The 121297-nt window shown below is 42.0% G+C and overlaps 2 protein-coding genes across 2 annotated transcripts; one reads left to right on the top strand and one right to left on the bottom strand.

Annotated features, from left to right (window-relative positions):
• The first annotated feature begins 4588 nt into the window (after positions 1–4588).
• LMNB1 (lamin B1) lies at positions 4589–30629 on the top strand. The gene is made up of 11 exons (XM_082335993.1): positions 4589–5004; positions 15601–15757; positions 16574–16699; positions 17750–17920; positions 19254–19379; positions 21866–22086; positions 23051–23276; positions 25610–25714; positions 27461–27580; positions 28298–28411; positions 29746–30629. Exons 1-11 carry the CDS (start codon positions 4640–4642, stop codon positions 29785–29787), a joined length of 1773 nt encoding a protein of 590 aa, XP_082192119.1. The 5' UTR covers positions 4589–4639; the 3' UTR covers positions 29788–30629.
• Positions 30630–37945: 7316 nt separating this feature from the next.
• MARCHF3 (membrane associated ring-CH-type finger 3) lies at positions 37946–61696 on the bottom strand (the record flags this gene model as incomplete). Its single annotated transcript, XM_082335808.1, has 4 exons — positions 37946–38104; positions 43169–43378; positions 59178–59385; positions 61503–61696. The coding sequence occupies 4 exons, from the start codon at positions 61694–61696 to the stop codon at positions 37946–37948; spliced, it is 771 nt and encodes a 256-aa protein (XP_082191934.1).
• Between the last annotated feature and the right edge of the window lie 59601 nt (positions 61697–121297).

Below are 121297 nucleotides of genomic sequence, written 5' to 3'. Positions count from 1 at the left end.
TACCTTAAACAGTAATTTTTTAAAAATTGCAGATTTTTTTTTTTTTTCATTTCATTTGCAGGCAATTTTGATAGCTCTGTTTGAATCCTTGTGAGACACAACATAAAATTAATATTTTAAAAGTATTTTTTAGGCAAGGCTTCAAATTACGCATGAGGGGACCTATTAAGAGTAATGTAGTCATACATGAGTTATTACTACACAGAGCAGCAATTAGAAACACATGGACCACGCAGGACTTACAGTTATCTAACTGGCATCATTTTTGCGTTACTGAAGCCAGAACTCAGGGAGGAGTAGTATTATTATTATTATCCCATCTGCTCATGTGAGGAGTCTCCAGATTTCGCTGTCTTTCTAAACAGCTGCAGGCACCCCCGTGCTCCCCCCTCCTGCAACGGCAACATCTCAAGGGAAAAATAAAATAAGATTCTGTTTCCTAGCCACTGTGTCCCCAGAAGTAGTCTCTAGTCAGCACTAGATAAGCAAGGAAACTCACATTTTCGTTGACTTACCAGAATTACATACTGTAGTATTTATGATGTATATATGATAACACGGAAAAAAAAAGGGAATCTCCTGAAAGGGAAGTTTTTGCAGTGCTGGAGTGTAAACTTCACTGGGCTTTGGATCAGGCCTTGGTACGGTGTCACATGCATACAAGCTTGTTTCGTGCTCTGACATTATGAAAATCCTGACCAAAGTTTCAACTGTTTAACATTGAATATAGTGGACAGGAATAATAGCCCTGCCACATACTGCAGGACTTTTTAACTATTTTCTCTGTAACTCTTGCTGTTACAGAAAAACATTTGTATTCATTTTTTGTTGGTTTTTTTCTGTTTCTTGAAAGCACAGACTGCAGCATTTACTCTGTTTGACTCTTCTTTGGCACACATTTCCCAAGTGGAAACAAACAGTGTTTTCTAATAAATACTCAGATTAGGTAACATAGAGTTAATATATTTGTCTATTTCTTCTTTAGAAGAGTCCTATTTCAATCCCTGACGTAACCCTCAGAGTACTGACACATTTGCAGAATGTATTCACCGTGATTCTTGTCCACTTTAAAAGTAAATATGGTATAAATACAAATGATTATATATATTAAAAAATCTATTTTAACAATACCAAGTTGGAAACAGTAGAAATCGCTCATTTACTAGGAATTACTATGCTAATCTCTCAGAAACTTTTGCAGATTCTAGAAGTGTGTTTATTTAAATCAGTGTACAAAGAAAACCTTTGCTGCTAAATGGTGCATGTTTGGAAGGCTTTTCTTTAAAAATATCTCCGCGAAACACCTTCCACGTTTAGGGCAGGCGAGTCTAAATGTAGTGTAGCCTGCTGTGTCTCTAAGATGTGCACATGCCCGATATATACAATTTATGCTGACTGTAAAGGTATTAAGTTGTAGCTGCGGTGATGTTTTGAAGCTGTGTTGAAGTACTTTTACGTATTTCAGAGATCAGCTCTAAGAGCAGACCTAAGGGTATCAGAGTCATACTTAATAAGCTGAAAATGTTTTCAGTCGAGTTGTCAGCCACACGGGTAAACATCACGTTTCTTTGTTTTGGTTTGGTTTTCTGAGGTAGAGAAAACACTCCTGGTTCCCTTGGGCAGCAGCCTGGAGGCATGGGAGTGTCGGCGCTCAGTCCTTCAGGGCTGCCGTGTGCCTCTGCGCAGTGACCCCTCTGGCTGATTTAATAATGGCACTTACAGGCTTTTCTATACAAAGGAAGTATATCACAAATGCACGCTGCATCAGGCCCAAGCTGCCAAGAGCAAAGAGGAACCATGTTGATATTCAGTTTCACAAGTAAAGTGTCTGACATCAGCCGAGGCACAGTCTGAAGGCCGATTCTTTTCTTACTTTCTTTTTCAGCCTGGTAGAACAAGACAAATTCAATCACACAAGTAGCAGTGAGAAATCTCAGATATAAGCAACTGGCAGAGAAATCTGCTGGCATGATTACTGAAGATTAACCTGCTTCAATATGGAAGCTAATCGTGCCATTGAAACCACACAAAAGATTATATTTTTTAATAGTGAGATTTTAATAGATTCAACTATTTTTTTTTTAATGTATATAGGAAATTCTACATCAATATTTATTTTTTAATTAGATGGAAGCAACAACCTAAAAACAGAGATTGGTGGAAAGTAAGCATGGAATTGGCCAGATAAACATTTTGTTTTTCACTGCGTAATTATAATAAGCAAACTGATCTGGCCAGCCCCAACTACTACCATATTTTTTTCCATCTAATGTTTACAGTATTAGCCAACACAGTCTGCTAAGTAAGCCCCATCTAATTTCATCTCGTGTGGTATGCTGGAAAGCTAAAATGCAGTAGTTTCAAAACCAAAAAGTTAAAGTTTGAGGCTTCTGAGGAGAAAGGAGGGCCTCCATACAAGTAGTTTGGATTTTAAATACATCCTTTTAATTTGGGAGGTGAAATGAAACACATCCCACTCATAACTCTTTTGGCAAAAAAAAAATGCTTTGCTTCAGGCACACTAACTGCAAAACAAATACTGGGGGGCAGGGAAGGAATACTAATATATATTTTTATAATGAAATGAAAACTCAATCATTTAAAACCCAGCACTAAATTAAATCCTGGAAGTAGACAGAAACAAAGCCAGCACTAGACACCTGCAGAGGGCTCAGTTTGTACAACAATAAAATCTCCCAAACTTTGTCTCTCGTACCGCCCGTGAATACAGATCCTTTTCCTCTAGTGCCAGCTGCAGTGTAAAACTACCTTGGGCTATAATCCTACTTTGTTGACAATTTTATGTTGCAGCAGGTGCTATAGAGATTCCCCCCCCCCCCCCCCCCCCCAGCTGCTATCAGTCTTTTCAGCCAGCATTGCTGTTTTTCCAAAGGGCTGGAAAAGATCAAATTGTAATAACAGGCAGAGAAGGAAAAAGGAAGAAGGAGAAACAGATAATGGTTTGTGTCAACAAAGGCACCACGTGGGGAAAAGCAGGAGCTCCCCACTATGGCTAAATTACCTTTAGTTATATACAGCCCTGTGACTGGAATACTTTTTTTTTTCTTTGAGGGGATGTCACTTAACAGTGGAAATTTGCAAAAATTGTTTTGCTAAGCTAACTGAACTGAGAATGAATGTCCAGGAACTGAGAAGGGGCACCCAGCTCCCATAGGGGTGATCTCATGTCCGGTGGAAAACTACCGGGTTTCTGGAATCTCGTCGTGGCTCGTTCTAGAAGGAACCTTACTAAAAGACTTCGAGGAAATCTAAGTACGGGAAAATCTTAGTGTTTTCCTGCTGACAAGCCCTCTCTACAAGAATTTCTGTGAGAAGGACAGTTGCCTTTACAATCGAGACTTTGAGCTGTTCACCGTGTTCCTCTTTCCAGTTTCTACTTCCTAGCACCCAGCCGACAATGCCCGGTGGTCCTAACGTAAGCCGACCTCCGGCAGCCGCAGCCTGCTTAATCGCTGTGGAGGGGCAGTGCTGATCTAAAAAGCCGTAGTAAACCAGACCTTCAGCGGGTTCAGTCGGACGCGGGCGAACGCGGCTCCTCCACCCGCTGCACTCGCAGCGCTGAAGGGTTCGTGCTCTTCCCGAAAAATTCACGTTCGACTTGGAATTACGGACCCGACGCCGCGCTCGCCATGAGCCTTCAGGAGCCAGATTAACATCAGATAAGGAACATTCAAACGCTAGCGCTGAAACCCGGGTTGAGCCGAATCTCAACAACTGCATTTTGAACACTGAAATGAGAGGGCTCCTCTGAGGCAACTTAGAACCAGGCGCCCGGCACTGGCAGGACCGGGAGCCAAGCACCGTTTTCAATCACAGCCTGCAGCCTACAGACGAGGGAAGAGTAAATTTGGGATCGCAGATGCCCGGCGCAGCACGATCCCTTCTGCTCTCACGGGCGGCAGCCGCACTGGCGAGAGCATCGCCCCCGGGCCGAGCGGCCGCTGGCAGCCGGCGGGGAGCTCGGCCAGCCGAGGGCCGGCGGCCCTGGGGAACCCGTCTGGTACCCGAGGGGCGGCGGAGGGAGGCCCGAGGGGACAGCGCGCCCGCCGTCACTCCCCCACCCCGCGGGGACCGCCCGGGCGCGGAGCGGGGGGCCCCGGCCGCCCGCCCCGAGCCGGGGTCCGGCTCCTTTGTCCGCAGCCGGAGGCGGCAACAAAGGACGGGGCCGCGGCGCCCGGCCGCCTCAGCCGCGCGGAGGGGCGGGGCGGGGCGGGGGGCGGCCTCCCGCCCTCGCGCGCCGGCTGACAGTTGCGGGCGGCGGCGGGTTTTGAATTTAGTCTCCAGCCGGCGGCGGAGCGCGGCGCGCGTCGCGCCTCGGAGCGCGATTGGCCGGCGGGCGGTCACGTGGGCGGCGGAGGGTCGGGGGCGCGGGCCGGCGGGGCTGGGCGGGCGGCGGCCATATTGGATCGCGGCGCGGAGCCCGCCGGTGCGGCGGAGGCGGCGCGCGGTGTTGCAGGGGAGGCGGCGGCCGGCTCGCTGCCCGCCCGCCCGCCGCTCGGCCCCCGCCCCGACCGCCGGCTTCGTTCTTCTGTGACTGCCGCGGCGCATCGCGCCCGCTCTCCCGCCTTCCCACTCCGCTTCCCCCGTGGGTCGCGCTCGTCCCTCCCGCCGCTCCGCCATGGCGGCCGCCGCGCCGGTCGTCACGCCGCTGGGGCCGCGGAGCCGGGGCTCCATGGCCTCCACGCCGCTGAGCCCCACGCGCATCTCCCGGCTGCAGGAGAAGGAGGAGCTACGGCAGCTGAACGACCGCCTGGCCGTCTATATCGACAAGGTGCGGAGCCTGGAGACGGAGAACAGCGCCCTGCAGCTGCAGGTCACCGAGCGGGAGGAGGTCTGCGGCCGCGAGGTCACCGGCCTGAAGGCGATCTACGAGGCCGAGCTGGCCGACGCCCGCCAGGCGCTGGACGACACGGCGCGGGAGCGGGCCAAGCTGCAGATCGAGCTGGGCAAGACCCGCGCCGAGCACGAGCAGCTGCTGGTTAGGTGAGCGGGGACACGCGTGGCGGGGGGCGGGGGGCACGCGGGGGGGGGGCACGGGCGGGCTGGGGCTGGCGGCCGAGCTGAGCGGTGCTCGCCGCGGCGGCCCTTCCCGCCCGCCGGCGGGCGCCTCGGCTTTGAATGAATGGGCGAGAGGCAGCGTTGCCCCGCTCCGCTCCGCCCCGGCGGGAAGCGGCGGCCCGGCCCCCGCGGCGGGCCCGGCCCCGGTCCCTGGAGCGCCGCCCCGCGCCGCCGCGGCGGCCCGGCCCCCGTGGGGAAGGCGGGGGCTGGCGCCCGGCGCTCTGGGGAGCGAGCCCGGCGGCTGAAGCGGGGCTGGCGGCACCCTCGGATCTTCGCCCGGGTTCTCCCTCACGTCGCTGAGGGGCGACCCTTCACCACTGTCACCCCCCGTGCAGACAGAGGACTCTGTCCGTAAGGCTTGAGCGGTTGCAGGATGAACAATGCCGAGTGATGACAGTTTGTATAGTGGCTGTTGAGGGTCTGGGCTTTCTAAATGTCTTTTCCAAAAGATGTTAACTTCATAATACGAAAATACACGGGTAGGCAATAAGTAGGTTTTACCTAAACCAAAAAACAATTATAATTTCTGTTCATTTTGCTGGATATTCAGATGTTACAAAAGCTAGATTTGTGACCAGATAGCCTCAAGATTGCAAGCCTTATGGCTCAGTGCCAAGATCGGTGCTCTTGCAATGAACTGATTTGTGCCACTAGATTTTCCTTCTTACACATTTGACTTGATTCAGTTGTTCCTTTATTTGCTTCCTTGTTTGTGTTTACCTTAAATTTTATTTCGGTGACTACTGTAGTTTTTCATTACCAAGAGAGAATCTTCTGTTTGGGCTTTTTTCGACTGGTTAGGCCCACTTACCATTCTAACTTTAGTCTTGGGATCATGAAGTTTGTTAATGGATTGATGTTGGGGGGGGCGGGGAGAGCAGAGTTGTTAATCTTGCTCTACCATTGTATAACCTGTTAATTTTGATTTTTAGTTAAATACACTCTCAGTCCTGATTTTTCATAATGAAAAAGATATTTCATGTGTGAACCAGCATACTGCTGTTTTCATGTGTGTGCAGACAGCTCCAATATCTCTTGCGCTCTTAAGCTCTTAAGCTGTTATTTAAAAAACAAAAACAAACCATGAGCTTCTAATTAGTGAGTCTAGTTGTTCTTGTGGTTACTTCTTAGTGCCCCGTGAAGGTCTTGCATCAAAGAGATTGTTGACAGTGACAGGGAAAGCAAGGTGTAGCTGCAAATAGGCACCAAAATGACTTGACCTGAAAGTCAAACCAGGAATTTCCATCTCCTAGTGACTTTATGGAGGACAATACACTCTTCTGTCAGCTTCTCAGAAGAGCGTATGTGGAGGACTGGGCTCAAGATGCAATCTATAGTAGATTCCTTTTCTGTGGCTGTAATCGGGGCACTTAATAATGTGAACATGGGGGTTCTTCATATTCTCATTTACATTTTCCTGTGATGTACTTAGAAAAAACCTGATGATTTGGGGTGGGGACAAGGAATTGCTTTTGTGCTGCAGCTATGACCTCGTATGAAGAGTGAAGTCTTACTGCTTGATAGTCTGTCAATACCCGTCTCAAAGAGATCATCTTTGTACGCCACAGAATACAGATTATCGTTCGGGACAAGAACTCTTGAATAGTGTAGTAAAACAAACACTTAATGCTATTTAAGGCTACTAGATTCAACATAAACTTGTATGTGGCTATTTGTTGTTTGGTGGCAGACCTTACATGGCATGCGGTTTCTTAAGTCGTCTTTGAGTATTTTTAAGATGGATATCTTGGGGATATCTAAGCTTATCTGTAATTCTATTTGCAAAGTCTTAAAAAAGAGCAAACGTTTTTTTTTTACCTGATCTGGAGCACACTCCCTGATGACTTCTGTATTAAAGCTGTTAAGTCATATTAAAAGGTGACAAAACTACTCTTAAAACACTTCGCACAAGTGTGCACGGGAGTACAGGTAGCCGTAAAGATCTCAGTTTGCAAGGTGCCATGAGAATGTGTGTTCTCTTAATGGAATTTTCCTTGCCCTTTCAGAAAGCTGACATTCAGCATGGTGTATGCAATGGCTTCAGTTTAAATATGGGTAGAGTAACTGTATTAGTTCAGATCTGGCTAACAGAGCCACCTGAAAAAAACGGGGAGTTTTCTGCCATGTTTGATGCTATTGTTAGGTTCTTGCAGAGTAAGTTTTATCTTACCCTTCTTTGCAAAATACTTACCCTGGTCATCAGAGTGAGATTCATCTTATCTACCCTTGGTTGTGAAAGGTTGCTGGTGGATGCACAGCTGAGCCAATCTAGCAGTGTGCTGCTGTGAAAGCAAACAGTGCCATACATTCCCATCATCATCCTACTTATGGTTCTGACTGTTGTCTTGGTTGTTCAGCTACCTAACTTAGATCATTAAAATGGCAGAAAGGTGCTCTCTTCTGCTGATTTAGTTTTCTCTCAACAGAGAAGTACCAGGACTTGCATGTAGGAGGTGACTGAGAGCAAGGGGGAGAAGTCGGCTGAGTTGGGACCGTGTTGCTTGGTAAGCTGAAAACTGTTTGCTTGGCTTAGGTATACTGGTAGCCACATCATAAGAGTCAGATTAGTGATGGTAGGTATTTGGTTCCCTTTAGAGTCAATGGAGAGAAATGGTAGGACAAATTGCTCTCAAGATGTCCTGGGTCTGTGGAGGGAGCATAGATGATTCACTACTTAATTGAATGAAGTTGGGTAAAATGATTCATGGTCTAGCTGGCCTTCCTGTGCTATTTGAATATTTTTGCAGGTATTATTCTTGTTTCCCCAGACACACACGCAACTCTGCTTTCTCTAGTTAGTACAACATTCTTCTGAAGTGCTTTATCCATTTATTTTGTTCCAGTCATCATGTTTCAGTCCCTTGCCTAATTAGTGCATCGAACTAAAGCTTCTAATTACTTTCAAAGTGCTGTAGGACTTTTCTTATTCTTTCTTTATCAAAATTAATTTTAAGGCCCAGTTGCCTGTTTGTTGGAGTCTCTGATTTTCTGACCTCGGTCTCGCATATACGGTGTGATTTCCTGAATTTAAGCACCAGAAGCTTATTCTGTTCACATTTTTAAGCTCTCAAGAAAAGCTGCATTTGTTTCTATAGTTGATACTTCTATATATAGTGGACTTGTTGCATACTCTACTTCTAGAGTGCCTGCCAGGCAGTGGGTACTGCAGTAGCTAAATAAATATGAAGGCTTCTCTTGATATTTCAGATCTCAAAGGAAAAAAAAAGTGAGGTGAAAAAAACCAACCTCCCAATTTCTATTCTGAGGAAGGGATGGGAAAATGATATGCATGATTGTGAAAGTAAAAGGAGGCTTGTGACAGGGAGAACGGAGATAATACAAAATAAATCTCTTGTCTCAAGACTGTATTGTGGAAAAAAAAAAATCCATGTACTTTTCAGTTTAGGCGTACAGGACTCTTGGATAGCTCTTAGGAGGTGGAGAAGAGGGAGATCTTGTCTCTTACCTAATTTCTGAAATAACTGGGAGAACTTACTGATTTAACAGTATTTCCAGTTAATTTTCTCTTTCCTGATTAGGCAAGACTTTACTGTATGCTTTCCCATTGGTGACAGCTGTGGTAGAGACATCCCTCTACTTCCTTCTTTCCTTTAAATAGTATGCTCAATTGTGATTGCCATGTTTCTGCATTCAGAGGCTGTAGAAGACATGAGCAGTAGTTCAACAACCTAAGCTCATGCTGCTAATTGAAACTGGTCTTGGGAACTTCAGAATACTTGCTCTTGCTTCCATAACCACCCATTTTCTGGGTTGTGTGACTGCATGGTGAACTGAATTGAGAAACTGATCTAACTGGAAAACCAGCTGCGATCCTGTTCACCATGCTGCAGTACAGGCACTGTACTGAGAACAGCCGGGATTCACAAGAGTACAGTGTGCCTTCATCACTGTTTATAGCAGGATACCTGTGGCTGGTGGCTAGGCTACTATGGAGACAGTCCTGTCAAACAGGGGTATCAGTTTATCATCAGGTTGAAATTGATGGTGGCGAGGTGAGGAATTATGGCTTCAATGAAGATCTGCCTGTGAGTGGAGGACTAAAGGCGTTCTGGCCACATAGGCTTTAATGTTATATAGAAAAAATATCTGTGCCAATGGATTTCCAACTACTGGACTTCTTCATGAATAATGAAGGTGAAACTAGGTAGTTTCCTGCAAATAGCTAGATCCTTAGCTGAAATCTCAAAGTGTGTGATGATGCAATTAGCACCAAACTTCTGGCTGTTAATTTTAGGTAGAGTGCCCTTCCTACAACAGGGTAGTGTGGCCTTGGCTGGGACTTCAGATTACTGCAGATTTCGTGTTCCTGAGAGAAGAGCTAAATAGACAATGCAGGCAAAGTGGTGAAAGAGATGATCCTTAGGCATTTCATAATGTCATCATTAAGTGGCAGATAAAAGAGTAGAGCTCTGAATTGCTCCATCACTCCAGCATCCTACAGACTGGATTAAGTTTCTGCTTTTGAGGGGAAGTGGGTCATCCTTTCATCATTTGCAACAGCTGCAAACCAGGGAGAACTGTAGAGTCAAGATGATGGAGGAAAAATCCTGATGTGTAACCTGAGCAACTGACGTAACAACAGTTTGCATTGTGAAGTTTCACAGCTGTGTTACCTAGTAATGTTGAATGAGGGCAGTTCGGTAAGTCAGGCTTACTGTTACTGTTGTGTTACTCGGTCTGCTTAGGGCTCAAGTTTCAGGGTAGATTTCCATTGGTGAGGTGAATGTTCATTATGAGGACTTATTTAAGTGTACAGCAGGTCAAAATCCCTAGCTGGACTTGTCTGTATTCTGATCTGTCATGTGAGGTAATTGCGCTCTTTAGGAAGCATGAGCTGGTGTTAATGCTAGTTCATTTAGGAAACTCCTTGTTTACATTTGTCTTTGGCAGGCTGAGATTTCACTATGGCAGTTTTCCAATGCTGAAGTACATCTGCTCTCCTGTAAGAGGAGACAACGTGATAAAAGTAACTTGGAAGGAAATTATGTGGTGATTAGTGAAGATATTGGTAAAGGATATAACGGGCATTGACTATCATCAAGTGTTTTATAGAGTGCAAGCATTTGTAGTAAATGTAATTGTGGCAAGGAACCAGTTTTATGCATTTTTAATATCTAAGAGATTATTTCTCTGGCACTTTTGCTTTGATCTTCAGTTGGTCGTCTTTCTCATCTATATTCTGAAATGAATTTCTGTAGTGGGTTTAGGCAGTAAAATAAACATCAGTAATAGCTTGGTATCGGTTTATGGCTTGGATTACTGTGCAAACGTGCGGCACTCTGCAGCTGGTACCCTGAGCTCAAAAGAACCATGTTCTGTTAATGCAGGCAAAGTTGTAACAGCTGTTCCAGGGTTTCCCGTGGTGCATATGTGGTATGCTGCAATGAGCTAGAGGAACTGTTTTGGGAAAGCCGACCTGAAACTTTTTGAAGTGTATTTTCATTATTGTAGGTGATCTTGGGAAGTGAGGTGAAGATTGGTGGCTGGGGAACTGCTGAACTTTAATCTGAAATCTATCACTGTTCTGATGTGTACTGCAGAGTGAGCACCCAGAGGAGTAAGGAGGGGAGTGATGAACTTGTTGCACAATTTAAGCAATTGAACTGTAAGAATGTAATTTAGTTATCTGAGTGTCCTCCATGCAGCGTAGGATGTAACAATGCAAGGAATGAGTTGCTGTAGGGTTAAAGGTGGTCTCAAATATGTGGACATGTAATGATAACATGGTAATGGGCAGTGACTTGATACGTACTCACTGCACGTGTAAAGGTTCTACCTAGATTGCTGGATTCACGTGGTTGACTGAGCTCTTCAGGAAGGGTCACTGTTGAGCCAGAGTGTTGAGCTATCTCTAACCACTGAGTGGCTAGAGATATATATGTTTAGTGTTGATTTCAAACCCTCAGCAGCTGTCTCCAGTTAAATAAAATGGGTGATGTGAGACAAGTTGAGACAAGTTGAAACCAAGTTATTTATTTACAGGAAAGGCAAGCTTGTCCAATTACTCTTGTTGTCATGTTGATCAATATACAAAAACTTGAATGCTTTTAGACAGATGTTTCTTATGTTATTGTAAATAACTTCCTTGCAAAACATGGCCTTACTGCTTTGTGGGCTGTAGGGGAAAAACATGGAAAACTGACGGCTAGCTAAACAAAACATAAAGCATTAATGACTGGATTTTTTTTTATTTTCATGTTTCTCTACAACTGGAGTGGAAGACCAGCTCAATCTGCAGTACCATGTAATTTTATATGGCTGTAAATATACGCTGCATTATCATGAATTACAACACCTGTGTAGCTGTGTCATGAATTGGTGGAAAACCGATGTTTTTCAAGGAGGGTGTGGTTAATGTTGGTAGTGCTTAGCTTTGTGATCTGACTCAAAGTACTGGCAGAAACGAGTGGGTGGGTGTGGGAGGTGAGAAAAATCTCCTGTAGGGCAGTGTCATCCTGCACTTGATCAGTTTTAAAGGCACTTCAAATTACACCGGAGATGTAGCTACTGACTGAAAGGACCAGTCTTCCTGCTTACCTTGCATTAGGTGTGTGGTTTGTCTGGCTCCAGAAGGCCAGTTCAACTTATTAAATTGGTAGAAAATTATTTTGATCTTTTTCCCTGCGTGGCTTTTCTACTAACTTAGCAAGAAATTTAAGGAGATTACAGGAAATTCTAGGTTATTTCATGAACCTCACGAGGGCTGAGGGAAGACGAGTGATGGCACAAGAGCGTGGAAAGGGAGCCTGCCTCTTTCAGCAAGCTATTCAGTGACTTGGCCATTTTACTGAACTGCAAACCAAACTGGTCCAGGTAATCTCACCAAAACAGTGATTGCCCCTTGGTATCTGTATTTGAGAGCTTTGAGTTAGCTTTAAATGAGCTAGTGCAGATAACCAGACACAAGTTAACCACAGTACGTCGTAGTTGTGTCTGAGTTGATTCGCTCTGCTTTACAGGTTACCAAGTTTTGGGAATGGTGAGCAAATTAACCTTCTTAGAAATCTGTGCCTCAGCTAGACTGCATCTGCTATGAGAAATTACTTGTTTAATGGCGAGCTGGGCAGATGTACTGCAACTTTAAGGGTTATTTGTACTCCTGAGAGTGGCACTGTGGAATGCTTAGGGCTGTCCGGTTGCTTGAGTGGTTGGAGTGTATTGGGGAAAACAGACTGTGTTATTTTGTTGTGGTGTGTGCTGAGCCGTTTCTAAAGTATACGTGGCTGCAGCTCCCTTAGTGAGAGATGTGCTGGTAATGCTAGGTAGGTAGGAGTGAGACCAAGTTCTTTACACTCCGTAGTGCCTGTGTGAGTTAAATGTTGTGGGTTAAATTTATGAAGTGTAAGTTTTCCTTGAAGTACAGTGAAAATGAATGGGAACTGGCTCTTTTTTGGGCAGATCCTAGTTCTACGCTATTTTGAAAAAAAATTACAATTCCATGGATAAGAAGATCCACGCACTTTCAAGTCAAAAGAGAGAAAAACAAGCTACTTCTCTGAAGGATATGCAAGTCAGCAATTATTTCTTTGCTTTTATTTTTCTTTCATGAGCCAAACTACTTGAAGGAGTACAGTTCTGGCTAATTTCTGAACACTACAACAGGAGGGTGTTTGAGGTTTTTTTTGTTGTTTTGAGATGTAGCTTTGGCTTTCAGTGGAGGTAAAAGCTAGCTCTTGTTGAAAGGTTGAAGTTCTTCCTGGTGAAAATTACTAGGTGTAAGTGTGAAGTATATGTTGTATACATTTGATGTTTGTTTTTATAATTCACAGAGGTTTTTCTGATCTGGTTTCACTTCTTTCCCATATTCCTTTAGGGCTGGGATGACACTGCTGAGTTGCTGAGATTTTCATCTGGCTTTCAGCGTTTGAAGTGTTTAGCTCCAGTTTCTGTTTTTTCTGAGAATGTGTTTGGATGAACTGTCTCATAGTTAGACAACTCATAACACTAACAACCAATCGTGCTTAATTTTAGGTTTTTTTTTTTTCCCCTTCTGTGACTTCAGTTACATTAAATTATAGGATGGCTTCATAGCCAATCTTGTTGCAAACAAGCAAGGAAGGTACTTTGGGCTGATGTAACAGGTAATATCTAATTTAGTGGTACAGGTAGTGTATTGGGTTTTAATTGTATTGTTGTTGCTAGTCCATATTATACATCTTTTCTCTGCTGCCCCAATTGCAAGAGCTCTCTTCTCAGCTGCCGACCAGTTTGTAATTGGCAGAGGTATTTGCATTAAAAAAAATTTAAAAAAACAAAGTAACTTTAAGGGATGTGGGGAGTCTTCCTGTTTTGGAGTCCACGATAATCGGGGGTGGAGTGGGGGGTGGCACATTATGGGCCTGTGTATGTGTGACTTTCTAGTTTCAGGATCCAACTTGACAGGCTTGGTTTCAGCACACAGTCTTGTGAGAGAGCCTGTGTGAAATAGTTTCTCCATGTTTTGAATAAAGCTTTCTCCAGCAGTGGTCAAACGACAAAGGCCTGATGTGGGCCCTCATACTTCCCAACAGGTAATGGAGAGATTTTTATTACAGATGTACCATAGCAAGACAGCTTTCCTTCGCTCTTTTCCCTCCTCTGCCATACAGCCTCTTTGCATGCTGAAGTTTCTACAGGCCTGGGTGGGAGGAGAGGGACAGGACAGAGGCGTCCAGTGAATAATGCAGGGAGCTGGAAGTAGGAGCCCACATGGCCAAAGCCTAAATTCTGTGCCTTTGAATGAGCTGTGGACCCAACTGCTCTGAACTGTTGCGTGTAAGAAGTGGTATGTAAAATGCCATGGGAGGGGACTGGATAGCGTTGAGCAGCAGAAATGAAAAAAATAGTTGAGTATAGAAGAGTCGGTGTGTTTCTCAGGTTGTTGCAGTCTACCGCTTCGGTGAGCGTGGTGTTACTCAACAGGAGCAGGATTAGCTGGTGCTAAGTCTGTTATGTAAAGCCTGCCATCTTGTGGCTGTAGTGCTAAAATAGCCAGGCGTTATTTCTACAGATGTTTTTTTGCAAGCAGTTGTGCACACACATCTCTGGAGCACAACGTTGATTGCATATGCTTGCATGTAATCTTGGAAAAGCATCTTTTAAATTTGAGAGTCTCTTCTTTTAAAATTGTGTGTTGTTTTTACATTAGTCTTGTTTTGCTGAGAAGCATTGCTATTGTTTCTTCTAAGCGGAAAAAAATTATTGAAAAAGAGAATGCATTAATGCTGTAACACTTTTGAATCTTGTTCTTAAGAATCTCTATCCAATTTTCAATGTCCTCAGTTTAGTGTTGTGAATTCTGATTTTTTTTTTTTTTTCACTTCGGTGAAGAGAAATGTGAAAACTGAAGAAGGTGCTAGCTATTGTCTTATTGAGCCTGAATCTGTACATTCCTGTGAAATGTTCATAGTTTGATTGAACATCTAGAACTTCTATATGCTACTGCCCTTACTAGAGAATTGTGGGCATCTCAGAGAGAAAATGAACCAACTTCAAGGTGGAAGAACTTGTGTTACACATTTAAACACAGCTGCTTGTGCTATCTAAAGGTCAACAGTAATTTTGACTCCCGAGTATGGTTTTCCTTTCCCCTGTTTTTGATAGTAGCCCGTTGTAGCATTATTTGTGAATAATTAATTTAGGCTGAAGAGTGTGGGTTTGTGTTTGTGGCATTAATTTACTTTTTTCATTTGACTTCTTTGTTTGCATATGCTGTTTGAGGGAATAAACCCCTAGAAACTGTTTCACCACTTGTGTACACACAGAAACAAATTTGAGTGGTAATTTGAAAAGCTTTTGTGTTTACTTTCATAAAGAAAAAGACACCTGTACCTCTGTACCAATGCAGTTTCAGTGATGGCACAGACTATTGTATAGACAGGATTTGGGTATCTTTTCTCAGATCTGTGGAACTTTGCCATTATGGTTAGAAGGGTGCTGCAAAGCAGTTCGCTATGCTACAGCTTCTGCTTATGGAGGACCGGCTTATAGATAGTGAACATCAGTTCTCATAGAGAAGTTGGTCTGTTAATTGGATATGGTCTATTGGCAGCCCAGACAGTGCATCTGCACAAGTTTCTGTGTGGATAAAACGGCAATGACGATAATTTACTTGTTTCCGCCCTATGGGAAGAGCCTTCTGATGTGAGAACTTATTTCTTCCTATTAAGATTCTGGTGAAGGTAGGACACTTTTACAGTGGCTAGCTAGAGAGACAACGAGAGGTGCCTTCAATAAGCACACAGCATCTCCTTTCCGTGCATGCCTCTCAAACTTGTTTGACACTCTTGAGTTTCCCCTATATTTAGATTTCTACGCCCCAAGCAAAGCATCAAGCTATTGTTATATCAGATGAGAAAGCAGAACTAAGGAGTTTAAATTAGAGTTAACTAAGACAAGACAAAATGTCTTTCTTGGGTGTCTCTCAAGTTTAAGATTCAGATTGCACCTTGGTTTATTAGTCAGCAGTCTACTTTGGGAGCATTTCTAGACTTTTTTACCACTTCCTTTGATTTATTCCAGCTATGCAAAAAAGGAATCTGATCTTAATGGAGCCCAAGTAAAACTTAAAGAGTTTGAAGCATCCCTCAATTCTAAAGAAGCTGCACTGGCCACAGCCCTTGGTGATAAGAAAAGTCTGGAGGGAGAAATTGAGGATTTAAGAGATCAAGTTGCACAGGTAAGAAGAAGAAATATTTAACCATCAAGCTTCTGTCAGCAAATGAGGTGTTTTTATATATAATACGTCCATAGTAACAGCTGTCATTCTGGTAAAATGCAACTTCGTAGCCTGAAAATGGATGCAAACCTGTCATCAGGAAGCAGTATTGAGTAGGTGTCTGTGTCCAGTACTGTTCAGTTTATTAATAGCATGAATGGTGGAATAGAGTGCTTTTAAAATTGCAGACTTGGAAATTGCAGGGGACGGTACTTATGTTGAAGAAGGCAGGTTAAGAGTCAAAATAAACTTGTCAAATTGTAGAACTGTTTCAAGCGAGAGACTGACTTCACAAATACAGACAACGAATAACTGACAAGTAACAGTTTGTGATTCTCTCTGCCCTCTTTTTGGTTCTGCCTCTCCTCAATCTTCTGGGCATCTGATAGAACAAAGGGGGCGGGGGGGAAAGGTCTTGTGCTAGTTTTGTTAACCCTTTGAAACACATGATTTGTGATCTTAAGCAACACCACCTCAAAAGGATGATTTGAGGAGACCAGGAATTTGCCATATAGAAAAACTGAAGTTTTTTAAGGAAAATTGATAAGTAGACTTTTAATGCTAGCTACCAGTGTGAAATATCTAGAACTCACTTGTGCAAGCGATTGCAAAGGGAGGTGGGGGGAGACATTACTGGTGTAAATATTGGATTTGATTGTCAAGTTCAACCATAACATGTAGTTAGCTGTACTTCTAGGTAGCTGAGCTCATTGCGTTACATGAGTTCTGCTACATAATCATTGTTGTGTTGATTCTTCTATTTCTTTTTCTTTAAAGCTTGAAATTTCTTTAGCTGCTGCCAAGGAACAGCTTGGAAATGAAACTTTACTGAAGGTGGATCTTGAAAACCGTTGTCAGAGTCTCATTGAGGACTTGGAATTCCGTAAAAATATGTATGAGGAGGTAAATGCTTTAGTCTCAAGAATTCATATTTTTAAGGGAAGAAGACAACTGGGGGGTCATTCTAGAGTACTAAAATAATTTAGGTTGGGAGGGACCTCAGAAGTCATCTGGTCTAAACTGCCACTTAGAGCAGGGTTTACCTGTATTCTAGCTGGAAAATTTCCAACTTTTTTCTAGGAAAAATGATGTTAACTTAGAGCTTTTGTGATAAAATAGCTTCATGTATCATGTTGTTTCGTGTTAAATTCTACCTATGGTATTGCAATGTGCACATCTTTTCATAGTAATGAGAAAGTAGGTTAATAATTTCTCACATAATCCCTTCATGAGAAATAAAGTGGAGAGGGACACTCAAACAGGTGCTATGGACTTGTACTGCTTTTTAATTTCAGAACTTTCTAATAGGATGCTTTTGAATAATGGAAACAGAAGTTGATGAATATTTTCTTTTGGAGTTTTTTCTTACCACCTTCCCTTTCATTTGTACTTGAGGCTTTCCAGGAGGAACCTTAGAGCAGTAACAAATGTACCTAACCATACTGTCTTTTCTGTATGCCCATTTCCTTGCTAGTTGTATTTTCAGCTTTGTTCATGTTGTTGGAATCCTTTTTTCCAGAGACTACAGGCAAGCATACAAATAAATGGGGAAAATGCTGGTTAGTGAAAATGACTGTTTAATTTCAGTGCTTTCATTTTGTGCAAGCATAGAAGATACCTGAAGAAAGGGAGGAATGTATTTCTAAAATCTAATCGTATTGAGGTGTATTTGTTGAAAATGCAGACACTTCTCAGAAGGAAATGTGACTTTACATGCTGATGATATCCTAGCTCTTATTTCAATGACTGGCTATTGCAAAATAAGGTACTATGCAGATCAGACTAGGGAAATGACCCTGTGTTTCTACTAAAAGTTTTAATGTCAAACAGACTAATCTAATGCTGATCCACAAGGCTAGCTAAAATCTGCATCGCTATCTGCTCAGTGAATAGTCTTCTAAAACCTTTGTCTTATATCTACTGAATATTATTACGTTTTTCTGTTTTTCTTAGGAAATCAATGAAACAAGAAGGAAACATGAAACTCGCTTAATTGAGGTTGATTCTGGGCGTCAGATTGAATACGAACATAAACTGGCCCAAGCCCTTCGTGAAATAAGAGAGCAGCATGATGCACAAGTGAAGCTGTACAAAGAAGAGCTTGAACAGACTTATCATGCCAAAGTGAGAACATATTTTCATACGGTTGTCTGATGTACTTTATTTTTGTTTTCGTTAAGAGAAAGATGCCCTAATTGCTTGCATTTCAGAGGATTTTGTTATGGAGCTTGGTTTAAAATTACCATGCTTTCGAATGTGAATTTGCATTTTCAGGTCTGATTTTGGGAGCAGGTTTAATCCTCAGAAAGCACAATAATGAAAGAGAGGGAGCACTGTGTAAAGCTGAACTGCAGTGAAAGTGTGGTTAGTACTGGGATTACTATGAATTCAAGGGAAGTTCATGTGTTATTGTCTCAGCTGTAACATAGTCTTGATGATCAATAAGGTATCCCATGTTCTGTATAACAATTATTTCATAATAGGGCTTGCTGAGGAGACAGCATCCTGAGTCCTCTGACCCTGTACAAAACATGTGGAAGTTTTACCACACCCATTGCTTTCTGCTTTTCACTCTTCTGAAATCAGTTATACTTTGTAATTTCCTTCCTCTACTGTGATTCAGCATTTCTGTCAGGAGGGATCCTGATGTCTCAACTGAACCTGGTTTCTGTGGCTATACTTGTTGCAGTTAGTATTTTTAAAAACACGGTGGGATGTTACAGCAGAAAAGTTGATAGAAACTGAATTTATTTTTTTAGTCTAAAAATCCTTTCATAATTGAAGCTTTTTCGTTCCCTTTCTTCAGGTATACTGTTTCTGTATTTTTGGACTCCTTTATTTTAAAAAAGTTGTTTTAGATTCCATTTTGTCTGCAACTACAAGGTCAATAATAGTCTGGTGCTGCTCAAGTGGATGTGGTAGTGATCAGCAGGAATGATGTAGCCAGTTTAAAAAAAAAATAATTATTTGAGCTTGAAGTTGTGATAGAATGAAGCAGTAGTGACTCATGGCACAGATACTGTAACCTGAAGGCACATTACCAATTTGCTTATGTTGGCTGAAAATTGGTACATACTTGTTTTTCAAGAATTGGTAATTTCAGTTTAGCTTCTTCTATTTAAGCATACTCAAAACCAGTGCTACGGTAATGAAATATAGAGTTAAACATTGGCCAGCATGAAAACTGAATTTAGCAGTGCAGCTTCAGTAATGTCTACAAGGGAAACTTTTAAGTTTTTAATCCTAGAATAAATATTCAGAGGATTGTGATTTCAGGTAGGGCAATCCAGCAAGGTAATTAGGCCACCATATTTAACCTCTAAAGAAAGAGGTGTTTCATCGTGTTAGAGCTGCAGAGAGGAACTTTGCGGCTTAGTGTTTTTTGTGGGTTTTAGTGACTCATTTTTCTCTATTAAAAGTTACTTTGAAACTGATGTCTTAACTTGATCTACTGCAGCTTGAGCATGCTAGACTGTCTTCTGAGATGAGCAATTCTACAGCCAACTCGGTGAGAGAAGAACTGAATGAAAGTCGCATGCGAATTGATAATCTGTCTTCCCATCTTGCCAGCCTTCAGAAAGAGGTAACAAGCTGTTTGTGACTCTTCAGTCTTGCTAATTACAGTTGTTGGTTTTTATATTAAAGGGCTTTCTTTCACTTCACTTGTAAGTATGTTCAGCATCATGACTTGAATTTGTCTTCTGTTCTACTGTTGTGTACTTTTTCAAATTTCTTAATGTCTCCTTTTGACAAATTTGAATTTTTTGTGCAGTGTCCTGCTACAGAGTGAGTATTTGAAAAGTGGTACTGTTAACTGGCTTTTGCAGAAACTTTTGCGGATAGATGGGACAAGTTTAGACAAGAGCCCTGTATTAAAAGTTCTTGACATTCTAAGCAATTTAGTTCTGTTCTGTAGTAATTGGACAGCCTAGCATAGATTCCACAAAGCAACATTCAAAGCCAGAGCTGGAATATGCAATCTCTGTCTGTTTGGTGTCTCTTTTCATCCTAGATCCAGTTTGCATCTAGAACTCTTAAAAAAAAGAAAAAAAAAAAAAAAAAAAATTCTTACCAGGATTAGGATGAAATATGAGACTGAGAAAATACATGAAATAACTGTACTTGAGCACTTGTAGAGCAGGGTCTTTAGCAGAAACTAATTATACTTAGTCAGATCACAGAGCACATAGATCACACCTGAAGAAGTATGACACAACCTATGACAAGCCATATGTTCAGTACTAGCTTATTTGATGGGAGTAATGTCATGTGCACTGCAGTGGAAAATGTAGAGTGAAAATGAGACATGTTAGGAGTTGGTTCTGAAGTGGACTTTTGTAACTTACTCATCAGTTGAAAATAGAACAAAACATTTATTTTTTTGAAAAATGTAAAATATTAGTAATATTTGGCTGTGATTCTTTCTGCAATACATTTTGAATTATATTCCTCCTGTACAGTAGCCTCTTGTAGGACTTCGAAATTCTTTTTATGTCAAGTGAAGAATATAAATGCAGGGGATGTTACTTCATAATTTTCCGAATAACTTGGCAGATCCTAGTATCAGTCTTCCCAGTTTTCCTGTTATATAGGCAAGTTAGTATCTGGAAGAGATTGGGTGATGTAATGAATGTGCGTGAGGTTACACAAGAATTGGATTGAGAGTTTTGTCTGCCTAGGTCTTATTTCTGTCTTTAGATTACCATCATCTATCTTTTGGTGGTTCAGTCAACAGGTGTTTCTGAGAGTTTTTTTTCCTTCCTACTTGAGTTAGTTACCTGTGTTCTGTTGCTTACTTGGGAGTGACAGCTAGGTTCAGAGAATTTGCTTCTGAATTTGCAGAGGTGCTTGGTTGTTAACTTCAGGGATACCAAAGTCAGCTTCTGCAGTTTGACTGTAATTGTCCACCAAAAACCTGATTTTGCTGTTGTGGCGCTTTTGGGGGGCGGCTAGGGGGAGGGAGGGCGGGCAGGCTGAGAGTGCTAGTGATGTCAACCAGTAGAGTTTTGTTTTCCATTTGCTAGCACTAATTTCAGCTTTCTTCTCTTGGAAGGAGACAACCCTCTTATCACTGATGCTGGTCTGGTTTGAGTTACCAACACTGAGCTCTGTAGTAGTTTCCACTGGGATCTTCCATGTGACACTCAACTCACAGTATTAAATTCCTTATCTGACTCTTAAGATTGACAACCAGTTACACTGGTCCTCTGTGTCAGCCTTTTAGACTGCCTGTTTTCATTGTCTTGAGACTATGATGACTTCCTAAGTAGAGTGCCTACCTAGCAAACTTGGTGACTTAACCAGACAAGGTAATTGTGGGGCATTGGTTCTTGTGTCTGTCCTTTAATTAAAAACATCTCAAGAGACTTACCAAACAGAAGAAAGTATGCTCAGGGAAAGTAAACCTTAAAGCTGTCATCGTTTGGCCTTTCTTTGGTCCGTATTCCATTCTGTATGTATAATACTAAGTTCTACTGGCTTGATGTGATTTTTAAAGTATGTGACAAATTAGTTCTCTTCATGGAACAGTTACCACTGTACTTTCAGCAAACCTTGAAGGCTTTGATAACAGGCAGACAGGCTTTCACTGACAACAACCCCTGTTCCTTTAGAGGCACTTCCTCCCAGGATTCAGAATTGGCAGCAGTAAACTGAAGCAGGAAGTAGACATCTGAAAGCTAAAGAGCAATTACTTACTGCAGGATCTGAAGTACACTGAGTTGCACTTTGATTCTGTGTCCTGTCCAGCATGTCGTAAATGGTTTGACTCTTAAGTTCAACGTTTCTTGACTGAGTGTAGTAACAAGTGTAATAACATATCTTCAGATCTCAGAAAAACGGAATGGGTAGTTTTCTTCAAAGTATGTTGTAAGTTTCATTCAATCTTAAGGTGTTATATTTGTAGTAGATGAGGTCGAGAACAGAAGTTGAATATGGGCAAGTTTGAATTCAGAAAGCAGGGAGGATGCTTAACCTAATGTTTTGAATTCCATGTCACCTGAACAGCAGAGTGCGTGGAGGTTTGGGTAAGGTTTCCTTTGCACCATTGATGTTTTCAATGCTTTCTAGGCTAGAGCATGGCAAGATAGAGTGCAAGAGCTTGAGGACAGCTTGGCTAAGGAACGGGAAAACTATCGCAAAATACTGTCTGAGAAAGAGAAGGAAATGGCGGAGATAAGAAATCAGATGCAGGAGCAACTGAGTGACTATGAACAACTTCTGGATGTTAAACTGGCGCTTGATATGGAAATCAATGCATACCGGAAATTGCTGGAAGGTGAAGAGGAGAGGTACGAAAGAATATAGCAACAAGTGCGGGTATCTGTGCGCTTCCCGTGTTTCATTCTCTGTTAAAAGGCAGTTCTTACAGGGAATGCATTCATTAGGTGCTTTACTACTGTTTCCAAGGCACTGTTTTGTTTTTTTTTTTTTTTTTTTCCTCCCCCTCCTGTCTGACACACTTCTAAGTCTCCATGAGACCAAGCTGCTTGAGTGTCAGACCAATAGCTCTCAAGGGAACAAATACCTTTCTTCTATTAAGATTCACACTGAGGATGTAATGAATTGTCACTTGTAGGTCTGTGGTTAACATTCTTCTTCAGAGTTAATTACAGGGTTATTTAATTGTTAGCCAAATTTCTTTAAGTATAGCATAATTTTAATAAAGTAATAGCTGTTATGATTGCCCAGCTAATCAGCTAGTTGCATTTTCCATATCTGACGCCAGAGTTCAGCAATACTGAGAATTTTTGCCTGATAAGTCACAGCTGTCACTTAAAGTAGTTTAATACTTCACTGTTTTCTGAGTGACATCCTACTGGTCCAGGCTGATTCCTTTCAAGTGTGGGGACAAAACAGCAAAAGCTCTTGTGCTGTTGGGTTTTTGCATAAATTTCGTACAATGACTTAAGTCCCGCTATGAGTTTTTTCTTTACTTGTTCAATCGACCCAGGAGGGCAGCCTTTAACAAAGGCGTAGGAGATGCCTTTGTGATCTTAATGTAGTAGTCCATCAGTATTCCATGCTCCAAAAGCATTAATCAGCTGTTTGACAACATTTTATTCAATTCTTCAAAAAGTACCTAAGGCTTCACTTTTTCATGTAACATGCTTTGTTTACTATATTCCTGTACCTTTTTGCTGTATAATTTTATGGGGAGAAGAGAAGAGAGGAAGAAAGTTTATTAAAAAAAAAAAGTGGAAAAAGTAAGACCAAAGCGTGATGTATGCATATTTCTTCCTTTCTTCAATATAGGTTGAAACTTTCTCCAAGCCCGTCTTCCCGAGTGACAGTTTCACGGGCTTCATCGAGCCGTAGTGTGCGTACAGCCAGAGGGAAGAGGAAGAGGATTGATGTGGAGGAATCTGAAGCCAGCAGTAGTGTTAGCATTTCCCACTCAGCTTCTGCCACTGGAAATGTCTCTATTGAGGAGATAGATGTTGACGGAAAATTCATCCGCTTGAAGAACACCTCTGAACAGGTTTGAAAATGCATACATACCATGACTTTACAACGGGCTGATTAGAGGTAGAAGGCATCCTCATGTTGACCCTGGAGCTAAGGCACACCGTATAGGCGCCAAGAAACTAGTGTGTCACAAAATAAGCTTTCATACAGTATTCTGGATTGATCATGACTTCTTCGTAATGATTTTTTATGCTTTTCGTAGCAATTGTTTTATTGCTAGGTTGCCCACCCCCTGAAGTGTTCTGTCACTCCTCTGAGTTCTGCCTTGCAAGTGATCTGCCTGTAAAGCTTTACAGATAACATTGTCACTGATAGGAAATAGTGCAACCAAACATGAGGCTATGTTAAAAGCCTTTAAAGAACGTTCTCTGCCTTAAAAAGCCCCAGAAGAGGTACATACTGATGCAAAATAAATGTCTAGATGCAATTAATTGCCTGTGTTCCTTGTACTTGCATATAGCTTCTTTAAATTATAGGTTTCCTTCTTCCTTGGCTGCACCCACAGTTTTTAGGAGCCCTCAGTTCCCATGCCAAAGCCACCTTTGTGATTGCTACTGAGATTATTTCTTTCTATGAATAGGTTGGAGTTTGTATTGAGGGGAACGTACACATCTATTTATCAAAGGGTACTTGATTTGAGTAATAATCAAAACTTCTCTGTATGTTGCCCTCAGAATGATGCTGACTGTTATATTCCCCAGACCCCTTCTTCCAGCCCACCCTGACATTACTTATAATTTCTGCTTAAGAAGAAAAAGTCCTATGCTATATACAGTTCTGTGAGTCATCACAGGAGGGGTTGGAGACTGGAGACTGTAATTTCTTAAATTCTTTGTCTGGGAGAAGTGAGACTTGAGCATTGTCTCATTAGGACACCAGAATTACAAGACCTAATTTCTTGCAGCCTTGATTTCAGAGAGGGTTTAAGTACTTCTTGCCCTCTCCTGTGCTGTCTGTGCCTCAGCTGCGTGTAGAAGTGTTAGCTGCAGTCTTTGTTTTCAGTGACACATAGGCTTTGTCTAATGTCATCAGATCCTTTACCTTCACTAAAAGGCAGCTCATCTTCATGTTTTAGATAACAAATATTGGTCTGTTCCAAGCATCTCCATCCCCTCTAATCAATGAAGAGACGGACAGACTCCTCCAGATGATGATACATACATATCTTAATTACCTGCCTGGGGTGTTGGCTGAGAGTGCCAGCTTCATTTGCTGAATGGAAGAAACCTTGACAACTGTCTTGGTCTAGACAGCGAAGTGTTTAGATGACTAAATTCAGACAAATCAAAGACTACTTGTAGTGAGTCAGGACCTGCCATTTTTTGCCTTTTTGAGTTTTTCAAGCTTATGGAATTCCTCCGCCCCCCACTTTGTGTACCACATGGGTTCCCCGCCTTTAATTTAACTACACAGTCATTGTTCCATGGAAGGGCCATCGGTTCTGTCACCAGTAGCCATGGATGATTCATGGTTATAGCACTTTGCCAGGATCTAGATTTGAGCAACTGTCTGTAGTGCAGTGTAATAAGCTGTGCTTGAGGAATTTTCACAAGTGTTGGACACATATATATTTTTTTAATATAAATTATATATATATATATATATTATATATATATATAAAAATAGAAAATATATAAAATCCTCTTTAAGTATGGTATGTTTTGTTGCAATGACCAACTGAATGTCAGCATCCATTAAGATAAATAAGATTGTTTATTTTAGAGGATCTTAACTGTCTGTTTTCAGACTCCAGTGGCAACTGTTTAATGTTTGGGAACTGTTGGTGGGAGAATTTAAAAAAGATCTACTCTTGTTTTGAAATAGTTGTTCTGTAATGATGACTTGTATATGTTCTTCTATTAGATTTGCTAGTGCTTTTCAAGTAGCTGATAGGCAAAAAATAATTGAAAAATAATGTAGGTCTTGCAAAGGAGTATGTAGTGGGAGGTGTGCATATGTGGAAACACATTTTAAGAAGACTGACAGGAATATTTTGTTTTCAAAGAAGCCTGCTTGTCATTCTGTGCTTCAAGAACGTATTATATATTTGTAATGGGATTTTATTTATTTATGTATTTTTCTGGACCAAGCTATATCAAAACTCATGCAAATTATAAACATTAGTTAATATAACATCAGAACTGAAAAGCAGGATGTATTAAGCTTTAACTTGAAATGAGAGGTAAGACAAATTTAACTAAAATGATTTTAATTGCATGCTGAAGATCAAGTGATAATAAACATTTTTACTGAAAATTTTACGTGCCTCATGGCCTTATATGTAAAATACCCTACATGTGTAACAGAATGACTACTGATGGAAATTTTTTTCTTTTTTTTTATTAGGATCAACCTATGGGAGGTTGGGAGATGATCCGAAAAATAGGAGACACTTCTGCTAGTTACAGATATACCTCAAGATATGTACTAAAGGCAGGCCAAACTGTTACAGTAAGTTGTCAAGCTTCAGCTGTTCAGTTGAAATGGGCTTCAGGCCAACTCGAGTGTGTCAGTAAGACGCAAGGTTTTTAGTTTTGTCCTTTCTATGTACATGTTCAGAAAACAACTACCTATATTTGTATTGGGCATTAGTTGTATCAGTTGCTGGGAAGAAGTTGGACAGAAACACATTTTTCAGAAACCTGCTTTCTATGTGGAGCAATAGTTTTGACAATAAACAGGTGCATTTACATACTTAAAAGTCTTTACATTAAAAAATGTAGGGGTGTTTTATTGTAAGAAACTTTGGAAGTAGGTAGGCAGAGACTTGTATTTTATTAACTGGAGGAGATTCACCAGTGTCACTTAAATGGAATACACTAACTCAATAACTAACATGGAAATGTATAAGACTAGCAAATAATGCTCACATAGAATAATAGAACGCTTTGGGATGGAAGGGACCTTTAAAGGTCATCTAGTGCAACCCCCCTGCAATTGGCAGGGACATCTTCAAGTAGATCAGGTTGCTCAGAGCCCCATCCAGCCTGACCTTGAATGTTTCCAAGGATGGGGCATCTACCACCTCTCCGGGCAACCTGTTCCAGTGTTTCACCACCCTCATCCTGAAAATTTTTTTTCCTTGTGTTCAGTCTAAATCTACCCTCCTTTAGATTAAAACTGTTACCCCTTGTCCTGTCACAGCAGGCCTTGCTAAAAAGAGTATCCCCATCTTTCTGGTAGGTCCCCTTTAAGTATTGATAGGCTGCAATAAGGTCTGCCCGCAGCCTTCTCTTCCCCAGGCTGTACAACCCCAGCTCTTTCAGCCTTTCCTCACAGGAGAGCTGTTCCATCGCTCGGATCATTTTTGTGGCCCTACTCTGGACCTGCTCCAACAGGTCCATGCCTTTCCCATGCTGTGGACCCCCGAGCTGGATGCAGTACTCCAGGTGGGGTCTCACCGGAGCAGAGTAGAGGGGCAGAATCACCTCCCTCGACCTGCTGGCCACACTTCTTTTGATGCAGCCCAGGATACAGTTGGCTTTCTGGGCTGCAAGAGCACATTACCGGCTCATGTCCAGCTTTTCATCTATCAGTACCCCCAAGGGCTGCTCTCAATCCCTTCGTCCCCCAGCCTGTATTGATACCAGGGATTGCCCCGACCCAGGTGCACGACCTTGCACTTGTCCTTGTTGAACCTCATGAGGTTCACACAGGCCCACTTCTCAAGCTTGTCTAGGGCCCTCTGGGTGGCATCCCATCCCTCAGGCGTGTCAACTGCACCTCTCAGCTTGGTGTCATCTGAAACTTGCTGAGCGTGCACTTGATCCCACTGTCTATGTCATTGAGGAAGATATTAAACAGCACTGGCCCCAGTACAGATCCATGAGGGACACTGCTTGTCACTGCTTTCCATCTGGACATCGAGCCGTTGACCACTACCCTCTGGATGCAACCATCCAGCCAATTCCTCACCCACTGAACAGTCCACCCATCAAATCTATATCCTTCCAATTTAGAGAGGAGGATACTGGGGAGGACCATGTCAAAGGCCTTACGGAAGTCCAGATAGATGACATCCATAGCTCTTCCCTTGTCCACTGATGCAGTCACTCCATCACAGAAGGCCACTAGGTTGGCCAGGCAGGACATGCCCTTGGTGAAGCCATGGTGGCTGTCTCGAATCACCTCTCTGTCCTCCATGTGCCTTAGCATAGCTTCTAGGAGGATCTATTTTTGTGTGACTTCTTTTAACAGATCTGGGCTGCAAATGCTGGAGTAACTGCTAGCCCTCCCACTGACCTCATCTGGAAGAACCAGAATTCTTGGGGCACTGGTGAAGATGTGAAAGTTGTACTGAAAAATTCTCAGGGAGAGGTAAAGTACCTCAGATGTGTTTAAACTTGTCTTTCTATGGCGCCATCCCCTATCAAGATGCAGGTAGAACCGCTGTTGGGACTTTACACATGAATGCACATGTGTTTAGTAAAGTTTTCTCCTTTTGCTTTCCAACCAAGCATACTGTACCCTTGTCTGTCTTACTGCAATTTAGGAACGCAATCTATTGAAGCATGTGAAATTTTCCCTTTATTGAGTATAAGTAGTAGAAGAATAACTTGTTCAGACATTGCTCTCATGCCAGCAATTGGGCAGTGCCTTAGAATATGCTTTGGAAAGAAAAGATTTTAGTAAACTCTTCAGTGAGTTGTCGCTTAAATTAGTTTTCCTTAAAACTGTGTTTGTAGGGGGTGGGCAATGTTTCAGTGAAACACACTTTAAGCAATAAGGCATTAATTCTGGTAAGGTGGGAGTTAAAACTTTGGGTAGGACAGTTGCTATGGCATCTTGCAATTGAATGAAAATATTTAAATATATAAAAAAAGCAAATTTTAGAAGAACTCCATGAGTGTCTTGTTAGACTCTTAATCATTAAGGTATATGAATACTGTTTATGCACAGCTGTACGTGAAGTATATAGACAAAATCAGTACAAGTAGCTTTCCCAGCAGCTGGAACTCCCATTTCTCAAAATCTTAGTAGATTAGCACCAGCTCTTTAGAGGAGTCAAGTCTTAAAAATAAAACTCTGTTGCAGGAGGTTGCTCAGAGAAGCACTGTCTTTAGAACAACTATACGTGAAGGGGAAGAGGAGGAAGCTGAGGAAGAAGCAGCTGAAACTGTGGAGGAACAAGACTTTTACCACCAGCAGGTATCTTGTTTTAGGTTAACAAGGTTATTTAGGTTGAAAAAATCAAATATGCAAGTAATGAATTTTTGGAAGAAGTACCATACCTGTTTGGATGTGGGTGTTGTTTTATTTTTATTTTGTTTAATCAGTAATTTAGTGAAAGCATGAAGCTGTGTTATTAAAACCAGTATAAAAAAAATACTACTTTGTGTATTCCCTTGATGGAGAGAAGTAGATTTTTCTTAGAACAAGGTTTTAAAGCTTAAAGATTGGGGGACTTTTTGCTTTTTTCTTAAACTCTGTTCCTGGTAAGATTTCCCCCAGGCCAGTTGTTTATGGTAAAGTTTGGCTTAAGAAGGTACACCGAAATTTACTTAAATTTTTGAGAACTTAAATCTCTTGTTTTCTCTGATAGAGGAAATGAGAGATTTGAAGACACTAGCAAACAAAATGTCTCTTGCATGCTGAGGAAATGCAACTCTGAAGGCAGTGGAAGGTGTGAATTTGCAGTGACAATATAAAATATTTTGAAATGTAAGGGAAAATACTGAGATATAACATACTTGATTGTTCACATTCTGCGTTTTATCCACTGCCTTACTGTTTTGACCAGTTCTCCTAAAAAAAAAAAAAAAAGGAAATGTAACAAAGATAAGTTCCTGTAATGCAATGTTCAAGTTTGCTACTTTGCTGAAAACTTTGCTACATTACAGTTAGTATATATATCTTAAAGTCAGTTAGAAAACATAATATAGAACAGTAAGTGTGCACTTGTAAACAGTCAAAAAATGGAGAGACTTGGCTGTGTTGGAAATCGTATTTTTTTGCATCCATGGTTTTTGGCCTGTAATTGAATCATGACTTTGTGGCATTTAAGATGAAGTCAGGTTTTTATTGCAGTTACGCAAGCCACTGAAGTGCATCCAGCTGCTCTTACGGTTTCTGGGATTGTGTAGTTCAGATGAAGTGTGTGTCTTAGTAGTGTTACTTATAAAAATGTTAGAGAGATTCGATTTCTTTAGATAAAAACTCTCACGGTACTTGTCTATGCCCCTGCAGTACTCTCCACCTGTCTAAACTCAATGATGCTTTTTGACTCGAGATTCAAATATGATAATTATTTAAGTTGTGTTTTTCTTGTACCTGTCCTCCATTACCTCTCATAAGAAAGGATATCTAGCATTCTTTTACTTATGGGGGATAACAGGTCGTACAGCTGTGCATGCTGGCTCTTGCTTAGACCATGCCAGGCTAATAATTTCATATATTAAAAATGTATACTATATTATTTTGAGTTGCTAAATCTTTTACTGCTGGATTTTTTTTTCAAAGATGACTCTTTCTATTCATAACAGGCAGGCCCAAAGACATCTAACAGAAGCTGTGTGATCATGTAAACTTCCAGTCAGCCAGGTTCCTCAAATCATGGTAATCCTTGCCTACAGAACGGAGCCTTCTCAGAAGCACAACGTATTTTTGTATTTTCTGTATGTGAATTTTTAAGTTGCGAGTCTGATGGCCTTAACTTCCTTTGCCACTGAAAAGGAAGTTTTGTAAAAGAAGCATCTGTAACTTTCTCGCAGGATGTGAATTGTTGACTCTGAACAATGTACTGTTTGAAAAATGATGTCCCTATCCCCCAGATTTATATGCCAGTCTCTTTTTATTGAAACCTTGCTGGAATAGAAATATTCCAGTGTATTATGGGGATCGATTTTCTTAGATTACCACTCTAGACTAGTCCGTTGCTGTTGACCTCTTTGTATTTAGGTGCTGTTGGGGAAGGGGAAGGCATTTTCGATACTATAAACTCTTTTATACTGGAGACTTTTTTTTTCTTACAGCGCAATCAAGGCTATAAAACTTTTTTCTTAATAGAAAAGAACAGATTTCTTAAAAAAAAAAAACTTTAAGAAAAAAACCAAAAACAAATGAAAACAAAAAAAAAGAACGTAGCCCAGCTGATCATGTAAGCACTCAGAGGATGAGGGATGCAGTAAAACTCCATATTTTGGTACTCTTTTCCTTCATTTAGATTTTTTTATTCTGGAGGAGGATTCATGTTAAACGTGTTAGTTGTGTTGTTAAGATAGGCTAAGCAGCTTAAACTTTCTTAAATGATTTTTTAACAAATAGAAGGCTGTTTTAATATGGATTGTCTTGCTTGGTTACAATTTGTAGGAACAAAACCAAGTCTTTTAGGGGTCTAGCCTACATTTGTATGGAAAACAATTGTAATTTTGAGGAAAGCTTTTCTGTCCTTTCTGCATTAATCTAATGTCTGAAAAAGCTTTGAATAAAAGATCTCTGTTTAAGATGTTAAGTGAAGATTTTGGAATTCGTTTCTTCCTAGAACTGAGCTAAAAGTTGAATGAGTGTTGAATGCTTGGAACTGATAGGCTTTGAAGCTGGTGAAAGGTCCACGTAAATGGAACAGTGGCAATTGACTTGCAAAAATTTCTTCTAAATAATGGGTAACATAACTTCATATTTGGAAAATTAATTCTTTAGAGCTTTATTCAAACTCTGTCACATAACTGTTTCTGCATAGTCTTTGCTCATATGTTAATTCTTACTGGACTGGCTTTTACTACATCATACAAGTACCAGGCTGAGCAGTTTAAGCATAGCACGATGACATAAATAGAAAATTAGAAATACTGTAAATAGTTATCTTCTTCGTCTAAGTCTGGAAGTATTTTTAAATGCATGGCCAGAATTTTGGAAGTTGATTTGAACTTTTTTCTAGCATTAGTCTCATGATAAATTTAAGACTTTTTAAGGTGTCTTTCATCTTGGATAAATTCCCTTTTCTGGTGAACTACATGGTGGCATTTCAACCTTGTGCCAGCAGAAGGTGAAGGGGGGGGATGGCCAAGGGTTATGCAGATGGATGAGGATTAGAGGACTGCTTTGGACATTAATGCTGGCTTAAAAAACTGCATTAAACCACAATGTAATACTAGATTTAATTTCCTGTTTATACTTGAATGTTTACACAGTATAAATATTTTCATGTCTTTTAAGCATCACTCTGTATCCTATAACATTCTGAATACTCCTCAATTTGACCTATAGGAATAATGGTTTTCTCTTCATTGTAGTTGCAGGTATCTGTAGGCATATACCATATAAATGAACACGTATGTTGTAGGAAATGGTTCATTCCATTCCTTCTTCTTGTTTTCAAAATCAATAGCACAGGCTAGCGATGTATTCCGGTGAAGACTTGATTGGGCCAGTTAGATAGGGCTGTTAATCTCTCCAATCAGTAGTAAGAAAAATACTTTGCATGTAGGCATTGGGTACCTAATTCTTAATTCATAGTAGGAATCTGCCAGTATAATCAAGCATTCTTGGTTATAGCTTTTGTAGAGCCAGGGTTTTTTTGTCACCAGGATGATGAACAGTGCTGCTAACTCCCTTACCTGGATGTGTAGCTAGGAGCTGCTGCTTGAAACTAATTCTCTCTATAAAGAGAGCTTTTACAGAAGTCTTGTGAATATTCTGGTAAATCAGTACTCTTGTGATGGATGACAATGGGAGAAATGCTGACTTCAGAAAAATTATTTTGCTGTTAAGTATTTCTGTAAACTAGCGTAGAGAGTGTTGGGAAACACAAATGACCTTTCTGGGGAGTGTGTATGTGTGTTCACACTAAAGGTTAGAGTAAAACATCCTACCACCAGGTGGAGATCTTACTATGAAAATATTAAAAAAGAAACCAACCCAAAACTTCCCTAGTTCCATAATAACTTTTGACAGTTTCTGCTTTATTGAATGGAACAGCTTCTGTTCTCCCACCTCTTCTCCATCTTTCCACACTGAAGTCCAGAAGTGCATGTTGGTTACTGCAAGGTAGGGTGGACCTTTCACTGCTGTACTGAAAAACACCAGCCTCGGGCTCATGGAGGGGTATGCATTGTGCCACTGTATGCAGCAAATGCAAATTTTTATGGCAATACTAATTTTTTTTCTCCTCTGTCGCACAACATCTGTGAGAGCTCTTGTTCCTCTTAGTTTGGAACTGCATTCGAAATACACCACCTCGGCTGTTGTGGTTGCTGCCATAATCTACACCAGTCTGGGTGAAGAAGGCACACTGACGGATTTGGTAAAGGTATCTGACCACTGAAAAATGAGCTAATTGGCTACATGCAGTGCTATGTGAAATGTGTTTGTGTTTGCTGGAGGTTGTTAGTCAGGTAACAAGCCAGAGAAGAAGCAAACAATATCCTAGTTAGCTCTGTAGACGTGTTCAACTTGTGATCAAAGTTTTGGTAGGTCTTTTTGTTACTACTGTTATAGTAATATGTAAAGATTATTTTTAGGTACATTCAGTCCTTTCTAGAGTTGGCAACAGATATGGATTATGATTATCTGATACTGATCTGTTACATGGTTGACAAGATTCAAATTGTATCATCCTGGCAGGTGAAAACTGTTTAGTAACTTACTGTTTGCAATTAGAGAAACACTTTACCAGAAATATATCTGCTCAAATACATTCATTCCTATGAAAACCATAATAAGAAACCACTTGTTGCCTAAACAGATTAACTTGCACAGCACTAGTATCATATGCTGAACACTCTTGAAGCAAGGTATGCATTCCTGTCAGCTGGTCCTGTTGCTACAGAAGTTTGATTTTTTTGGGTCTGTTCATAGCAAAAGCAGCAAACCTGCAAACTACTCTTTGTTTATAGTGGACAAGTTCATTAATAAACCCCAGTTAATCAATTGTAGCCCTGTGGTACAAATTATTTTACATAGCGTAGTCAATTGTAGCTCTATGCTACAAATTGTCTTATGCCTCTGACTTCTTTATCCCTGCTGCATATACCTACATTATATTTGCCCAAGCAGACAGCAAAATACAGAAAGAGAAATGAATATGTAAATAATGTAAACATTATCTGTTCAATAGATGCTAAATATTCATTCATCTGCTTCTGTAAAAGAAGCAATTTTAAATGCTGGTCTTAAATTTGGTGGAGAAATTTAACTGTCTTATCAATGTGTCATTTTGAAACTAATTTGAGGGTTTCTGGAGTGAAAAGGGTGTTTTATGGGGGAACTCCAAATCTGTGAAACAGTGCCTTTTATATTTGTACTGCACTGGAAGCAGTATAGGTACTTCTAGTAGAAAAAAATGACTGCTGCTTTTGCAGAAATGGCTACATGGTAATTGACTATGAAGTATTTTTCTCCAGGCAACATAAGTAAGTAGTTGATGGGGAATAAAAGCTTTTAAAGCTCTTATCAAAATAGGACAACTAGTGCTAACTGGTGATTTTTATAAAGCGAATGGAGGCTGTGTATGATGGATGTGAATGCTTATTTAGCCTTTCCTGGTATATGACGGTTAACTTCGCGGAAACACTGGGACACTTAATTATTTATAATAGTCAACTAGATCCATCATAGGATTACGGCAAAAGTTAGCTGTTTTATCTCAGGTTTTGCTTCGTGTGCATTTATTGCTCTGAGTCCTTTGCTGCTCTCTGGTTTCCTTTTATGGGTTTGCCTAAATGCAGGACTTGTTCTCTGTGTGATTAGTCCCAAAGAAGAGAGAGAGCACTTATATTTGGTGGCATCAATAAAGGCAGACTTCAGCTTAAGCTGATTGTTTGATAGGATTTTTCTACAGTTATCAATTAACTCTTGGATGTGACTTTTCATAGCTGGTTTGACTGTTGCACTTATGCACTTACAAAAGATAACTGGCAAGCCAGTCTGACCTTCTCCGTAACGTTAAGTCATGGAATGAAACTACGATGTTGGTTTCCTCTGCAACTGTAGCATTTTGTTTCTGAAGGTGGTGTGTTTTGTTGTTGTTTGTAATGGGATGTTGTTGATAGAATGTCAACATCAATCCTGTATGTTAACAGGTTTTATTGTGAAAGTATTTTGTATACCTATAATAGAGTTGAAGAAAAATCACAATCAGTTCTATAACCTCTCAACATCAAAGGGACAAATAGATGTTTTGTAGCATTGCCACAAGAGGCTGTCAATAAAAAATTTGAGAACTGAAAGCAATCACAAGTACTAACAAACTTGGCAGTTGAGAGATGTAACTTGATTTTTTGAAAAAGCTTTCTTATGCACGTGGAAATCAAATTTGAAATGTGGAATAACAGCAATGAATTAATATGCAGTGTGGTGTCATCACCATCAGTTACGTTACATACTATATACCTATACCGTAGGCTTGCTTGTTTTACCGGCCTGCAAGGTATTTATAAAGCTAGGGGCCTCTGTACATTTTGCATTGTCTAATAGTTTTAAAGATACTTTTGAATATCCCAAACCAGTATTTGGCAGTAAATAGGCAATACTCAATTCTGCTTGCAAGGAAAATGCTTGTTTAATTAACCAGCTGTGTGTTAAATGGAGTTTGGTCTTACAAACAATAACAGATGAAGAGCTTTATATTGTTATTTTTTTAAACTTGCCTTCATTTGAAAGGGAGAGCTTTTTTAGCTCTCTTTTAGTGCATACATGTTTCTCCCAGTAGCTTTTCGTATCTGATGGTATCCATTGCACCAAAGGCCAGTTGGATATATTGTCCCCGATTCCCTTCATGTAGAGTTGTCACATTGCCCTGTATGACCTCCTACTGTAAAGCTGATGCAAAGCTGTTTTTAATAAATGAAATGTAAATGACAGTTTGAAGTCTCAGTCTGGCAGAACTACACAGTCAAGTGAAGGAGAAAACCCAAAACAAACCAAAAAAACCTGAAGTATCTTTAATCCTGCTTATGCCGTGACTTCCTTGCAGTTGAACAGGCAGCTGTGGTGTTTCTACATCTTCAGTTACATCCTTCCTTCTGTATCGATTTCTTCTATCCATTGATATGTGCTTTCCTCCCGTCTTCCGAAGTGGTTTATACCGCTGCTTCCTCTGTTGTATTCTCCTCACTACAACAGGAAGTGAGGATCCACATAGCTTCCTGCCGTTGGATCTCGTACCTTTTCAGCATCGTCATTTTGTCAAATTTTGTCTTGTTTGTCTTGTTTTGTTGTTTTATGTAATGTGATAGACTAGTCTTGCAGGGAAAAGGCTGCGTAGAAGTAGTAAAACTTCCTCGCTTTGCATTGCACTCCTCATTAATGCTGAGTTGTAGTGGACTCTGTGTGGGTTTAACTCCGTACGCTTGGGATGGCAGTCTCTACCAGCAGCAAGCAGGATGTGAAAGCAAGGAACAAAACTGCATTGTGTCTGCAGCTTCTTAGAAGGCTTTTTTGGGTGGCTTAAGTTACTGCTGCTTTTATCACTTGCAGCTTGAAATACTGATTTGAATACTGCTCCTATGTAACTTCTTACATGGAAAAGGAATGTAAATGGCAAGGCCAGCTGCATGAGAAGAAAGCATAATGTTGCTGAGAAGGAAATTGAGTGATGTTATTTAAAAGAAAAAAAGACATCCCCATCCTCTCATTAGTTAACTTTTATTTTTGCCTAACTGGGAGCTCTTTAAGGATAGCATAACAAAGCTGTCATTGTACTGCCAGGAGCTTTGCTGGCTGTAGCTACTGCTGCAGTTAATTTTGTCTTTCACGTCTATTCAGATGAAAATGAGTATTGCTGCTGTTGTAGAATATTTGCTGTAATGATCCAGTTTTAAAATTGTTAATTGAAATTTGGGCTTGATGTGGCAACAACAGCCTCAACTAGTGGAGGAAAAAGCAGTACTCCTCAGGAGGAGCCTTCTGTCTGCAACTCGTTAGTGCAGAACAGAAGTGGGAATAAGAATTAATATCGCCCACCTTCCTGTTCTTATGTTTTAGGAAAAACAAGAAAGAGTATGAAGTATTCTTTTTTCCATGGGTTTAATGCAAAAGGATAAGTGTGTGACTGGGTCTTTTTTGGGCATTTTTTTTCTCCAGAAAATGCATGGGAAACTATTGCTAGTGACTTCACCAGTCACATTTGCTGTACTTGTGCATCAAGCAGAGAAACTAGAGCAGTAATGTAGCTGCTAAACTGGACCATAGGTTTTTCTCTGGCTGCTTCAATATGCCTTCTCCAGATTAAATAAGCTGTCTTTAAACAAAAAAATTAAATTTGAAATAACACAGATGAGCTGGGCCAGGTCACTGCTGATCTGTGGGCATATACCTTGCAGCTTGATTTGAAGAACTGTTTTCCTAGTTGCCACTTAATTTCGTATAATCCAAATAATTTTTTGTTTCATGAAACAAAACCAAGAATAGTACTTACTTAAGAATAACACTTCTTTTGTGAGCCAACTTTCTGGGGTATCTCCTGAAGAAGCAAAAGTACTAACAGGGTTCTGAAGAAAGCTTTCCTTAAGCAAACGTGTAGGAATTAAAGCACTGTCTGACAATGTCCTGAGCCAGCTAGACTGGCTTTATTTCTGCACCCCTGGCTAGCCGGTTTCCTTTTAACCTGGAACTCTGCTTACGTGCATGTCCAGTCTTCTATCCAGATAGTTAGCTGCCTTTGAGAAGAGGGTTTAAAAAAAAGCACTACAGGTTTTAGGCCATCACAGAGTTTGTGATATCCATGTCTTCAAAATCTTGTATCGTTTTCTCTGGAAGAGAAGCAGGTACTCACTGCCAAACATACGACCAACCCCTGACCTTATTGTCAGACTAATAAGTATAGAGCTGCAGGTTCATGATTTTGTTACACATCTTGGCTTGCTGTGAAACTACATTTATGTCTGAATGAGGCTGTTGTTCCTTTATATAGGTAGTTCATTCTTATATCCCCATGAAATTGACAGTTACAAAGAGTGTTGTTAAATAACATGACTCCAGCTAGACTGGTCCAAAGACAGAATAAAGAAGCTAACAGATTTGGTTTTGTGTACTAAGCTTTTTCTCCCATAAAGCACACACCACATCAAATAAGCTGTTGTTTTTTTCCTGAGTGCTACATACTACAATACTTTTGAGTAGGAAGATTATTGCAATTTGTGTCACTTCTTTCTGTTGCACAAAACTTATTACTGAAGAATTTTCCTATTGGAACTTCCCTGCCAAACAGGAAACAGGGAAGATCATTTTCTAATCACTTTATAGCGTTTAAATAATATGCCAATTTGTAGAACTCATTGCACACATTTTAATAATCCAAAATATTGGTATAAAGGACCTTCAAAGAAAATCAACTGGGGGAATGCCATTGCTGTGCTTTAGGAAAGAAAAAAAACAGTACTGGTTATTGTCCAGCTACCTAAAGAAATAATACTGTAGGAACAGGAAATGATAAAAACAAAGCGCTTTTTAAGCCTGTTTTGCATTGTTAATTATCGTAGTTTAATATTTTAAATGATAAAAAAGTTTGCATATTAACACGAGTTTGTAGAGTTCCATACAGTATCTGCTAAATAAACAAGTTTGGCAGCTTAGCAAATATCATATGATTGCAGCATCCATGATTTGAATTCAAACAGTGATTTATTCCTCTGTAAAGAGTTTGTAAATCGGAATAGCACACTCCTGCGTCCTGGACGGCGTCTGACGCCAGTGAGTTTGAGGAAGATATTCTTAGTGCATGGCCCCTGTGCAGAACTGCGCCAGTCAAACGATTGTCTCCTTTGAGTTCCTTTTGAGGGACTGCAGCCCCAGCAGGGACTGCTGGTTGGAGGGGAGGCTGGCAGACTTTGGGATTAGGAGTATCACCCGCTGATTGGTCCGACGCCATTCGTTGTATAACCTACAGTGATACCTAAAGGACACCTGGGGAGAGACGAGAGACGCACTGTGTTTAGAGTCACTACGGTCCTTCAAGGAATCAGTTGGGGCTTGGGGGAAATGCCTTCAAGTGGAACAAAAAGCTGATAAGCAGCCTAATTGGGAGGGATAAAAATGAGCAAAAAGCAGAGGGCAAAGAGACCTACCATGTAGATGGCTTGTTCCCCAAGCTGCTACAGCAGAGAAGAAAAGCAGCCTGTGCTCTATGTTCTGCTGTTGCCTACTTCTCATTCACTTTTTTTATAACACGAAAAATCGGACATCCTGCCTCGGTCTTTCCCAAGAACTAGAATTATTGGCAGCCACTTAAAATGCGAATGAGTTTGGGGTATTACTGTGCTGCAAGTTGTTAAACTGACAAATAATGTAATTGGCTGGATGGTGAAGGCTTGCAGGTAACTAAGCTGTGTGCAAACACTGACGGGGTCGTATGTTCTACCTTGTAATGCTTTATCGCTGAGTGCATCAAATTCAGGATTGCACAGATGCAACAGGGTGAGTGTGAGCCATCTGCCAATGTGTGTACCTGTTTAGATTGTCTTTGAATTTTTTTTATTGTTATCAGCTAACCAATTTCAACCTTAGTGTGGTTCTGCTAACAGTGGTAGAGAAATGACTGACTGCTATGCATATACAAGATAGCTTGGCCCTATAATTTTTTTTAATGGTTTACTCCTTATTTTAGTGACAGCCAAGCATAGTGAGTTATGCCTGTGTAAGATGATGTACATGTGCAGTTTAAAAAAAAAAAAAAAACAAAAAACAAAAAACAAAAACCAAACAAACAAACAAAAACAAACAAACAAAACAAAAAAACAACTGAACCTGTAAACTGGCTTGGGACCTTTGGGGTGAAACGTGCCGCATGAAAATTACCATGTTCTTGAGCTGTGGGCAGGAGGGACCCACACAGTGAGCACGGGAGGAGCCCTGTCTTCATGTGCAGCCGTTTTGTAGGTCAGTGCTATTCAGAGGGCAGAGGGTGCCAGAAAGGCTGGGGGTAACACGCTTGGTTTGCGCAGGTGGGTGGAAAGCGCTGCTGACTCTGTTTGCAGAGAAGCGGCTGTGTGTGCTGCTCTCAAAATGGGCTGGGCTGTGCTGCGCTGCTTGCTTTCCTACCCCTACAGCAATGACAGGCTGGCTGCTGGTGAGGCATGGAGGGATATTAAGTAATATACATGCCTACGAATGTATTCTTCAAAACCCTTTCCTTATTGCAAAAAGGATGCTGTTAACTAAATAAATTATTTACCTTTCTATAAAATCCTATTAGGGACAAAAAAAGACTTTCTGGTTTTTTTATTAGATCTTTATATAGCTGTCTGCTGTTAACGAGGGAAACGTATAGAGCTTGTGTTCACTGAGCAGTTGCCCAAAGACAGTTCTTCCAGCAGATTAATTGATTCCCCACCTTTCAATCTCCTCTGCTCCCCCTGAAGGTAAAGCAAGTCTGCATCTTCGTTTCTGTGGAACATCGTATACAAAAGAACATGAGAAATCTCTTTTAAAAGCCACTGCAGTATCAGCAGAAATCATGGTAGAGGGAGGGGAAAAAAAAAAAAATCAAAACCAAAACACCTGCAAAGATGAATGCCATGCAGAATGCAGTGACTGCTTCAGAAGAGTGAGCTAGAGTTTAGGCTGAGTTTTCAAGTAGCATCACATGAGATTCTTTGAGGAATGGCTTCGTTGTTACGCCGGGCTTTAACTGCTTGTTTGTTTATGGCTTTTTCACAGGATATCCTAGTTAAGTTTGACAGTTTGCTTACAATGGGCTCTTGCCTGGAGGCAGTTTCCAAGTCAGCTACTGCATTTCAGCAGAGCCAGGGTTACTCACCCTAAGCTGTTACGCTGGATGCAAAACTCTTGAGATGCTGAACAAAGGCCAGATTTACAGTGGTCCTTGGCACACTAACCTCCTTTGTTCGCCTCTTCAATAGGATAGCAAGGGGGGGTGTCTATCTTTCTAACTTACTCTGAATTAATTTGGGCTAGTCTGTTTTACACCAGCACTTATGTTATACTGGAAGCTACTGGGTCAAATCCTGTTGTATTTCAACCCGCTACCTGATCTTACAGGAGTCAAGATTACCTGTGTGCAAGAGAAAGCAGAGTGTGGCCCTGAATTCTTAGTTTAAATGGCAATCTCCATTTTGTGTCTGAAGCTTTCTTCTTAAGAGTAGCAGGCTTTTTTTGTGTATGTACATCAGTTACAGTGATTAAATGCAGAGGAAAAGCAACAGCATTTTATGGAAAGCTTGGCTGTTTTAGGGGAAGGGATAAAATAGCTTCTTGGATGCTAAAAATAGCATCTCTCCTGTTCTCTGCTGACTGGGATAACTGTGGTGTGTAAATAATCTATATGCCAGCTTTTGCCTCCAGAGAAAATAAGCTGATTTATTGGAAGTAAAATGAAATTTGTTTTCTTAATTTTCCCAGGACCTGCAGGAGCATTATATCACATGTTGCGTGTACTTTACCCCACAGCACTCAATACATTCTCTGCACAGCCATAACTAAGCAAGCAGTATGGGATTCTCCCATTTCCAAAAACTAAAGGAAAGGTGCTGCTGAAGCACTTGATGATGGGGTTAACACTTCTGTGTGTGGGTCCATTCCCTGCTGCGTGGCAAGGGGAGTGTGGAGCCTCCCCAAGGCAAACGCAGGCTGGGGCTTCCCCGCATGAGGGATGGTGAGCAGAGAGCTGAGCCGGCATGCCTTCCACGTGTAGGGTGCTTGGTGCCATTTGTAAAGGAGTTGCATTAATTCTCTACCTTGACTTTTACATTCTTCCCTCTGAGAAAGCGTGTGAAAACACTGTCGCTCAAGCCCATTGACTTGATCTGCAGACAGACTTCCTCAAAGCTCTCCCACCCCGTACTAATGCTGTGAGGGCAACGAGGGCACCTCCCGTGAGTCCTTCCCACCGTGTCTCTCTGCTCTGCCCACTGAATTAACGCCATGCTGAACAGCAGGGTTACTGTGCCCTGAAAGGCTTCCTGCTTGCCCTTCCCTGACGAACACAGTACTTTGTTAACCCATCCCCCTCCTCCTGGTCTGAATAATAGATTGGAGTGGAATTACATCTTCCACAACTCGGTGGACATTAAAGATATTGTATTTCGAGTAAATCAATCAAGGTATGCATTTACATCAGGCTCACTATTGCCATATTCTCCAAGTGCCAATAACACATTTCTCTGTATGCTTTTGAAGGGGTAAAAGTTATAAAGTGAACAGAAGGGATTTTTGCCACTTACAATGCAAGTGCAATAGATGGTGTTAGGGACTACAGTTGAGAAGGTGCAGAAGTCTTAATGAGCAAGGTCGGGTATGTCCATGTGTCATGGGTAATTAAATCCAACTACTTAGCCAGACTACCCTTTCCAACTTCCAGCCATTTTGGTGCTTGTGAATTACGTGTATTAGGTAAATTGGACAGCATTTAGATTTCTAAGACAGTCATACACAAAGGAAATTTGAACAACCTTTGCTTGAATACCTGACAGACGTGTCTACACACAGTACTGCAGGAAATACAACTGCCGCCTCACTGCTGGAGTGAATGGCCCTCCTGTCAAAGGGGAGTGCTGCTGCTGCTGCTGCTGCTTCACAGAAATGGAAGCAGAAACGACAAAAAGAGAAACTGCAGGAGGCTGAGGCAAAACTCTTAAGCTTTCCCTACTGTTGTGCGCTGCTAAAATTAGCCTGCAGTCCTCTATGGATGTCCTCTATTTCACTGTTATGAATTAAGTAAATGAGAGGTTACCTTTCATAGCTTTCTTGGAGCTAGTTGTTAGGTAGTGTGGGGGTTTTGTGTCACTTCCCACCTCCCCTTTTCCAAGCTTACTCTGGGCTCAGCATGGGCTTTCTTGCTGTGGGCTAGCTCTACTAATGCAGTTCTTAAAGTGCCGCCTCCTCAGCAGCCTATGTGGATCAAAAACTGCTGGAAGCGGTCAGCCATACAGCGTGTGGCCATAGCCATGGAGGGGAGAGCTGGCCACCAGCCCCGTGGGATCAGTGGCCATGCCAGCACCACAGGCAAGGTGGTCTTGAGGAAGCCTGTCTGCAGATTAAGCGGTGCCAGTACCACTCAGGCCAGCCCAGGCTCTGGTGAGCTTTTCCTCTCGCAGCAGCATGGCCTTGCCCCCTCGCGCAAGCGTTACCCTGTTAGTGTGAGTGCTCCCTGTCTGCCTCCGCTGTCCTGTTCTCCTTGCCCCACCAGAGACAGAGGTCTGAAATGTCAAACTCAACAGTGACCTGGGGTTTTCAGGGAACTGCTAGACCATAGCTTGACAAACACTTATTTTGGCAGCTGTCCTCCGAGTTCCCTTTGTTTCTGCTGGGCCAACTGTTTGCTGGTGCGCTGGGGCCAGGAACTGATCTCAGTTTAACAACTTGGCACAAAACAAGTGGCTTTTAGGATGGATTGGCATGCAAGTGACAGCACACCTGGGTGTGGATAGGAATAAGGCAGCAATTTAATCTGCACTGCAAAGGCAGCTACATTTCTACAGATCTGGGTGTAAGGTGTGTTCTGCTGTGGACTTCCCACAGTGCCATGAGCACAAAGACTGGGGAAAGCATGGGATGCACCCGCATCCAAGGCTTTTGAATTGTAAAAGTGGCCAGATATTGGATTAGAATAAAATCTGAATGGTCCGTGGCAGCAGTTTGTTCACCTAAAGGTTTTTTGTGCACTGTGCCTTCACCTGTTGCACATTATCTTTGATGAAACTCCCTCCTGTACCATCTCTCTTGAACGCCTCCATGTTACTTCCTTGTCACCCTCTTGCTATCCCCTCTGGTGTTTGGGATTTGGGAATTACTGACCCCAAAGGCAAACTGTCTTTCTGGTTTTCCAGAGGACTTGAATGGTGTGGAACCAAGAGGTTTCTTGCAGATGTAGCTTAAATTTATCAGTACAGATGGTAAATATAAGCAATGCTTTGTACAATGGTCCACCCGCTCTACAGCACTCTGTGTAATTCAGTTTCTGATTTGTTCTTTCCCTTATTCCTGTGAGTTGCATACAAAACCAATACTTACTAGGGTCCAAAAGAGGTAAATAGTGAAGAGTGCGACAGTGAGTGCAATGAGGCCAACAGCTTCTAGCCTACTACTAAAGTGCAGATGGTCCACTGCTCCTCGTAGACACAACCAGCCAGAGATGGTCGCCAGCGGAGTGATAAACAAGAAGCACACCATGTCTCCAAAGAGAGTCCGTTTCTCGTGCTGCGGGCCTGGGTTCCTCAGCCACTGCAGGCAAAATGCAGACAAAGCAAGTGTCAGCACAGGGAGTACGGTTTACCCAAGACGAGCTGCTCGCTTGCAAAACACAGACCTGGCCCTTGAGGAGGGAACATGGACCACGCACAGGACACGGCCTTGGCTGTCCCTAGAGAGGTCCCACCTGAACTCCTCCGCCTTGCCGCCTGCTGATGCATACCTCTAGCCATCTGCACCTACTGCATCATTTATTCAGCTGTAGTAAAAGCTGCCTTGAGAAGGGGAAGTGTTTTGCATAGTGCAGCCCCTGGAACTCAGCTACTGAACTGTTTGAGAAACTCCTTTCTTAATGTGGAAAGAATCACATGCTCTCCTGACAACTCAAGAGTGCAGAAAATGTTTGTAAATATTTTGTATGCTATTTTATCTTTTTTTTTTTTTTTTACGTTCGGCTTGTAATATTGGCAAAGCCATTTTCAACTTGCTTTCAGATATCTGCATGTGTGGCGGTGTGCTCTTCACACACACACACACACTTGACCTTTTCCCATAACCCTGCTCAAGTGCTAATCACCAGTGGCGGTCGTGATGGATGCATCCAGCTCAAAGTGGATTGGGGGGAGACAGACAACAACAAAACAGCCAAGGGCTAATTTATGGCAATGTGTCTACCTAACCACAGTGCTGGTCAATGTCCAACTCAAGCCAAATTTGGAAGAAACTAGCACATGCAGTCAGTATGTAAATATGACTGAGTCAATCGTCTTACCCCCATAAATAGTGAGCAGCCCAAGAGCCCTTTGAGCTCTCCTGCACAGCAGTGGGCTGCAGGCCAGGGTCTCCACTTGAGTAGGGACGCCTCTCAAGGTTACTCCTCGAGGTTGAGAGATTCCTTGCCGCAACAGATCCTTGGTAAGTGACTAATAGCATGCTAAACCTTGAAATCTTAGCTAAGTGATATAAAGGATTGACTGTGCCTATATAATCCTTCAGACATAAACCGCTGACCAAGTCTGGGACTAGGACTGGATCCGGCCGCACCCAGGCTCCTCTCTGAAAAGGAGTTTAGAAAGCAAGGGGTTCCTTTCAGAACCTCATGACTCAATGAGAGGGTCCCCCTGACAGTTTTGTCTGACCCTGTCTTCTATGCAGTAAATAATCCAGTGTACCTTGCCATCAAATCTTGTTAAACCACTGTCACGTTTACCATTGAGCTTTGTTAACTCACTGGTTATATCAGCAAAGTTTATTTTTTTGGTTCTCTCTTATGAATGAAGTGCACTCCCTCCAAGACAGCATGCAAGCAGAGTTGCATGCACACAACATTGTTTTTATTAAGATATTAATCTTGCAAAACAGAGTGCCTGAAAGTCATCTACTGAAGTGAAGGTTGACTGAACAGCTATCAAGCCCACACGCCCGTGTTTCTATAAACAGGATTTTAGATAGCAGAGGTGAAAGAAGTTCAGCCTACAACAGTGCACTGAGACCTTTTAATAAAAAAACCTCATCACTCAAGTCAATAGCTGCACAGGGAGACTACCAATCCCTGCAATTTTTGCCAATGTAATGTAAGTGTCCTGGTTTCAGCTGGGACAGAGTTGATTCTTCTTCTTAGTAGCTTGTAGAGTGCTGTGTTTTGGATTTAGGATGAGAATAATGTTGATAACACACTGATGTTTTAGTTGTTGCTGAGCAGTGCTTACACTGGTCAAGGACTTTTCGGCTTCCCATGATCTGCCGGGTGCACAAGAAGCTGGGAGGGGACACAGCGACGACAGCTGACCCAGACTGGCCAAAGGGCTATTCCATACCATATGACGTCATGCTCAGTATAGAAACTGGGGGAGCTGGCCGGCGGGCAGTGATCGCTGCTCGGGGACGGGCTGGGCATTGGTTGGCGGGTGGTGAGCAAGCAGTTGTACAGTGTATCACTTGCTTTGTATATTATTATTGTATTACTATGTTATTATTATTGTTATTACTATTACTACTATTCTATTTCATTTTACTTCAATTATTAAACTGGTTTTATCTCAACCCACGAGTTTTCTGATTTTCACCGTTCCAGTTCTCTCCCCCATCCCACTGGGGTGGGGGGGAGTGAGCGAGTGGCTGTGTGGTGCTTAGTTGCTGTCTGGGGTTAAACCACCACAGTTAGTAAGTTGTAGAATTTGGTCAAAACTGCTCTGCAGCATCTTTTTTTTTTTGTGTGTTCTTTGAGCATATAACCGTATGCATGGTACTACCGAGGACAGCAAGTATTTCTTACTGTGGCACCTGGGAACCCTAACCAGCCTGGGAGCTGTGCATATTACCCTAGCCACCGAGGGCTAACACACTGCATACGGCACAGGACTCTGTCTGCCCCAGAGAGCCCACGATCTAAGCAGAGGAGTCAAAGCTGGGAACAGGCAGTAGAGGTGGAGTGAGCTGTCATCACCCCAGCTGCCTGCGCAGCCGGAGCTGGGCGCAGGGCAGGCTACCGATCCCTAGCCTGGCGCATCCCTCCCAGGCCCCCGGCTCCGAGGGTGGAGGCCGTGGTAAAGGCAAGGACAGTCAGCTCCTCCGGGGAGCTGTTGCATTATCTGTCATCAGCGCAACAAGAAACGAAAGCCACCGCGGCTCTGTGCCAGCGGATGTGGATAAGGCCCATGCCTCCTTAAACTGTTTGGCCCTCTCACTCCTCCCAGTGTATTGCACGAGGCAGTAGAAGTCCTGTCTCTTTAGCTCCAGAAGCCAAGGTTGGGGAGGCAACTTCATCCCTTCACCAGTTAATGCCCTTTATTCCCAGCCCCCTCGGGTTTTTTTCTTCTTCCCTATTACAGTGCTACAGCAATGACCCAGAGGAATGCCAGGACTCAAGAGTTTTGACACAAGAGGGCAAGGCTAAAAGCATTGTGCAAGCTAATGAATGTTTCTCATTTAGGCATCCTACCCCTCTATTATTTTCAGGCCCTGCTGCATCTTTTCCCACACCATGAAAACAAGCACAGCATTTATCTCTCCATCTTCGTATGGGGTAAAACAACAGTTAAGAAACTGAGTGCAACCAGGAACAGGTAGTCACTAACCTGACACTAGCAGAAAGACAAAAATCAGTAGACAAGTTTGCCTCAGTCTCACCGTATCTCAGACGGAAATAATAAATTATCTACTTCACAGGATTTTTGTGAGGTTTAACTGCAACACAATAACTCAGCAGCCTACAATCCACTTTCATGTATGACTCAGGAATTTAGGAGAATACAAAAATAAGTTCATAAACATTTTTTGCAGGATGTAGGCTTTTAATTTGCTTGAATACTTTTAAAATTCTAAGGAAGTGGGAAGTGCTTCATAACTGCTATGTACTACTATAAGCAAGGCCTTGTAAGGGAAGATGCTAGTTAAAGAGGGAGGGCCAGTATTTTTTTTCCTTTTCAAGCAGTGTCTTAAGCTCAAGATTATTTAAAATACCAGAATACTGGGAGTGGTGGGTTCACCCCAACCAGCAGCTAAGCACGTACACAGCCACTTGCTCACCCCCCCGCCATCAGTACGAGGGAGAGGACAGGAAGAGGCTGCAAGCAGAGCTTGCTTCAGTAGAGCTTGTACAAAATAAGGAGACATACGTTTACATTTGAACACCTTTTTATTTTATTGTAACTTTATAGAGAATGCTATAAAGTCATGTGTGAAACGCCTATCCCACTTTCCTTAAAGCTTTCATTCCATTTACTTAAAAACACCCTCAAGGGTGTGCACATAACAGTTCCAGGTTACATTTCGTTGCTTCTAGACAGGACTGATTGCAGCCTTCACCTTGTTCCACTTCCATGAATCCCTCTAATGTGAAACCGCCAGGAAAACGAGAGGAACTGAAAGCCCCTGGCAGTGGAGATTCTGCTTTTAAAGGTGACTGTAAAAAGGTTTTGTGAAAAGTATTTGTTTAAAAGGTGACCTGCAAGAGAATTGCTGAGCACCTGCACTTCTTGATCTCAATGGGAATTGCAGGTGTTCGCCACTTTCCCAGGGCACACCTTAAAATGCCAGTATCTCCTTATCTCAGCACGATGTGGTGACTGTCCCCGCCGTAACTGGGAGGTGAAGAACGCACTGCAACATTTCAGAGCCCATTTAGCGGAGGCTGCATCCTCAAATTGCAGTCTGTTGTGATCCCTTTGGCATCCATGCAGCTCAGCTACTGCAAGAAATACTGTTTATTGATCTGAGCCAGAAGGAAGAACAGCAAGAATACGTGCGAGGAAGCACAGGCATTAAGGCACATGTTGTCATCTCTGCCCTATAACTTCCACGAGACGCGGTACAATGCACTTGAATTAAGACAGTATTTTACGGTGTGCCATCTGACTTGACTGAAAGTTTGAGCAAACAAAAATAGTGTGAGACTGTTTCACAGGCTGATGGCTCCCCACACTCCTTATGTCTTGTCTGACCCATATGAACAAAGAATCAAACCCAAGCAATTCAGGTATTAGATAAGGCTAGGACAGGCAAGAGTAGTGTTAAATAATAAATACAACACCCACCATTCTACAGCCTAACCTTAAAAGCTGGAAAAATTTCATTAGCTAGTTCTGAAGTGGAAGTCAAAAGCAACGAGTAAGTAATTTCAATAGCTGTATGGATTTCAGTCACAGCACGTATTTTTCTCCTGAAGTAGTGCACACGTGTTTCTCAATCTGCTTCTGTTTAGATTCTAGATTCAGTCTTTTGTTTTGGAAATGTGCACTGTCAAGTTACTTTATAGCTAAAAAGCCAAGTCAGCAAATCCTTTTGTGAAACTGAAACCCACACAATGATCCCAACAAAGTGCTGAGCTGATTAATTAGTGTGGCAGTACAGCAGGGACTGCCCTGCTGGCAAAGGACGAGATGTAAGGCCAGATGCAACTGTCATATCTGCACTATGATACTCTGAAATCTGTCCTATTAAAATGTGTCAACGTGCTCAGTTATTTCTACAATAACTTGAGAATGTCACAGTAATAATTTCTATTTGGGAAAAAAAAAAGAGATCATAAAAAGGGTCATGTTTGAAGCAAAATGCTGGCCTGCCTGGCAAAGCACTATTTCATCAAGTGCTATCTTAAAGTGAACAGTGATTCCTGTTCCCGATACACAGGTGGAGAGCCAGAGTAACATGACATGAATCAACTTTAGCAATGGCAGCAAGCACAAATTCAAGAACAGGTAAGCGCAGCGCCTGATGCACACCCCAGTATCGGCTCATGACTGACACAAGCAAAGAAACCCTGTGCTGGAGACTAACCTACACCTGTGCTGCTGTGGAGCCCCTCCGGCACAGGGGCTCTCCGCTCAGCCAAGCTCAGCTACACGGCGCAGGTGTTGCTGAAAGGATTCAGACCATTCGTCCGCCGGGGAACGAGCACTCCCCAAAGGGCAGCCGCAGCAATCGGCCTGGGCAGGGCAACACCTTCAGCCACGCATCTCTTTGCCCAGCAAACGTGTGCCTAAGCCTGCAAGCAGTGGCAAAAGCTTGAATGAGACACACTGCAGATCTCCTCCTGTGCTCAGAGAGGATTGCTTCAACTGGAAAACAGAAAGGGGATCAAGAAAATGGAAAGCCAACAACAAAAGAGGGGACTTCAAAAGTTTGACTCATCTATCCCAGCAAAGTCACGCTCTAAATGCATCTTGGGGATGGCCAAAAGAAGGGAGAACTGAAGGGGGACATCGGTGAAGGAGAAGTGCTACTTAAGCTAATGGACAATGTTGGCTTAAGAACAAATGGATAATAGTGGGCCATAAATACATTTAGGGTAAGAATCAGTCTTCAGAGGATCCACCTCTGGAACAGCCTCCTGAGAAGAGCGGTGTAGGCTAAAACCCTCAAAGCTGACACAGTTTCATGAAGGAACTTACTTTTATGTTTTGAAAGGGATTTTTGATGTACTGCATTTGACATGAGAAAACACTGTTAACACACCCGAGGCTCCTTCACCTCACACGCTGACATGTGTAATACACATGCAAGGATTTGTTTGCAGTTCCTTCACAAAGCAGACTTCAATTTAAATTATTATCTGCCCTAGAAAGATTAAATTGAGCTCTTGACCTCCATCAGAGGGTCTCCACACTTCCTTCAACTGAATGCAAACTCAGTGCTCAGGAACTTAATGTGGATTTGCAACACTCCCTGGGAGACTTTTGGCCTATGAGCCCGCTACTGGCTTCCAAAATTTCACCTGATACTTGAAACTGCACGCGAAACTATGACGCTGTCCAAAATCCCCTTTCAGTGCGAACGTACAGCGATGTTTATTTGACATTCTCAAATAATCTGAAACTTCAGACTCCTGAGACGAGCGAATGGGCTCAGTTTCCTTTTAACGGGTTTACTTCATCCTGCCGAAGCAAACATAACTGGAGACTGCTCACCTGGAAGCGGAGACAGGCTGAGGCATCCGCATCACAGGCCAGAAAAGGGGAGCCTCACATTTGGAGGAGGAAATCATCAGAACAAGCAGCAACCGAGGAGCAGAACACCCTGGAGAGGCTGAGATTGGGAATTTATCTAACCTAACCAAAGTGAGCGGTCAGCAGAAAACTGCTGTAAAACACCTCATGAGTTTGAGCTGCTTCACCATTGCCAAAGGCCAAATCCTGGAAGCACTTGCCTCCATAGGTCTAACTTCAATTAGATGACTCACAAATGCTAAGTAAAGTATGTGCATAGTGTTTTCCAGATGGGATCCTAAGGCTACAACCTGTTTCTACTGGGAAGCCGTTTTTAGATCACTACATCTTACTTGGAAAATTGATTTTACATAAATGTTGCTGGAGTTATACCAGCAGCAAAGAAGATTCCACAGAGTATGAAGAAAATCCATCACACTGCTTTTTAGTTAAAGGTATTTAAATAGTTATCACATATGAAGCTGGGGGGAGAAGATAGGAAGGAATTGTCTTCCCTGAATGTGTTTCCCTTTGAACTAAAAATAGCTTATTACACATCACACATATCAGTTCATTTTGGTCTTTTCATGCTGATAGCTCTACAGTGAATCTTGATGAAAGCAGTCTGTACACAACCAAAACTGCTAGCAATTATTGTAATTTCTGGTTTCATGCCAGCATTTACCAATGGGAGCATTTTGCCTTGGGCTTTAAGCAAAGAAAGACTGATATTGCCTGGGTTTTTAGAGTGTTTCTTTTGAATGAAGGACATTTTTAAAGATCAGGAGGACCATTTATTGGCGAAAAAAAAATTACGTCTGAACAGTTTTGTTCAAATACTTTTTTACTGGAAAAAATTTGTTTTAACCTTTTTCAGTGAAATGTTTTGAAACTAAGCTTAACTACATGCAACTCAAAATAAAGTCTCCCAGACCGGAATGGTATGCATGTTTGTTTTCAGTGCAATGAAACATTTTTGGTGACTGGAAACTTTTCTTGGTTAATGTTTTGCCAAGGAAAACAAACATTTGACAGTTACTTTTCAGTTGAAAAAATATTTATATTTCAGGTTTTGGGTTTCCTGCTTAGATCAAACATTCAGTTACTGGCAGAGTGTTATTGTCTTCAGTGGGTGCTTTTAGAGAGGCCATGGTGACAGCTCACAGAGATGCTCCTTTGGTCCCAGAGACAGAGGCCTGTCTATTTGACAGCTAGAAGCTAAATCATTTGATCTCTGTAACTTTATTATGCTAATGTTCTGGCCTCTTTGTAACTGAGTCTGCTCTCATTTAAGTTTAACCCTTATTTTAATTCAAGTTCCAGGGAATATTTTAATTGTGGATGTCTGAATGAGCCAAAGCTATTTTTTGAAATAGCAAATGAATTTCATTTGCATTTTTTTAAAGTGGAAAGAATACATTATTCATTGCAAGGGTGGTGTATGATACACCTTTAATTTTTTTTGTTTCGTAAAAAGAATAAACCACAGTGCAGACAGGAACCAACCCTAGGTGGTAGCTAAGTGTAGGGAGAGTACTGCAGGCTGTTGCTATCACATCGTAAGTGAATTTGCAATCGAGACCTCGGGCAGTTTGCCAGCTGAAAAACAGGAATTTGATATACAACACTCCACCGAGTAGCAGTAACACAGTGGCCCGTAGATGTGGTGTTCAGTTTCTGGATTATACAACTTTAAAAACAGGATCAGTAATTCTCTGATAATGAAAACAAACAACAGAGCTTACGAAGTTGCGCTATAAAAATCTATGAATTTTCTTGCAGGTCCCATTAAACAATATTGTATTCTTTAACATTAGTCTGGGCTTACTGCTATTCTGTTTTACTACTGTCCAATTTTAGTTTGTATTTCAGGTGATGCTTGTATCAGGTAAAAGATTTCAAGACGTGTCAAGAAAAAAGATTATGTGGAACTCTGGGAGAAGCAGTTATTTCACTTTATCTGTATGTTTTTCAAAGCTTCCGTTCTATTTTGGATGAATGTATTCCCAATTAGGCAGACAAATGTACGCATTCAAGAAAATCAATCAACAAAAATCATGTTTTGCATTTTAAATTAAAAGCAAAGCAGATTTGCTACTGGCAACACATATCTCAACACATTGCAAATGTCCTGACCTACAAGCTCAAATATATGGAAACTAAAGTCATGATACTTAATAAATGCTTGGTAGCTCTCCAAAAAGACAGATGCAATACAACTTTTCATCTTCGCACTTTTTTTCTCCTAGAAAAATCAAACTTTGACTGGCTTCTATTGGTGGTAGGAAATACTACCAGCAGGACAGAAACAATAACCAGGCAGGTTAGAACTGTATTACAGAATCATGATGTCTAAAGAAAAATCACCAATACCATTATCTAAAACAAAAACAGCTGTACCTTTGAAAACCCACAGCCTCTCCCCTCATCTTGCTAGTCCTTAAAGAATAGTATTCGGCCTTTTCCAAGCAGCTATTTCCTTTCTGATTGTTCAGTTACTTTCTCTTGGGAACTTTCCTCAACATTTTTTGCTCTTGATCGCTAGTCCCTTAAATTCAGGAAAGAGCAGTTACAGATGTGATGGTTTGAAGGCACAGTCTGTTCACTGACAAGTAATTTTTGCTTTTCTTTTTTTTTGGGGGGGGGGGTGGGTTGCTCTTGTTTGCATTCTTGCTGTCAGTACTATGAGAAAGATTTGTGCTTGGCAAAAGTAAAGCACATTAGCAAAACTTTTCTGTAAAGAACATAAAGCAACTACTTCATTTCTCTTTAGAGGAGAGAGAACAGCTTGTTTTGGTTTCTGGATTTTTCACCATTAGGAATGAATGGAGCATGGTATTCTAGGTGTAAAAAGTGCGTTTTGAAGAGGTTATGTTTTTAAAATGATACGTGTTGCGGAGTTTATTATTTCTTTTTATAATACTTTCTTTAACTCAGATATACTTCTGCTGGAACTCTACAAGGCTGCTTCAAATTCTCCCTCTGTGACTTGGGTCTCAGGGGAGGCATTTTCGCAGCTGAAGACAACTAGCTATAAAAGCATCTCCATCACCTTGCCCTTCTTATTTTCCCCTTTTTGGGTCAAGAGAGGAGGGAAGACATACATACCTAAGTTATCTACTCCCAGCCCTAATGTGCTGTATTGACAGCTGTAGTTCCTCCAAACTTGGATTCATGAAAGTTTTCCTTGTTGGTGACTATGCTGAGTCACCTTTTTCCTTCTGTCTTAAGAGTGATCCTTCTACAAACTACGTGCAGCAAATCTGCTGTCTCTTCATTACAGTAATTTAACGCTAATGACTTGCTTCACAGAGCAGCGGAGAGGAAAAATAAGTAAAAAGAATCACAAGAGATAAAAACCGCATGACTCAAAGTCTTGCAAAAAAAGTAGATTCATATGTCAGTGTAAGGCTTCTGGAAGTTTTAAATTATAATGTAAGCTCATCTTAACTACTTCATGCATAGATGCAGGTTTTAGATTTTTTAAAATTTATTTTTCTTTTCTAGCATGAGCTGTACAGCCAGCAATAGGTTGGGAAAAACTGAAGTTAATTTCTGCCCAATATTGTGATGATTATCCTAACTTTATTTTTTCTCCTAGTCATGCTGTTTTGTTTATGAGTTTTATATTGTTAATTAAGTGCTTTCTGTTTTTTTGCTTTCTTGCTTGTTTGCAAAAAATGAACCAATGGATACCAAATCTTGGTTGGTTTAAAACGTAAATAACTTACAAGCAATACAAGCCTGACTTATATGGTCACATAATGTTCTCACACCGTATTTATGTTGTAGGTGGTTGTTTTCTAACAACATTTTATTGAACGTAAATACATTTGTACTGCCATGTTTTGTGTCTGTTTCTGTACTAAGCCAAGTGGAAGCAACATAGATGCAATATGGAAATTGAAATTAAGATGATATGTAATACTCACATAAAGCTTGCCTAATCTTTACGCTGAAACATAGCAAAAGCATCTACATGAATAATGTCACACATTTCTAGAGTGGATTTCTTTCTGTGGATTGGTTGCATTAAAAAGGTAGCTTATATAAAAGTGGAAGGTCTATAAAAGTCCCTAACTGAAACTACTGCAGTTTGATTTCACTGTGTTTGTTTTGAGATCCTTCCAGGTTTGTCACAAGGAACATCAGGTCTACACATATCAACTACTGTATTACAGACTTTTCTTTCCTCTGGTGTCCGGAGTTTCTGCTGCTTCAGCCTGGGTCCTCTGTGTCAAATGCAGCCAGGCTTTCACTCGCAGTGGCGTGACCAAGACACTGGAGAGAGAAGTAGGGCTACTCAGCAGCAGCTGCTTTTTTCTTTAAGATTCACCATCCCTAAGCACATTCATAATGAGATATCCCATGTGCCCAAGCACACGTCCTGCACACCTCTGATTTCCAGCAGACTGTACAGGGGTGCTGTACATCTAGCACACAGTAGAAGAGGTGAATTCAGACATTGCCTGTACTTCTTGAATTGAATTTTGCAGTATTCTGAGCCCTCGGACTTAGGGGAACATGCATGTACTGGTAATGTGTAAATGGACAGTCTTTTGGATTACTGGCAAATAGCTCCTTTTAACTGACTGTAGGGTGAGGATGTCTCCAAACAATCCTCTTATCTGAAGGAGGAGCTCTGAGTGAAATGGCTAGACTTTCTCTGCTGATGCCTGCCAAGTGCTTCAAGCGCAACATGTTGGCTAGCAAAAATGTGACTCTAAATGGCAGCTCCAAAGATGCTACAGAAAGCTTATCTCCAGTAGATTATGTCCGATTGATGTTGGTGGTTTCAGTTTTCTGTACCAGAGCTTGCTGGGTACCAGAAGGGAGATGAACACAAGAACTCAGTGATCTTCAGTATGAAAAAACCCTCTTTTTCTATCACAATCCATCTCTTGCTCCTTTACAACAACATATCGTGTTCTCTCCAGTGCAGCTATTGTGAACAACTTCAGGAATGACTGAGAAATAAGGAAGCCCCAGGTCCCAACGGAGAGCTGAGGAGCATCAGCCCACCCTCTGAGCAGGAGTCCCACCAGAAGCAGGGTCATCTGGAGGGAGTGTGACAGTTTCCAGTTAGCTCAGTCTATAAGCAAGGCAGTGCAAGTGCTGAAAGTCAGGTAGGGCATGAGGGGGCTCTGCACCTACCTGCAGCGCATTAGCCACCCATTTAACAAAATCTGTGAGGGCTCAACAGAAAGCAATTCTTACCAAAAACTGTAAAATCACACAGTGCACATTTGACACGTGTAGGCCGAGTGTGGAGACAAGGAACTGTAAAGGAGACCACTCCTTTTGGCTGATCAACCTCTGACAAACACCTGTGGAGGAAGCGAAATGTGTGCATTCCCTGGTGTGTGCTTCTTTGATTTGATGAAGGACAAGTCACAGAGCTCCTCCACCCAATGTAGCACAAGGCGAAAGACATAAATGGTTGATGGCAATGAACAAATCACTTTCCTTGAACACTGAAGGAGGGGTTAATCCCCACCATAATGACCGATTCATCGTTCAGAAGCACACTTCTTCTGGGGAAGATAATCTGAGTTAAAAAAAAAAAAGTGGACCAAGAATGTCTGGAGCTTCACAAATGCAGTGTTGAGGGGATGGAACTGCCTGATAGACTGTATTACTGTTTCCTGCCTCTCTGGTTGGGTTTTGGGCATCAAACAATTAGCAGGTTGTACATTTCTTGGGAGATGTTTCTCCTGCAGACAACAAAAACATGTCCTGTGGCATAGGTAAAGGAATGTCTTCCTTGAGAAGTACATAGTTGGAAACTCAGTTGACCAGAGAGAAGCTTATGATGGAGAAAAGATACGAAGGACAAAAGAAGAAATGGAGGTCAAAATAAATGCTATTTTTCCTTTGATTTTCCTTGCAAAAGAAATCCAGGAAAAAACAGGCTGCTGTGCATAAAATAAGTTGGGGAGAGAAAGCAAAGGTGAGCTCCCTGCACTTCTGCATCCTATACACAATGTACACAGGAGACAGGATATAGTTGTAGATATGTCCCTTGTATCTGAGCTAAAGATCTCCTGTTGGAATGCATGAGCCCACATCCTTAGTGTGAACATGGGCAACTGCTAAAAAGAAGGCAAAAAGCCATCTTGCAAGAATTTTTTATGGAGCGCTTACTTTCATTTCATAATGAACTAATGGCAAACTAGCAACATGGCGGGAGAGGAGAAATGCTATGGGTTCACTAGCCTGTTCTGATCAAATCATGAAGCGCAGCAAGAAATCCTCTGCTGCTTCCATAATGATGTATACATGGGAGGAAGGAATAGGGCTGAACAACCATCCATGCCGCTTACCGCTCACTTAATTTCAAGCCCACTGCTGCTGCAGCCTCTCCTGGGTGCTAACAGCAGGAATGAAGTCAGATATGACATTTCTAGATAAAGCAAGTGAAGTATCTCAGTTTGCTTCTGTTGAGATTTCCTTCATACCCACACCTAAGCTGTTAAGAAGCAGTGATCAGTCCACTGAAGGGATGAGGAGAAAACATAATACCACGTTCTCTTCTTTTTTTTTGCCCCCTTTAAGAAAGTGAATAATATGTCTTTGAATAGTCAGAAATACTACTTTTATTTCCTGATAGAAAATCTCTAGGAGAAAACATGAATATGATGATTGATTGCTTGAAGCACTTTTATACTACCTGTCACTGACCAATGGATGGGATATATTACCTGCATGAGATAGGGCCTGCTGAGGAGTTACTGGATAAGCGTCTAGAGACTATGCTCTACAAATGACTTTATGAGTGCAAGAGTCCCCTTGACCTCCTAAAATGCATTGGTAAACTCATCATTCACCTCCACTGAAAGGACTATTCACCATTTCCATTATCTAGTTCAGAGGAATCTTTGGAGAACTACTTATCTTATTAAATGAAGAGAACTTTGACTCCCCACCCCAAACACACACAAACACACACACACACACTCATTTGTACAAACATTAATGGAAGTTTTCATGAAAGACGGTCCTACTATACCTGATATACCACCCTCCATGCCCTCATACTATAGGTAATACAGGGAAATAGACAAGACAGTGCTTTTAGGACACAGAGATGGGGGCATCTGGCAACTTGCATCTACTTTAGTCATGCTTTGGGAACTTTCAGATTTGCTGTAATTATTTGCACGGGGAGGTCTTTGGATTTCAAAGCACTGTGCATTAAGCAAGTACAAACTTTAAGAACAAACTTAAATTATACTAACAGAAATCAAGAATTTGACTGATACCTTTCTGCTTAATTTGTCCCCTTGCATACAACTCATTTTAGTTACTCTTTGTCTCTGCTGCTCTCAACTTTAGAAGTACAGCTTCAGTTGCCTTCTAAACTGAAAATGTACTCCTTGTATAAGATCACAAAGGACTTCAAAAAAGTCAGTTGCTTTTTTTAATGACCTTTTCTGCAACTGCACATAATTGTTGATTACTGCACTAAAATACTGTGGGTATGGTAGCTGAGAAACAAGAAAAGATTAGGTGGTAAAGAGAAAAACATAAATTAACAATGTGTACTATGTTTCAGAAATGCTCCTACAGCTGGTTTGCATTTGTCCTCAGCTGAGAAACAAAAGACAGCTTTATCATTATTATTATTGTTGTTGTTGCTATTATTTATTACCACTTTTGCCAGAAATAAGCCTCACTTCATCAGGGAATGATCAAGTGACTAGATTCCCCCAGCCTGGGCACGGTTAGCTTCACTTTCAACTTCTTCAGTCATCATTAGCTCTTAATGTCACGTCCCATTTGTGCGAAGCAAGCCTCACGAGCAGCTGTTGCAAGGGAACAGCTTGAAGAAGCCGGACTCTAAAATCAAACTGTTTACTTTGCACTGCCTCAGCATCACTTATCTTTCTTTTCAGAAGACGAATTCAGAGTGGCATTGTCCTCCAACCAAAACTGCAACCGAAAACTGCTTGGCACAGGCTCTGAGCAGCTGGCCGAAAGAAGATGCTATCATCTTCATTGGACGGTGCTCAGTCATGAAGACTTTGCTGCTCAGTCGCTGACAGCCTGAGAACACTCAACAGCAGCGTTTCCCAAACTGGAACCAGCTTTCTGGGAGAGGCTGGAGTCCTGCTAGAAGCACCAAACAACAAGCCAGAGGCAATCGAACACAGCTGGCCTAGGCTTGCTCTGGTTAAGGCTTGACAAGACCACAGGTCTTGTGCTAAATACCGTGTCATGTATCTCTCTTTTGCAGATCCTAAGGAAGAATGAAGATACCCTTAGGCTTAGAGACCAAATGCGGATGCCTAACTTAATCCAGCGTAAAGCAATTCTGGTAGTCTTCAATGAGAACTGCTCACCCCCTCTCTGCATGGGCCCTTGCCACTTCCCAGCAGTCAGTTTTATCCTGTATCCTCTCATCTGAATATGAGCAAAACAAGATGCCTCCCTCCCCCTTATTTTTAATACCATATCTCCTTCAACCAGTTCTGCTACAGTTTACAGGAACAATGAAGATGCACAGGAAGGACATGTTGTCCTGAAGCCAAGCTTAGAAGGTGAGCACCTGTGTCACCAACTGGTACAGTAAGATGCTTCTCATTACTTTTGTAAAATGTTACTTGCAATTCATTTTTAATTCCAACATAAACCATAAATTTCACATTTTTTTTCGAAATTAAAATAGGGAAGGAGAAGATCATTAACAGTGTAAAGACAGTGATGAGCTTGGCTTTTTTTTTTTCTTTTATTTTTCTTTTCCTGAGGACAAAAAAAATAAAAATAAAACAACGGCAAATTTCAAGCAGCCACTAAAGCATATATAGTCGGCAAAAACTGAATTTTAATTGATAAGGGAGAAACAATTGTCCAATTCACTGTTGAGTCTGGTGCACAGGCAAGAGGAGGTCAAAAGGTCACGCACAAACAGCTAAACATGCCAGACACTGAGCAAGAACAATTCCTTCTTGTGGGCTTCTCATGGAAATTAGGTTTCGAAAGCTCCTCAGTTTGTTACCTCTCTCTCAAAAGCAAGAAAAAAAAATATTCCTGACATATTTAATATGATGAATACTGACGCCTGTCTCGCATTCCACAGAAACTGTTACTTGCTTCTCTTCCATCCTCTACCAAGCTGGCTGGCATACTAGGAATTCACTGCACACTGTTCCCCAGATCTTCACACACATTTACAGTGAAGCAAACCCATCAATTCCATTCTTCTCGCTTGTTTTGATTTGGTTCAAAATAAGTGTTTTCTTATTCCTGCCCTTTACCTTAGCTCCTGCCCTCATCTTGCCAAGCCTAAAACTCACAGCTTGCTTTGGCTTCGGTGGAGCTACAAAGGCTTTGCGATGCCTATATAAAAAACAAACGTGATTTGCTCATTAAAGCTAAGCTTTCGGGGATGTGCCCCATGTACTGACCTCCACCAATGGCCTGGGTTTGCGCTCCACTGCAAACCTGAAGTGGCAGAGCTCACAGTAGCTGGTGTTTGAAGACGACAGCCAGTGCTCCAGGCAGCTGCGGTGAATAGTCCCCAGGGTCCCTGTACATTCGCAGGGGGAAAGCAGGTCTTCCTGGCTGCTGCCCTCGTGGCAGATCCTGCACATCGGCCGGTCATTGAAGGGGCTGCTGGAGAAGGAGAGAAAATTGCTGGTCAGTATACAGAGCTGTGATCCAGCATCTCTCTCTTTCTCTCTGTACATCACAAATTAACAACATGGGAAACATTTGCAGCTTGCATACTTTGCTCTGTAGTTAGTACACCAAGCTGCTGGGCTAATGGCTGCAGGCACTTTGGTATTCTGGTTTAAAATATCTCTTCTGTGGGGGGAAAAAAGTGAAGAGAGAAAAACACATCAGAGTGGCAGATGAGAAACAGACGACCAAGTGCTTCTGTACCTTTGTATTGCCCACCTCTTCACGGTGCAGCGGAGCAGCCACTACAAGAAATCCCTAAATGCATAAGGTAAGTTTTAAACCTGCCTCAGCTGGGCACCTCTTATGTTGGAGATGATCTGTGTCATCACTCCTGACCTACAGGGTAGCCTCTCTTATGCTAGTGATGATCCCCTGACCCATAGGGAAAGCTGTTTTCAGCAATCAACAGCAAAAGACTACTGAACCTGCAACAACAGCATCTTGCCCTGTAGCGGTGTGAAGGCAGGGCCACCACTTCAGGCAGGCATTGTGCAGGCAGGAAGCTCCTGTCCCTGGGGAGGGTTTCCCTCTCTTTGGGACAACACCCCACGAGCAGCTCAAGGAGTGATATTAATGGCGCTGAAAAGGAGGGTGTGCCAAATACATCCCTCCTGTAGTGCTGCCCATGGCTATTTCTCCTGCATTGCCTCTCCCAAAGCACCCACCTTCCTGGGGGCGGGGTGCTAACATGCAAAGGGGGACGGGTGCTCCTCCTGCCAGTAAAAACCTGAAGACTCTGTTTTTAACTATTGAGATTCTCTGTTTTACAGAGGAATATTTTGGGAAAGAGGAAGGCAGTCGCATGGCTTTCTGGGGTGCTTGGGCTCAGTGCAGCGGGAGGAAAGAGGATCTGTGGATCCACTTCACTGCAGCTTCAACTCAGCTCCCCTGACTGCCAAGGCTGAGAAGGTCCATCTCTTGGCTGAGTTCTTGGAAACAAAAACTCTCCTTACCACATATGCCAGCTCAGGTGATCTCCTCAGAAAAGCAGGTTTTGTCACTGTCACTGACAAAACCTCATTAGTGGATAGCGTATGGTGGAACACAGCTGTTCCTTCTGCCCCTCTTCTGGATCTTTGCAGGCTGCCCCAGGTAGACCTCACTCAAGTGTAACTGCAGGGAAGTGTAAAGGAGGCAGCCCACTCCTTTCAGTCTGCCTGGTAAAACAGTATGAAGTTGTGCTCGATGCTCTGCACACACATCCAAGCTGTGCAAAATGCACAGGGTTTAAAAAAGTTGCTACAAGTAAAGGGGAAAAGGCCCTTTCAAGCTGTCACACTGCACATGCAGGCAGCAGTTACTTCACTTTTCACATCAGTGCAGTGGATTGGATTATGTTTGCTGTTTTGTGAAAATCCAGAGCTACTTCAAGACCCGTGCACTCCTTCCAGCTTCGCACCAGTGGCCCAAGTATCAAGTCTGGATATGGCTAAACTCTTAAGCATCCTCTTTCTTGCTTCTAATGAAAACAAAGCTAACCCAAAGCAGGCTAATGTTCTGAAGGGTGTAGTTTAAATGTAGATTTCTCCCCTCATCTGCCATCCTAAACTGACAGCAGAAAGAGCCGCTGTCAATCACCTGCACAATGGCTGAAGCAGCAACACTTGTGTGTGCACCTCTGCTAGAAATAGCTTGCCTGGCCGCTCAGTGCGCTGGCTTGGGAAGTGTGAACGAAACGTGCTGCAGAAGTGCTGGCAGCAGCATGCAGGCTGAACACAGCATCCTGGGCCAGCGAGCGCCCGCTGAAGCCTCCCACCATGTATCAGGGCAAATTATTGCAGCTGGTGCACTTGAGCAGCAGCATCTCTAGACAGCTTGCTTCCCCTTTCTTCACTGAGTATAATGGTGAGGGTTTAATTACATATGTAGCATAATAATTTTAAAGTTAGGACGAGGGTATAATTACACCTGCACTGTGGTAAACCTTCATGAAGCACACCACCACATCTTCCCTTCAAGCATCTGCAGGACTTGCAGGCAGCTGGGGAGGGTGCACTCGAGCTCACGCAGGGAACGGGCCTGTCCCATCCCGCCACCCCCCCACGTACCTCTGCGTGGCGAGCGTCCGCACGACGGAGGAGAGCAGCTGCCCATCTTTGGCCGACACCTGCATGACATACTGCGGGCAGCTGCCGGCTGGGCCGCCGCCACTGCCACCGGGCAGGGTCTTGCCGTCAGGTGCCGGCGGGCGTGGGCGCTCCGGTGGGACTCCGGGCAGGTGACTGCAGCGGCTCGTCCTCATGGTGGCGGGTGGCAGGTCCCCATCTAGGCAGGAGGGAGGACAGGGCAGTGGGGCAGGGGGAAGGGGTACATCCCTCCCTCTCTGCAACTCCACCATGCTGATCGATACCAGGTGTGAGAAAAAAACATCCCCCCGCTCCCTGCCCCAGCCCTCTGAAACCTGCTCAGCAGGGAGAGGAAGCTTACAACGTTATGGGTCGCGAAAAACGTCTGTATGTCTCAGAAACGGCAAGTCATGGCTCTGCTCCACTTTTTTTCTCTGCAGACTCCTAAAGTCATGAGCAATAAATGGAAAGACTGAACCTTTTTGTCTTTCCCCCTGCAAATGTTGCACAGGAATATACAACCTTCACTTTGTGTGCTTTTAAACTTAAAGGCTGCCCCTGTCCACCAACAAGGAAAGTTATGTATCGGAGGAGAAACTGGCCGATCAGCTCCAAATCCCCTGTGAAAACACTCCACTGCTGCTAACTGCCTTCCATCACCAACCCATGGCAGAGCACAGACCCAGCAAATAATCTTGTACAGGGCTTTTGCCACACGGACCAGCTTAATAACAGCCCGGGTGCAGTAATAATTTATGCCACAAGGTGAGGTAGAAATCACAGCTTGCCTGTGGCTTTCTTATCTGCTTTGCTCTTTCTCCCATCACTTAAGAGTGTATTTTGTACGATGCTTTCAACCGAGGTAACTGGAAAGCAAGGGTTATGGTGGTAACAAAGAGCCTGGGAACGTAAATTCCTGATACCTTCGTATGATGCTCCTTACTGGGCGTGCTTGTCGGTGAGAGGAAGCAGCGTGGTTCAACGGGCAGAACACCAGGCTACGTGCCTGCAGGCTTGCTCTCCAGGTCAGTCACCAACAGCATGCATACGGGGTGCATTAAGCCCTCTGCAAAAGGAGGGGAAGACTTCCTAGCATGCCTTGAGACACTTGGCTACAGTCACATGTAAATGCTACGGGTTACTACTATGATATTCAGATGTTGAAATCAGGCACGTTTGTCTGCACTGCATTTAACCCTCAAAAAAAGCATTTTGCATTGGACACCACCGTTACTTCTGTAGTACCAGTACCACAGCAGGAAACAGTTTAATTTAAAAATTAAACTTTTATCCACTCTTTTAAACAGAGGTATTTCTCTGGGTTTTAAAAGAAATCTTGTAATTTGATCTCATTGGATTTGAGCAAATGGCAGTGCTAACTTTCTGAAGTCACCTGAATGGACGTCTTTGGCAGTAAGACTTTGTAGCATATGAGGATGTGATGGGGGCGCTGGACCACTTGTACCATGCAAGTTTTCACGTAGGGACTTATATTCTTAGAAAAGCATCTAAAATAGAAAAACGCTTGGCAAAGTTTTTGGTTTACAGGATTATTTCAGCTATTTTCAGACCATGCATACCCCAGAGAGTGAACTGGAGGCTGATGAGACAGCTTACAGGGGATATAGTGTTCAGAGAGCGGGGAAGGAAATCAGACTCTGGCCTTCATTTACAATGAAAATGAAGCAAATGGCTGATTTCAAAACCATTAACATACAAAAGACGCACACTTTTTAAGAGAATGAGAGCCACGGACTCTCCAAGGAGACCACGGTATCAGCAACATTTTAGTTTTAAAATCCATGCTGAGACTGTTTAACAAGAATATTCAGCAGCTGAGTAGCTGCTTCATTAAACTTAAAAAGCTGAGGCAATACCATGCTTACAGACCCATGCTACAGAATTATATATTTCTTTTCTGGTTGCTTCACTGACCTTATTAAGTACAGCAGTGGGTTTATCGTTGCGTATAAAGTGACCATCCAAGCCTTTAAAAACACATCCGTCAGCCACTTGATGAGTTCAGAGCCTTTGCTGAAGCATCAGATGATGCAACTAAATGCAAAGCTTTAAAGCACACCAGAAATAATGTAGCTAGATCCCAGCAACGATGTTAATTCAAATTTCTGCGTACGGTACTGCATTGATATCCCACTTCGGCATAGCAAGTACATGTAACCCCTTTCGACCTAACTCTTCTTTTAAAGAAAGCTGGAAGTTACAACATATTTTCCTCATTTCAGAAGAATAATTTTCACACAAAATCAGTATATGTGCATGAAAGTAATACAATTATAGAATTAAATAATATGTGCTTTAATATGAACCCTGTGGTAAATAATGAAGATTAATTGTCCTGAGAAGCACAGAGATCCTAAGCAAATCTGAAGTCAAAGCTGACATTAAGGAATTGTAAATCTTAATATCCACAAAACCCCGAAGTCAGTATTTACCCATATGTATGTATTATATTCCGTCAGAATGTTTTTCACCAGAAAGAGGTGGAAATCTGTCACAAATACCTTAACACAAGAGGAAAAACGAAGAACAAAAGCAGGAAGATGTGTTTAGATGGTATTTAGGGGGAGATGCAATATTAAATGGGGGAAGCCAGAATATCAACATTTATTTCAGATGCCAGAAAATTCAGAGAAAAGTTGCCGGATTTGGCATGATGCATGTATGTTTGAAGAAATCTAGTAATTAGCTCTTTTTTTTTTTTCTGTGTTACCATACCTATTCCTCTTGCATGTCTCATCTCTATCCAAAATATATCTTAAGACTACCTTTCTACTGTGATATTTAAACCACATCTTTTCCCTGTTCTAGTTTTTCTACTTTGCCTTTGGTACCAGTCTCTGACTCCCTCTTCTCATCTCCATGACATGAGATCTTCTGATGGGAGGTGGCAAAGTCTAACTGTCTTTTAGAGTCACTCTCCAATTTCAGCACTATCGTCCAACCATCACTGCTAAGTGTACAGTTCTTGGTATATTTCTTCTCTTCACTTTCTTGTGCAATTACTTCCATCAGCTATATAGCAATCCCATTTTCAGGGTTGTTTAATGATCACAAATTGAAAAATCCTGAGATAAGAAGAAATTATTTTTAGTATATTATATATATGCTGGTGTTTATATATATATGTGTGTGTATATATATATATATATGAGTTTAAGGGTATCAGAGTAAAAGTAAAGATATTGCATGCATTTTCTTTGTACTATAAGTGTGTGTGTGGCAGGGGAAAAGCTATTAAATTCTCAGAGCTGTTCTCTGTCCTCAGAAATTTCAAATTCTTGGCTGGGAAGAGGTCAGTACAGGTTTTCCTGGTGGGAGGACATAGTGGAACAGCATTCTATTAATCACTGATTAGAGTGTCCTAGTTGTGATTTATTCCTTCTGCTTCATTCACTGGTTTATGGAGTACGTATTCCCTCAGAGAGCACTGCAAGTCTCACATATGTTCCTGTTACTTTTGGATTCAGTGCTCTGGTTTACAGACATGAAAAGCATAAGTCTCATAACAACAAGTCTACCCCCTTGTTCAATTTACACAGTTGCAGATGAAGATGATCACAGTAATATGTGGTTATTTATGCTGTTTCCTCAAAAAAAGTGCAGGCAGTATACATATAGTTAGTAAATTAAACCTAGCTGTGACTGTGAAGCACGAAACTACAGAAGGGAATGAGATGCAGTGTACTCAAGCAAATTATCTGAGGTCATGTTGGAGCTGGGTGGAAGATTCAAGGGCAACCTACATCCTTTGCCCTATAATAATGTATAGGATGCTATTCTAGCAATTGTTAGGGATAACCTACACTGTTTTTTCTCTCCTGATCTGCTGGCTGCTACCCCGGTGTTAAAATGTAAGTCAACATCATCTGATTATCTTGCCTCTCTCTGCTCTCTCCCCCCTGCTTCATTTTTTAAATCATTCCGAAGTCCAGACTGCCTTCTAGGGCTTCAGTAGTTATTAAGAGGTATCTGGAAGTATTCTTCTTCTTGGTATTATATGAATGAATGCAAATATTTCAGAAAAGTGGCTTAGCCCCACAAACAAATGCCACCAAACATTTACAATCTTTGTTTCAGAGATAAGCTACTTCTGGGCTTAATCAACTGCTGATTATTGCTAACAATACATTCCCACTGAGCTCAACAAACATATATTTATATGCTGCAAGGTATTTATAGCATATCTTCTTTCCCATGCTTGTATTTCTTTTTAAGAGATTTATAACTTCTGTATCAAGAGAAACCATGAGACTCAACAAATGCCAGTGAGCAAGGCACTGCTACTCTTATTGAATTACACTCAAATATGAGATGTTAAAAATTAGCATTACTGCCCTGAAAAGGAATTTAAAGAAGAAACCATCTGCATTTACAATAAGCACCCACAACTGGAATCCTTGTTGCACTCTTTCCTACTGTGTGTGAACTAACCTAATTTCTTAAACCCACAAAGCATTACCATGCTGATGAGTTAAATTATCACAGTAGATTTTTTTAAGCAGTGGTGCTTTACTGCTGAAGCTGTGAGTGGCTTAGATTTGCATGAGACAAAAATATCTTACACTTCAAGCAGTGGGTTGCAACAGTTAAGTATTCATGTAGAGACTGTATGTGAATTGCTCACTTTCCCTTTTTTTCACCATCTTTGCTAAGAATAGCACATATTGCATCTCTCATAGTCCTGCAGTTTCAAACTTGGAAATCCATTCACTTTTCTTATTCCATATTCCTATTGGTTTCAAAAAATGCAATTCAAGCATGCACCAATCAGCTTCAAGACTTAAAAACATGCGTGAAAAACCACTACCTTCCCATCTGGAGATATTTTCCCAAGAAATACTGCATTCTTTAAAAAACACAGCCATTATTAAAAGAACCAGCTCTCAGAGATGTATTTTTGTTTCCTATTTATGTACTTTCACATGCCAGAAGAATATTTCTCTTTCCACTCTATCCACAGCCCAGTGTTCAAGATTAAAATCGCAATCCAGTATCAAGTAGAAATGGCAAGCTCATTGTCCTGAAGGCCAGGAGTGAAACGTAGCCACATATTGACATTGTGTGACTTGACAGGGCCACGTCTCCTACATGGGCCCACGACTGCCTCAGTCTGCCCAGTAGATTCTGCAGGTACAAACCAATTTCTTTTGCATAGATTACTCTTAGCAGTTTGTCCCCCAGTGACTTGTGTTCATGGACAGATTTTTACTTCAGGACAGGTCAGCAGATTTGGAGCACAGATACAATTCTGCATCATACTGCAGTCTGGAAGAATGGTGCACCTCGTGGAGAAAGGTCTTTCGCCTTTATTTCTTCTATCAATCCTAGTTCATTACTCAGAATGCGAATTGTTGCATTCTACATAATGAACAGATTACTGGTTTCAAAGTCGTCTGTAATATAGTTATCAGAGGCTGTGTGAAAAAGGTGTTCTTCACTGGCTTCAAACCTATCAAACAAGTACTACAGTGTATACTATGCTTCATTTTTTGAAACGGAGAACAGGAACTCATCTTTCCCTCACTGAGGTTCAGAGAATATTTTTATGCCATCCTGCCTCTTAAGACAGTAATTTTTTTTTTAGTAGTTTCTCAGTATAGAACATGTCCATCTTCCAGTTATTGTGACTTTGTATGATCCTTATAGAGATAAACCACTATGGACAAAAGAACTCTGCTTTAATTAAACTAATATTAGGGGTTTAGTTACAGCAGGACAGAAGTCAGGACTGGCTGGTAAATCTCTGTGAGAAGCTAAACACTGAGGCAGTTAAACTAGCTGTGAGTAAGCCCCATCCCACTGCAGCTACGTTAAGATGCTCCAGAGACTAAAACAGGCATTGCAGTGACTGGATGGCTTGCTGTTTTGTCTCTCAGGTTCAGCTTCCCACTGAAAAATGCAAAAGAAGAACCAAAATTTTCAACTCCAGAGTACTGTGAAACTTCCTAATTTTTTTACCTATTCAGAAACGATACAGGCTACTATGAAGATGGCATGGCCAGAGCCTTTCTAAAAGAGCAGGACACCCTGGGGCACCTGAAACTCTTACTTTAGTAACTCTGACACTCGTGAAGGAGTTTTCTGTATATCATTCCAAGGCATTCATCGCTGGCATTGTTTTAAATGTTTCTTGACTGTTCCCTCCACACTCCACCACACAGAGCTGCATGGATCCTCTCCTGGCTTCAAATCCCACCGAGGCTACTGAGTAAAGAAACTAATGGAATAACTGGCTGTTCCAGCTGTAGCCCCAGGTGCTGTCGGCCAACAGGGGGGATAGATCTGCACTTCTTTCAGTACGTTTCTTAGAAATCAGCCAGCAACTGTCAGCTGATAATTACAGCTTAGGAACCAGGGGAGATGCCTGAAGGGCAGGCATGGCCTGGGCTCCCAACCTGCCGCTCCTGTCCCCTGTGGCATGCTGTCCCTGACGGCCATGCCCTGTCCCTTCTGCATTTGCCTCCCCAAGACGCCAGCTCATCAGCTACTCTTACTTTTTTCTCTGGACTTTGTTCCAGTCCTGTTGCATGATCCTGTGTGCGCACCAGGGCTGTTCTGTGAAGTAAGACTTTACAGCAGCTAAGCCCAGAACTCATAATGGGAAATGCCAGCTCTCCTACAGCCTTAGTAGATATAAGGATCAATACAATTCGTACACTTGCTTTGTTTGTTAAAAAATAAAGAAAATAAAAAGGTACAGAACCTTTCAGCTAAAACATCTTAACTCCACAGGAGGTGCACATAAAACCCTTACATCCTCCAGAATAAAAAATTAATTTCTGCAACTTGAGAAGATGAAATAACTCCTACATCTGATAGTCACATGTGGCTTAGTATACAGAGGGACATATAAGACGCTGTCTAAGCTGTTCACTATGGAGGTGCAAAGCACTCACTGGCATCAAGCCATCCGTGAGAAAGGCAGAGGGGAACCAGCACCAGGGCAAAGAAGTTCTGGGACACGATGACAGGAGAGGCATGTTGGAGAACATTTTTGTTAAGAATTCATACAACCTGGTCAACAGCATTCAGTTTGTAACAACTGTAACATCACCATCAAACCCTCCCAAGGAGCTACAAAAGACATTGAATACTGCAAGAGGAAGACGTAATACTTCTTTACCAGTTGAGGAGGGTGGTAAACTTTACACTCCTTGCAAGATTTCACTTTCAAGCGTGTCAACATATAGAAAGTAGTGCAGTACCAAACCCCACTGATATTAGGCAATTTTAGTTTGGCTGTTTCAGCCCACAGTTTACTAATTTTTCATGCTGTAGATAGCATTTTCTGCTCAGCTGGTCTGACTGCAGAGAGCTCCAGGGCGTCTTAAAAACTACCATGCAGTAGGCTGCATGTAAAGTCTAATTTTATAAACAAGCACATCAAAGAACTGAGTGCTAGTCTGAGGCAGTAGCACAAAGCAGTTCAGCACGAATAGTCCTTAAGAGTCTTCCCATGCATTTAAAAAATCACTGCCCATCCATAAATCAATGGTTTTTTGTTATGTACTGAACCTTGAACCACTTTTCATGAGAGCACTGGACTGCCTTTTTGGCACTGTGGACTTTAATAAATTGCTTTATATGTCTGCACAGCCACTAACTTAAGTCTTTTGCTTAGATTTTTCTTCTTTTGTTGGTTGTCAAAATGGAAGATGTCACATGATAATATATACCAAAGTACTTATGTTGGTGGCATTTTAGTCTTGCATTAATAATAAGAACCAGAAGATACAAATACAGTTTACAGCTGATCTGGAAATAGTAATGATAGTTTCTGTCAAAGTATAAAGACAGACATCAATTTTCTTTTCTAGTGGAAATGTCTTTCCTCATAGGAGTTGGAATGCAAGACCTGTCTGCCTCATTTTTCCTAGAAGACATTTTAGATTAGTAGACAAACAGGAGGAAGTTATGATTCAGCATACTGAATAGTGCTGCCCACAGATTCTCCCTCCTGAGCTGAACAAGCTGCTTCCAGGTTTTCTGGAGCAACGTGGGTGGCAGAAAACCAGTATTTCCACAACTGCCCTTTGCATGAATGGGTTCCCTATGCCTGCTGGTAGAACATAGGCATGAATAAAACAGCCTAATATGCTTAATTGCACCCTTACTAAGCATAATGTGGGAAATAAATGAGTGTTTCTGTATATGCTGCCAATTTTGCATTTGTCAACTCCTGGCAATGGGCTGGTATTGCAAGCCAGACTCCCAGAATAGCCACTTAATCTACACTTGCCTGTTGCACGCACCAGACGTACACACAAGCTCTGCTGAAGTCCGACTTTCTCCCTGCCTACCCGGCACTCCTTGTAACTCTGTTCTAGTTACTCCAGCCCACACAACCCGCTGTTGTGGCTTCAAGTCCAGATGCCATTTGCTAACATAGGTCCTTCTGGTCTAAGGGTCTCGTGAGTGCTCAGCTCCCTGGAGCGGGACGCACAATGGCTTTCGAATGCTGGGCAACATCCCGTGCCTGCGCATTGTGCCTGATGTATTAGGGAAGGAGGACAGGAGCGTGAGTGGTAAAGGTTACTCTGGAAGGGAGTACTAAAGACACACTGCTCCAAGATAAGCATCCTCAGTGAGGAAGGATGTAGTAGTTTTACTAACAATCTTGAGTGGAGGAGTCAAAACGATTAAGTATTTTCTAGCTTCTTTCCCCAACCTCCTCTATGCTGCTTGCCACTACAGAAATCTTTTTACTAGGCTTCCTTAAATAAGAAAGCTAAGAATAGTTGTAACTGGAAGTTAAGGCTTGCCTGCACCTATTTCTGGGTGAGTACACTCAGGCTGAAACCCTGCAAATGGAGGAAGGCACTCACCCTAACACGTTCCTAAATTCCCTTTTTTTCATTGCCATGTCCTCTTCACGCTCCCCCTCCCTTTTTTCCCCACTCCTGCCCACAAACTTTCTGCTTATTCTGGCCCTGCTTAATGACAAATTTTGGAGGACAATGAGACAAAGCTTCCCCCAGGCAGCTCTTTTTCCATCTGCCAGCCTGGTGGTGGCTGTACCTGGGGAGCAGGGCTGACCCCACACAAGTGCATGATTAACCCCACCCAGCAGAAACCTACAGCTAGCTTTATTAAAAGACCAAGTCTAAGGCTGCAAACGATGATTACTGCCAGAATTATGCTAAGTGCTAGTACACTGCTTTTCTCCATTTCTTTTGATTAGTGAGTATGAACCGGGAAGTCTGGCTTCCCACAGAAACAATGTGGCTTAATGTGTAAATACGGCTCCCGAGGTCTGACCCAGAATGAATATCAAGGGTGGTTTCCCCCAGAGGGCTGTGGGGATGGCATTGCCCTGAATCACTGTTTCCAAGTGATTTATTTACACCTTGTGTCATCCCAGGACATGGTTTAAACTGCAGGTGTTTTCACACTTAAGCATCAAAATGCAGTGACAGAATTACTATCTACTTATATGCTGAAAGCTTACAAGTTAAGAGGCCGGGAAGCTCGTTTTTGCACTAGAAAGAAAGTTCCAGATTCTCTTTCATTTTCCCAAATTAGGTCACTTTATACAGATGAGACAAGCAGATTTTGTAACCAAATGCCAGACATGCATGTTTACTTCTTGGCCTAAAACCTATAAGATGAGGCTTGCATTGTGAAATTTAACTTCTCTTCCACAAGGGCCAAAGGACAAGGAATCCCATGTCAGCCCTTTAAAGCCAGGATTCATCTCTAGAAATCACTAAGTACTTTGTTCTGAAGAGCGGCAATCTTTTTTGCACAGTATGTATTACTGATACTGCACTTCCTTTAGCACAGGAACTGTAAAACTTTCAGAAATCCCTCTCTCTGCAAGTACCTAGGATTTCATCAGAAGACCTGTCTTTTACCATTTCCAACAGCAGGAGTTTTAATTGCATCAGTCAGCACCTCTGGACTCTATTTGGCCTCTCTTCTATTTAGATCCTTGCTTGTTTTATCAGCAAAAGCGTAATCCAAGAGCACGGGATGCTCCTTCCATGCAGCACATCTCACTATGCCCTCTGGGACTCGCGCTACATCTGCACACTTTGGGCCAGCTAAGTGCACCAAAGTAATGTAACAGAAATTACACCTATTACACCCTGATGTCTTATAGCTAACTAATTTTTCAGCAGACAGTGAGGACCAAGACAGTGTGAGGACCAGTGTCTCTGTCAAATACAAAGTCTTAAAGTGTTTGTTAAATACAAAGTCTTAAGAGAACAAGTCAAGTCAGACCCGATCCAAATGTGCTGCATTTGATGGAAATGTTAGTATTGACCTCCCCCAGCTTTACATTGGACTCAGAGTTACTGTTCAACAGCTGTAGGATGAAGCTCAGGGGAAAATGCTCAAAGTTAAATCTTTATGTACTCCCAAGGCCATCTTTTCTCCAGGGAACATTCAAAAATAGCTCTCACAATTTTCACTGCAAGGCTAAAAGGAGGGCTGCTAACATCACATTAATTCCACATAATAAATTCCTAACTGGGCTTCATTTTCTACTCACAGAGGTAAACATCAGCTGAATTCAACTGATTATTCCTGACCAGGTAACGTCAAGCTAAAAATGACTTGCTTAAACTGCAAATGGTGTAAATATTGCTTAACTTCATGCCTGGGGTTTAGTAATGAATTCCTGTTCATGTAAAGCTTGTGTAAATGAATTCTTTGACAAACGGGAGCAGTTTGTAAACCTGTGGTTTTACATGGCTTACAGTGGCCCAGTCCACATGAATCTTGAGCGGGACTATGACTGAGCAACTTCTCTCTACAAGAGCTTGCATGATGGAGAACACAGGGACCTCTGCTTGGCGATGGGAGGCAAGAGTCTGAAAACTGCAAGGCAAACAGAGCCAGGGATGAAAAGAAAAAAGCAAAATGTTTTTAATTATTGAAGGAGAATACTTGGAGAAAAATGGTCACAGTATTTCTACAGATAGCTTAACTAAACTGCTAATTCTTTTGTTCATTGTTGCTAAGTCAATTATTTGCCCACTTTTAGTATACTTGTTTCTTCCAGCTCTTGCAGTCGAGACTGCACTCAAATATGATCTCATTAAAAATATCACATTTATAGTCCTTGCCATTGATGGAAAAACAGGCGAATGTATGAAAGTTAAAAAAACATACTAAAACCACTTTCAAATTAAAATAAGTAGAAAATTAAAAATACCTCTCTTTTTAGTAGCTTTATATTTTAATTCTAGAATTTAGCAATATTGGCTACGTCAGTCTTAACACTTGCTAACAAAAACTTCATTAGAAGCTCAATGAATATGACTTCTCCTTAAGATTTAAGTTTTGAAATAGAAAAACAATACCTCTGTTTTTATGCATTGTAATTTAACCTGAAATCACTCAGATACCTTTATATTAATTTCTTTTTTCTTAGCCTCCACCTGCATAAATATGTAATAGTAACTTCCTCTATGGAGCACCTCTCTCCTTCCTATGTGATGCATCCCAAACATCTTATCCTGTGAAGCCCTTCAGTAGTGCTCTATGCAAGATATCTGCCTCAGTAAAAGCATCATCTGGTACTCTGTATTGAAGCCTATGTGCACTAAGTACAATGGAAACTTACGCTGAAGGAAGGGAAGGCTTCTACTTCTTCTCCCTTAGATACTGTGTTTGCCAGTACTACAATGAGACTGCAAACTCCCTGGTGTAGATTCACGTCTTCTCATGTTTTATTCAGCAATGAATCAGCTGATGACACTTTGTAAATACATGAAACTTACTTTGTATGCGATGCTCTGCAAAGCATGCCCCAAACAAATATATTTATATGTAAAATATGTGCTTTCTCTTATTCTAAGCCTGTGTGATCACCCCATGTGTTTCTGAAGGTGCCATCTAACAAGCACTTCTCCTTCACTAAAGAGAATTTACTTTGTATTATTTTATCTTGTAGTCTTTTAGTTGGCAGTAGTTGAGCTTTTGATGTTTACCAACGAGGGAATTAGTATTCCAAAAATAGTTTAAAAAAAGGAAAACATTCTTTAAAGAAAAATGACTCAAAATTCAGCTCCTTTCCTTTTCCCTTTTCTCTTTTTACCCTTCAGACAAAAGCAGCTAAAAATACTCTCACTGCATTTTCCTCCACACAGGAAGATACACTAATATGAGAACAAAAAGAGTTTATTTTTCTCAGCAGGAGCAAAGTGTAGACTCCATGGTTTTCTACAGTGTTTGCATAAAGATTTCCCTCTGAACTTGAATTCTGGGGGGAAAGAGTCTTTCATCAAACTCCAAGACTCGCGCTCTAGAGATCATTCAAGATGTGACAAGCACATGGGAATACTGCAAGTTAATTAAAACCAGTGATAGTTCCTTACACTAACTAGTTTTACATGCATATGTGTTGTGCTGTGTAAAACTGTACGCTACAGGGACTGGACAGTCCCATTCCTTTTGCAGCAACAAGTACACCAAGAACGCTTTTAGTCACTGTCAAATGAACCTGGCACTGGTCAAACAAATCAGACCTGACATGCAGACCTGGGAATGAAAAATAACTGCTGTAAACAAACCATATAAAATCAATTTCTATTCAGTAATTTTCAAGCAAATTACTGAAATGTGGCACTAGTGAATCAAAACCAAGAGACAGAAGTACATCATAAACGGCATAGGTAAAATTTGACTGGATGACACTATATTCCTTATGCAAATCCAAGAGAAATACCAACAAGAAAAATAGTAAGAACAAGAGTTAGAAGTGAACTAGGTATCAGCCTTAATACTATGAGAAATAAGGGCAATGGAAGTTTGCAGTAGGTGCTGATCTCAGCTGGGATTTTAATCTCTGTGTTATTGTGATTTCTGCACTGAAATCAATCCTGAGATGCAGATTTTCTTGCGTGCCCATGATAAGCTTGGTACAGGACTATGATAGTGAAACAGTTTGATGCCGAGCTCTCAGCCTGCGCCAGCACTGTTAGAGCTTCGCAGCAGTCTAATAACTGTTGCCTAAGTTGTACCATCACCATCTGTTTCTTCAGGGGCTACATATACAGTACAGTTTACCTGATTTATACCATTATATAGCTCTCTCAACTATTGAAATTCCTAGCTGGCCATCGTAGCCAGATTCTGGCCCCCTATCACTAAGATAACATCAGTTGCGATCTTCATCTTATGTCTTCTACAGCTGCAGGAATTTTGAGTGCCGTCTTACTAGCCTAGGAAATTGCATCCAGCAGTAGCAAGTCCAAGATCCTTGAGAAAAATATCTTACTTGCATCGCGGACAATTCTAAAGAACAAAATAAGAAATACATAGTTGTCCATTTGAACGGCCTTGAAACAACTCTTTCAGTGCCTCTTAGATCAGGCTTCATGCTCATACTTCACAGGAATATACCCCAGTTTACAATCATGAAACGATTTACTTATGTTACTTTGGCCAGAAGGAGTTTAAAAAAATCAACACATACCCATATCTAAAGGGACAACATTCATCAACTCACAGCAAATATTCAGTCCCATAACCAATGTATACCGAATATGAATTCTTTTGAAGTTTATTTTATCACTTGAAAGGTAACTTTCCCCTTCTTGAAGATGAAGCATGTCTGTCAAGCTTAATATGTGTAAGGACGGAGATTAGTATTAGAGAGAAATGGGCCATTACGTCGCCGCCAACATGCTCCAGTTTGGAGTTCGTCCTACGCGTATGGCCGAATTCCATAAAAAGGCCAAGTACCATTAGGTCTGAGGACGCGATGATTATGATATTCCTCCAGCCACCCTTTTAAAGCAGTATCTTCTTATAGATTCACCTATGTCTCATCAAAACATATGGACACGTACCACTTTGCATATCATAAAGCATCGCTGATGGCACAGAAAGTATCCAGGAGTGTGGAAACGCTAGAACTTGGCTAAGCATATTGGCTCTGTTGCAGGTGAACCTACATGAAGTTAATTGTTGCCAAAGGGCAAAATAGCTAGAGAGCTCAAAGTTTTGCCTCAAGGGCTGCAAAATTCTGGGGTTTCTGGAGAAGTTGTGAACAGCCAGAAGTAAAATCGAAGATAAAATCATTATCTGCTTTCAGCAATGCTTTATGTCAACCTACCTCACCCTCCAAAACATTATCCATTCTCAGAAAACAAGTAATTAAAGATTCTACTCTGTAGCTCCCAAGCAGGACAAGACTTGCCCTCCTGTTGTTGCTTGCTGCTGAGGTAAGTAAGTAGGAACACTCTGATGGAGGTTTAGGACATAGGATTTCCATAACCTGTTGATTAACTTCCGTCTTCCACAATGCAGGATTTTGTGGATCTCTGTCCCCTCCACTACTCTAAACAACTTATTTTCAGCCAGCCTTACCCCACATCAGGACTGTGGAAATTTCTAGAGGCTATTCAGTGACTGCCTTCTGTTGTGACACCTATGGTCCAGTGACTATACACAGCAGTTGAGGAAAGTATAGTTCGAGACAATTAGCAACGAAACCTAAAAACGGAAATCTTGAAAGTTCTAAACAATAGCCCTAGCTAGGTACTCTAGTTCTGTCTCTTAATCAAGACCCATTTATAGTTACATAGCCCACGAAATGTGAAGTTAGAGGATCTGGTTTTAGAAGGGTTGCATAAAACTGGACACTATTTAAAAGAACAAACAAGTATACCACATTTTTTATGACGAGCACTTTCCTTGGTTCAATTAATGCTGAGGCTTAAGCTTTTAAAGCACATTTAAGGATAATCCAACCATGGTGAGTAAACAAACAGGATCAAATGACTAGTTTCCAATTCTATCTGCTTATTTAGTACATGATGAGCACTGAGCTCTGCTCTGAGTGACAGAGAAAAGATGACACTTCTTGTCCCAGGAGGCTTCCACACAGAGATGTCTCAAACTCAGTACTAAATTGATTACACAGATGATTCTGCTGGTTCTGGCAATCAGAAAAAAAGCAGACAGACTATTTTTAGCACAGCACTTCATTATCAGTTTAATGGCATCCCGAGGTTTATCAGCCTGTCAGGTCAGAAAGAAAGTACACCTTGTTAGAGGGAAGCACTGAAACAAATTTCCTCATTAAGTACAGTGTCTCCCAGTTTTTCCCTATTGCTAGAAGGATCATTTTTCACCCTGGAAGTTGGATAACTAAGAGTCAATCATTTTCTGTTTATCGTTAGGCTAACTCCATCACTTTTACCTTTCTTGTCTTTGGCTACTGCATTTTTAAGTGGTTGCTTCTGGGTCTTGATAGATTTTCCATATGTATTTTATAATAACATTGATACCGAAGTAGAAAACCTGATCACTTTATGTATGAACATCTTAGTAGACTAGTGAATCTTAGTGAATTTTTGTCTCATCATTTTGAGACTGCTGCATTGCCGAAGGTTAATTACATTTCCCATACCATCTGGGCATTGTTCTCAGTTAGTTACACCAGTCCTTGAATTTGTTCAATTTTCCATCAAATGCATCCCCAGTGTTTTTGCTAGAAGCTTACATCCTCCAACAACCCTCCTTCCTTTCTACCTCCTAGTTGATCTCTTACCACAGCTGCCAATGCAGCATGAATTCCTAATATCACATCATTCTATAAAATATATCTTAATGCTCTTGACGCACTTGTCTATGTAACATCCTCCAGGCATACAATTTATTTGTAACCCTAATGAAAAACATTGATTCAAAAGTGACAAAAATTAGTAGAAAGTAAGCCAAAATCTTGTTCAAGCCCCTCCTGAGTGCAGCTCTTCTCCAAAGCTGAACAGTCCCATCCTTGCAATAATTAAAACACGGATGTGCATCTAATGTTCGTGAGATCTGCCCTTTCTGACAGTCAGTATTTGCTTCATGCATATTACATTCCTCACTGCTGATACAGTCAGTGGATGGACTAATCATGGATAGGCATTTGTGACCAAGTGTTCCCAGAAAATAAACTGAGATTATCTGTCTCATTGCATATAGCCATCAGCTCATAACTGCCACGCAGAGCCGAAAAAAGCAAAACAGGTAGAAAATTCCCTGTCTCAGCTCCAAAATACTTAACAGCCTTGGCCTCTGACAGAGCTCAGGTGTCTTGTTGAAAGCAAAACAACAAAAGCCTAACACTCAATGAAAGCAACTAATTGCAACAGGCCAATTCAGGAGGAGGTGAGGGAGTCCAGATGGTGGCAAATTTCACCTGTTTAGGTTTTTTTGTGCAAACTGAAGGCAGTAACTGACTCATCATCATTCGAGTCTTCAGGGAGGAAAAAAAAGACGTACCTGCTTATACTCCTGTACATGTTGTGCTCCTAATCAAGTATGAACAAGCAAATGGTGAAAATCTGTTAGCCACTACCCAAATGAGCTTGGATGAAGATGTCCTAGTATCATCTGGCTTTAACACACAGACACATACAAAACGTCTATTCCCATGGCAAACTTGAGCCATAGTCACTCGAGTTTGTAATTTTTCATTATTCTACTTTGATTTAGTTAATAGAAGCTTTCAAATCAAACTAAACAGATCAAACTCTGTCTGAAACCTGTAAAATGAGCTAGAATATCAACAAGTGGGTGAGAGAGTGAGAGCAAGCAAGCAAGAGCAACATGCACATGTGTAAAATATCTCAAAGGACTGAGAGAGTTGCCTGTTAGTATCTAAACGTTAATGGCAGCAGAGCATGATTACAACAGCAATGTTCAGCAGAGTACTCCCAGTTCTTCTTCCCCACTGCACTTTTTGCAGTTCATGTAAAATGCTGGCCGTTCATATGGGCAGCGCCTGAATGACAGGCAGTCAAACAGCAATTAGGAATTAACTCTATGTTGTAGGTCACAGCGGAAAGCCCACGCTAGCCTTGCAGCTGCCAATTACTTCCAGACCAAGATGTGTCCTTAAAAGCAGGATTATTGTATCTCTGCAACACAACCCCATAGTCACAATCAGCGACCAACCAACCATTCCTGCGCAATGAAGTCAGCTTACAGCTACGAAGTTAGCTTTAAGGGCTTTATTATGGATGAGTTCCTCCTGTGCTATTGAAAATACTTTGATCTCTCGGGTTTTAGCGCGGCCTAAATTTAAAATAAGCTGCTATAAGGGAAACTATCCTTTTATGCTGCAACTGAGCTGCATGGATTGAAAGGTTACAGGCACAAGTAGGAGGAAAGTAGGAATGGGAAGATTAGCTACCACATTCATCTTCCTGCCTGCCTTGGCACGGACCCATGCAGTAAAGTCAGAGAAACTACAACTTCAGCAGTCATGAAAAAGTGGCTCTGCATTTTGCTGGGAGGGGAAAAGAAAGAGATAGGATTCAATTTCCAACTTCGTAAGATTTGATCTTCTTCAGGGATCGGTCCTAGGAAACAAAACCTATTCTCTTATTAATACTCCCATTCACGCTAAGTAATTCTCCTCCCTCTGCTGCACTAGACTCCCTCAGACATGACTTAAGCTGTCATAATACAAACTGTTATTTCTTGTGCATGCTTGAGAAAGGGAGTATCATAAACAACATGCTAGGTGATGGCCACAAGTCTGTCCCAAAGTCAGGGTCTCCGAGCATGCCGGGCTCCAAGTTGACTCCTTAGCTCTGTGCAGCAGCCTGTGCGGAGGTCTGGGGTCCAGTCAATGCCCAGCATGGCTCCTCATCAAGCATCCAGGAAGACAACCCTCTGCAAGCTTTGTGGTCCAACCGCCCACTCTAGCCTTGGCCACACTCAGCTGCTGCCGCTCACCAGATTTTCACGACCTGCAGTGCCCAGCTAAGTGCCTCGTGCAGGATGAGGATCCCCTCAGCAGCTTCTTCAGCCCTCATGGCCCTTGCACGGTTCACCTTAGGAAGCATCCATCTGAGGATCTCTGTAACAGTTCATGAGGTCTCCAGTGGCATCCACAGAAGTTATTTTATTCTGTTTCACAGAGACTTGAGCTCAAAGGGAATCAGACCTTAAAGATTAATCTGATGGTTCAAACAGCCCAAAAGATGAGGCTGTAAGGCTGTCCTTGTGTGAAGATACGATGACTTTGTCAACACTGAGAGCTTAAACAAGCCCTGTATGTTTACTAATTCCAGCTACAAATATGAACTGCTACAGCTTTTTGTTTCCAGACATGTCAGAGATAAATGCATTTGATGCTTCTCATGAACAGCCTAGAGCAGATAAGCAAACAACTAAGACTGACCTTGTGTCAGATTGACAATTTTATTTTATTTTTTAAGCCCTCAGAAAACCAATTACCTAAACCCTAAGCTAGTTGAGAGAAAACTAATCTTCCAGTCTTCAGCCCAGTGAGGCTTGTGTAGCATCTGGCTGAGGGGAACACAAGACTGCCCTTGAGTATGAAGATGTGCCAGCCACAGAAGAAGCTCCTTCTGGTTTTGTTGCTCCAGCCCTGGCAAAAGTCAACTGCCAAAGTCCACTGATAAAATCTCCATCAGTCAATCGGAGCTGCTACTGGAGTATTATGGAAGAGCGGGAACATGCAGCAGTTATGCTAAAGTTTGCATTTTCAAAGGATTATGCGAACGATAATGAATGATAGGTCAGATCCCTGATTTATAGGATCAATATTACTCAACTTCAGCCAAGGGCCATTTTCTCGGACTAAGGAAATGAGGGGCAAAAAAAACTTCAAAAAGGCCTCAAAATGATATCAAGGCACTGCCAAGGCAAATTTGCATGCAGCTCACAGACTGATAGGAAGAACCACATGGATAAGAAAGGCTTGCAGACTATTGCAGCTTTGACCTTGCCTCATGCTGCTGTCTCTCCTGAGATAAAGCATGGGTCAACTACAATGAGAACTGGGATACCAGAGCTCAGTTTTGATGACAAAAGAAAAGGAAGGTCTATTGCACTTCACCTGCAATCCAAACATCTTGGATTATTTCCTCTTCCTTCACGTCACTCATTGCAGCTTAATGGAAGAATTCAGCATCAGTGAGGAACACCAAGCTACAGGTAGGCACCACACACTGACCATCCCAAAGCAGCAGGCACCATTTTTGAGTGTGCAACTTTAAACTCGTATTAGGTGCTAACCCTCTGAATTGCACATCAACCTGTAAGAATCCCTGGTTAGATGTGTACCAAAATAATGAAAAGGAGAGCTGAAGAACTGCATCCATCTCTGCAGCTGCATCATACCTCCTGTCTGTCCTCAGACCTTATCCCCAGCTGCTGCTCTCTCCAGAATTTTCTACCCCACTGCCCATGCAGATGTTTGGTTCCCCAGCACCAAGAGCGTTACTGTTAGTATTGCCCCTCCAGCGGGACTTAAGAGAGAAGTAAAAGGAACGATGAAGACAGTCCCAATGAAGACTGGCAGTCACTACATGGTACTACAACCTGATCATTAGATAGTAGGTAAAATGCAGAATGATATCCCATTGCAGGGCTGGAATATGGTACGCTTTTTTCTATGCTAGCTTTTTATACAGTACCAAAACTAAAATGCGTCAGACTGCCTGGGCTGTAACAGACAAACACAACTGTGTTTACTGCCACATCCTAATAAACATCACAGTCAATAAAAGTTGTACACCAGTTGCCTGTATCCTTTGGCCTACCTTCTGCAAAGCTTGCCTATTCATCATGACTGTAGTCATTAAGCCAGAAACAAGTCTCTTTTGCTTGCTTTTTCACCACGGGTATTTCTATGCAGAGACCACATTTACAATTTTTATGTGTTACTATTTTAATATGTGCTCAGTGGTCTTATGACAGTTGTTGCAAAGGTTGGGCAGAACGATATAAACGTAACAGAATATTAAAAACACCATTGGTCAACTGTATCTAACATATCTCTTCACCCAAATCCCAAAGGGGGATCTGCGCATGGCCATTTCTAAGGTCATGAGCTTGAAAGCTGGACCAAGTGACACCAGTGGCCATCTCCACTCCCACCTTCCACCAGGAAGGAACGCACAACTTCTACTTTTTTAAACTGTTCCTTCTAAAAAAATACACATTTGAGCAGCAGCTTATCAAGGTCCTCTGGCAAGCTGCATGACCCACAGATTTATTTCATGGCTTTGACTATTTTTGCACATTCTAGCAATCCTCAATCTTGCAGGGATTGCCACAGGGCATGACATGTCTCCACACCTCCCACAGAACAGCCAACATAAAAAATCAGTAAAATTGAATAGAAGTAAAAGAGCCCATCAGAGTCAGTGTGCTCTATCCAAGCCACTGTGCTTCTCTACATGTAGCCGCGATCCTTAGACAAGGACACCCAGTTCTCAGCAGTTTTATGTAACAAATCAAACCAGATTCATTCAATCTTGAAAAGGAAAATTAATTTTAAAAAGGGGGGAAAAAAGATGCTCACTCCACTTCCACAGCTTAGTCCAAATACATGAACACAGAAAAAATATAAAAGTGTTCACATGACTATCCTGAAAGTGGTTTGTGGGCTTGAGAGTCATTCAGTCTGGAGCAGAAATAACTACAGCAATGTTAAGTAGCTGGCAATTCCATGGGACAAGCAGTGAGTAGTCGTAGGATAAGCTGTGGGAAATAGCACATGAACATGCCATAGCCAGAAAGATCATCACATAAATCATTCAGTGCATTATTTTGAAAAACAAATACGGTAGTGGAAAGTTATGGCTGAGGATAATACGTAATGACAGGATAATATCACAGCTGATTCCTCCCGCGCACAAGTGGTTGAGTTTCTGACTTTGTTAGGAATGTTGATAGGTAAGATAAAACTTAGTAAGGATCTCCAAGGATAAAAGAAAAATTATTCAAGATCACACTTGAGCATTTAGCGATTTTTTTACAAAGTGTTAGCCTAAATATTTTGTCTTTGCTTTGGTAGTGCCAGCCATGATTAATCACCACTAAATACTGTTGCATAATTAAAAACAGATTATATTTCTGTTCTCTTTTAATAACATTATTTTCTCCTCATTTTTTTCTTTAAAACAAATGTTTACCAGTCAGTTAATTAACATTCATTTTTCTAGGATCCATTCAGAACAGGAATACACTAACTCTTCAGGTGAAAGTAATTTATAGACTACATTATCCTAAGTTGTTTTCTATTATTTTGTCCTTGGCAGAGCAGTGTTGCAGTGACAACCAACAACTTAGAGCAGGACATGTTGACAAGATTGTTCATTTTCTGAGTTCTGCTAACAAAAAAACTTCACCACTCTGTTAAATAAAAATGAATGGTAACTATTACCAATTTTATTATTCTTCCACAAAGAACAGACACTACTGATAATCAAGTCCTCAGTTCAGTGAGTGTTAATTACTTCAAAGAATAAATCCCAGATCCATGAAACCTCTTATTCTTTATATTGTGTTTCTTCTAATGATGTTGCTGTGAAAAGAACTCAATTCTGAGTAAGCCTGAGACGGCATCTCGGACCTTTGTGAAGGAGCTTCTTTGCCATGTAACCATGGAGAAGCATTTACAGAGGAAAAGGCTGGGTCCCTCCCATAAAACTTAACGTTTGGGCATAAAGTGACACAGTCAGTCTTTTACTCATTTCATGGGTGAGTCTGCGGATCAGTACACTTTGTCCAAGCTGCACATGCATATTATCCCACTGCTTATAGGGCTGCTGAGTGCAATCACCTGCAGACAGGACTTTGCTATACCCAGTGCGATGTTCACACAGACCCCCTGAACCTGTTTTTACAACACAGAAACATTTGCTTCCTTACATACTAATTGGTGGAAATTAACATTTTATTTCAATCAAGAGAGTAATAGAAGAAGAAGGGCACTTTTCTCAAGCCAAATTAAGTTTTATGCTTCATTTTCAGCACTTTTTAGAAGCACTTACAGTTAAATTGTAAGGAAAAACGTGACACAAAACTAGGATTTTTGGTCACATTAAAGCGATGCCTATATTATTGCAATTTGTTTAGAAGACAGGCTTTCCTGGAAAACTCGGGATAACCTGGAGAGCTGGAGACTTGACTGTTGCATCAAGTTACTAATTCACTTCAATTTTACAAGACCTTCCTGGAATCTCTATATGCTAAGTTTTATGAAAGCATAAAGCATTTCATGTTTGCATACCTCTATGCATGCATAAAAAGCAAGCAAAACAGTTAATTTAACTTGGACTATAACTTATCACATACAGCTTTTCCTTTAATATCTTATAAGGAGGTATAAGCTTCATTCCATCACTGCTAAGCACTGTAGCTTAGTGCTTAACTTTTTAAGAGGAATTACGTGTTTTCAGAGAGAAGTCTACTTCCTCCCATTTAGGAAGGCTTTCAGTAATCTGTATGAGAAATTTTGTGTTTGTTAGAGAGTGTTGGAAGTAACCTGAGCTTTGGCTGTGGGCAGAGGCTGGGTGTTGTGCACAATTTTTGATCTCTTTCACCCTAAATGCTTGGTATGGTTTTGTGAAAGGCTGGTCTTAATATTGTATCTACAAGTATTTTATTCTTAAACCTGTGTCTGGTATAATCCAATGTTTCTGTCCTTCTGCCAAGCACAAATTTTGAATGTCTTTTACTTTATTTTATTCTCTTTAAAAAAAGAGATCTATGTATTCTCAGGAACAGTATTTGACCTGATTGCATATGTAAGTATTTACTTACTTTCCACAAGGCTGAAGTTAACAAAAAGAATGCTATTTTTAATTTCAGACTTTAAATTTTTAAATAATTGCATCCCTAGGCACCATACAATAAAATGTGATACAGAATAACAGACACATCTGCTTCCAAAGTTCATTGCAAACAAATGGGGCTCAGCAGCTTGGTCCTGTGACATGCTGTTGGACTGGCCCAAGAACAGCATCAGCCACATAACACCTGACAACAATGACAGCTTTTGTAAAGCTCCAGACTGGGAAACCCCCAGATTTTTGTAAAGTGTGTGACAGGAACAAAGCATAGCAGCAGACAGTGAGGCACGCTCAGCAGGAGATTAGTCAGGCACAAATCCAATTAAGTAACACAAGCAGAAGAAAGAAATGAAGAAAACTGTCCTTTCCTGGTGACTGGCTCAGCATACAAAGTCTAGATATTTCACCAAGAGTTTTCCATCTACTTCCAACAACTCTCAGGGCTGTTTTTTCCTGTAGGGATGTGGTCTGAGCACCACAGCAGAAAGCTGTTGGCCATTTGCTTTCCTAATTTAAGAAGCACCGATATCTGCCATTGTGAGCATTTGAAATGATAAGTCTCCTAGGAAGCATATTTTCTGTCACTAAGGCCTATAATTAAAGTGATGGATTTGGCACAGCCCCTACTCTGGACCAGCTGTGAAGGACCCAATGACACATTCAGGTATCTTTGGTGCACCACACATTAACATGTACCTTAAACGTTCTCCAAAAGTAGCAAAAACAAAAATTTCACCTTTACTGTGCTACTTCAGTTTCCACAAACTCGGACAGCTCTGCCCCATAGGACATGAAGCTGTATCAGATTGCAGGTGGTCAGCTCTCCACCCATCCTCTAGATCCAACCACCGAGGTGGTATCTAATTTTCACTGGCTTTTTCTGTGCAACATCTCTTTTTCCTAAAACTCTGGCTGAGGCCTCATCATCTTACATCATTAACTTCCCTTCTCTTTGAACAGGTAGAAAATACCAGCTCTCATCCAGCACCTACAGGTGACCTCTGAATCTACTGACTTTAAGGAGAGGTTTGCCACAGACTTCAATAGGGCCAAGATTTCCTTGCTGTTAAGCAAGGCCCCATTGCACTGGCTGTCATCATCTTACTGCTTCCTAACAGCCATCTGTAGGTTCTTGGCAAGATCAAATATTCTGCATGGTTGCAGAATAGGCTTGGAAACTCCGTTTCCAAAATTGCTAACTAGAAATGCTAATAATCCTAAGAAATAGAATTTACACCAATTAAACTTAGTTCCTTTGTGCCAGATGACAAATAATATCAAGCTATTTCTCTCTGATTCTTCACTTCATATTCAGCTATTCTGTGTCAAATATTTGGTGGCTAATTTTACTTTCACTATCTCAAACCGCAGAAATTCCAAGTCAGCCAGAAACGGCTCATAGCAGTCTTGAGGCAGACTGAGCAGTTTTTGTAACAGTTCAAGTGAGGTTACAGAATGCCAAAACTAAAGTTATGCCACACCTACACTACAGATTAGTTGCCACAGCTCTACAGCAGGACAGAGATTTGCAACAACAAAAATTTAGCTAACCATCCAGTCAATCATACAGAAAATTAGTTAAATTCGGCCTTCTGCTCTTTCTTTGCTCTGTGATTGTTTCAGTGGTGTTTGCATACAACAAGGACCGGTCCTTTCGAGACAGTGGAAGTGCAGGCTGCAAATACATCTGATCAGCAAAGTAATCAAGAAACACCTCAAAAGCTAGGAATGCAAATGCTGTTTGCAAGCAACCTGCCAGGGAAGAAGTCAGCACTTACTACACTGATATTTCTACACTTGATAATGAAAAGGAACTTACCATTGCTGCAACTGTACATCCACACAGATATGGTATTGCACGTGTTCCCAAAATGCTGGCAGGAATTAATCATAAATGCTCGTAAGACTGATAAAGCTGAAACTTAATACGTAAAAAGTATGTCTGTGACATCATCCTAGCTGTAAAATTACTAAGTATCCAGGCCACCCATTTCAAGGTTAGGCACTTAAAACCATAGACAGAGATCAATGCAAGTGAACCAAGTGCTGTTACTCAGCATTTCTGGCAGTACTCCACCCTCAGAGAGGACAGTGCAACTGCTTTCTAAAGGGTCTTAAAAAAAAAAAGCACCTTGTATCTCTGTAAGCTTAAAATGAGAGCATCTGCTCTGTGTACCCAGTCATCTTCATCCTCTCAGCAGAAGTTACCTCTGCTTGGGACAGAACAGATAGAAACAGCTCTTGATGGGGTCAGAGAAGCCTGCAGAGAGGCACAATGCCCCATGAAGAGAGATGGCAAACATCTGGTTACTCTTTGAGGAACCTCAAAGTGAGTTTGGTTAGATGTTGTCAAGAAACAAAATTGCTGAGGAAAAGAAGGACCGCATTATTGCAGTAGTGGGTGAAGAACTTCCCTGCAGTGAGACCTGTTTCTGACCCTGGTCTTGCTTAGGGTGGGTTAAGTCTTTGCAGGGAGGAAAGAAAACTTACTGCAGAAAATGCCAACGTGTGGAGGGAAAAACAATGTTTACAGAGGGATACCTGCAATTAGGAGCTCTTCAGCAGTTCAGACAAGGACATAGCAAGACACATCGACTCCTAGCTAAAGAAAGAAAATACTCAAAATGAGAGACGTTTTAAAGAGGAAGGACTACCAGTGGATTATTATCAAGCATTTTTATTTGCCTCCATCACTTTGCGGATTGGACCTCTCGGATCCAAAAGAGAAATCTGCTTTAGTGTAATGTCTTGACATTCACTTACATAACTGGGGAAAAATAATTTCTTCCACTGGCTAAGGCTTTATGGCATCAACTTCTGCAGGTACTTAAATGAAAACAAATCTCCATTCTCAGAGGACCAATTCCGCATCCTTTGCTATGTAATACTGGAAGGAAGGAAAAGGAAAAGACGGAAATGAAAGGAAGAAAAGCCTGAAAAAAAACGCAAGGAAAAAACTTTGAAACATCACAGTCTTGCAGCCATTTTACAAAGTTACAGATTGGTAAGAGAGCTCTGACTGAATGCATGAAGAATATGGATCATGATGTCAGTAATACAGGGCACAAGATTTCAAGGCCTTGGGAATGAATGTTTTGTTATAACTTAACATATCATTAGGTCAGCAGATGGAAGAACAGACTTCCGCGTGATGCATCACCCTAGCACACTCAAAGTGACTATTTAAACATGAAACCGTGGAGACAGATTTTTTGATCAGCTGGCTACCCTTTTTCTATTACAGTTTTAATGCAAGAAAAGCTGGCATACAGTTTTATATCTGGTTTTGTTTAGAAATTATAATGCAGTTCCAGAATAGCAGTGGAAACTATGAACAGCATTGTTTAAATTAACTACGAATAGCTTGTTTGAAAGGACAGAGATGACTTATCAGTATCTCTCTGAATGCATTGCTTTACTAGAACATCCCAAGTCAATTCTGCAGAAGCAGAAGTGCATTTGGTTGTGTGATGCAAAAGAAAGCACCAAGTACTCATAACCCATTTGCTTATTCCCATCCTTGATAAATGGCTTCTTCGAACACAGGGTAGTAAAATCAAATGATTATTTGTTTAGCACTTCCCACAAAACTGAAGAGAGATCTTGTTGGCTAAACATAGTCAAGTTACTTGAGAAACCCCTGTGGACAAGGGCTGCCTTCTGGGGGCTTCTTCCACTAACTGAATTCCAAGTACTCGCACAAAGCTTTAAGTGGTGCAGTATTATAGCATGCATTTATTTAACAAAACAGAGTACAATGTATCCAGAAGACTTTTCTGACAACCCCAAACTCAAAAGCATTGAGTTTGTATCTGCATATGAATACATAGCCATATGCCCACACTAACACTGCACAAAACCCTCCTTCACTTAGTTTTGTATAACTTTGCACCCCCAAAATACTGTTTTTTCAAGATTATTATAGGGCCAAAATAAAGAGTTCCTATTTATGTTGTGAACACGTAGATAACTGCTCACTGTACAAAATTCAAACCCATCCTTTCCTACCTAGAGGTACCATTTTCTACTGGGAGGGGATCTAATACTCTCATCTGTCTGATACTTTGCGCATGTGTCTTCTCCAGTCCTTTCACACGAGCTTCGGGAACATACCCAAGTGGGAGCTCTTTATAATTCTGAGCAGATGAGGTGGTTACCAAATACCAGATGACAAAGGACACCTCAAAACTGAGCACCTTGAGAAGTTCAGTTTAAGTTTTTCATTAATGTCTACAGGAAAAGTGTTTCATGCTCATATGAAATAGAATCAAGAGGAGAGTAAGTACCACTCCATGGAGACTCTGAACTAAAAAAATCAGCATGCCAAGTTTGTTTCCCTACCCACCGTCCCAAATTTTGAGCATTTAACAAATGTACTTTTGCAGTTTTACATATTGCATGAGCAGACACAGTGTAATGGAGCCTTTACTCTACCAAAATGCAGACAATAATTAGACGATAGTCAAATTTGCATAGGCTTATACATCACTATTGTTTCTCTGTCTGGTCTTCAGCTTTGAGTTTTCAAATGCTGCAGCTATCAGTCCTTGTGATGTCTGTCTTTTAAAGCTACACATTTACTTCCACAAAATCTTGACAGAATTAGCATGAAAACTTCGCAAGAAGATTTCAAAGCTTAGCATGCCTAAAAAAAGAGCACTTTCCATTCCCAGAAACAGCTTCCTGTCTTTCCCACATATCCTGGTAGACTGCATATAACACATTTTCTTTCATATAATGAAGGTTTAAAAGAACAAATACAAATCCTATGTACAAATGCTTCGCCCTCCAAACCACAGTCACATACTTCAATATCTGAAAAGCAATGTATGTAAAGCAAAATCAAGAAGCAGGCATCACCCTGGATTTATTTTCCCTCCCTTCATCTAAACCCAAAATGACGATTCCTGTGCCATAGTTCCCCGTGTACCTTTGGATACTAGGAGTTAAAAAACAAAAATATGCTTTCCTCGTAACTTTATTCTTTTCTTTTCTTTTCTTTTTTTTTTTTTTAAATTTTTCCATGCTGCTTTATAAATTAAGTACCTTAAAAACTTGGGAAAATGTAGCTGTGAATTCTTCGCAATGACTAATTGTGCATACAAACTGTACAGCATGCAAACTTATTCCCATAGAGGTATTCAAACAGAGAAAAATTAATTCATTATGAATTGCATCACTCTTCCAAATAAATAACTCAGGATTTTCAAACAGCTTACTACTATATAACTTTTTCTACCACTTCTAGTTCACAGATGTCTTAACTAACAGCTCAATGGGTAAGGTGACCCAGAAAGGACAGAATTGCTGAAACAATGGAGTATACTCTTCCAGCTGCGAGCACTTTTATGGTCTTTTTGGATCTCTAGCTTGTGTTAGTATTAAAAAAAAAAACAAAAAACAAAAAACAAACAAACAAAAAACAACAAAAAAACCCAAACAAAAAAAACCCCGAAGATCTTTGCACTGCACCCACATACGTGGTAAAGGGAGCAGAATTTAACTGCAATCTTGTTCTATTTCATTAAACACTTTAAAATTTAGTTATCCTTTTCCATCTTCACAGAATTCTCAACCTTTTAGTAGAGCCACAATCATCTGAGCATTTACAGCTGCCTTCCACGATATTCTTAAGGCCCTCACTTGTGCATGCAAAGCCCTGCCTCCTTGTTAGTCATTAATGCTGCAATTTTTCTTTCAGCTGGAAGGATTAGATGTGTGACTCCATTAAGAAAACTGCATGGCCAGAAAGAGTGCTATAAAAAGGCAAAAGACAAATGTAGCATACTCTGTCCTAGAGAGTAAGTGCATCTCTTTTACAGCACTGTCTATAGAGCTTCATTCTTTTCCTTCCAACCAAGAAAGAGAAAAATGAAAAAAGAATCCCCCCTTCACCACTAGATATTTTGCACGGTCATACCACACCCAAAATATTACACCAGAGCTGTTCATGTCGTACCACCCCGACAGAATAAGCCATGTTAGCCAGTCTGAACAGCAAATTACAACCAGTCCTCCCTGCTTTCTCTCATTCTCTTCACAATGTCCCTTCCCTGTCCATAATCCACCCCCAAAACCTCACAGCACATTTTTGGGGCCTCTTGTTACAGCCTACTGTGCATCCAGTAGCAATCAAGGTGATTTATCATGCTAAGGACTGTGCATATCACACAGATGACTGCATGACAGCTCCAAGTTACAAAATTGAAAGAAATTTAAAGTTGTTTAACATCATCTTTTGAAAAAGACTGCAAAACCTTTATTCTTTTAACTGAGGCCATAGAATATGCATTCCAGCAAATGGAGAGGCTCCCCTGCTTTATGGAGCTCACCCGCTGTACATGCTTGTCAGCATAACGTTCAGCAGCAGAAAATTACTGAATGCATTAGGACTTAATTTACTGTCTCATCTTCTACCTTCCTCATAACCTAGCCACTGAGCCAGCACACATGGCAGTAACTTACATAGAGCATGACTTAGAGGCCAAGCTCAGAAGTGCATTTTCCAACAACTGAATGAATGTGTGCTGAGTCTCACGCACTGTGACCACACCCCAAAAGCACTGGAAATACACACAGCTTCAGCTGTTAAAAGCCTGATTTTAGATGTTTCCATATATTTAAACACACAGATATGGTGGTGGGAATGATGGGAATTTAACCAGAAGAACTCACTTTGCCAGGTCACTTAACAAACACACAAGGCAGTGAGTTGTTACTACTGATGGCCAAAGACTTTTTCATAAGAATAGGCTGTTAACCTTCATGTTATTTTTAATTTGTAATTTAAACAGCAATTTTCACTTGCCATAAGCTACCTTGAGGACTATAGCAGGTATAGCACTCTTAATCATTTCCTACCTTGCAATATTAAGCAGTGCAAAAGCTAGTGAACAGCAAGTAGCAATGGTTTACTCTGAGGTGGCTATTTAAAAAAAAAAAAGTTCAGATGAAAAGTTGCTATGCCTACTTGTGAGAAGACTACACTGTAAAACAAGCTGTAATCCTCATCAGTGTCGTTCTTTGCCTTTCACTTCTTTGAAAGAAGGATAGAAAAATCCCAGATACAAGGTAAAAAAATTTGTTCTTCTAAAGCATACTAAGCATGTGCAGTATTATCTCCCCTGATTTTCATAGGCCAGCACCTGGTAAATGTCAGCACCTAATTCAAAGGTGCGTGAAACACCGTTGCTCTGTCCAAGATCCCTACACAGCAGATGAGCAAAAATGAAGCGATGAAGTTTCGTCTCTTGTGGAGAGGAGCACTGAGCACTGCCACACCTGAACTTTCCCCTACAGCACACAGAAAAGCGAAGATACTTGAAAACAGCCCAAAGTACTATCAACAATACATACTCAGGACTAGTGGGCACTAGGACTAGTGAACAGGAAGACTAGGACTAGTGAGTGACTTGGGGACTCACAACCCCAGTTCCTTTGCTCCTGGAAAGTAAGCTGCCGAAGCAGCTGGGGTTGCCTCTGCTGACATTCCTATCGACATCTTCCCTGCTCTTCACTTCATGGTCAAAAATTCTCAAAAGAATTCCAAGTTTAAAGACTTCGTCATAGCTTGTTGAACAACACAGGGTAAATCACTTCTTTCTTTAAATCAGAAAGATAAGTAATTTACCCTATCACCCTGGCATTTCTCACTCCTCCTCCTGGCTTTACTTTTTTTTTTTTTGGGGGGGTGGGGTGGAGTGGCTTTTCCCGAGTTGAATTTAGTGTGTTTCATCTTTTCCGTTTAAAGACACACAGTTTTTGCACCCTCTCTTCTCCGTGTTCACTCCTGCATCCCAAGCTTAAACTTCGTCTCTGTGTGCTATAATTCTCTTTTGCAGGGTATCTATCTTCTCTTCCCTTCTTATCTTCAACCAGCTATTAACTCCTCCCATTTCCCATACATGCTGTACACAGAAGAGCTACAAATGGTGGCATCTAAGAATGAGGGAGCTCAATCAACTCAACTAATGAGAAAACAGAGGTTTGCAAACATTTGTAAAGCTAAGCGTCTTTCCCACCATCTAGTTCCAGGAAAAGAGCAAGATACTAGGTTTTCAGTTCACACTGTATCCATGGATTTTTTACTGTGAAAATCTCCTTCCAATAAGCTTCCAGCTAGGGAGGAAAATTTCCTAGGAAAAATTAAACCTCTGACATTGTGACTATTGCAACACAGACCATTTCTTTCTTTCTTCCCCCCTCCCCCCCCCTTCCATCACAAAATCTTCTGATCGCCGCAGGAGGGGGAGGACAGGTCTCCACCATGCTGCCTTTTCCCAGGCTGGCTTTAATCATTCTCCCTGTGAATGATTAAAAACAACCAGAAACTTGCATCTTCTGCTGCTCTTATTTCAGCTTAATGGTAGCTCCACACTGGTCATGTTAGAGGAGGACACAATTAGCTGGAGGGACCGGCAGGGAAACAACTGGCCTCTTGTCAGGCTTGCTGATGCTATCATGTTTCTAACATGCAACTCCTGTAAATATTCATTGTTGCTTAGTTAATATCTTACAGAGATGTTGGGAAGGAATGAGCTGGGCTCAGACAGATGTAACTGCCTGACCTCATCACACAAGAAAAGCAGTCTCTGCAAACACAGAAAGCGTTCTGACTCATCTTTCTACGTTAAAAAGTTATCCCCCCTCTTTTCTTAAGCTACACGTGAAAGTCAGAAGACTTTTAACACAACTGAAAGATTCTGCCCCTTGTTACAGTAATGACAAATGTTAATGCTTCCAGGGAAAACAGAGTTAAGGCAAGACTGAAAATACCCAGACTTAGTGCTGACATGCAAGGCTGCCAGTATGGATTTCAGCCCATTAAAAAGATGCACAAATAACAGGAAAATGTGTTGATGCACTCAGTCTCTCTTTTCACACAGAAAGACCCAGCTTCATCACTGTGAAAGTATTTATCTCTGCTTCTAGAAATATTAGACATTTGACTTCTCTATTTAGGAATCAGGAACACTCAGCAAGCTAAAAAAAAAAACTATTTTGACTGTAACATTTTAAAGATGAAACCCAAACAAATAAGAGGAGAAGGATTTTAAACACTGGGTTTGGACTTCTTAAATCTAAATAGCTTCTAATAAAAAATAAAGGGCACAGAGAGCTCTAAGAAAGACACTCTTCCCTGTTTTTGCAAGCAGAGGCTGACCAAACTCTTACTCCTATTTATTAATATTTCAATGAACCTTCAGTGAGAATAGAAAAATACAAGAGGAGACTGAAAAGAAATACCACATCTGCACTCTGGATGCTTAATAAAAATATTTTCAGGCATACAAGTCGTGCAGACACAAAATGCATCCTTTTTTCTCCTGCCAAGCTTCCCCTCCCCAAATAAAAGCTGAATGAGGACCAGGATTTTATAGGAAATCAAGAGTATTCCCATTTCTGTTGCACAGTTCTGTTTTTTCAATACACTGAGACATTCTGTAAATCAGCTTAAAGTATTTTAAGGGGGGGAGGGGAGAGAGTGAGAGAGTGCGCCTGTGTGTGTGTCTGTGTGTCTGTCTGTGTGTGCCTGTGTGTGCGTGCGTGCGTGTGCATGCGTGTGTGACCCTAGAAAACTGGGAAGATATCAGGCTTGGTTTCACTCCACCGACACTCCTGTCCTAGGATGCAGGAGTATCACATTACTTCCAGATTTAAAATAAATTATTTTACAAACAGTGTAAAAAGATGAAGCACTGAACACTGTTGGCTTTGATTAGTTATTTCATTCTTTATCTAAGCTTACACACTCAAATATAAAAAAAAGGGGGGGAACAACAGGGAAAATTAGCATTGATTTACAATTTTAATACTGAGTAGTGGTTAAAAAGAAAATTAATTCACACTGCTTGAAGGTGGAGTTTTTAATTATGAATATATGTATTGCTACTTTCTTTAGGAACAAATACTGGACGAGGGTTACCATCGATACTTCTCTGCATAATCCCTTATGTGAAAAGTAGGTGTAACACTTCCATTTAGCACTTGTCAGCACTTGCACAATTACAAAGATGCAGGCAGCCTGTGAATTAAGTGTCATACTTTTATTTAGAGGTACTTTTTTCAGTGCCATGTATCTGTTTTTAGCATGTTTCCTCCCTTCCTTAAATTAGATCAGACAGCTTTCTATAAATAAATTATGATAACCCACAGATGCTAAATGCTCAAATGTGAACGTACAAATATTGTGATTACTTTCGCAAACTCTGACAAAACCTGTCAGTGTGTTTCTTCAAGAAATATTTATATCATTAAAAATAACAAAAAGAATTTACTATATGCTGCCTTTGATCCACATTCCTATCCTACTGTTTTTTTTGACAGCAGCAGGGTGATGGAGACATGGGGAGGAACACAAGATATCGCTTAATGGAGCAATATTTTTTCCCCCAAGGTTACAAGTGACACCATCTTACCAAACACAAGATAAATGAGCTTTGGAAAGGAGTCTGGTGAAGAAAAAATTCCAAAATGTCTCTTCCCTTACGAAAGCAGAACAGATCCAAAATCATGGAGCAGATACAGGTTAAGATCCTATCTAAGACATGGGTAGTACTAAGGTCCAAGACTTAGCTTTGGGCCTTTCCTGATTTTTTTTTTTTTTTTTTTTTCAGCATATATACTGAGAAACTCAGCCACTGCTGTGAATATCAGTGAATGACTGCTTGCTAAATACCATAAATTGTACCTGTAATAAGACTGAACAAACCCAAACTGCATTAGCTGTGGTTTGGCACAGCTTCACTTTGGCTGCTTCTTCTGGATGTAGCACAGGGTTTGAAGAGCTGCCAGTAGCACTGATGAAGTGAACCAAACCATAAAACATAACACACAGGGGAGAAAAAAAATTCTTTTGCCAAGAAAATGCTGTCAGCCACAGCACAGCATCCTCAGGTACACTTTTAAACACCCCTATATTATTGCAAAACACTTTAAAAAATCTTTAATATGGTATAAACTTGTCTTTCTTAAATAACAAAAATTAACACCTGACAGCTACTTCCATTATTCTTTCCCCCATATTCATTAGTGCTGTCTTATGTTCCTTGTTAAATACATTCCCCAGAGTGACAAATGTGCCTAGCAGAGTGCAGGCTTAACACACCAAGCTAACATAACTCTCCTTAGATTTTTCCGTGTACTAATGACCGTTCAGAATTGATTTATAGCTTCTGCCAGTGGTATTTTATTCATGCCATGTGGAATACACAGAAGCCATGTACTTAACTTCCCGTGAAAACACTAACAGTTTTAGAAAAACTGTTTACTCAGCATAAAAGAGGAGCATTGGTTCCTCATCCAACACCTACAGTGTCATGAAATGGCTCTATTCCTGCTACTGAGCCAGAACAGTCAATACAAGCATGCAATTATTTTTACCTCTGCATATGGTGCAAGGCTAATTACTCCACCTGTGGCTCTTTATAGATCTACTACAAACTTCCAGTCAGAGATCCATAATCAGATGTAACCAAACACCATCACGTGCATGCTATTGCTTATTTACAGTTCTAAAGCCTAGGATCTGTAATTGTTATTCTTCCTGTAAATAACTCGAAACAACTCAAGACCCCTTCCAAACAGTATTCTTATCTCCCTTTTGGTAATCAGTCATATACTTCAACAATTTGTGCTGAATGACCATTAGCCAAGCTGCATCAGAGTGGATCAGTACCCAAAATACTTTCGGTCACACTTGCTAGGGTAGGAAACTGTGACAAGACAAGAGGAGAGGCATATAATGTTGAGATTCAGGAATTGGTTCACTACTTAAAAAGTAACCTTTCACAAATCTATATTCAAAATGCAGTAAGAAAATAATTGGCCTTGAAAACATGCCAAATACTGCACCAATCTTTCCATTTGCTCACTGCAATGGGATAATGAATTTAATAGCATGTCCATCTGGAGTTCACCTAGCACATGTGCTGAGAGGAAATAATTAAACCTACAAACCAAAAGCCTAAGCCTCCCATATAAGGATTCAGTGTATGCTCACGACAGCCTTAGAGAAGAGAAAATCATTGCTTCCTTACCTTCAACATTCCTCCCTTCAAGTAAAAAGGCCCAAATTAACCGTAGTTCTGCAGCCCACCAGTAGGTCGGGGCAGAGGCAGTATATCAAGCAGCTGTCCAGGAACATGTCCCTCTTGACAAAAAGCAGGTCTGCTGGGAGAGCTTTAGTTTATCTACAGGCTTCCTCTCTAGCTGACCAAATCCCTACTCTGTGAAGACACAGTCTTACCTGTTGCCACCGTGTACAGACCTACCGCAGATGGCTGGAGTTTTACATACGTAATAGCAAATTCTCTATGGAGGGTAGCCTGGATCCATGACCATATTAAATGAAGCAGACATTCTGTTTATATTTCTACTCCTCAGTCTGGAAAGGTCCACAGATCTGTAACTGGATTTTATCAGAAGCAGACAGCTACAGAGGACAATTTTTTTCCCCAATAGATAATGAAATAAATTCTGCTTACTGTACTGTTTCTGATAGGATGAGGCACTACATATACTCCAAAAAAGGTTTACTCATCAGCCTTGAAATGTTCCAGAGCAGGTTTCCACCTTGCCAGTCTGTTCTCACAGAGTGTGCACGTCAAACCCAAAAAACACATCAATAACTTTTGCGAGCATCTTGAGTTCTTAAAGAGGCAGACAATTAGCATCAGCTACTTTGGATATTCACCGTCAGATTTTCCCCAACTTTCAAAAACTTTTTGTCTCATTTCAGCTAAACAACAGAGATAAATAATAACCTCTTTCAACTTGCATTTGTTTATTTTTCCAGGTGTAACTGAACAGCCTTTGTATACCGCTGCAGAGATCTGCTTACGAGAGTCCAAGACGTTGAGATCACAGTGCTATCTCCTATTATTTATCATATATGCAGTTGACTTTACGGGTGAGTGCGGTGTTCATCTGAAGAGCCTCTTTGTCAGCATGAAAAATGCAGTGCGAAGGCTCTGCAAAGAGCCTTTCATTCTAGTGCTCGCCTAGCCAACACAAATTACTGGAGTTAGAAGTGAGAGATGCTGGTAACAGCTGATGCTAAGAAGCCCTGAGAGGTGTGGATGGGGGGGCCACCATGGATAGGAGAGAAGAAGAAGATAAGGGGAAGCAGTAGAGAAAGCAGGCAAGGCAGACACAGAGAGAAAAGGAAGACTATGGAATTGTAATCAACCAACAGTAACTCAACAATTACAAAAGCCAAACCAGAATTTGGTGGGGGCAAGGGGGAAATAAAGCTTTTTCTGGAAGGGAGAATACATTTGTAAGACTATGAAAATAAACTGACAGCTGGCAAAGTTTAAAAATCAAGAAATGCTATTCTGTCCTTGTTAATGACCTCTTCAAACTCCTTTCCAAAGTGAAGCTTTGATCACAATCATTTTACGTAGAAGACTGAAGCAACCTTGGAGCAGAATGAACTGTGCACCTGCTTCAGCATAGGAAAGTAAAATGCAAAGCTAGAGAACAGACAAATCACTATTCCCTTTGGCTATCATTAAGGAAAATCTAGTGATTAATGATCACTGCCAAAAGGGATAATAATCTACTAACAGATGTGTCATGCAGGCTACCTGAAGTAAATCAGCATACCTGATACGACTTCACAAGATATCCTGAAGGAATCTGGTCCTTCAACCATCACAGACAAAACAACACTGCTATTGTCAGTTTACTGAAGATATATATGTAGCACGCAAACCTACCACGCCTTTCCAGCAAAGGATGTTAGTACTAAAACACTACGCATATCATCATTTTACAGCAGACATTTTCATTTTACAAATAATAAAACCAAGGTGGAAAGAAGTACTGTCTGTCTTTCTCCCACTTGCACGCAGAATGAACAGCAATGGCAGGAATAGGAAGCCCTGGCTGCCAAATTTCCCCTTTTAACTGCTAGGCTGAACTTGCTCTCTCCAGAGGCTATGCTGCCACAGCAGCAATATTCCGTACAACTGAAGGGTAAAACTAAGTTAGTCTATACAGCAGCAGGGCTCTGTCAACTTACAAGGACAATTTGGCATCACTTTCACTGGCTGCACCTCAGAGCACCAGGTACCACACACATGCCCTGTGCTGCGCTCCAAACACCATAACCAAATGTTAGCATAGGATCCCATTAAGATGAATTGTGAAACCAATGTTACACAGCCAAATGCAAAGCATCTCCAGATAGAGCCTTGCTTTCCACCTGAAATTTTACTGAGCACAGTTCATGTTCACTGCTGCTAAGCTTAAACTCCAGTTTCGATGCCAGCCATGCTTCCTCAGATTCCTTTTGGGATGAAACCACACGTGTCTGATCTGAAACCCATTTCCACAAGGAAGCTTCAGTTCCAGAACTAGAAGAGGCTAGAGAAGGAAAAATATCCACTACTACACTTTGTGTATTAGAAAGAAATTTGCAAAGGCTTAGATTCAGTCCTGGCAATTTCCTTTGTCACAGAGAGAGGAAGGGAGAGAAGGCTGAGAATATTTATATACCACAGGTTAGGGGAGAAATGCCTACCTTCTGCTGTTTCCCACAACATGTCTATAAAGCCACAAAAAATTGCGGGGAAGATCAGAGAGAGTCAGAATTTAACTTTTCCTTAAAGAACAGGGCAGTTTTGTTCACAAGATTTCGTCCTATACTAATTCACAGTTTTCTGAAAGACTTTGATCAAGATTTTCTATCCCACTTTAAAAGCCCACATTGTCTCTTGTGCTAGACACTCCAGTGGCTGCTCCAACACAATGCACAAAAATGAACAGACACGAAAGAGGAGGAGCCTCGGGTTTTGCTTCGTAGACCATCTGGATCACACAACACACAAAACTGCTCATTTAATGAAGTGGGACATATTGGTCTATTTGTATTGTAACTTGCAGCTGCTGTGACAGTAAATTCAACCTATCTGTAATTCTGGCCACAAACTGGTCTTTATACAGGTGTAAGGATGCTGCAGGAAAAGGTTTGTTGCTGAAATTCTTACAGATTTTTCACATATGGCTCCACTGCAAACTGCCTAGGTGAGATAAAAGAGCACTCTCCTCTGCTTTATTTACAAATGCCCAGAAAACCCTTGATCTCTGCTTGATGACACTTTGATTACGCTCTGATAAAGGTGCAGCTCTAGAAGTTGTCTGGGATCCCCAGTTCAAACTAAAGTCAAGGGATACTGCAAGTATTCTTTAGCATTACGCCTGCAACTGAGACATATATTAAATCCTAAGACCGGTACTAACATTCTGTTCATAAGGATTCCCCTTCAAATTTAATCTAGTCTCAAACAGCACCAAGTCAAAATTGGTTTTAGTATTACTGGTGAGTACAGAAAGGAAGGAAAATAGATAATGATTTTACCTTTTTATTATAGTAAGCAAGTGAGCAAAAAAAGAAAAGAAAAGCTGTGTTCACATGTTTACAGATCACTATATATATCCTACATAATACACACAAAATAGAGAGTATTCATATTACCATTGATCACCTACAGACACCATCGGGCTACAAACTCCCTCAGTGAACAAACTTTAACCTTTCTCAGCCTTTTTCAGGACAGTTACTGAGCACAGGCTCCTGGGAAGTCAATAGAAGAGCCTTGAAAGTCGCAATATTATGGTTCTGTTGTTGTATGCTGGTGCTTAACCATCTCGAATATTAAAAGGACTAATCAGCAGTTCAGAGAGAATGCAATCATCCTTTTTTCAGGTCAAACGAGACCCCACCGTTTACACTATCTAAAACATTAGGCACCTAGGGTAGGACACATACATTAATATGAAGTCACTCTTCCCAAACCATGTCCTCCTTTTCCTCAGTGACTTTTCAAATTTCTAGACAGTAAGAGGAAATTACCACTTGCAGAAGTGCATACCAGCCTTTGTTAGCTTTGGTATTCCTCTTGGTAACATATGAAGTTAAGAGTCTCAAAACACCCAATTGGTTTGAAGCAGTTTGTTATCTGACAGCATGATGGGTAACAGTGCACGTGCAGACCTTCAGCCTTGATTAGGTCTGAAGCTGCAGTTTTGTTTTGGCTTTCCAGAATCTGGCAGCACGTGATAACAAGGACACCACGTGCAAAATTACAGCAAAACTCTTCTGCAATGCCATAGCTACTTACTCCGTATTGATAGTGGCATTACAGTCAAAGATGATTTGCTGCTTGTTTGTTAATGGTTGTTCTAATATATGAAGTACTTTCCAAGCAGGAGAAACAGGTAAACTCCTTGGCCTAAAGCACTTATAATCCAAATACAAAAAAGCAATAGAGTGTAAATTAGAGGAGAATAAGAAAATTTATTTACATAAAAGGTGCTCACATATAGATTAATTCACCTTTTATAGTGCTACAGTGATTATTTACGAGAGAAGGCTGTTGCTTAACTAAAATGGACTGTCAGCTCTAATTATATGTAGCTAACGTTGAAAACTACTGGACAAGTGGTCGAGGATAGCTCTTCCAAGTGGAATCACAGAATCACAGAAGGGTTGAGGTTGGAGGGGACCTCTGGAGGTCATCTTGTCCATCGCCCCTGCAGGAATATATAAACTATTTGCAGTTACCCTTCATGTGTCATTATGGGTCAGCAAGTTTCCTTGTAGGCATTGCGGCAGGCATTTATCTTCCAGAAGGGTCTGGAGGAGGAGAGACAAGAACCTTCTGAGGACAAAGTCATGAACAGCTTCCCACGTGTGGGAGCACAAATGAAAACATAGACATGATTACAAGAGACTCAGTCAAACAATGTAATGAGGCATGCTTGAACAGCGAAACAGATTACAGAAGTGGCTATAACATACTACAGAAGAGAGGTATCAAGGAGGTGAAGTTATGTAGGGCTTTGAAAAGGATTTTAATTTGGTTCCATGGAGACAGCCAAAGAGGAGGTGACAAATCCGTGTCAAGGACTGCTGTGGCCATCAGGAAGAACAAGGTTAGAGCAATCTACAGTTAATTGCCTGCAGGACAGGGTCAGAAAGAAAATGAACAGCCACAGATAACACAGAAGAATTAAAACCACTGTTCTTGGTATGCAGTACAATTGAGCAGGAGATTACGACTCTTGGTCTGACAAGCTAGACTGAGAATGAGCAGAAGCAAAAACAATAGCCAAATTCACACACAAGGGAAAAGGTAAGCGGTCTAATTTTTTGTGCTCAAGTTTTTGGAGACCCTCATTCAGAAAGCCTCAGCAGGATGGGCTAATGAGGAAATAACAGAAGGATAAACGCTAAGATAGGAGAGACAGGTTTAATTGTTACTCAGTAGTGACAACTGCAGCGGTCACCTAAAATAAGATGGTGGAGGGCAAGGGATGGAACCACAAAAGACTCAAAACAGACTATGTCTGCAGAGCAGGGCAGACCTCCTCTTCCCCGTGCTCTGCAGTTTTAGTCTCTGTGCACGCACCAGTGCATCCTGATGGTAAAACAGGTACTACCCATAGTCAAGCCACGCTGGCCAGTCACCCTGGGGCACCTTTAGGAGCTCACTACAGTACCCCTCCTGGCTGCAGACAAAGTTTTCTTTCAAAGAAAACAAGGTCTGTCCTTGAGTGCTGACAAATATACAGAGCCAAAGGAAAAACAAAGATGATAGTCTGTCAAAAAAGAAGACACTGGGATGTCCAGAGAGGACCCAAGAGACTCGTATCAATATGATGATAAGATAAATATCATTCAATGAGGCAAGAAGGATCAAAGGGTAAGGGTTGACTAGAAAATGCATTTAAGATCTTGGTTTAAAATGGAGTGGTTTCCATTAGGCTTTGGTGACACCAATGCCAGAAAGTCAAGTTTGGGGACTCCTTCCGTGTGATCTAACCATACTGTTACCTCTTGGTTTAGTATATTCTTAAAGGAAAAAGTGCATAAGGCTTCAACTGCTAAGTCTTCCTTTATCTGAGGAAGCAGAGCCTATTCAGTCATTTTTAACTAGTTCTCCTACTTTGCCATCTTCATCTACCGTGGCACAAATTCTTCATCGTGAAACACCTCTGGCTAATGATAGCAACTCTGTTTTTAGGACTGGGGACAATCTCAAATGCTTTAGGAGGTCAAAACAAGCAAACTAGCTAAGGTGAAATTACCCATTGAAAAATGGGGGAAAAATGAAGGCACTGATGTAGCTTAAGAGAGATCCCCAAGGCAGCACAAGCCACCAATCCAATCAGCCACTCTTTCATTGCAGCCTCATATTAGGTACACAAGTTAAGGCTCTTGTTTTTGCCTTCTGAGCAAATTCGTAATAGGGAAATAAAAAAACGAGTTGAGTAAATAGCCACAGTCACTGAAAATTGCTGCATCATTTGTAAATAAGTGTGACTGCAGTATACACAAAAGGGAGAACTTAGTTATTCCTCATTAGGAAACACATATTTACACTATGTAGGACAGCATTCAAATTAACTCATCTATTTAACTACTTGTCATCCATTACCTCACTTCACAGAACAGAAACGGGTTTTAGTTGTGTCTACTGGTAGCACTTAGAGCAAAGAAAATCAAAGCTTTGTTTTCCTTCCATGTTCCCAGGGTGACTCCCAGGTGCTGCTGAGGCCAGCAAGATCCTAGACTTTGCTGGGTCACAGGACAGGACTCAAAAAATCCCTATGTGCTTCCTGTCCCCCAGCTAATGACTTCCACGTCTGTGTTCAAGAAGGAACTACAAGTCTTCTACCTTACCCAAATTAAATGAGCATCCATACTGTTTTCTGTCCCATTAAGAAAAAATCATCAGCAAAGAGAGCAGCATCCCCCTGGGAGACCAATCCTATTACCTGTGGTATGCTCCTGTTCTCAGTTCCTTTGCACAGCATTGTGGTAGGCTGACCCTGCCCAGCAGCCAAGCACCCATACGGCTTTGCTCATGCCTCACCCCACCTGCCCCCAGCGGCACAGGAGAGACTACACGAAGAGCAAACGCAAGAAAACGCATGGGTAGGCATAAAGACAGTTTAATAGGCGAAGGGAAGAGGGAAAAAAAAAAGAAAGAAGTGATGCAAAGACAGTCAGTCACCACTTCCCACAGGCGAATGGATGCCCAGCAATGGCCACCTGGGAGGACAACACCCCCACTCCATCCTCCCCTACCCCAGGTTTTACTGCTGGGCACGACACTATATGCTATGGAAAGTCCCTTTGGCCAGCTCAGGTCAGCTGTCCCCCAAAAAGCTACAACCTACTCACTGCGGGGGTGCGGGGCAAGAGAGCAAAAGCCTTGACAACATCCTTCTAGCCACAGACCCAAAACACAGCACCCTACGGGCTGCTATGAAGGAAGTTATCTCCATCCCAGCCAGACCCAGTACAAACATGAAAAGCAGTACAAGGTAGCGTACAACCCCACCACACCTGACTGGCCAGCCACAGATGTGCTTACAGTAGCCCCATCCCAGTTAGGATGATTTTGTCCAGAGAGCACTGCTGTATCACACACCGCAGTTCTGCACTGCACAGGGAGCGGTGCAGTGCAGGGGCAGTCCATACATGGGTTTCATGGGCAGAGCACCATTGACCTGCTTCCTGTTTTCTCTAAGAGAAGCCCGATTACCACAGACAACGCAGCAAGATCCCACTGCTGCTCAATGACCTGTACCAGCATCTTGCACACCACTGGTTTCTGTCGGACCTCAAACTCCAAATCTGTTGCATGGGGAGGGAAAGAATTCCAGGTCACGCCTATAGACCTGACAAAGACTATGGATCTGAAACTTAACTAAAGGGACACATGCTGTTGGAAGCACCCCAACAGGAAAAAAGTCCCCTGAATGCTCCTTTCAAAAGGCCATAAGAGACTGATTTGAATCCTGCTGCCTGAAGTTAAAAGTGTGTAATCCAGAGAACTGTACATGAAAATGTGAGCCTAGAAGTTTCTGCATGTTACTGCAGCAGCCATCTGCATGGTGTACCCTGTATTTATGAGCTTAAGTTATTTGTGCTCAGGACTTCCAGTGAGTGAATGAATACTTGCTCTCATAACAGATTCAAATTCAATCATCGCTGCATGACTCTGTCTACTCATCCAAATAACCCCAGGCTTTTTGGGCATGTATTCAACTGCATAATCTAGCATGAGGGGACGGTTCCTATCAGTAACCAAAGCCAGGTCTCAGTCTGGCACCAGCAAATGTGCTCCTGTAAGCAGATGGGATGCAGAAAAGCTTTCTGTTCTGCTCCAAAATTCTGTTTAAGTTAATATCAAGGTTGCTTTCTCTTGTCCTTTTTTTTAAATTATTCTTTTAAGAATTACAATTTTCAAAGATAAACTGGGTTGTTTTTTTTCCCCTTCCTATAGAAGCTTGAGGATTCTCCTACAGAAGGTTGAGAATTTACATGGATCTGTGAAAGTATGTGTCTCTTGCCTCTCCCTTTTCTGGCTCACAGGTCAATTTGTAATGCATTATGGAAATTAAATATAAAAATACTTTTTAGCAAGGCTTTCCACTTAAGAGATTCATCCATCTTAAAGAAAAAAAAACAGCTGAATAGTCATGGGATTCGCCAATTCAACAGTGAGCAAACAAAACACAGACAAATTATTTATAGTCATCATGTTCAACTTAAACACATGAGCCATATATTTGGGGTGGGCAACAGAAGACTAAGAGCTAAGATCAGCTAAGTAAAACAGTATGTCAGGCAACCTGGGAATTTACGTAAAAGTAGCTACATAAGTTTCACCCAATTAGATGTATTTTTTCCCATGGTATCTTATTCCATACTTTCCATAATGAGTAGATTAAATTAAAAACTATTCCTAACAGGGGCACAGAACTATTTCAGATGATAAGGCTATGCATTTCAATAGTGTCTTGACTTCCATGCATTAACTAATCCCCTTTCCTAGCTTTGATCCACAGACCCTAAATAGGCTGAGAAAGGACTACTTCACAATGAATGAGTAACAATACTGTACCTCCCATGCCACTGCTGCCCGTGCACAAATGCACTCCCAAAACTCCACTCCCCAGCCTTCAAAACAAGACAGAAGCAGCTGGCAATACACCTGTTTACATGTATTTCAGAAACTCTAGGGCCACTTCTGCCATAAAGCAGCTGCCTCTGCGGATCATAAAGAGCTTTCAAAGCACACCATGCACACACAGAAAAGTGCACGCCAAGCTCTGGCTCCAGCAGAGTAGACTCACTTGTGTTACTTCAGCTACGTGTCTGTAACCATCACAGATTCCTTCTAATTGCAACTGCTTCTGCTACACATTTTCTATAAGCCCCTGCTGTTTCCCACCCACACAGGTTGCAAAGTAAAAACGCCTTCCCATCAAACTTTACAGGGCCATCACACCAGATACAGAAACGCAGATGTGTACATAGAGGTTGGAGTCATCTTCAGAAAAACATTTTTTTCTTACCAGAGCTCCAGTATCTGTCTTTTCTAACCAAACTCATTAGGAAATGGCATTTTAAACTGTTTACATAATATATTTTATGACTGGAAATTCTGATCAGAAACTTACACAAATTAAACCAAGTTCTAATACCCGTTGGTTAAACTGGCTCTGATGTGACAGCTGGATACAAAACAAATCATGGTAAGCAAGAAATTTTCCTTACACAGAACACAAAATATGTGTGGTTGAGACAATCTGCTCTAACTCTTCCTCCCATGTTCACTCCTCCCAGAATTACAACTTCAATGAAGAAGAGGATGTTCCTTAAACTGTTCTGACAGACACGGTAAGAAACGCATACAATCATTTTTGGCAGCACGCTCAAGAACCTGGGGAGAAGTGAATATACTCCACTTGTCAAGATCTGGAAAAATACATTTGCTATTCTCTGTCACAAAAAATGGTTTCAGTCTGCTACATATTGTGGAACAAAAGGGCAAAAAACTAAATTTGCATATCTAGAAGAACAATGTTCCCAGAAGAATAATTTCCATTTGCAAAAAATAGTTTTAGTTGTTAAAATGAATGGAGGTATTCTTAAAATTAATACAGATACCTTATGCTGATAGCTTCAGCATTCAGGCCTGAATATGATTTTACCAAAATTAAAACAATGAAAAAGAACATTACAAATGAGCCAAAAGACTTACAGGTATTCATGCTATCAGGGACAGGTTTGTTCCTAACTCCATTTATGGAAATACTGAATTTAAAGATTGATAAACTGTAGACACTTTTGCCATCGCTTCTTTCAAGTATTCTTTGTTTTCTTTGTCAGTCTGTACTGGTTACAAATTTTTTGGCTATAATCTATTTTATAAATAGGCCCCTCATCCTTTCTGTTTATTTTGAGATACCATGATGTCAAGCACCATGTTCCTCCAGCAGGAATAAGTCTGATATTGTTAATGATTATCCGTGGTATAAGGAAATCAAACTAAGTGACAACTAGAAGAGAAAGCTGGTTGATCAAGAAACAAGCATGCTAATAATCAGCACTTCTCAGAGCAAAACATAATAAATGCATTGCTGTTAGATGGGAATTTGTTGCAACACCCATATATCAAATAACATTTACACAATTGTGGCCTGTTTTTAAAAAATCAGCTTGTAAGAATCTGACTGGCAGCAGCACACCAACAATAACACAGTGATACAACCTGAGGAAATGACCAACAACAGAACAACTTACGTGCACTGGGGCAGGGCTCAGAAAAATGCTTCAGACTGGCTTACGGCTTTGTCCAGTCTTGCTGTCCCAGGTGCAGACACACCAACTTGTGTGTCCATGCAGGGGATCCCTCTCCAAATACTTCGATGGCTGCTGTGACAACTGTAAAAGTCTGTCTGCGTATTTCAGTGTTGTGTCCATATGCACAGGTGGCTGGGCATGCCATGGATCTTGTTTTATATATCTGGGATGCGAAGATTACATTTTGGTTACAGTTAAAATGGTCATTTCTGCCTATGGCCAAGGCTGTCTTTTGCCCCATCACAGAATCATAGAACGCTTTGGGATGGAAGGGACCTTTAAAGGTCATCTAGTGAAACCCCCCTGCAACTGGCAGGGACATCTTCAAGTAGATCAGGTTGCTCAGAGCCCCATCCAGCCTGACCTTGAATGTTTCCAAGGATGGGGCATCTACCACCTCTCCAGGCAACCTGTTCCAGTGTTTCACCACCCTCATCCTGAAAATTTTTTTTCCTTGTGTTCAGTCTAAATCTACCCTCCTTTAGATTAAAACTGTTACCCCTTGTCCTGTCACAGCAGGCCTTGCTAAAAAGAGTATCCCCATCTTTCTGGTAGGCCCCCTTTAAGTATTGAAAGGCTGCAATAAGGTCTGCCCACAGCCTTCTCTTCTCCTCTGGACCCACTCCAACAGGTCCATGTCTTTCCCATGCTGTGGACCCCCGAGCTGGATGTGGTACTCCAGGTGGGGTCTCACCAGAGCAGAGTAGAGCGGCAGAATCACCTCCCTCGACCTGCTGGCCACACTTCTTTTGATGCAGCCCAGGATACAGTTGGCTTTCTGGGCTGCAAGAGCACATTACCGGCTCATGTCCAGCTTTTCATCAATCAGTACCCCCAAGGGCTGCTCTCAATCCCTTCGTCCCCCAGCCTGTATTGATACCAGGGATTGCTCTGACCCAGTGCACGGCACTTGTCCTTGTTCTCATGAGGTTCACACAGGCCCACTTCTCAAGCTTGTCTAGGTCCCTCTGGGTGGCATCCTGTCCCTCCAGCGTGTCAACTGCACCATCCCTTTACTGTACGTTTCATTAGACCAGTCAGATGTGACAACACACATTAGCAGTGTTAGTAGGGCTTCCTGCTCTCCAAAAGTCAAATGCCCTACACCTTTCAACTGCAGGCTGGTCTTCATGAGCATATGCATACCTGCTTGTTGCGTTGGTGCTGCTGGAGCCTAGAAAAGCTTCAGTCCGGGGTCAGCATGGGACACTGCAGCAGGGATGATACCAAAGGAGAGTATGTTTACACAAGCTTCTGCAGGCAAAGAGGAACCTTGATCTACTTAATGCTCCCAGACAAGCCAGAACTGTATGACTGGTTTTTGGCACATGGGCAAATATGAGGTAATAACTCTAATGCAGCCTGGAGCAGAGGCAGAATGATTTTGCCCCTACCTGCAAAAAACTCCTTAAATGTACTCTGAGGACCCATTAGATGGGGCTGGGTTGCATGCTAGCACAGCTATACAGCTTCTGAAATAGAGCTGGCTTCTCTCTGCAGCACTGGGCATGAGGAGAGTGAGAAGATGCCTGCCTGTACCCGAGTATGTACCCATGCCCACCAGTCTTACAGGCACCCTGCACTTGCAGAAGACCTTAAGCAAGCTGTGTGTTTCACCAGGAAATAAACACTATTTCCACTCCTATTTAGATAAAATATAACCAGCCTGAGAAGTAATTCAGGAGCACATGTACACGCTGCCATTGCTTCCAGCCTAACCCCAATCCAGGGCCTAAGCTTGTTCAACTTTGTGAAACAGCTGCTGTTCGCAGAGCTGAGCAACCTCTGCATAGGAGTACGAGGCTGTCACCTCCCAGTCTCACTTTCTGTAGCTAATCGGAAGTGGCAAGGCTTGTTAAGCTTCAGCGGCCAGGTTGTTAGCTGCCTTATCCATGAATACTGTATGGATGATGTTATTAGCCATTACTTTGCATTGGGCAATATATATTTGCAAACAGACTTTCTGTTTGTCGGCATGCACCAAATCAACTCGAAATAACATCACTGCTGAGAGGAAAAAAATAAGAACAGGAAGGTGCAGCTAGCGATTAAAGCACCATGGTCCCAGGAGACAGAAATTTTCTGGGTGACATTCAGCAAACCACATGGGCTACAACACCCCATTTAAGCCAAATTATGGCAGCATTAGGACTACATTCCTCCCCCGTCCCCCTTTAACCCAGTACTGATTCTTGTTCCCTCCCTTTCATTGGTAACTTCCAGTGATCCAACTCTGGGTGCTGAATTATCCCCAAATTAGTCCTTCTAGAAAAAAAACAAGCAGTTTTCTCCTGGTGTACCTCTCTGGGCCAGCTCACCACTGAGCCAGCTGAGCGCCCGCCCTGGCCCATTTCTCCAGATCAGCTCCTTTGACAAGGCTCCTTCCCACTTATAAGGGGCCAGCTTGCTTCTTGCAAGCAATGCTGTGAGCTCTCTGGCCTCTGCAAAGCCTCGGGCACAGCAGGTTTGTTTCAGCTCACTGAGCACACAGCAGGAAGGAAAGAGGGTCTTCTTCTAGGCAGTTGTGGTGGACATGTCCTGGAGCAGGAGGATGTTTGAAGGCTCCCTTGGCTCACAGGGAGAGGAGACAAAATCAGAGCATGGAGCTGAAGTCTGGCATACCCCGCCCCATTCAAATTCCCACAAAGCTTCGCGACTGGCTCCATCACAGGAAGACAAGAGAGTTTGTGGGGAACAGATTAAGGAACAGCCCTACTCTGCTCTTGTGGTATAAGTATCTTCCACCAGTTTCTCCATCAGCTTATACCCTGTGTATGTTTCCCTACAACAGGGAAAGACGTTCCCCACGTAGGCAGCTCAGGAAGCCCATTTCCCACCCCCAGAAGCCCACCTCTGTTGCAATGTAGAAAGGACATCAGTCAGTTCATGATGCTTAGCCGAATTGTTTCATTCTTGTTTCATATCTTACAAGCACAAATTTCTTGGGCATTGAAAAACTCTCTGTATGATTCAATAATCTCAAGCACAACATGCTCTGTGTTTGCCATTTCTCCATGTAATAAAAGTTTTTGTTTGTTTGTTCTTCATGTAAACACACTGCTGAAAACGGGACACAATTCAAAACAAATTGCAAATGAGGAGAAATATAGAAACCATACATGGAACATGGAAGTTTATCTCCTTTACTGATCTCCCTGACATAATCAAAGAGATATCACCATGATTAATACAGTAGTGCATGCTGATGACCAAGCATGGGGACCTATTGCACCAGGCACTGTACAAACACAGAAGGGTGACTGAAATCCTTGTTGTGAATTGTTCAGGGTGCACAGGCTGACACTGAGCAGGGAAAAGGAAAACACAAAAGCAGAATGATGATGTTGGCAAATATACTGGTTCTACCCACCTACATTTTAGAAGGAGAAGGCTAGCAAGGAAAGAAAAAGTGTGAGGTAAATACCAGTGAAATGAGAAAACAGGAAAGTGCAAAAGTTCAAGGCAGAAAAAAGGTGAAGACAATGAAGTGTGGAAGGATGCTGAAGTGACAAGACTGGGGATGTAGGCATACTCCAGGTCAGAAACAGACATGCCTGAGACAGATTTAACATGTTTTGTTACAAGTAAGTGTTGTGTGGATGTTACCATTTTAAATTCCATCTTAAAATGCTATTCCTCAGCTTTTTCAATGGGAACAAACAAGGCCTGGTAAAACTATTTTGAATGAATGAGTCTCACGTCAAAAACGGAGGTTTTTCAACATGAAGTCCACCCACAGGATACCACATCCTTATATTGGGAAATACTTACTGAGGCATTTTGTCTCAGGTCTTAATATGAACCTAAGCATTTAGTTTCTGGAAGCCATCAATCTGTGAGTACCTCTGAGATCCCAGTGTCCCATGGGAGAGGCAGCCATGCTCAGGAGTTCTACCAGGAGGGGACACCAAGGGTACTCAAGAGACTGAGGAGCACCCCCTTGGGCTGAGACGGATTCGTGCCAGCATTAGTGCTGACCTCAAACACAAAGTTTGGAAACTAAACATTTCACCTTAGAAACACCAAAACAAAACATTCTCATACTTCCAAGGGGAAATTTTTTTAATTTTCCACCGAAGATTTCAATTTCAGGATGGAAGGAAGTACCAAGATATGGGAATTTTTAACATAACAAGAATCCCCATTTTGAGAGTTTACCCAGGAGAGCTGTGGCAGAGTCGTGTTAGTCTTTGGGAAGAAACAACTCCTCCCTCTCCCCCTCCCTCCTCCTCCCTCAACAAAACCCCAACAACTCAGACTGCCATCAGGCCACCGAGAATTTTATATTAAACGATTGCCCTCGGCCACCCTGGGCCACTCAGCTGAATTAAGTCAAAGAGACTGCTGGCAGGCTTAAAAATAGGCATGTGTTTAAGAGGTTCGCTGGCTTTGTTGCTGCAGTGAAAAAAAGGAAGTTGGAAAGGCATCAATCTGGAATTGAAAATATCATTAATATCTCCAAGACACAAAATATAATTGGAATTAATAATTAATTCTGGTCTACAGTGCCTTGCATGAAGCTTAACTGAGAGCAAGGTCAGAGATACTAGCTCTTTTTCCCTTCCTGTTCACCATGTGAACACAGGTTCAGTAATCAGAAGAAAGAGAGAAATAAGACACTGTGCTGTGGGAAGGGGTGTACCATAGTAAGGGAACTGAGGAATAACGACAGCACAGCACCGAGTGGACTGATACAGCGAGGATGACATATGGGTAAGGCGAGAATTCCTTGATAAGTGTTCTACTTTGTATTATCACTTTGGTGATTTTCAGTATTTCGATTTTGTGACAAGGCTTCCTGCACAATGTTATTAATATTTTCCCTCCCTTTAAGACTGTGGCTCTAAGCAGCAGCAGTATTTCTTCCTGCCAGCTTCCAGAAGGAAAGGAAGACACCCTTCTCAGCAGTGGAAATCTGCTGTGCCTACCTTTGTAATGCTCTCACGTACTTTTCCTCGGTCTATAATCTATGTTCTATTTTAAACGAAGGATGCCCACAATGGCTCTTCTGGGCTTGCTCTAGCTAGCTGGAGTCATCTTTAGGGTAATATTTCATTCGATCAATGACAGTCTGAGGATGAATCCATTCAGAAGGTTGGCAAAAACAACCCCTCTAAAATTTGTATCAAGGGACCTGGAGAAAAAACTAATTGCAAAGAAGCAGCTATGCAGATGCTAGCTGTGTTTTCAAATGTAGATGAAGTTTCTAATACTCTGCATACCTCTGAAAGAGTTTTTATCTATTGCAGAGAAGGAACAAGTAATACTGTATACCAATTCAGGAAGGCGTCAAAAGAGAGCAAGCAGACATATGTTGATTTTCCTTTTAGATAAGCCGCATATTTCAGCAGCAACATGCCAGATTTCCTCTTCCCTGCTGTCTTTGTTGTTTCCTCTTTCTCTCCTACTTTTTCTTCTGGTGTTCTCCAACACAACCTTGGAGGTTGTAAACATACACATTACAACTAGTGTTACGGGAGTCAGCTGGGGCACCAGAAACAGTGTAGGCACGTTAATACAAAAGATAAATTAGCATATGTGAAGACCACGGTAAAAGCACAGTCAGTACCTAAGCTTGCGCATCTCTACCTAGTGCTGCAGCCAGAGGTTTGGCAAAGCAGGACTAGCTTTTTCTCTCCATGAGGTCCTGCATCATCCACGTGCCACGCTGGCCCCCAGCTGTGGGGAAGAGCAACTGAGCAAGCTAGAAAATTGTCTCCCTCATTTCCCTCTTACTTTTTCCATGTTTTCTCCTCCTGTCTCTCACACAGTCAGGGCTTCCCCCTGCAACAGTGTGACTCTAGGCTGTGGTATTTGTTTGGCAGGACTCTGCCAGAGGGCTGTGTTATATAGCTCTTGTTACCACTGTAATCTTCAACTGCATATGAAACATTTGAAGCTAATCCAACTCCAGTAGTGTCAAAGGAGGATGCAAAATAAACAGCGCTCTTCTCTACTGTCCAGCCACTGCAGACAGACAGATAGACCAGTCTCGGCCAGGGTCCTGAAGGTCAGTATCCACAGTATCTGCAGCTAACCAGTGGTGGCAGGAGGAATTTTAGAAGAAAATTCGCAGCTACAACACAGAATGTGCTATCATACCTGCATTAATTAGCTGTGCTATTTTTGGAGGAGCTCTCTTGGGTACCGTAATACCTATTGCCCTATGCCATTTCGACATGCTCCAAAAGTCTTAACTATCTGCTCACACAGAGGTGGTGTTACATCACTCTGCCTGCTTTCCTGCATGCTCTACAGCAAGGTTCATCCAAGGGGGGAAGAATAGCGGGAACCATCTTACAAGCTACGCCTAACGGGATGCCACAATGGCCATCAGCACGCCACGGGATAGCAGAGGCAGCCCATCTTCCCAACCCTCAGCAGGGCTGAGAAGTCCAGATGGGACCCAAAGCATTTTCTCGTCTTTCTGCAGAAAGCCATGGCAGGGTAAGGCAGAAAGCCCCACCAGAATCTGTCTGTTGCACAACAGGCAAATTCAGGAAAGCAGAAGAAACCAGCAGAAACCAGGGTATCATTTTTGCACCACAGCTCAGAGAGAATAAAGAACTTTCCAACAGCAAGTCAAAAGTCACTTTGAGGAGCCCCTGACAGTGTTTCCTCCTCATGCAAAGAGGAGAAGGCGGCTCTGCCAGTACATATGCCACAAGAACTATAATTGTCCTGATGCGTTTTAATAAGCATTATATGCAAATTCATATTTTGATAGGCCAAAATAGCTCTCATCCTAATTACAGACATTTGAAGTAGTAGATACTACTCACCCATTTAGAGCTCAAGCCTGTGAGCTGCCAGGCAGTTTGAAACATGCTTTAACTCCTCCTGTGGATGGAGCCTGTTTTTAATGGCAAGTGAAGACCACACAGAAGTTATGGGCTTGATACAGAATTTACCTGTGAAATCCTGTGGCCTATAATAAGCAGGAGGTCAGAACAGATGACAGACAAGGTCCCTTCTGGCTGGGAAATCTGGCCACCAGCTAATCCGTATGTTCCCAGATGAGTCTATTACCCGAGTAAGCCTGTAACTACCGCACACAAGTACTCCATCATGTGGAAGTTTCAAAACAGACATCATACACCCCGAGATACTGTCACAACAGTCATTAACACGGAAAGACAAGTTCCAAGTCAGCTGCTTCGTCAGCCGAACTGAGAGCAACAGACTAAGCCATTAGCAATTAATTAAAGGTCAATGACATTTAAAACCCTTAAGAACAGACATCCCAGACTATTTATAATTGGCAAATACACTTAGATAAAGCAAGCCATAATCCCACTAGTTGTTGTGGGCTGCCACTCTCCACCTTATCCCCCTCCCTTTACAAACTGTGGGGACCACAGCAGAGTTACCTACAGGAGCTCTTTGCTCAGGATCAGCACCAGACGGTTTCCAACACCATGCACTGGCAGCCTCGTCTGAAGCCCGCGGGCATGAGTCATCATCAGTGAGAGTTTTTCTGTTTAATTCAGGGGGCACTGGATGGGCTGTAAATATCCTTGCCAAAACCAGTCATTTCTAACAGATAAATACCCTCTGCTTTCACTGGTTTCATGACTTTGAAATGGCTAGATTACTCTGCACAGTCAGAGTTGAGACATTACTCGGCATACCTCCTGCACGCGCTATCAACAGTCCACGTCCAAAGATGAGTGCAACACAGAGTTAAAATTAAGTTTAGTTAATTTGTTGACTTTGAAAGCTAAACTTCTCTGACATAGGCAGGCATTATTACTGAGCAGTTTCATAATCCCTTGTATCTGCAAAGAGCCATATGATCCCTGACTATTAAAAAGAAAAGAGAAAAAAGGCAAAAGGATATGAAACTCCAAGGCTGAATCTCAGAAATGGCTAGGGTTTGTCACAGCCTCTGTAACAGAAGGAAACTCTATTTTTTGTCTCCCCTCCCCCACAAAAGTCCTGAAGGTAATTCTAGCTGAAGGAGTCTTCAGCTAGATCACTTTAACCTGGACATTTTTGCTGTTGGTACCGGTTTTTGATTTTTTTTGGGTGACAGAGTTAAAATTAAACCTAAGCTATTCTACCAAATATACATATATATATATATAAAGTAGTAGTTATTCATCTCTATAGATAACGCACTCCTCCCAGAGCCAGGCATTTTTATTTGCATGCGTCCACTGACACTTACCTCCGTGACCCGGGCCCTCCGCTGCCCTTCCAACACACGAACTAAGCAGCCAAGCAAACAACAACAAAGCCACCACCAGGAGCCGCCGACCCCCCCGCGACCCCACGCACCGTGCCGCCGGTTCGCCTGGCGCCACAGGACTGCGCTGCCATCAATCCACGCGCGGGCAGGCGCTCAGGCACAGACCTCCTCCTCCTCCTCCTCCTCCTCCTCCTCCTCCTCGCGGGGACGGGACGCGTCTTTCCCTCCTGCTGCTGCTGCTCGCCCTGCCGCGGACGCGGCGTCTTTCCACAGACGGGCTGTGAGGCGACGGTGCCCCCTCGGGAAACCAGCGAGGTGCGTGGGGCGGCGGAGGGCCGCCGCCCGGCGGGGCCGCGGGGAGCCGCGGCGGCTCCGCGGGCGGAAAGGCGGAGAGCGGCGCCGCCGCGGACCCCGGGCCGGCACCGCCAGCCGCGCGCGGCGAGCGGGCGGGAGCCCCGCGCGCCGCCAACGTCCAGCACCGCCGCGCCTCCCACGCGCGGACGGGCAGGCGGCCCCCGGGGCCGGCTCCCCCCGCCGCCGTTACCTGCCGCCGCCACCTGCAACCCCGGGACGCGCCTCCCGCTCGCCCCGCCGGCCGCCCGTCCCGCCGCCGGCTCCCGCCGCCCCGCTCCCGCCCTTCGCCGCCCCGCGCTCGCGCCCTCGCTCAGCCTCCGCCGCGCAGCCCGGAGCCGGGCGGGCGGGAGGCTGCAGCGCGGCGCCGCCGCCGCCGCCTCTCACAACTCATTGACCGGCGCGGCGCGGTGCGGTCCCGGTCCCGCCCCCGCCGGGCAGCCACGCCGCCCGCAGGGCCCGGCCCGGCCCGGCCCGGCCCGGGGCGGCAGCGAGAGGAAGGGCCGGTCCCCAACGGCGCCCGCGGGCGCTCCCCTCGCCGCGCCTTCCCCTGCCTGGCGGTCGGCACCTGCGCGGGGCCGGCTCGCCCCGCGGCCGGCTCGCCCCGCGGCTGGGGAAAGCCGTCGGTGCGCCGTGGTGCTAACGGGAACGGTGCGAGACCCCGGTCTAGACTAACAGAAAAAAACCCAAACATGGAAAAACAGTTCATCAGTTTCTTGTCACAAAGAGGTTGAACCCTCAAAATACCCGTTTCCCGGTAGTCTGAGAGAAAAAGCTTTTCCGAAGCCTGCTGCACCTCTGTGCCTGTGAAGCCGGTGTTGATGTCGATGAAAACGTCCAAGTCGCCAAAACTCAGTGAAAGCTGGATCTAAAATAACAGCTCCGGGTTCCTAAGGTAGCAATGAATAACCTAAAGGAAACCTGAAGGCTAATATTTTTGTTTGCTTAATTATAGTCCTCCATTTCATGGCCTTTCTCAACAACCTTGCTTGCTTTGTTCAAAAATAAATGAACATTGCAGGACTGAGATACTATCTGTTTTGCTGTATTTCTGTAAAACTGCTGTGTTCTCTTGATACAAGTGCACATTAAAACACTGAGATACACTTAAGTTTTGCTAGAAGCCTACTCACATCGTGAGTGGACCAGAAAAACCCACCTATCTTTACACCTTGGCTGTGTGTTCACCCCCAGTGACACAGGTGCTCTTCCAGGTGGGAACAGAAGCTGCGTACGGGTGCTACCTGTGTATTAAAATAAAAGCAGAGGGCCCAACACGGGTTGTCGGAGTCACCCCGTAAACCTTGGCAAAAGGCAGGTGAGTTAAATTAAGCAGAAATACAGATGTTCACTGCAGTGGGAACATTAATAAAGTCACTTGGAACCCAGCCTTGCAAACAGATCTGCAGTGACAACCCTTACCATCATGGAGACCTTGTTGCAATGGATGCCTCGCCTGTTAGAGTAGAAGCTTAAACGTCCATCTAGACCTATACACACAGCAGATCTATGCATATAAATGTAGTTTCTGACCACTCTTTTGTCTTTAAGCACCTGAATTTTGCAGTGATGCTTTACAAGCACTTGTCTCCAACTAAACAGACTGTTTTGTGAGAAACAAAATTAATGAGCCTGGTTACCAGTGAGTTGGTGTCCTTTATCCTATAAACTTCCTTCCACTGCAGCAATGTGACTCCTTGGCAGATTTGCTGTGATGTGCCTTCTGGATGAGAGATGTTAAATGTTATGGTCGGTACAGGGCTACCCTTGTGCTGTGTACTTGGGAGCAGCCAGCTGGCCAAAATGCACAGTGGCTTCATTTAGCATGCTTTTCCCCCACTGGCGGACGTAGATGGAGAGATTTCTGTCACCTTCCTGGGAGGAGATCTTCAGGAAACCCATAGAAATGTAATAGCAGGAAAAAAAGAAAACAGCTGGATCACTTTGTTGAACTGGTCTCTGGGTTAAAAGTTCCTGAGAAGGAGTCAGAGAGGGAGAAGAGAAGGAAAGAATTGGACTGATACAGATTACGTGGTCCAAGTCTCATTTCTTTAGGAGACAGGCTAAAAATATATGGCCTATAGTAAGGCCCTGAATTAAAGCTGACAGTTTTATATGCACTGATCACCATAGTATTTAGGTGCTTTCCAGTCATGCATGTCACATGTTGTTCTTTCATCTTCTCCCCAGGAGAAGCGGGTGTAGTTGTGTCTCATTGCAGTAAGATTTGTGTGTGTGTATGATGGGGGGGGGGGGGAGGGGGGATTTATTTTATATTCTGTGCATAGAGTTTTGATCAACTGTGTACACTCCAGAAGGCAACATCAAAGAAAAATGTGGAAAGTGTGGAGTGCCCTCAGTCCCTGCAGTTCATTCCACAGACAAGGTAAGACACCTCAGAGTGTTTGTCTCCTGAAGGAACTCGTTTTACCCTTTGGATACCCTGGGCATGTGTCATGTATCACCTGAAGATAAAGGCCAAGAACTAGAACTTGATCTGAAATGCTGTGAGAGGTGAGGGTAGAGGACAGAGGGTGGTTTTGTTGTTCTTACCATACTTTTTGCCAAGGCAGCACAAGTCAGTATTCAGTTGGAGCTCCCTAATTGCCAAAACTTTCTTGTTCAGGTCTATATCACCTGAACTCATTCTGCCCTGCAAGAACTCAGGTTTGGGTATCCAAGGTCCGGCAACTTCAGAAGAATGGGACGGAGCCTTCTTGCCAGCAGGACGTGATAGAAAACAGACATGATATTGGTACAGTACAGAGCAAAGCTGACTGGAAAGCGATGCGGTCACTGAGCAAAAAAAATGAGCTATGATCTTGCAAACAGTTGCACATGTGGCTTTGTTTACTTGCACGTGTTGCTGCACTCCTAGTTAATCCAGGCAGCCATGTGATTAAAGATGAATGCATGCACAAGACTGAAACGGAGTTTAATGCTTTCAGAATTGGCTAAGCCTACGTGCAGATTTTTTGTTATTTCGGGGAGTTAAACACTAATGAGAGAGAAAAAAATACAATATAAGTAAGAGCCATACTTTACAGAAGGAGCGTTCTTTAAGGAGCTAGGAGGGAGTCTGAGATTATGTACCACAGGCCAGTTTGGATGGGAAGACATTGTGCTAGGAGTGCTATGCTTGAAGAAATGAGACAATCCCTTCTATGTACTGTGTGTAATTTAAAGGCACAAGTAAAGAGTTGGAGAAGTAGAACATGTAAGCAAGTAAGGCTGGTGGGTATTTGTTATTTATAGTTACTGGAAGAAGATAGGACATTGTGTATATGCTTTTTAATTGGCCAGAAATAGGAAATAAGTTCATTTTGTATTCAAGCTCTTTTTACATTACAGGGATAGTACATTATGGAGCTTAGCACTCTTGCCAACGTTCACTGTCAAAAGAATAAATTGCCAGTTTTCACGAAGTTGCATATGCCTCCATAAATATATATTCAGCAGGGGCATATGCCTTCTCTTTTTAAGGTTATACTTTAACACATTTGATTAAAGAGATGCATGTGCTGGGAGCCTGCTGCATTTATTATATTCAAAAAGAAGAAAAATTCCTCAAATTTACATATGATACATCCTTTCTTGGTTTTGGAAGATGAAGGAGGCAGACCTGCTAGTCATGCTAAGTCACACAAGCATTCGTTCAGTCTCCCCACACGTCAAAGGAAATGGAAAGTAGTTAACTATTTGAGGTAAAATTCTGGTCCCATTGAGGTTAATAAATTATTTTGCCTATGGGATCAGAAATTCACATGACTATTTTTAGGACTGATAATGGCAGGGAAATGGAGGATGATGCTGAAACACTTCTCTGTCTGACCTACTACTTAGAAGATGTGAACTCTTAGTGTTCACATGTGAAGATGGTCATCGAATGCCTTATCATTCCACTGAGCAAAGCTGCTGGCTTCGGAAGAGAGGGTGGCCTCCTGGAGTTTTTACTTCAGTATTTCGTATTCCACAGAGAAGGTAACAAAGAAGGAAATAACATCTTCAGCAACCTTGACACAGCCTAATTTTGCAATGAGAAACTTGCAGTAGCACCTACGGTCCACAATGAACTGTCAGCGTCTTGCTCATTACCTTGTCCTGCGGTGCTTTTATCTGGAAACGATTACAGCACAACTCCTTCTTTGAGGTGTGCCACCAACACTCCATAGTGACGTGTTTCCACCTCCTGTCTTTGTGTCCAAACTGATGAGAATAGGGCTTCCACTCCCTTAAAATGGTAGAACAGTAACATCTCAGACACCACTGGAAGGTTTTGGCAGTATATATGCCATGTTTTGGCTCTGGAAGGACAGGGTGGTGTTTGGAGAGGAGTGGTCTACAATGACCTTTCTCATACACCTGAATCTGCTACTCGTGTTGACAAGGAAAATAGGATTGAGGCATGCACTATGCAGGGTTGTGTTTGACTGCACACCAGAAGAAGAGCTGGAAGAAGCAGCCACTCCTTCTCTGTACATTATATGCAACTAGCGCCCACAACCAGAACTAATGGAAAACCTCCATCTCACTGATAAAGGCTATGCCATAGAAAAAAGCTATTATAAAAATCCTGTTATCATTCACTTTACAAAATAAAAGGGGGAAAAAAAATCTGTCACTGGCTACAGAAGAAAACCTCCACAGTCTAAATGAATAAGGAACAAGGGACTTATCATCTCCTATACGATTAAGAAGTTTCCTTTTAGTTTCCCATTTTTTTTCTTCCCAAAGCAGACCTTATTAAAAATAAAACAAAGGCAAATTGCTCTCTGATGGCTATTCCAGCCTCTGTCAGTGATGTATACTGGGAAATAGGGCAAGTCCACGTGACCTCTGTCCTCCGTATCTTTGAGATAATAATGCTACATTTTAGAAAAGTGCCTGAACTACGGTTGAAAAGTGCTGTATGCCGGTTCTTTTATTACAAAACCTCAGTAAGGAAAAACCTGGGCCCTCTGGAACCATCTCAGATTATAGAAGGAAAGCAAATGGCACTTGCTTGCTGATACAGAAGTAATTCAGACCTATTATTTAACAGTAACTTGTGGTATAATTAGAAGTTTGACTGTTCTTCTGTCAATGGTGATGAAAAGCACTGTGGATAGGGCAAAGCTATGCTGCAACATACAATTCAAGCAGCATCTTGCTATTTCAAGTTTTATCTTTTTTTTTTCTTCCTCATGTTAGGTAAAGCATCACACTTAACACTTTGCCAGGTTACTCTTGAGAAGTTTCAGCTTGTTTCTTTTAACAATCTATCTCCTCAACGTACTCTTCCTCTGCAAGGTAAATGACCACATCAGGGTAAAACAGCAAGTTCTAAAGGTAAAGTAAGGCTACAAAAAGAATAAACTGGTTACTTAAAGTCAGGATGAGTGTTTTCCTTTAGAAGCAACAGTTGGCTGTAATTTCGGTTTTGGATCAAACAGTTACAGAATTGCTGATGAAAAGCCTTAAACAGGTTTAAGGAGATGCTTAAACGTCTAACCTTCTCTTTAGTTCCTGCAAATCTAGTAAATCCATCCTGTTTGATGCCACCCTCTTTCTGCAGACCTCTTGAGGGTGAAGTGCTATGAAACGGAAGTTTCTGAAGATCTGTAAATTGCAGGGTACAATTAGATGATGTGGCTGAACTTAACTAAAGCTGTTTGCTATAAAAAGGGCACAGCTCTCTTTCCTGGGAAATCTTGGATACTTTCAGAACCTTTCCTGAGTGGACTCAAGCTCCTGAACTGGAAGTAAGTTTTAATTTCTCACCCCGCCCCCCCCACCCCCCCATCTTTCGGAATACATCAGAATTTGGTTGCAAACAATCTGTCAAACGCTGAAGACACTGTGGTATGGGGCCATATATGAACTGCACACTTTCACCATGGCAGATCAGCTGGCTTCTTATTGAACCATACTTCAAAAGCTAAAGTCCGTAATGAATCCTAGTGAATTTCAGTTTTCTGTTCTAACTGGGTATTGTGTCTGGATT

The sequence above is a fragment of the Platalea leucorodia genome, assembly GCF_965183815.1.
Source record: "Platalea leucorodia genome assembly, chromosome: Z".
In the NCBI taxonomy this organism is placed as follows: domain Eukaryota; kingdom Metazoa; phylum Chordata; class Aves; order Pelecaniformes; family Threskiornithidae; genus Platalea; species Platalea leucorodia.
This window is presented reverse-complemented; position numbering and strand designations above follow the sequence as displayed.

Coding starts and splice junctions, on each gene's coding strand:
- LMNB1 (XM_082335993.1), top strand. CDS start 4,640: ATGGCGGCCGCCGCGCCGGTCGTCACGCCGCTGGGGCCGCGGAGCCGG. Junction 17,921..19,253: donor AACAGACTTATCATGCCAAA/GTGAGAACATAT, acceptor GATCTACTGCAG/CTTGAGCATGCTAGACTGTC. Junction 28,412..29,745: donor AAGACTTTTACCACCAGCAG/GTATCTTGTTTT, acceptor TATTCATAACAG/GCAGGCCCAAAGACATCTAA.